General features: G+C 56.8%; 4 protein-coding genes across 11 annotated transcripts in view; 1 reads left to right on the forward strand and 3 right to left on the reverse strand.

Annotated features, from left to right (window-relative positions):
* The window catches only part of LOC139239401 (galectin-12-like), a 21,150-nt gene extending 19,855 nt beyond the window's left edge, over positions 1–1,295 (reverse strand). Inside the window, exon 1 of the mRNA XM_070868094.1 lies at positions 1,153–1,295. Coding sequence (XP_070724195.1) covers positions 1,153–1,203 — 51 coding nt within the window. The 5' untranslated portion in view covers positions 1,204–1,295. The remainder of the gene's footprint in view (positions 1–1,152) is intronic.
* A 4,921-nt stretch (positions 1,296–6,216) lies between these two features.
* On the forward strand, positions 6,217–47,139 carry LOC139239397 (muscarinic acetylcholine receptor M1-like). Of its 2 annotated transcripts, none has more exons than XM_070868088.1 (2): positions 6,217–6,412; positions 44,464–47,139. In XM_070868088.1, the coding sequence occupies exon 2, from the start codon at positions 44,502–44,504 to the stop codon at positions 46,122–46,124; it is 1,623 nt and encodes a 540-aa protein (XP_070724189.1). In that variant the 5' UTR covers positions 6,217–6,412; positions 44,464–44,501; the 3' UTR covers positions 46,125–47,139. The 2 variants fall into 2 exon arrangements, with proteins under 2 accessions (XP_070724189.1, XP_070724190.1); XM_070868089.1 differs by lacking the exon at positions 6,217–6,412 and adding an exon at positions 20,711–20,733.
* Positions 47,140–51,464: 4,325 nt separating this feature from the next.
* Positions 51,465–87,200, reverse strand: LOC139239398 (zinc finger protein ubi-d4-like). 4 transcript variants are annotated; one of them, XM_070868090.1, is made up of 13 exons: positions 87,136–87,200; positions 80,122–80,282; positions 77,311–77,418; positions 75,996–76,159; positions 74,341–74,433; positions 70,922–71,006; positions 66,693–66,734; positions 63,927–64,064; positions 62,074–62,112; positions 60,206–60,334; positions 57,322–57,434; positions 55,526–55,607; positions 51,465–54,095 (listed from the first exon to the last, which is right to left on the reverse strand). In XM_070868090.1, the coding sequence occupies exons 1-13, from the start codon at positions 87,165–87,167 to the stop codon at positions 54,013–54,015; spliced, it is 1,269 nt and encodes a 422-aa protein (XP_070724191.1). In that variant the 5' UTR covers positions 87,168–87,200; the 3' UTR covers positions 51,465–54,012. The 4 variants fall into 4 exon arrangements, with proteins under 4 accessions (XP_070724191.1, XP_070724193.1, XP_070724192.1 ...); XM_070868092.1 differs by lacking the exon at positions 66,693–66,734; XM_070868091.1 differs by lacking the exon at positions 62,074–62,112.
* A 35,984-nt stretch (positions 87,201–123,184) lies between these two features.
* Positions 123,185–141,604, reverse strand: part of LOC139239403 (cdc42 effector protein 2-like) — a 51,110-nt gene continuing 32,690 nt past the window's right edge. For 3 of the 4 annotated variants that reach the window (XM_070868100.1, XM_070868098.1, XM_070868101.1), the window contains exon 2: positions 123,185–124,876. In XM_070868100.1, the coding sequence (XP_070724201.1) occupies positions 123,873–124,595 (723 nt within the window). In that variant the 5' untranslated portion in view covers positions 124,596–124,876 and the 3' untranslated portion in view covers positions 123,185–123,872. Of the gene's footprint in view, positions 124,877–130,389; positions 130,719–141,604 lie in introns of those variants that run through there. The other variant, XM_070868099.1, reaches the window with a different exon arrangement.

The raw sequence follows: 141,604 nt of genomic DNA on the forward strand, positions 1-141,604 counted from the left end.
GAGTTGTTGTTGCCTTGCGTCTGCCCATTTAACCCGGTCTGCTACTATCCTCCTCACTGCTTACTGCAGCCCCAAGCTGGTATAAAAAGTTGTTAAAAGTATTGTGTGGTACAATTTTAAAGGGGGTGCAGGAAGAGAGAGATCAGCGGGGTGCAGGCACAAGTTAAGCAGGCTGTTCCAAAAGCTTTACAAACAGACGCAGAGAGTACAAAAGCGAGGTCACTCGGATCAACCTTCCCCAAAGGTACTGAGGGAGCGCCACACTGTCGGAGGGGCAGTACTGAGGCAGCGCCGCACTGTCGGAGGGGCGGTACTGAGGGAGCGCCACACTGTCGGAGGGGCAGTACTGAGGCAGCGCCACACTGTCGGAGGGGCAGTACTGAGGGAGCGCCGCACTGTCGGAGGGGCAGTACTGAGGGAGTGCCGCACTGTCGGAGGGGCAGTACTGAGGGAGCGCCGCACTGTCGGAGGGGCAGTACTGAGGGAGCGCCACACTGTCGGAGGGGCAGTACTGAGGGAGCGCCGCACTGTCGGAGGGGCAGTACTGAGGGAGCGCCGCACTGTCGGAGGGGCAGTACTGAGGGAGCGCCGCACTGTCGGAGGGGCAGTACTGAGGGAGCGCCGCACTGTCGGAGGGGCAGTACTGAGGGAGCGCCACACTGTCGGAGGGGCAGTACTGAGGGAGCGCCGCACTGTCGGAGGGGCAGTACTGAGGGAGCACCGCACTGTCGGAGGGGCAGTACTGAGGGAGCGCCGCACTGTCGGAGGGGCGGTACTGAGGGAGCGCCGCACTGTCGGAGGGGCAGTACTGAGGGAGCGCCGCACTGTCGGAGGGGCGGTACTGAGGGAGCGCCGCACTGTCGGAGGGGCAGTACTGAGGGAGCACCGCACTGTCGGAGGGGCGGTACTGAGGGAGTGCCGCACTGTCGGAGGGGCAGTGCTCAGGGAGCGCCGCACTGTCTGATGAGACGTTAAACCGAGGCCCCGTCTGCCCTCTCGGGTGGATGTAAAAGATCCCGGGGCCACTATTGGAAGAAGAGCAGGGGGAGCTCTCCCCGGTGTCCTGGGGCCAATATTTATCCAGCCCTGTATCCATGGCCCTCCCCACAGTTTACACGGTCAGGGAAGGATCGGGGCTGGAGGGGGACTCACCGGGTAGAACACTGGAGGCTGCAGTAAGGTGCTGGGGGGCACTGCAGACATGGCCACCAAACCAGGGCCTAGGCACGAAGCCTCATGCAGTCGAAGATCTCCTCTTCAGTCGCTGACACGGGAGGGGCATTGACCCCTGACCCCATTCCCGACTCCCTCCGCCAGCTGATCGCTGGCCAGGAATGGGAAGTGACATAATCACTGGTCACCTGACTCCTGTGAGGGGGGAGGGGGAGACAGGAAGTGGTTGGTTGCCATGGATTTCTCCTGCAGCCTCGGCCTGGTGCTCGTCATTGATCCAAATTAGATTATTGATCATTGGCAATTGAGGGGAGGAGGAGCCCTGGTGGTTTAAAGGGGCCACTCTCGTCGTGTCTCGGATCAGCACCCGAGTCATTGCACCGCTAGGGGGGCCTGGCCCCTCCCCTTCCCCGGCAACCTCCCCCGCCCCTCCCCCCATACCGCAGTCTCCCTCCCCTGGTCCCCTGGCCCCCTTCCCCCAACATCCAGCCCCTCCCCCGTCCCTCCCCCAGCCTCCCTATCCCGGCCCCCCTCCCCCCTCCCGCAGCCTCCTCCCTCCTCCCCCGGCCTCCCCTCCCCCTCGTTTTCCACATTGCAACAGTGCCTGCACTTCAATAAAAGTGCCTAATTGGCTGTAAAGAGCTTTGGGATGTCCCAGGGATGGGACGGGCGCTGTAGAAATGCAAGTCCTGTCTTTGCCTCCCAGCGTTCAGCATGCAGTGCCCAACCAGCTCCAGCAGGCGGTGCCACTGAGCTCACTTCTGTCTCGGTGCTGCCACCTCCTGGGGGCCGATGGGGCTGCAGGTCCCATTTAAACCCCTCCCAAAGGACGTGGAGAGGGGCCCGGGGAGGAAGGCATGGGATCAAACGTCGACTGCTATGTATCAGCCGTGGCTCAGTGGGTAGACTCTCGCCTCTGAGTCAGAAGATCGTGGGTTCAAGTCCCACTCCAGGAACTTGAGCACAGAAAATCAAGGCTGACACTGCAATGCAGTACTGAGGGAGCCCCGCACTGTCGGAGGGGCAGTACTGAGGGAGAGCTGCACTGTTGGAGGGGCAGTACTGAGGGAGTGCCGCACTGTCGGAGGGGCAGTACTGAGGGAGCGTCGCACTGTCGGAGGGGCAGTACTGAGGGAGCCCCGCACTGTCGGAGGGGCAGTACTGAGGGAGTGCCGCACTGTCGGAGGGGCAGTACTGAGGGAGTGCCGCACTGTCGGAGGGGCAGTACTGAGGGAGCGCCGCACTGTCGGAGGGGCGGTACTGAGGGAGTGCCGCACTGTCGGAGGGGCGGTACTGAGGGAGTGCCGCACTGTCGGAGGGGCGGTACTGAGGGAGCGCCGCACTGTCGGAGGGGCGGTACTGAGGGAGTGCCGCACTGTCGGAGGGGCGGTACTGAGGGAGCGTCGCACTGTCGGAGGGGCAGTACTGAGGGAGCCCCGCACTGTCGGAGGGGCAGTACTGAGGGAGAGCCGCACTGTCGGAGGGGCAGTAGTGAGGGAGCCCCGCACTGTCGGAGGGGCGGTACTGAGGGAGTGTCGCACTGTCGGAGGGGCGGTACTGAGGGAGTGCCGCACTGTCGGAGGGGTAGTACTGAGGGAGTGCCGCACTGTCGGAGGGGCAGTACTGAGGGAGCCCCGCACTGTCGGAGGGGCGGTACTGAGGGAGCGCTGCACTGTCGGAGGGGCGGTACTGAGGGAGTGCCGCACTGTCGGAGGGGTGGTACTGAGGGAGCGCCGCACTGTCGTAGGGGCGGTACTGAGGGAGTGCCGCACTGTCGGAGGGGCGGTACTGAGGGAGCGCCGCACTGTCGGAGGGGCTGTACTGAGGGAGCGCCGCACTGTCGGAGGGGCAGTACTGAGGGAGAGCCGCACTGTCGGAGGGGCAGTACTGAGGGAGTGCAGTACTGAGGGAGCGCCGCACTGTCGGAGGGACTGTCTTTCGGATGAGACGTTAAACCGAGGCCCCGTCTGCCCTCTCGGGTGGATGTAAAAGATCCCGGGGCCACTATTGGAAGAAGAGCAGGGGAGTTCTCCCCGGTGTCCTGGGGCCAATATTTATCCCTCGACCAACATCACTAAAACAGATGATCTGGGTCATTCTCACATCGCTGTGTGTGGGAGCTTGCTGTGCGCAAATTGGCTGCTGCATTTGCCACATTACAACAGTGACTGCATTTCAAAAGTATTTGGCTGTAAAGCGCTTTGAGACGTCCGGTGGTCGTGAAAGGCGCTATATAAATGCAAGATCTTCTTTCTAACATTTTACCATCCTCCATCAGCCACTGACTGACCATTTCATTGAGTTAATGAGCAGAGAGAGAGGTGACTGAGGTGTCTCTGCCCAGTCCCGATCCCTGACACAACTCCCTTAGCTTGCATAAGTTCAGATTGTAACGCTGAACAGGCTGGGGTTGTTTCTCTAGAAAGAAGGCTGAGGGGTGAGCTGATCGAGGTCTGTAACATCATGCAGGGGGTTCGAGAGGGTAGATGTAGAGAATGTTCCCCCTTGTGGGGGAGACCAGAACTGGGGGCCACCAATATCAGACCGTCACTGATAAACCCAACGGGGAATTCAGGAGAAACTTCTTTACCCAGAGAGCGGTGAGAATGTGGAACTCGCTGCCACAGGGAGGGGTTGAGGTGAATAGTATCGATGTATTTAAGGGGAGGCTGGATAAACACACGGGGGAGAGAGGGATAGAAGGATGGGGTGATGGGGGGAGATGGAGAGGGGTGGGAGGGGGAGTGTGGGGCATAAACCCCGGCACGGAGCGGTGGGACATAAACCCCGGCACGGAGCGGTGGGTCATAAACCCCGGCACGGAGCGGTGGGACATAAACCCCGGCACGGAGTGGTGGGGCATAAACCCTGGCACGGAGCGGTGGGGCATAAACCCCGGCACGGAGCGGTGGGGCATAAACCCCGGCACGGAGCGGTGGGGCATAAACCCCGGCACGGAGCGGTGGGACATAAACCCCGGCACGGAGCGGTGGGGCATAAACCCCGGCACGGAGCGGCGGGGCATAAACCCTGGCACGGAGCGGTGGGGCATAAACCCCGGCACGGAGCGGTGGGGCATAAACCCCGGCACGGAGCGGCGGGGCATAAACCCCGGCACGGAGTGGTGGGGCCAAGTGGCCTGTTTCTGGGCTGTACGTTCGATGCAGCTCAAGGTATTCCCTTTAGTTTGGGAGATTTAGTTTAATCGGAGGGCAGCCACAAGGTAGTTACGGCAGCTGGCACAGGCACAGCTTTGCCCGCTCGGAGAGCTGTGACGTCGCAGCCTGTGGGGAAAGCGGCTTTTTATAGACCTCCTTTTAATTGCGTGGAATCAATGTTTTAGCAGCCTGTCAGGGAGTGAAGCAGCTATGTGTTTGGGACGCCGCCCGAACTGGCAGCAGCTAATGGATCAGCATTCAATTATTCAGCACACCAGTGCACGGCTGATTCACTTCCTGCCACTCCTGTCGCCCCTTCCACAGCCAGAGCTCCCTGCTAACTCCACCCCCCAGTGCCCGATCGCTGTCCAGAGGCCCCCTGCTTAAAAAGTACGTGCGCGCCGATATCAGGAGGGCACACGGGCGGGGATTGCCTCCCCCCAAGGCCGAATAGCTGACACTCACTGTCGAAGGCTCACGTGTGCGGAACAGATGTTCCCGAGTGCTGATGTTAGGGTGAGGGGCAGTTTGGGGAGGGTAAGAGAGTGGATTTGGTTTGGACAATCGGGGGTGCCCATGTCTGGGGTGCCCTTTGCCTTGGCCAGGATTCGCCCCTCCCCCCCCAGCCTGCTCTGTCAACACCTCTCTGCCTCACTGCAGCAGCCGATCATAAATTATCAACATGAATTTAAACATCGGCACAAGTACTCTGCGTTGCAAAGTGACTCGGAGGATTGTAGATGTGAGACTGAGAGACAATCAGCATTTACTGTCAGGGGCTAGGGCCCCAGACTTGCTGATTTTCTTTGCTACAATTACCTGCCCCACCCACTCCCCCCCGCAACCCCTCACTCCACAAGCAGTGAGCCGAGAGTTAGTGTCAGCAAGTTATTTGACCAAGGGGAGCATCGTAGCGATGAGAGAGTTCCCAGCCGAAGGAGCAGCACAACACGACCAACCCCTCCCCCCCCATTTAAAATCTAATCGGGGTGCCATCGAGTGCCAGAGATCAGCACGTGGGCACGACAGAGGGGTCAGGGGTCAATCCCCTTTCTCCTTCGGGGTTGAGACACAGGTCAGCCGCCATCTCATCGAATGGCGCAGCAGACCCGAGGGGCCGAATGGCCCCCTCCTCTTCCTTTAGTTCATATTCTGCATGCAAAGCCGTTTAGACTGCACGGGCACAGGAAGATTGACAGACAGCGGAGGGAAGTGAGAGGGAGCAGCAGATCGCTGTCCATAGAGGGAGCACTTGGCATAAGCTGGAGGGGGAGAGACAGAGGGAGAAAGTGAGGGAGCGAGAGTGTAAACGAGAGAGTGAGACAGACAGACAGAGAGAGAGTGAGAGTGTAAGAGAGGGTAACACAGTCAGAGAGAGAGAGAGACAGAGAGAGAGACTGAGAGAGAGAGAGAGAGAGAGTGAGAGTATAAGAGAGAGTAACACAGACAGAGAGAGAGACAGAGAGAGAGAGAGAGAGAGAGAGACTCAGAGAGATAGAGATAGAGATGTAGAGAGTCAGAGAGAGACGAACAGAGAGACGGAAAGACAGAGAGGGACAGACAGAAAGAGACAGAGAGAAAGAGGGACGGAGAGAGAGAGAGACAGAGAGAGAGGCAGAGACAGTCAGAGAGAAAAGAGAGAGAGAGAGAGAGAGAGAGAGAGGGGGACAGAGCGAGAGACAGAGAGAGAGAGAGAGGGGGGGTCAGAGGGAGAGAGAGACAGAGCGAGAGGGGGACAGAGAGTGAGAGAGAGAGAGAGAGAGGGACAGAGAGAGAGAGACAGAGAGAGAGAGAGGGGGGCCAGAGAGAGAGAGAGACAGAGAGAGAGAGAGAGAGAGAGAGAGAGAGGGGTGGCAGAGGGAGAGAGAGAGACAGAGAGAGAGAGAGAGAGAGGGGGTCAGAGGGAGAGACAGAGGGAGAGAAAGACAGCACCAAGTATGCTGTGCTGAGCAGTGTGGCTGGCACAAGGTGTGAGGGTTCCTTGAGCTGGCTCGAGCTGGATATCACAGGACTCCCTGCCTACAGCCCCGTCACCAGCAGAGGAGGAGGTGGATGTGTGTGAGGACGGGTCCAAGTGACAGGTACAGGTACAGGGCTCAGAGACAAGGCGTGGGGAGTGTTTATGCGGGAGCATTAAACCTTGAGTGGGTGCATTGTGTAAAACACACATTAGCGATCGGGTACAGATCACTCCACAATCGTCAGGTGTCCTGTCAAGTTCTGCTCTGTTGGGATGGTATTTAAAAACAAAGTTATTGCATGTTCCTCTTAAAGGGGCAGTGACGTGGTTGACAAACCCCCAATTTGCTCGAGAACTCCCCTGCTCTTCTTCCAATAGTGGTCGTTGGATCTTTTACACACCCGAGAGGGCAGACGGAGCCTCAGTTTAACGTCTTATTAGAAAGACGACACCTCCGACAGTGCGGCACTCCCTCGGTACTGCCCCTCCTACAGTGCGGCACTCCCTCAGTACTGCCCCTCCGACAGTGCGGCACTCCCTCGGTACTGCCCCTCCGACAGTGCGGCGCTCCCTCAGTACTGCCCCTCCGACAGTGCGGCACTCCCTCGGTACTGCCCCTCCGACAGTGCGGCGCTCCCTCAGTACTGCCCCTCCGACAGTGCGGCGCTCCCTCGGTACTGCCCCTCCTACAGTGCGGCACTCCCTCGGTACTGCCCCTCCGACAGTGCGGCACTCCCTCAGTACTGCCCCTCCGGCAGTGCGGCGCTCCCTCAGTACTGCCCCTCCGACAGTGCGGCGCTCCCTCGGTACTGCCCCTCCGACAGTGCGGCGCTCCCTCAGTACTGCCCCTCCGACAGTGCGGCGCTCCCTCGGTACTGCCCCTCCTACATTGCGGCACTCCCTCAGTACTGCCCCTCCGACAGTGCGGCGCTCCCTCAGTACTGCCCCTCCGACAGTGCGACTCTCCCTCAGTACTGCCCCTCCTACAGTGCAGCGCTCCCTCAGTACTGCCCCTCCGACAGTGCGGCCTCCCTCAGTACTGCCCCTCCGACAGTGCGGAGCTCCCTCAGTACTGGCCCTCCGACAGTGCGGCCTCCCTCAGTACTGCCCCTCCGACAGTGCGGAGCTCCCTCAGTACTGCCCCTCCGACAGTGCGGCACTCCCTCAGTACTGCCCCTCCGACAGTGCGGCACTCCCTCAGTACTGCCCCTCCGACAGTGCGGCACTCCCTCAGTACTGCCCCTCCGACAGTGCGGCACTCCCTCAGTACTGTCCCTCCGACAGTGCGGAGCTCCCTCAGTACTGCCCCTCAGACAGTGCGGCGCTCCCTCAGTACTGCCCCTCCGACAGTGCGGCACTCCCTCAGTACTGCCCCTCCGACAGTGCGGCGCTCCCTCAGTACTGCCCCTCCGACAGTGCGGCGCTTGCTCAGTACTGCCCCTCCGACAGTGCGGCACTCCCTCAGTACTGCCCCTCCGACAGTGCGGCACTCCCTCAGTACTGCCCCTCCGACAGTGCGGCACTCCCTTAGTACTGCCCCTCCGACAGTGCGGCGCTCCATCAGTACTGCCCCTCCGACACTCCCTCAGTACTGCCCCTCCGACAGTGCGGCGCTCCCTCAGTACTGCCCCTCCGACAGTGCGGCACTCCCTCAGTACTGCCCCTCCGACAGTGCGGCGCTCCCTCGGTACTGCCCCTCCGACAGTGCGGCGCTCCCTCAGTACTGCCCCTCCGACAGTGCGGCGCTCCCTCGGTACTGCCCCTCCTACAGTGCGGCACTCCCTCAGTACCGCCCCTCCGACAGTTCGGCACTCCCTCAGTACTGCCCCTCCGGCAGTGCGGCGCTCCCTCAGTACTGCCCCTCCGACAGTGCGGCGCTCCCTCGGTACTGCCCCTCCGACAGTGCGGCGCTCCCTCAGTACTGCCCCTCCGACAGTGCGACACTCCCTCAGTACTGCCCCTCCGACAGTGCGGCGCTCCCTCAGTACTGCCCCTCCGACAGTGCGGCCTCCCTCAGTACTGCCCCTCCGACAGTGCGGAGCTCCCTCAGTACTGCCCCTCCGACAGTGCGGCCTCCCTCAGTACTGCCCCTCCGTCAGTGCGGAGCTCCCTCAGTACTGCCCCTCCGACAGTGCGGCACTCCCTCAGTACTGCCCCTCCGACAGTGCGGCACTCCCTCAGTACTGCCCCTCCGACAGTGCGGCACTCCCTCAGTACTGTCCCTCCGACAGTGCGGAGCTCCCTCAGTACTGCCCCTCAGACAGTGCGGCTCTCCCTCAGTACTGCCCCTCCGACAGTGCGGCGCTCCCTCAGTACTGCCCCTCCGACAGTGCGGCGCTTGCTCAGTACTGCCCCTCCGACAGTGTGGCACTCCCTCAGTACTGCCCCTCCGACAGTGTGGCACTCCCTCAGTACTGCCCCTCCGACAGTGCGGCGCTCCCTCAGTACCGCCCCTCCGACACTCCCTCAGTACTGCCCCTCCGACAGTGCGGCGCTCCCTCAGTACTGCCCCTCCGACAGTGCGGCGCTCCCTCAGTACTGCCCCTCCGACAGTGCGGCGCTCCCTCAGTACTGCCCCTCCGACAGTGCGGCGCTCCCTCAGTACTGCCCCTCCGACAGTGCGGCGCTTGCTCAGTACTGCCCCTCCGACAGTGCGGCGCTCCCTCAGTACTGCCCCTCCGACAGTGCGGCGCTCCCTCAGTACTGCCCCTCCGACAGTGCGACACTCCCTCAGTACTGCCCCTCCGACAGTGCGGCACTCCCTCAGTACTGCCCCTCCGACAGTGCGACACTCCCTCAGTACTGCCCCTCCGACAGTGCGGCGCTCCCTCAGTACTGCCCTTCCGACAGTGCGACACTCCCTCAGTACTGCCCCTCCGACAGTGCGACACTCCCTCAGTACTGCCCCTCCGACAGTGCGGCACTCCCTCAGTACTGCCCCTCCGACAGTGCGACACTCCCTCAGTACTGCCCCTCCGACAGTGCGGCGCTCCCTCAGTACTGCCCTTCCGACAGTGCGGCGCTCCCTCAGTACTGCCCCTCCGACAGTGCGGCGCTCCCTCAGTACTGCCCTTCCGACAGTGCGGCGCTCCCTCAGTACTGCCCCTCCGACAGTGCGGCACTCCCTCAGCAGTGCCCCTCCGACAGTGCGGCGCTCCCTCAGTACTGCCCCTCCGACAGTGCGGCACTCCCTCAGCAGTGCCCCTCCGACAGTGCGGCACTCCCTCAGCAGTGCACTGGGAGTGTCGGCCTAGACAATTGTGTGGCGTCCCTGGAGTGGGACCTAAACTTTCTGTCTGGGTGACACTGAGCCTCGGCTGACATTGCATCCTCTTTGTGAATGGTCCAAAGTGCTTGGGACTGTATCTGTGTGTGACACCTCGGTGTCTGCGTTAACTGAGGTTAGCAGCAGATAGTGTGTCGGAGGGCAGTACTGAGGGAGTCCCGCACTGTCGGAGGGGCAGTACTGAGGGAGTCCCGCACTGTCGGAGGGGCAGTACTGAGGGAGTGCCGCACTGTCGGAGGGGCAGTACTGAGGGAGTGCCGCACTGTCGGAGGGGCAGTACTGAGGGAGTCCCGCACTGTCGGAGGGGCAGTACTGAGGGAGTGCCGCACTGTCGGAGGGGCAGTACTGAGGGAGCACCGCACTGTCGGAGGGGCAGTACTGAGGGAGTGCCGCACTGTCGGAGGGGCGGTACTGAGGGAGTGCCGCACTGTCGGAGGGGCAGTACTGAGGGAGTCCCGCACTGTCGGAGGGGCGGTACTGAGGGAGTGCCGCACTGTCGGAGGGGCAGTACTGAGGGAGTGCCGCACTGTCGGAGGGGCAGTACTGAGGGAGTGCCGCACTGTCGGAGGGGCAGTACTGAGGGAGCACCGCACTGTCGGAGGGGCAGTACTGAGGGAGTGCCGCACTGTCGGAGGGGCAGTACTGAGGGAGTGCCGCACTGTCGGAGGGGCAGTACTGAGGGAGTGCCTCACTGTCGGAGGGGCAGTACTGAGGGAGTGCCGCACTGTCGGAGGGACAGTACTGAGGGAGCGCCGCACTGTCGGAGGGGCGGTACTGAGGGAGCACCGCACTGTCGGAGGGGCAGTACTGAGGGAGTGCCACACTGTCGGAGGGGCAGTACTGAGGGAGTGCCGCACTGTCGGAGGGACAGTACTGAGGGAGCGCCGCACTGTCGGAGGGGCGGTACTGAGGGAGCACCGCACTGTCGGAGGGGCAGTACTGAGGGAGTGCCGCACTGTCGGAGGGGCAGTATTGAGGGAGCCCCGCAGTGTCGGAGGGACAGTACTGAGGGAGCGCCGCACTGTCGGAGGGGCAGTACTGAGGGAGTGCCGCACTGTCGGAGGGGCAGTACTGAGGGAGCACCGCACTGTCGGAGGGCGGTACTGAGGGAGTGCCGCACTGTCGGAGGGGCAGTACTGAGGCAGCTCCGCACTGTCGGAGGGGCAGTATTGAGGGAGTGTCGCACTGTCGGAGGGACAGTACTGAGGGAGTGCCTCACTGTCGGAGGGACGGTACTGAGGGAGCGCCGCACTGTCGGAGGGACAGTACTGAGGGAGCGCCGCACTGTCGGAGGGGTGGTACTGAGGGAGCCCCGCAGTGTCGGAGGGACGGTACTGAGGGAGCGCCGCACTGTCGGAAGGGCAGTACTGAGGGAACGCCGCACTGTCGGAGGGACAGGACTGAGGGAGCGCCGCACTGTCGGAGGGGTGGTACTGAGGGAGCCCCGCAGTGTCGGTGGGACAGTACTGAGGGAGTGCCGCACTGTCGGAGGGGTGGTACTGAGGGAGCCCCGCACTGTCGGAGGGACAGTACTGAGGGAGTGCCGCACTGTGGGAGGGGCGGTATTTCGGATGAGAGGTTAAACCGAGGCCCTGTCTGCCCTCTCGGGTCGATGTAAAAGATCCCGGGGCCATCACAATATAAGGCACGGAGTTGCAATGTGTGTTTGAGAACCATTTGTCGATGGAATGGTCTCCATGACTTTTACTGCCCAAGATATGTTCGCACAGTCTGTAACAGCCTGTGTTTTATGATGTTCTGTTCAATCACTGGTGACCAGTGAAGGGCAGCAGTTGTCAGTGAGTACCCCGAGTGTCGGCTCACACATTGTGTGTTTGGGCTGTCCATCGACGGACTGGACTGTCCCAACATGCAGACTACACAATCCCCTCGGCGTGATATAGTGTCAGACTGCACAGTGCGATCCCACTCTCATTGAGCTCAATATGGGGCATCCCAGCATGGGGAGTGTGGCAGTGGGAGTGATCAGCACAACAGAACCCGAGGAAATAGCCCATGGCAAACCCAACACTTTCACTCTTAAATACAGTAATATCTCCGGAGTATCAACAGTGTCAGTGAGAGAGAGGGAGAGAGAGAGAGGCACAGGGAGATAGAGAGAGAGGGAGAGAGAGAGAGAGAGAGAGAGAGGGACAGGGAGATAGAGAGAGAGGGAGAGAGAGAGAGAGAGAGAGAGGGGGGGACAGGGAGATAGAGAGAGGGAGAGAGAGAGAGAGAGAGGGACAGGGAGATATAGAGAGAGGGAGAGAGAGAGAGAGGGACAGGGAGATAGAGAGAGAGGGAGAGAGAGAAAGAGAGAGGGACAGGGAGATAGAGAGAGAGGGAGAGAGAGAGAGAGAGAGAGAGAGAGAGGGACAGGGAGATAGAGAGAGAGGGAGAGAGAGAGAGAGAGAGGGACAGGGAGATAGAAAGAGGGAGAGAGAGAGAGAGAAGGACAGGGAGATAGAGAGAGGGAGAGAGAGAGACAGAGAGGGAGATAGAGAGAGAGAGGGAGATAGAGAGAGGGAAGGAGGGAGAGAGACAGAGAGAAGAAGAGTGAGAGAGGAAGGGAGAGAGAGGGAGAGGGAGATAGAGAGGGGGAGAGAGAAAGGGAGGTAGAGAGACAGAAAGAGGAAGAGAGAGAATAGGGAGAGAGAGAGAGAGAGAAATAAAGAGAGGGAGATAGCGAGAGAGGAGAGAGAGGCTGAGAGAGGGAGATAGAGAGAGAGAAAGGAGAGAGAGAGACAGAGAGAAACAGAGAGAGGGAGAGGGAGACAGTGAGGGAGAGGGAGACAGAGAGAGAGAGGAGAGAGAGAGACAGAGAGAGGGAGAGAGACAGAGGAGACGGAGAGGGAGAGAGAGAGAGGAGACGGAGAGGGAGAGAGAGAGAGAGAGAGAGAGAGCGAGAGAGATACAGAGGGAGAGTCAGAGACAGAGAGCGAGACAGAGGGAGAGACAGAGAGAGGGAGAGACAGAGAGAGAGAGCGAGAGAGATCGAAAGAGAGAGAGAGTGCGGTGCTCCCTCAGTACTGCCCCTCCGACAGTGCGGCGCTCCCTCAGTACTGCCCCTCCGACAGTGCGGCGCTCCCTCAGTACTGCCCCTCCGACAGCGCGGCGCTCCCTCAGTACTGCCCCTCCGACAGTGCGGCACTCCCTCAGTACTGCCCCTCCGACAGTGCGGCACTCCCTCAGTACTGCCCCTCCGACAGTGCGGCATTCCCTCAGTACTGCCCCTCCGACAGTGCGGCGCTCCCTCAGCACTGGCACCGGGGGAGTGTCGGACCTGGATTACGGGGTTCGAGTCTCGGGTGCGGGGGCAGGAACCCACAACCCTCTGACGGAGGGCTGAGACAGAGAGAGGCACATCATCACTGCAGCCACAGATTCCCGTGGTTGACACGGAAACAAAATTTGTGCCAGAAAAGAATTGTAATTTAGCACGTATGTGTGAAGTGCCATTTGGCTTGATGGTTCTTTCTTTCAAAGATTGGGTTGTTTCTGGTGTCGGAAGAGTTTGGTTGGACAGGTTAAACCAGTGAGACGGTGGCTGGTTACCAATCATAACAGTTACCGCCCGGGAATTTCATTTGCATTCTGTTTATATCTTAATGTCTTCTTAGAATTCCAGGCAAGTGGATCGATGGGTTAACCCTTTCTTTGCTGGTCTCAAAGATGACTTGCATTTATATATAGCGCCTGTCACCACCTCAGGACGTCCCACAGCGCCTCACAGCCAATGAAGTACTTTATTTAAAGAGCAGCCACTGTTGTAATGTGGGAAACGCCAATTTGCGCACAGCAAGCTCCCACACACAGCGATGTGATAATGACCCAGATCATCTGTTTTAGTGATGTTGGTCGAGAGATAAATATTGGCCCCAGGACACCGGGGAGAACTCCCCCTGCTCTTCTTCCAATAGTGGCCCCAGGATCTTTTACATCCACCCGAGAGGGCAGACGGGGCCTCGGTTTAACGTCTCATCCGAAAGACGGCACCTCCGACAGTGCGGCGCTCCCTCAGTACCGTCCCTCCGACAGTGCGGCGCTCCCTCAGTACCGCCCCTCCGACAGTGCGGCGCTCCCTCAGTACCGCCCCTCCGACAGTGCGGCGCTCCCTCAGTACCGCCCCTCCGACAGTGCGGCGCTCCCTCAGTACCGCCCCTCCGACAGTGCGGCGCTCCCTCAGTACTGCCCCTCCGACAGTGCGGCACTCCCTCAGTACCGCCCCTCTGACAGTGCGGCACTCCCTCAGCACCGCCCCTCCGACAGTGCGGCCCTCCCTCAGTACCGCCCCTCCGACAGTGCGGCACTCCCTCAGTACCGCCCCTCCGACAGTGCGGTGCTCCCTCAGCACCGCCCCTCCGACAGTGCGGCACTCCCTCAGTACTGCCCCTCCGACAGTGCGGTGCTCCCTCAGCACCGCCCCTCCGACAGTGCGGTGCTCCCTCAGTACCGCCCCTCCGACAGTGCGGCACTCCCTCAGCACCGCCCCTCCGACAGTGCGGTGCTCCCTCAGTACCGCCCCTCCGACAGTGCGGTGCTCCCTCAGCACAGCCCCTCCGACAGTGCGGTGCTCCCTCAGTACCGCCCCTCCGACAGTGCGGTGCTCCCTCAGTACCGCCCCTCCGACAGTGCGGTGCTCCCTCAGTACCGCCCCTCCGACAGTGCGATGCTCCCTCACCACTGCCCCTCCGACAGTGCGGTGCTCCCTCAGTACCGCCCCTCCGACAGTGCGGTGCTCCCTCAGCACCGCCCCTCCGACAGTGCGGTGCTCCCTCAGTACCGCCCCTCCGACAGTGCGGTGCTCCCTCAGTACCGCCCCTCCGACAGTGCGGTGCTCCCTCAGCACTGCCCCTCCGACAGTGCGGTGCTCCCTCAGTACCGCCCCTCCGACAGTGCGGTGCTCCCTCAGTACTGCCCCTCCGACAGTGCGGGACTCCCTCAGTACTGCCCCTCCGACAGTGCGGGGCTCCCTCAGCACTGCCCTGGGAGCGGCAGCCTAATTTATGTGCTCTAGTCCCTGGAGTGAGACTTGAACCCACAACCTCCTGACTCAGAGGCGAGAGTGAGCCAGTGAGCCATGGCTGATACTGTAATATAACTGGGGTTTATAAGGAAGTAATAGAATGCTATGCAAATGTTTGCTGAATTCTGAATGAACGACATCGAATGTTACTGAACTGCCCTCGTTTAAAACCAGCCGCTGGGAAACGATGTCAGTCAGTCTAGTCCAGTGCCTGTTTACACAGTAAATTATTCAATTGTGTCTCTCTCGAACGGTGCCGAGATACCACCAGACTGATGGTCAATAGGATAAGGGCACTTCCGTCATCTCTCAATACTCTCAGCCTCCGAGTCAGCCTCGACGGTGGCCATGCAGTGCGAGCTGTGTCATAACAGGGGGCTGGAGCCAATGAGGTGTCCCGGCTCAGGGTGGGGTGCCACGGGGTATAGGGTTTGCGAGTGGGGAGGGAGGGAAGACGGGGAACGGACAGAGCGCGAAATTACCCCCACGGATGGCCCAACCCTACGCTCGCGCGAAAATGCCGCTTCTGCAAGCAACGACGTGCGTGTAACCTCCCGGCAGGCTATTTGGCCTTGGGGAACATCGCGACCAAACGCTCACCTGTCATCCATTGGGCCCCTCGAGCCCGTGCTGTGCCGGCTCTGTGACAGTGCGATCCAATCAGTCCCACTCCCCACAGCCCCGGCACATTTCTCCTGTCCCAGTATTGATCCAATTCCCGGTTTGAAAGTCACGATTGAATCTGCTCCCACCGCCCTTTCAGGCAGCGCGTTCCCGATCACAACAACTCGCTGCGTAAAAACATTGTCTCCATTTAGAAGTCGGTGGTTGTGGTTTTTGATGCCACACAGACTTATAATTTTCTCTTGTGGTCTGGTACGAAAGGGGTTATAGCGAGTGGACCGAGCTGTAGTTTTACTGCAACAGGCTGAAGGTTCCTGTGAGTGTTCGAACAACGTATCTCAGTTGAAAGTCCCACACTGCAATTATCTGGAATTATCCCAAGAGATGGTTCTGTTTCAACAGACTGAAGGGCCATTGATTTTTGAAGGTTCCCTTTGTATTTATGTGTCTTTTAATATGGTTGTCTTATATTTTTCTAGAATGAGCTTGGAATATTCATTTCCATATATCATTTAAGTGTAAATAAATCTGACTTGCTGATTTAGCCTGAACTAATCTCTTATTGGTCGGTGATATTTTCCATTGTCTGTTATAATGAAGAGGTTGCAAGAATCCTATTTGGATTCCAGTCTCCCTCAGTACTGCACCTCCGACAGTGCGGCGCTCCCTCAGTACCGCCCCTCCGACAGTGCGGCGCTCCCTCAGTACTGCCCCTCCGACAGTGCGGCGCTCCCTCAGTACCGCCCCTCCGACAGTGCGGCGCTCCCTCAGTACCGCCCCTCCGACAGTGTGGCGCTCCCTCAGTACTGCCCCTCCGACAGTGCGGCACTCCCTCAGTACTGCCCCTCCGACAGTGCGGCGCTCCCTCAGTACCGCCCCTCCGACAGTGCGGCACTCCCTCAGTACCGCCCCTCCGACAGTGCGGCACTCCCTCAGTACCGCCCCTCCGACAGTGCGGCGCTCCCTCAGTACTGCCCCTCCGACAGTGCGGCACTCCCTCAGTACCGCCCCTCCGACAGTGCGGCGCTCCCTCAGTACCGCCCCTCCGACAGTGCGGCACTCCCTCAGTACCGCCCCTCCGACAGTGCGGCGCTCCCTCAGTACCGCCCCTCCGACAGTGCGGCGCTCCCTCAGTACTGCCCCTCCGACAGTACAGCACTTCCTCAGTACCGCCCCTCCGACAGTGCGGCACTCCCTCAGTACTGCCCCTCCGACAGTACAGCACTCCCTCAGTACTGCCCCTCCGACAGTGCGGCACTCCCTCAGTACCGCCCCTCCGACAGTGCGGCATTCCCTCAGTACTCCCCCTCCGACAGTCCGCTGCCTCTGGCCCGGGACCGGGACCCCCCCAGGAAGAAAGGTGGGGAATTTCCCAGCTCTGTTGCTGCTCCTGGGCAGAAGAAGTCGCACTTCCTTGAGCCCGACGTTATCAGGACCTTTGCTCGCCTGGTGCCAGCTTGCCGTTGCTGCGTGACGCACTGTGCCACTCCCAGGCTCTGCCCTGCCCGCAGGCAAAATACCTGAAATACCAAAACCTGCTCTCTCGCACACCACCCAAGAAATCCATATCCAAACGCCCGCAACCCTCCCTGCCCCACCCGGCCCCCGGCAGTGTTACACCGCAGGGGTCCGGTCAACCAAGGCACGACAGTGATTCGCGGTTCACCCCTGGCATTGTATCAAGCGGCTGTGCAGTGGGACTTCTGTATTGTTTAAACGGTGAGAGATCGGGGAATGTCGGTGTTCAGAGGGACCTGGGGGTCCTTGTACCAATCACTGAAAGTTAACCTGCAGGTACAGCAAGCGATTGAGGAATGGTATGTTGGCCTTTATTACACAAGGATTTCAGTATAAGAACTAGGCAGTCCCTTGTGACGAGAATCACACTCTTCACACCACAAATAGATGGGCACACAGATGTTATATTGAGTGACATCCCGCTAAGAGAGCCCTATCCAGCCAGTGCCTCACAGCTAACCTGGCGTGACTTGATGACCCCGAGACGCAGAATGCCCACAGCGCTTGGTCTGCCCTCCAGGCCTCCACAGCCAGTGCCTGTGAAGAGACGCTCGGTCACTCAACCAGGAAACACCAGGACTGGTTTGATGAGAATGGCCGGGAGATCCAGGAGCTAATAGAACGCGAGCGCAGGGCATTTCTGAGCCTTAAACAACAACCCAACTCAGGAGCAGCAAGGCAGCATTACAGACGGCTTACGGCTGAGGTCCAACAAAAAAGCCGGGACCTAAAGAACAGGAGGTGGAGAAAGCCCAGGAGATACAGCAGTTGGCCGACAACCACAACGTGCGAGCATTCTTCATCACAGTCAAGGCCACCGACTGGCCCAAGCACCCAAGGCCCCACCCCACTGCTGCTCAGGGTCCACTGGAAGCAGCACTTCGAAGACCTCCTCAATCGAGACTCTGCCTTTGACTCGAGTGTCCTCGACTCCATCCCGCAGCATGCGACCCGCCACCAACTCAGCAAAGCCCCAGCCCTGCACCAGGTAGAAAAGGCCATCCGCCAGCTCAAAGAACAACAAGGCGTCGGGAGCGGATGGAATCCCTGCTGAGGCACTAAAGTATGGCGGAGAGGCTCTGTTGACACTGGAGGGGGGAGAGCATGTCAGGAGATCTTGGAGATGCAGTGATCGTGACCATCTTTAAAAAAGGGGACAAGTCCGACTGCAGCAACTACAGGGGAATCTCCCTGTTATCAGCTGAGGAGCTCCTCCCGGAATCACAATGCGGATTTCGTCCCCTACGGGGTACAACAAACATGATTTTTACAGCGCAACAGCTGCAATAAAAATGCAGGGAGCAGCGCCAGCCCTTATGTTGTGTATGTGTAAAGCATGCACTCCCATGTTCCGCCACCAGGGGGTGCATCCCTTGGGAGCACTGTATATAAGCCGGGCCCTAAGGCCTGTTCCTCACTCTGGAGTGTCTTATTAAAGACTGAGGTCACTGTTACTTTAACCTCCCTGTGTGCAGCCTCATCTGTGTTAGGAACACAATAACTGGCGACGAGTATCCAACGCAAAGATGCAGCAAAGTGTGGGCATCCTGGAGAAGTTCTCGGAGGGTGAGGACTGGGAAGCCTATGTCGACCGGCTAGACCAGTACTTTGTAGCCAACGAGCTGGACGGAGAAGGAAGCTGCAAAAAGGAGATTGGTCCTCCTCACAGTCTGCGGGGCACCGACCTACAGCCTCATGAAGAATCTTCTGGCTCCGGTGAAACCCACAGATAAGTCGTATGAGGAGCTGTGTACACTGGTTCGGGAGCATCTTAACCCGAGGGAGAGCGTGCTGATGGCGAGGTATCGGTTCTACACGTGCCAGCGATCTGAAGGTCAGGATGTGGTGAGCTACGTCGCCGAGCTAAGGCGACTTGCAGAACAATGTGAGTTTGATGGCTACCTGGAGCAGATGCTCAGAGACTTTTTTGTACTGGGCACTGGCCACGAGACCATCCTACGAAAACTTTTGACTGTAGAGACACCGACCCTCAGTAAGGCCATTGCGATAGCACAGGCGTTTATGTCCACCAGTGTTAACACCAAACAAATCTCTCAACACACAAGTGCTAGCAATGTTCATAAATTAACTGTTACTGTGTTTGCGAGCAGCAATGTACAGGGCAGAAACCACAAGTCTGCAACTGCCAGCAGGCCTCAGGTGACCCAGATGCCCAGATGACTCAGAGTCCGCAACAAAGGATGAATGCAAGGCAATTCTCACCTTATTGGCATTGTGGAGACTTCCATTCAGCCTATTCATGCCGCTTCAAAGGGTATGTTTGCAAGAGCTGTGGAACAATGGGGCACCTCCAATGAGCTGCAAGCTCTGCAAAACCTGCTAACCACCACGTGCAGAGGAATATCGGTCCATGGTGGATCAAAGCAATTTCGAGCCTCAGAGAGAGGAGGCAGATGCTGAAGTACACGGGGTGCACACATTTTCGACGAAATGTCCACCTATAATGCTAAATGTAAAATTGAATGGCTTACCCGTAGCCATGGAACTGGACACTGGCGCTAGCCAATCCATCATGAGTAAAAAGATGTTTGAGAGACTGTGGTACAACAAGACACTCAGACCAGCCCTGAGCCCCATCCACACGAAACTGAGAACGTACACCAAAGAGCTCATCACTGTCCTGGGCAGCGCCATGGTCAAGGTCACCTACGAGGGCACGGTGCATGAACTGCCACTCTGGATTGTCCCAGGCAATGGCCCCACACTGCTTGGAAGGAGCTGGCTGGGCAAAATCCGCTGGAACTGGGATGACATCCGAGCGCTATCACATGTCGATGAGGCCTCATGTACCCAGGTTCTTCACAAATTTCCTTCCCTTTTTGAGCCAGGCATTGAAAACTTTTCCGGGGCGAAGGTGCAGATCCACTTGGTCCCAGAGGCACGACCCATTCACCACATGATGAGGGAGAGAGTGGAAATCGAGTTGGACAGGCTGCATCGCGAGGGCATCATCTCCCCAGTGGAATTCAGCGAGTGGGCCAGCCCGATTGTTCCAGTACTCAAAAGTGATGGCACGGTCAGGATTTGCGGCGATTATAAAGTAACTATTAATCGATTCTCGCTACAGGACCAATACCCGCTACCTAAGGCAGACGATCTATTTGCGACGCTGGCAGGAGGCAAGACGTTCCCCAAGTTCGACCTGATTTCGGCCTACATGATGCAGGAGCTGGAGGATTCTTCGAAGGGTCTCACCTGCATCAACACACACAAGAGCAGACATCGACGACGAGATCCAACACGGCCTCCAGTGCGCCAGTGCAGCCTTCGGCCGCCTGAGGTAAAGAGTGTTTGAAGACCAGGCCCTCAAAACTGCCACCAAGCTCATGCGCTACAGGGCTGTAATTGTACCCGCTCTCCTGTCTGGCTCAGAGACATGGACCATGTACATTAGGCACCTCGAATCGCTGGAGAAATACCACCAACGACGTCTCCGCAAGATCCTACAAATCCCCTGGGAGGACAGACGCACCAACGTTAGCGTCCTCGACCAGGCCAACATCCCCAGCATCGAAGCACTGACCACACTCGACCAGCTCCGCTGGGCAGGGCCACATTGTCCGCATGCCTGACACAAGACTCCCAAAGCAAGCGCTCTACTTGGAACTCCGTCACGGCAAACGAACCCAAGGTGGGCAGAGGAAACGTTACAGGGACCACCCTCAAAGCCTCCCTGATAAAGTGCAACATCCCCACCGACACCTGGGAGTCCCTGGCCAAAGACCAGTCCGCCCGAAGTGGAGGAAGTGCATCCGGGAGGGCGCTGAGCACCTCGAGTCTCGTCACCGAGAGTGTTAAGTATGGACGAACTCCACAAGACTGAGTACTGTGAGCTAAAACTGATATGACCTTAGTCTCTTTAATACAACTCCAGAATGCCTAAGCAGCCTGGCAGACAACCTTTTATACTCACTTGCATGAGGTGTGCAGGTGACCCGTGGGCCTCCAACAGTTGCGCCCTCTGGTGGTAAGTCTTACTCAGTTACAATGTTTACATATATAACAGAGAGCATGCAGGAAACAAGCGCAGGCAGCGGAAGGAGCGTGCGGCAAACCAGTCCCACCCTCCCCTTCCCTCAACCACTGTCTGTCCCACCTGTGACAGAGACTGTAATTCCCATATTGGACTGTTCAGCCACCTAAGAACTCACTTTTAGAGTGGAAGCAAGTCTTCCTCGATTCCGAGGGACTGCCTCTGATGATCTTGAAGGGTTGAAGATGCTTGTGCGTGTATTTTTTTAACGTGTGGTAATCGTAGCACACCAGCCACCACAAGAACAAGACTGTTTGCAATCTGGGTATCACATCTGACCCTGAAGTGAGTTTACGGCCACATATCCGCGGCATAATTAAAACCGCCTATTTCCACCCCCGTAACATCGCCAGCTCATCCACTGCTGAAACCCTCATCCCTGCCTTTGTTACCTCCAGACTTGACTATTCCAACGCACTCCTGGCCGGCCTCCCACAAACTACCCGATGTAAACTAGAGGTGTTCCAAAACTCTGCTGCTCCGTATCCTAACTCGCACCCAGTCCCGCTCACCCATCACCCCCTGTGCTCACTGACCCCGTGTCCTAACTCACACCCAGTCCCGCTCACCCATCACCCCCTGTGCTCACTGACCCATGTCCTAACTTGGACCAAGTCCCTCTCACCCATCACTCCCTGTGCTCACTGCCCCGTGTCCTAACTCGCACCGAGTCCCACTCACCCATCACCCCCTGTGCTCACTGACCCATGTCCTAACTCGCACCCAGTCCCACTCACCCATCAACCCCTGTGCTCACTGCCCCGTGTCCTAACTCAAACCCAGTCCCGCTCACCCATCACCCACTGTGCTCACTGCCCCCGTGTCCTAACTCACACCGAGTCCCGCTCACCCATCACCCCCTGTGCTCACTGACCCCGTGTCCTAACTCACACCCAGTCCCACTCACCCATCACCCCCTGTGCTCGCTGCCCCGTGTCCTAACTCACACCAAGTCCCACTCACCCATCACCCACTGTGCTCACTGCCCCGTGTCCTAACTCGCACCGAGTCCCACTCACCCATCACCCCCTGTGCTCGCTGCCCCGTGTCCTAACTCGCACCGAGTCCCGCTCACCCATCACCCACTGTGCTCACTGCCCCGTGTCCTAACTCGCACCGAGTCCCGCTCACCCATCACCCCCTGTGCTCGCTGCCCCGTGTCCTAACTCGCACCGAGTCCCGCTCACCCATCACCCCCTGTGCTCGCTGCCCCGTGTCCTAACTCGCACCGAGTCCCGCTCACCCATCACCCCCTGTGCTCGCTGCCCCGTGTCCTAACTCGCACCGAGTCCCGCTCACCCATCACCCCCTGTGCTCGTTGACTTACATTGGCTCCTGGTTAAGCAATGCCTCAATTTCAAAATTATCATTCTTGTTTACAAATCCCTCCATGGCCCTCGCCCCTCCCTATCTCTGTAATCCCCTCCAGCCCCACAACCTCCCGAGATGTCTGCGCTCCTCTAATTCTGCCCTCCTGACCATCCCTGATTATAATCACTCCACCATCGGTGGCCATGCCTTCAGCTGCCTGGGCCCCAAGCTCTGGAACTCCCTCCCTAAACCTCTCCACCTCTCTCTCCTCCTTTAAGATGCTCCTTAAAACCGACCTCTGACCCAGCCTTTGCTCACCTGCCTTAATTTCTTTTGTGGCTTGGTGTCAATATTTATCTGTTTGTCTTCTAACACTGCTGTGAAACACCTTGGGACATTTTACTACGTTAAAGGCGCTGTATAAATAAAAGTTATTATTATTATAAGAGTAAAGACGTCTTGCTGCAGTTATACAGGGCCCTGGTGAGACCACACCTGGAGTATTGTGTACAGTGTCGGTCTCCTTACCTAAGGAAGGATATACTGGCCGTAGAGGGAGTGCAGCGAAGGTTCACCAGACTGATTCCTGGGATGGGGGGATTGTCCTATGAGGAGAGATTGAGCAGACTGGGCCGATATTCTCTGGAGTTTAGAAGAATGAGAGGGGATCCCATTGAAACACACACAATACTTACAGGGCTTGACAGGGTAGATGCAGGGAGGGTGTTTCCCCCCGGGGCTGGGGAGTCTAGAACCAGGGCTCACAGTCTCAGGATAAGGGCTCGGCCATTTAGGACTGAGATGAGGAGGAATTTCTTCACTCAGAGGGGGGTGAATCTTTGGAATTCTCTGCCTCAGAGGGCTGTGGAGGCTCAGTCTGTGAGTATATTCAAGGCTGAGCTCGAGATTTTTGGATATTAAGGGAATCGAGGGATCGAGCGGGAAAGTGGGGTTGAGGTCGAAGGTCAGCCGCGATCTCATTGAATGGTGGAGCAGGCTCGAGGGGCCGAATGGCCGACTCCTGCTCCTGATCCTTATGTTCTGATGTTATGTATTGCCATGGTTACCATGGGGCGGGGGGGGTTGCCCGAGTAATCATTCTCTGAGGACCAAACATACCGTGACAGCCAGTGAAGGCTTTTACTCAGTGTCTTTCACCCAAAGCGCTTTACAGCCAATGAAGTACTTTTGGAGTGCGGTCACTGTTGTAATGTGGGAAACACGGCAGACAATTAGCGCACAGCAAGCTCCCACACACAGCGATGTGATAATGACCCAGATCATCTGCTTTAGTGATGTTGGTCGAGGGATAAATATTGGCCCCAGGACACCGGGGAGAACTCCCCCTGCTCTTCTTCCAATAGTGGCCCCGGGATCTTTTACATCCACCCGAGAGGGCAGACGGGGCCTCGGTTTAACGTCTCATCCGAAAGACAGCCCCTCCGACAGTGCGGCACTCCCTCAGTACTGCCCCTCCGACAGTGCGGCACTCCCTCAGTACCGTCCCCCCGACAGTGCGGCACTCCCTCAGTACTGCCCCTCCGACAGTGCGGCACTCCCTCAGTACTGCCCCTCCGACAGTGCGGCGCTCCCTCAGTACCGCCCCTCCGACAGTGCGGGGCTCCCTCAGTACTGCCCCTCCGACAGTGCGGCGCTCCCTCAGTACCGCCCCCCCCGACAGTGCGGCACTCCCTCAGTACTGCCCCTCCGACAGTGCGGCACTCCCTCAGTACTGCCCCTCCGACAGTGCGGCACTCCCTCAGTACCGCCCCCCCGACAGTGCGGCACTCCCTCAGTACTGCCCCTCCGACAGTGCGGCACTCCCTCAGTACTGCCCCTCCGACAGTGCGGCGCTCTCTCAGTACTGCCCCTCCGACAGTGCGGCACTCCCTCAGTACTGCCCCTCCGACAGTGCGGCACTCCCTCAGTACTGCCCCTCCGACAGTGCGGCACTCCCTCAGTACTGCCCCTCCGACAGTGCGGCGCTCTCTCAGTACTGCCCCTCCGACAGTGCGGCACTCCCTCAGTACTGGCACCGGGGAGTGTCAGCCTGGGTGATGGGGCTCAAGTCTCTGGAGTGGGGGGTCTGGAACCCAGGTTTGTGACTGCGAGGTGAGAGAGAGAGAGAGACACCCACTGAGCCGTGCCTGACACTGGACAAAAATTAGCAGAGGCACAAATGGGCACTGTCCCAATCACTGCCAGCTCCCACGCTGTTAGCGGAGAATCACCGGGCCATGTCCGTGGCCAGACTGGCCCTGGCTTGGTGCCGACTGGGACAGTAAGGTTGGATTCCTGGCCAACCCCGGGGACATGCTGAACCTCCTGACTGTAGGGAGTCATCAATAAAACCGAGCTCTGCCAATCCCCATCCACTAAACGCAAATCCCTCCCTCGCTATTTACAGCTGTAACGTTATTCATCACCAACAGCGCGATAATAACAACTTGTATTTATCATCATCATCACAGGCAGGCCCTCGGAATCGAGGAAGACTTGCTTCCACTCTTAACACGAGTCCTCAGGTGACTGAACAGCCCAATACGAGAACCACAGTCCCTGTCACAGGTGGGACAGACAGTGGTTGAGGGAAGGGGAGGGTGGGACTGGTTTGCCGCACGCTCCTTCCGCTGCCTGCACTTGGTTTCTGCACACTCTCGGCGACGAGACTCGAGGTGCTCAGTGCCCTCCCGGATGCACTTCCTCCACTTAGGGCGGACTGGTCTTTGGGCCCAGGGACTCCCAGGTGTCGGTGGGGATGTTGCACTTTTTCAGGGAGGCTTTGAGGGTGGTCCCTTGTAACGTTTCCTCTGCCCACCTGGGGCTCATTTGCCGTGAAGGAGTTCCGAGTAGAGCGCTTGCTTTGGGAGTCTCGTGTCGGGGGGACATGCGGACAATGTGGCCCTGCCCAGCGGAGCTGGTCGAGTGTGGTCAGTGCTTCGATGCTGGGGATGTTGGCCTGGTCGAGGACGCTAACGTTGGTGCGTCTGTCCTCCCAGGGGATTTGCAGGATCTTGCGGAGACATCGTTGGTGGTATTTCTCCAGCGACTTGAGATGTTTGCTGTATAGAACGCCTTTAACATAGTGAAACGTTTCACAGGAATATTCTGAGATAAAACAATTTGACCCCGAGCCGCAGAAGGAGAAATTAGGGCAGGTGACCAAAAGCTTGGTCAAAGAGATCGGTTTTAAGGAGCGTCTTGAATGAGAAAGAGAGGGAGAGAGACGGAGAGGTTTAGAGAGGGAGTTCCAGAGCTTGGGGCCCAGGCAACAGAAGGCACGGTCACGGATGGTGGAGTGATTATAATCAGGGATGCTCGAGAGGGCAGAATTAGAGGAGCGCAGACATCTCGGGGGGTTGTGGGGCTGGAGGGGATTACAGAGATAGGGAGGGGCGAGGGCCATGGAGGGATTTGTACACAAGGTTGAGAATTTTGAAATCGAGGCGTTGCTTAACCGGGAGCCAATGTAGGTCAGTGAGCACAGGGGGTGATGGGTGAGTGGGACTCGGTGTGAGTTAGGACACGGGGCAGTGAGCACAGGGGGTGATGGGTGAGTGGGACTGGGTGCGAGTTAGGACACGGGGACAGTGAGCACAGGGGGTGATGGGTGAGCGGGACTCGGTGTGAGTTAGGACACGGGGTCAGTGAGCACAGGGGGTGATGGGTGAGTGGGACTGGGTGTGAGTTAGGACACGGGTCAGTGAGCACAGGGTGTGATGGGTGAGCGGGACTCGGTGCGAGTTAGGACATGAGGCAGTGGGCACAGGGGGTGATGGGTGAGTGGGACTGGGTGTGAGTTAGGACACGGGGCAGTGAGCACAGGGGGTGATGGGTGAGTGGGACTCGGTGTGAGTTAGGACACGGGGCAGTGAGCACAGGGGGTGATGGGTGAGTGGGACTCGGTGTGAGTTAGGACACGGGGTCAGTGAGCACAGGGGGTGATGGGTGAGTGGGACTGGGTATGAGTTAGGACACGGGTCAGTGAGCACAGGGTGTGATGGGTGAGCGGGACTCGGTGCGAGTTAGGACATGAGGCAGTGGGCACAGGGGGTGATGGGTGAGTGGGACTGGGTGTGAGTTAGGACACGGGGCAGTGAGCACAGGGGGTGATGGGTGAGTGGGACTCGGTGTGAGTTAGGACACGGGGCAGTGAGCACAGGGGGTGATGGGTGAGTGGGACTCGGTGTGAGTTAGGACACGGGGCAGTGAGCACAGGGGGTGATGGGTGAGTGGGACTGGGTGCGAGTTAGGACACGGGGCAGTGAGCACAGGGGGTGACGGGTGAGTGGGACTGGGTGTGAGTTAGGACACGGGGTCAGTGAGCACAGGGGGTGATGGGTGAGTGGGACTGGGTGTGAGTTAGGACCCGGGGCAGTGAGCACAGGGGGTGATGGGTGAGTGGGACTGGGTATGAGTTAGGACACGGGTCAGTGAGCACAGGGTGTGATGGGTGAGCGGGACTCGGTGCGAGTTAGGACATGAGGCAGTGGGCACAGGGGGTGATGGGTGAGTGGGACTGGGTGTGAGTTAGGACACGGGGCAGTGAGCACAGGGGGTGATGGGTGAGTGGGACTCGGTGTGAGTTAGGACCCGGGGCAGTGAGCACAGGGGGTGATGGGTGAGTGGGACTCGGTGTGAGTTAGGACACGGGGCAGTGAGCACAGGGGGTGATGGGTGAGTGGGACTGGGTGCGAGTTAGGACACGGGGCAGTGAGCACAGGGGGTGACGGGTGAGTGGGACTGGGTGTGAGTTAGGACACGGGGTCAGTGAGCACAGGGGGTGATGGGTGAGTGGGACTGGGTGTGAGTTAGGACCCGGGGCAGTGAGCACAGGGGGTGATGGGTGAGTGGGACTGGGTGTGAGTTAGGACACGGGGCAGTGAGCACAGGGGGTGATGGGTGAGTGGGACTGGGTGTGAGTTAGGACACTGGTCAGTGAGCACAGGGGGTGATGGGTGAGTGGAACTGGGTGTGAGTTAGGACACGGGGCAGTGAGCACAGGGGGTGATGGGTGAGCGGGACTGGGTGCGAGTTAGGACACGGGGCAGTGAGCACAGGGGGTGATGGGTGAGCGGGACTGGGTGCGAGTTAGGACACGGGGCAGTGAGCACAGGGGGTGATGGGTGAGCGGGACTGGGTGTGAGTTAGGACACGGGGCAGCGAGCACAGGGGGTGATGGGTGAGCGGGACTGGGTGTGAGTTAGGACACGGGGCAGCGAGCACAGGGGGTGATGGGTGAGCGGGACTGGGTGTGAGTTAGGACACGGGGCAGTGAGCACAGGGGGTTATGGGTGAGCGGGACTGGGTGTGAGTTAGGACACGGGGCAGTGAGCACAGGGGGTGATGGGTGAGCGGGACTGGGTGTGAGTTAGGACACGGGGGCAGTGAGCACAGTGGGTGATGGGTGAGCGGGACTCGGTGCGAGTTAGGACACGGGGCAGTGAGCACAGGGGATGATGGGTGAGTGGGACTGGGTGTGATTTAGGACACGGGGCAGCGAGCACAGTGGGTGGGTGAGCGGGACTCGATGCGAGTTAGGACACGGGGCAGTGAGCACAGCGGGTGATGGGTGAGTGGGACTGGGTGTGAGTTAGGACACGGGGCAGTGAGCACAGGGGGTGATGGGTGAGTGGGACTGGGTGTGAGTTAGGACACGGGTCAGTGAGCACAGGGGGTGATGGGTGAGTGGGACTGGGTGTGAGTTAGGACACGGGTCAGTGAGCACAGGGGGTGATGGGTGAGTGGGACTGGGTGCGAGTTAGGACACGAGGCAGTGAGCACAGGGGGTGATGGGTGAGCGGTACTTGGTGTGAGTTAGGACACGGGGCAGTGAGCACAGGGGGTGATGGGTGAGTGGGACTCGGTGTGAGTTAGGACACGCGGCAGTGAGCACAGGGGGTGATGGGTGAGCGGGACTCGGTGTGAGTTAGGACACGCGGCAGTGAGCACAGGAGGTGATGGGTGAGCGGGACTGGGTGCGAGTTAGGACATGGGGCAGTGAGCACAGGGGGTGATGGGTGAGCGGGACTGGGTGCGAGTTAGGACACGCGGCAGTGAGCACAGGAGGTGATGGGTGAGCGGGACTGGGTGCGAGTTAGGACACAGGGCAGTGAGCACAGGGGGTGATGGGTGAGCGGGACTGGGTGCGAGTTAGGACACGGGGACAGTGAGCACGGGGTGATGGGTGAGTGGGACTGGGTGTGAGTTAGGACACGGGGCAGTGAGCACAGGGGGTGATGGGTGAGTGGGACTGGGTGTGAGTTAGGACACGGGCTGCCCTAATTCGCAAGTTCATTTGGTTGCTGTACCTGTGGGCGGGAGCTATACTGTGCGGGTGCGCACTGCGTGAGGGTGAGAGTGCAGGCGGGGTGGCGGATGGGGGTTTTAGGCATTTCTCTCGCTTGTGCCAGCACCTCGGATATTTTATTTCCAGTTGTGTCTGTTAAATTAAGCATGTGAACAGTAGCTACAACAGGACTGGGAGCGGGGAAGTGATGAATTATCGATGAGCCACTCTCTTGACAAAGATGCACTGTGATAACTGAGCCAATTACACAAAGGTCTCCTTGTTGGACCCGCTGTCAAACCAGAGCGTGTCCTAGTGATCCAAACACAGCGATGTGAGAATGACCAGATCGTCTGTTTTAGTGATGTTGGTCGAGGGATAAATATTGGCCCCAGGACACCGGGGAGAACTCCCCCTGCTCTTCTTCCAATAGTGGCCCCGGGATCTTTTACATCCACCCGAGAGGGCAGACGGGGCCTCGGTTTAACGTCTCATCCGAAAGACGGCCCCTCCGACAGTGCGGCACTCCCTCAGTACTGCCCCTCCGACAGTGCGGCGCTCCCTCAGTACTGCCCCTCCGACAGTGCGGCGCTCCCTCAGTACTGCCCCTCCGACAGTGCGGCGCTCCCTCAGTACTGCCCCTCCGACAGTGCGGCTCTCCCTCAGTACTGCCCCTCCGACAGTGCGGCGCTCCCTCAGTACTGCCCCTCCGACAGTGCGGCACTCCCTCAGTACTGCCCCTCCGACAGTGCGGCGCTCCCTCAGTACTGCCCCTCCGACAGTGCGGCGCTCCCTCAGTACTGCCCCTCCGACAGTGCGGCGCTCCCTCAGTACTGCCCCTCCGACAGTGCGGAGCTCCCTCAGTACTGCCCCTCCGACAGTGCGGCACTCCCTCAGTACTGCCCCTCCGACAGTGCGGCGCTCCCTCAGTACTGCCCCTCCGACAGTGCGGCGCTCCCTCAGTACTGCCCCTCCGACAGTGCGGCGCTCCCTCAGTACTGCCCCTCCGACAGTGCGGCGCTCCCTCAGTACTGCCCCTCCGACAGTGCGGCGCTCCCTCAGTACTGCCCCTCCGACAGTGCGGCGCTCCCTCAGTACTGCCCCTCCGACAGTGCGGCGCTCCCTCAGTACTGCCCCTCCGACAGTGCGGAGCTCCCTCAGTACCGCCCCTCCGACAGTGCGGCGCTCCCTCAGTACTGCCCCTCCGACAGTGCGGCACTCCCTCAGTACTGCCCCTCCGACAGTGCGGCACTCCCTCAGTACTGCCCCTCCGACACTGGTGAAATCAGATGAATATTGGGGGTTAACCCCGCCTCACACCCCACCACGATCTGACCCACTCGCGGAGGATGGTGAGTAAAGTCACTGGAGGATGTGTCATTGTACCTGTCTGACATTCTGCAGCGCCAACAGGAGTCCGGCTGCAGTAACTTCCCAGGAAGTTTGTGAAATGGGCCGCTTGTGTTCGAAGCCTCCTCGGTGAAGGGTATGAGGCGCGGGAGGGGAGGGGAGGGTGAGGGGACGAGATACAGATCACCCCCAGGGTGAAGGGGGCAATGGGTTGACCCAAGATCGCAGCTTGGCTCCGGCCACCCCGTGCCCACCCACTGCCCTCTGCGATGTGTGAGGGACTTCAGATCACAGCTCACCTTAAAGCAAATATTGTCACAGCTTTGCCCAGTAACCGGCTCGTGCAGGTGAGGGAGAGGCTGGTGTTTGTGTTTTAGGTGTGAGGCCAGATATCCGCACTGGATATCTGGCCCTACCCCTTGCACAAACTCCCCGCTCTCGCCATTCTTCCTCCCTACCTTTCCCGAGGAGATCGTCACCAGGGCTGGAGGGGCCCTGGGACCTCAACCCATTCGTGGCTCTGTGGGCAGCTCTCTCTCGCTTCTGTCACAAGGTCGTGGGATCCAGTCCCACTCCAGAGACTCGAGGCCAATAATCCAGGCCGACACTCCCAGTGCCAGTACTGAGGGAGTGCCACAGTGCCGGAGGGGCGGTACTGAGGGAGTGCCGCACTGTCGGAGGGGCAGTACTGAGGGAGTGCCACACTGTCGGAGGGGCAGTACTGAGGGAGTGCCGCACTGTCGGAGGGGCAGTACTGAGGGAGCACCGCACTGTCGGAGGGGCAGTACTGAGGGAGCGCCGCACTGTCGGAGGTGCAGTACTGAGGGAGCCCCACACTGTCGGAGGGGCGGTACTGAAGGAGTGCCGCACTGTCGGAGGTGCCGTCTCTCGGATGAGATGTTAAACCGAGGCCCCGTCTGCCCTCTCGGGTGGATGTAAAAGATCCCGGGGCCACTATTGGAAGAAGAGCAGGGGGAGTTCTCCCCGGTGTCCTGGGGCCAATATTTATCCCTCGACCAACTTCACTAAAACAGATGATCAGGGTCATTATCACATCGCTGTGTGTGGGAGCTTGCTGTGCGCAAATTGGCGTTTCCCACATTACAACAGCGACTACACTCCAAAAGAAAGTACTTCATTGGCTGTGAGGCGCTTTGGGACGAGCCGAGATGGTGGAAGGTGCTGTCGAAATGGGGAGTTTGGTCTTTCCCGTGTGCATTAGTTGGGGTGGAGTGGCAATGGCGGGGGTGGGAGACACGGGTTCGGGCTTGTTTGTGATGCTCCACACAGTCTAATAGCCGCCACTGTCCAGGTTTGCGCAGGTCCGACGGTCAGTCGGATGAGAAGACGGGGGAGGGTTGCAGTCCACGGAGGGACTGTACCTCAGCTGGCGATGGTGGGGCGGGGTGGGGGGGGGAGAGGGGAGGGCAGACAGGGAGGCCGCACAAGAAGTTCAATGATTGGGTATCAATGGTCTTCATAGATAGAGGCATAAAAGCAAGGACGTTATTGCTAAACCCTTTATAAACTCCTGGTTATCCCCAGCTGGAGTATTGTGACCAATTCTGGGCACCGTACTTTAGGGAGGATGTCGAGGCCTTGGAGAGGGTCCAGGGGGAGAGTGACCAGAACGGTCCCGGGGGGGATGAGGGACTTCAGTGAGGTGGGGAGACTGGAGAAGCCGGGGTTGGAGCAGAGAAGGTTAAGGGGGAGATTTGATCGAGGTGTTCACAATCACGGGGGGGTTTGACGGAGTAAATCAGGAGAGACTGATCCCGGGGGCAGGAGGGCCGGTAACCAGAGGGACACGGATTGATGATAATCGGCGATGGAACCAGAGGGGGAGATGAGGAGAATGTTTTTACGCAGCGAGGTGTTGTGATCGGGAACGCGCTGCCTGAAAGGGCGGTGGGAGCAGATTCAATCGTGACTTTCAAACCGGGAATTGGATCAATACTGGGACAGGAGAAATGTGCCCGGGGCTGTGGGGAAAGAGCAGGGGGGGAGTGGGACTGATTGGATCGCTCTGTCACAGAGCCGGCACAGCACGGGCTCGAGGGGCCCAATGGCCTCCTCCTGTGCTGGGTGATTAGATAAGCCGATGTATAAAGCAGCCGAACGATGACCCCCTGACCTACTCACGTACCATCTCCGTCTGAACTCCTACCTGCAAGGATGTGTTGCTCGGGGAGAGCGGGGGGGGGAAAACGATTCTCTGAGGGGTCCGGGGTACCAGGGCCGAAACCGCCACGGATTCTCACCGGGCCCCAGACCAGTTGTCGTGTTGCTCGCTGTGTGAAAACAGGGCAATAAACGGTCGGTCAAACGGTACATTAAGAGTCAACAAAGCAACGACAGATCTAACCCTTTATCCTGTGTGGGCAGCTGATAAACTGTTGCCGTGGAAACACTATATACCTGGCCCAGATCTCCTGTGGTCAAACCACAAGTATTCACATCGGCCTCAATTCTTCGGTCTAATAACTTATTTAACGTTGCACTTCTCTCAAGTGGGAGATTAGAATTGAATATTTCACACGGTTCAGTGCCAGGGCCCACACAACACGGGATAGATACAGAGCAAAGCTCCCTCTGCACTGTCCCATCAAACACTCCCAGGGCAGGTACAGGGGGTTAGATACAGAGTAAAGCTCCCTCTGCACTGTCCCATCAAACACTCCCAGGGCAGGTACAGGGGGTTAGATACAGAGTAAAGCTCCCTCTACACTGTCCCATCAAACACTCCCAGGGCAGGTACAGCACGGGGTTCGATACAGAGTAAAGCTCCCTCTGCACTGTCCCATCAAACACTCCCAGGGCAGGTACAGCACGGGGTTCGATACAGAGTAAAGGTCCTGAAAGGGTGGTAGAGGCAGAAACCCTCATTTAAAATGTCCTTGGATTATGCACCTGAAGTGCCGTAACCTACAGGGCTACGGACCCAGAGCGGGAAAGTGGCATTAGGCTGGGTAGCTCTTGGTCGGCCGGCACGGACACAATGGGCCGAAATGACCTCCTGCCGTGCTGTAAATTTCTATGATTCTGCAATTTTATTAATGTCTTCATCGTAGTCAAGAGTGCGACCTCAAGGGGGAAGACAGGGAGCACGCTGTCAATGTGGTGTCTCCATCACGTCCCCCCATCGAGTGATGGATTGTCAGGAAGAGTAACCTGTTCCTTCGTGTCCTGCCGCTCAGGAAGTGAGACTGTCTGGATATGGTCCTGGGAAGCAGCGATGTGGTAAATGGTACAAGGAGGATTAAATATCGACAGCAGTAGAGTGCTGCCCACAACCTGTTATCTGCCTGCAGACCATGCAGTCGGCTTTATTAGTCCTCATCTCCCACCCCGCCTCCCGTCTCCGACCAGATAGATCCAAATCCCCAACCTCTGCCCCGCTGGGATCTGTTGACGTGGTCAGTCCTGGGGGTGCCTTTATACGCAGGGCAGGAGGGGGCTAACAGGGCAGTGGGAATCACTGCAGGTCCCCACATGTTGATTTAGAGGTCGTGGGTTCGAGTCCCACTCCAGTGACCTTAGTCCCATGATCCTGGCCGACCCTCCCGGTGCCAGTACAGAGGGAGCGCTGCACTGTCGGAGGGGCGGTACTGAGGGAGCGCCGCACTGTCGGAGGGGCAGTACTGAGGGAGTGCCGCACTGTCGGAGGGGCAGTACTGAGGGAGCGCCGCACTGTCGGAGGGGCAGTACTGAGGGAGTGCCGCACTGTCGGAGGGGCAGTACCGAGGGAGTGCCGCACTGTCGGAGGGGTAGTACTGAGGGAGTGCCGCACTGTCGGAGGGGCTGTATTTCGGATGAGACGTTAAACCGAGGCCCCGTCTGCCCTCTTGGGTGGATGTAAAAGATCCCGGGGCCACTATTGGAAGAAGAGCAGGGGGAGTTCTCCCCGGTGTCCTGGGGCCAATATTTATCCCTCGACCAACATCACTAAAACAGATGATCTGGGTCATTATCACATCGCTGTGTGTGGGAGCTTGCTGTGCGCAAATTAGCGTTTCCCACATTACAACAGTGAGCACACTCCAAAAAAAGTGCTTCATTGGCTGTGAAGCGCTTTGGCACATCCTGAGGTGGTGACAGGCGCTATATAGATGCAAGCTCTTTATTCCGTTTCGCCAGGTGGAGGAAGTAACAAATGCAAAGAATCGCTTGATGGAGTGTTGCTAATTGACAGACTGCGCTCTCCAGGGCTGAACTCCACCCTCGATCTCCTGTGGATTGTCTCCAATAAAATCATCTTCAGCCTGCCGGGAAGAATTGATCACCTCTGGTTCCCTGCGCAGAGTGCCAGGGTAACAGCAGCGCTTGATACTAAAACCGGCGTGCAATCGATGGGCTGCTCCTCACACCACAGTAAAGTCTCTGCCTGGGTAACCATGGCCCGTGATTCACCGCGGCCCGGGGCCGAGACAGCACACACAAAGGTCACCCGCTGGTGAACGTCTGTCCCGCAGTCCCGACAATCATTAACCCGGGGCTCACAAGGTCACGCACTCTCTCCCTCGTGTCCGAGTCACAAGGTTGTGGTTCGAGTCCCCACTCCAGACACTCGAGTCCCATAATCCAGGCCAACACTCCCAGTGCTAGTACTGAGGGAGCGCCGCACTGTCGGAGGGGCAGTACTGAGGGAGTGTCGCACTGTCGGAGGGGCAGTACTGAGGGAGCACCGCACTGTCGGAGGGGCAGTACTGAGGGAGTGCCGCACTGTCGGAGGGGCAGTACTGAGGGAGTGCCGCACTGTCGGAGGGGCGGTACTGAGGGAGCGCCGCACTGTCGGAGGGGCGGTACTGAGGGAGCGCCGCACTGTCGGAGGGGCAGTACTGAGGGAGTGCCGTACTGTCGGAGGGGCAGTACTGAGGGAGTGTCGCACTGTCGGAGGGGCAGTACTGAGGGAGCGTCGCACTGTCGGAGGGGCAGTACTGAGGGAGCGCCGCACTGTCGGAGGGGCAGTACTGAGGGAGTGCCGCACTGTCGGAGGGGCAGTACTGAGGGAGCACCGCACTGTCGGAGGGGCAGTACTGAGGGAGCGCTGCACTGTCGGAAGGGCGGTACTGAGGGAGCGCCGCACTGTCGGAGGGGCGGTGCTGAGGGAGTGCCGCACTGTCGGAGGGGCAGTACTGAGGGAGCGCCACACTGTCGGAGGGGCAGTACTGAGGGAGCGCCGCACTGTTGGAGGGGTAGTACTGAGGGAGCGCCGCACTGTCGGAGGGGCAGTACTGAGGGAGCGCTGCACTGTCGGAAGGGCGGTACTGAGGGAGCGCCGCACTGTCGGAGGGGCAGTACTGAGGGAGCGCCGCACTGTCGGAGGGGCAGTACTGAGGGAGCGCCGCACTGTCGGAGGGGCTGCCTTTCGGATGAGACGTTAAACCGAGGCCCCGTCTGCCCTCTCGGGTGGATGTAAAAGATCCACTATTGGAAGAAGAGCAGGGGATTTCTCCCCGGTGTCCTGGGGCCAATATTTATCCCTCGACCAACATCACTAAAACAGATGATCTGGGTCATTATCACATCGCTGTGTGTGGGAGCTTGCTGTGCGCAAATTGGCGTTTCCCACATTACAACAGTGACCGCACTCCAATAGTACTTAATTGGCTGTAAAGCGCTTTGAGACGTCCGGTGGCCTTGAAAGGCGCTATATAAATCCAAGTCTTTCTACTTTTATAAATAGAGACACAGAGTACAAAAGCAAGGACGTTATTGCTAAACCCTTTATAAACTCCTGGTTATCCCCAGCTGGAGTATTGCGGCCAATTCTGGGCACCGTACTTTAGGGAGGATGTGAAGGCCCTGGAGAGGGTCCAGGGGGAGAGTGACCAGAACGGTCCCGGGGGGATGAGGGACTTCAGTGACGTGGGGAGACTGGAGAAGCCGGGGTTGTTCCCCCTGGAGCAGAGAAGGTTAAGGGGGAGATTTGATCGAGGTGTTCACAATCACGGGGGGGGTTCTGACGGAGTAAATCAGGAGAGACTGTTCCCGGGGGGCAGGAGGGCCGGTAACCAGAGGGACACGGATTGATGATAATCGGCGATGGAACCAGAGGGGGAGACGAGGAGAATGTTTTTACGCAGCGAGTTGTTGTGATCGGGAACGCGCTGCCTGAAAGGGCGGTGGGAGCAGATTCAATCGTGACTTTCAAACCGGGAATTGGATCAATACTGGGACAGGAGAAATGTGCCCGGGGCTGTGGGGAAAGAGCAGGGGGGAGTGGGACTGATTGGATCGCTCTGTCACAGAGCCGGCACAGCACGGGCTCGAGGCGCCCAATGGGATCCTCCTGTGCTGGGTGATTGGATTTTGATTGTTCGCCCAGTTTGCTCACAGCAGCGTCCGGGAGATTAATCCTTTAATTCCTGGAGGTGGGAGGTGATGTGAGGAACAGGAATCTGTGCAACCTGCGCTTACTCTGAGACGCACCAGACACTCCCGCTCTGCAAAGCTCACAATCACCAACGTCACACAGCACAAAGGCCAACAGGGATTAAACCACCAGGAGCCAAATGACTGATGATTAAAACCCAAAGTATTTGCTTTCATACTGCACCTTTCCCCGTTCCCAGTGGTCAGCACTCCCTCAGAGTCAGACCTCCGCACCACCCTTCATAGCTAGCAATGCACATGCTTCAAGGTGGGGGGGGAAAGAGAGAGAATGGGTTTTACCCCACCCCCCAGACAATGTGGAATTTTTACGTTACAAATCTTCACCGGCTTTCCAAACTAAAATCATTAAACACATCTCATGTTTCCTCCCCAACAGTTCTCCCTCAGTACCGCCCCTCCGACAGTGCGGCACTCCCTCAGTACTGCCCCTCCGACAGTGCGGCACTCCCTCAGTACCGCCCCTCCGACAGTGCGGCGCTCCCTCAGTACCGCCCCTGTGACAGTGCGGCACTCCCTCAGTACTGCCCCTCCGACAGTGCGGTGCTCCCTCAGTACCGCCCCTGTGACAGTGCGGCACTCCCTCAGTACTGCCCCTGTGACAGTGCGGTGCTCCCTCAGTACTGCCCCTCTGACGGTGCGATGCTCCCTCAGTACTGGCACTGTCAGCCTGAACGATGGGCTCAGGACTGTGGATTCAGATTTGAACGCACGACCTCCTGACTCAGGGTCTCAGTCACGGTGCGGGGGTGGGGGGGTGGAGGGGGGGTCGCGGCTGACGGCAGACTGTGGCTAAGGGCGGACTTGGATTGGAGCGGAGTCAGTGTGGGGGTGAAGGGCTGGCCGGCCAAGGGGAGCAGCGCGACAGAAGTCTGAAGGTGGCACAGAACGCCGTCACGAGTAAATCAGAGATGTTTTGACAACAGTGTCCTCAGGCCCCAGGCTCAAAGACAAAGCCGTGGGGTATTAATACACTCAGGCTCCCGGCCCGTTTACACAGAGATTACATGGACAGTAATGGAACTCTGCCTCTGGGACACCAGCCAAGCAACACAAATACCACGGCCTCCATTCCATACCCAGAACAAAGGTACTCCCATTTCTACACCGCCCCTCAGCACGTGACACAGCACTTCACAGCCAATTAGGTTCTTTTTTTGGAGTGTAGTCCCTGTTGTAATGCAAGAAACGCGGCAGCCAATTTGCGCACAGCAAGCTCCCACACACAGCAATGTGATTATTGCCAGACCAGCTGTTCTATTGAGGGATAAATAATGGCCTCAGGACACCGGGAAGAACTCCCCTGCTCTTCTTCCAATAGTGGCTGTGGGATCTTTTACATCAACCCGAGAGGGCAGACGGGGCCTCGGTTTAACGTCTCATCCCAAAGACGGCAGCTCCGACAGTGCGGCACTCCCTCAGTACTGCCCCTCCGACAGTGCGGCGCTCCCTCAGTACTGCCCCTCCGACAGTGCGGCGCTCCCTCAGTACTGCCCCTCCGACAGTGCGGCACTCCCTCAGTACTGCCCCTCCGACAGTGCGGCGCTCCCTCAGTACTGCCCCTCCGACAGTGCAGCGCTCCCTCAGTACTGCCCCTCCGACAGTGCGGCGCTCCCTCAGTACTGCCCCTCCGACAGTGCAGCGCTCCCTCAGTACTGCCCCTCTGACAGTGCGACACTCCCTCAGTACTGCCCCTCCGACAGTGCGGGGCTCCCTCCGTACTGCCCCTCCGACAGTGAGGCACTCCCTCAGTACTGCCCCTCCGACATTGCGGCACTCCCTCAGTACTGCCCCTCCGACAGTGCGGCACTCCCTCAGTACTGCCCCGCCGACAGTGCGGCACTCCCTCAGTACTGCCCCTCCGACAGTGCGGCACTCCCTCAGTACTGCCCCTCCGACAGTGCGGCGCTCCCTCAGTACTGCCCCTCCGACAGTGCTGCGCTCCCTCAGTACTGCCCCTCTGACAGTGCGACACTCCCTCAGTACTGCCCCTCCGACAGTGCGGCACTCCCTCAGTACTGCCCCTCCGACAGTGCGGCACTCCCTCAGTACTGCCCCTCCGACAGTGCGGCGCTCCCTCAGTACTGCCCCTCCCACAGTGCAGCACTCCCTCAGCACTGCCCCTCCGACAGTGCGGCGCTCCCTCAGTACTGCCCCTCTGACAGCGCAGCGCTCCCTCAGTACTTCACTGGGAGTGTCGGCCTGGATTATCGGCTTAAGTCTCTGGAGTGGGACTCAACCCCACGACCCTGTGACAAGAGGCGAGGGAGGGAGAGCTACCCACTGAGCTAAGGCAAACACCGAGGATTGTATACAGTGGGAGTGAATGGGAAGGGGTTTTATCCATTGGGATTCTGCACAATGGGAGTGAATGGGAAGCAAAAGGTGTAAGAACATAAGAAATAGGAGCAGGAGTCAGCCATACGGCCCCTCGAGCCTGCTCCACCATTTAATACAATCATGGCTGATCCGATCATGGACTCAGCTCCACTTTCCTGCCCGCCCCCCATAACCCCTTATTTCCTTATCGGTTAAGAAACTGTCTATCTCTGTCTTAAATATATTCAATGACCCAGCCTCCACAGCTCTCTGGGGCAGCGAATTCCAAAGATTTACAACCCTCTGAGAGAAGAAATTTCTCCTCATCTCAGTTTTAAATGGGCGGCCCCTTATTCTAAGACCATGCCCCCTAGTTCTAGTCTCCCCCATCAGTGGGAACATCCTCTCTGCATCCACCTTGTCAAGCCCCCTCAGTATCTTATACTTCTGAACTCCATTGAGTAGAGGCCCAACCTACACAACCTTTCCTCATAAGTCAACCCCCTCATCTCTGGTATCAACCGAGTGAACCTTCTCTGAACTGCCTCCAAAGCAAGTATATCCTTTCGTAAATATGGAAACCAAAACTGCACGCAGTACTCCAGGTGTGGCCTTGTCCGCATTATCCCGGACGAGCCCCGCCATCTTTTTCTTCTGGAATTTTTTGAGGATGTAACTAGCAGAGTGGACAAGGGAGAACCAGTGGATGTGGTGTATTTGGACTTTCAAAAGGCTTTTGACAAGGTCCCACACAAGAGATTGGTGTGTAACATTAAAGCACATGGTGTTGGGGTAATGTACTGATGTGGATAGAGAACTGGTTGGCAGACAGGAAGCAGAGAGTCGGGATAAACGAGTCCTTTTCAGATTGGCAGGCAGTGACTAGTGGAATGCCACAGGGCTCTGTGCTGGGACCCCAGCTATTTACAATATACATTAATGATTTGGATGAAGGAATTGAATGTAATATCTCCAAGTTTGCAGATGACACTAAGCTGGGTGGCAGTGTGAGCTGTGAGGAGGATGCTAAGAGGCTGCAGGGTGACTTGGACAGGTTAGGTGAGTGGGCAAATGCATGGCAGATGCAGTATAATGTGGATAAATGTGAGGTTATCCACTTTGGTGGCAAAAACACGAAGGCAGAATATTATCTGAATGGTGGCAGATTAGGAAAAGGGGAGGTGCAACGAGACCTGGGTGTCACGGTTCATCAGTCATTGAAAGTTGGCATGCAGGTACAGCAGGTGGTGAAGGCAAATGGTATGTTGGCCTTTATAGCGAGAGGATTTGAGTATAGGAGCAGGGAGGTCTTTCTGCAGTTGTACAGGGCCTTGGTGAGGCCTCACCTGGAATATTGTGTTCAGTTTTGGTCTCCTAATCTGAGGAAGGACGTTCTTGCTATTGAGGGAGTGCAGCGAAGGTTCACCAGACTGATTCCAGGGATGGCAGGACTGACATATGAGGAGAGACTGGATTAACTGGGCCTTTATACACTGGAGTTTAGAAGGATGAGAGGGGATCTCATAGAAACATATAAAATTCTGACGGGACTGGACAGGTTAGATGCGGGAAGAATGTTCCCGATGTTGGTAAGTCCAGAACCAGGGGACATACTCTTAGGATAAGGGGTAGGCCATTTAAGACTGAGATGAGGAGAAACTTCTTCACTCAGAGAGTTGTTAACCTGTGGAATTCCCTGCCGCAGAGAGTTGTTGAGGCCAGTTCATTGGATATATTCAAGAGGGGGTTAGATGTGGCCCTTACAGTTAAAGGGATCAAGGGGTATGGAGAGAAAGCAGGAAAGGGGAACTGAGGTGAATGATCAGCCATGATCTTATTGAATGGTGGTGCAGGCTCGAAGGGCCGAATGGCCTACTCCTGCACCTATTTTCTATGTTTCTATGTCTCACCAATAACTGTAGCAAGACTTCCCTGCTTTTATACTCCATCCCCTTTGCAATAAAGGCCAAGATACTATTGGCCTTCCTGATCACTTGCTGTACCTGTATACTATACTTTTATGATCCATTCCGTTCTGACTCAATCATGAGTTGAATCATTGAATTTTTTTTTCTGATCATCCTCGAGGATGTTGCCTGGACTGGAGAATTTTAGTGATGAGGAAAGATTGGAGAGGCTGGGGTTGTTTTCTTTGGAACAGAGGAGGCTGAGGGGAGAGCTGATTGAGGTGTATAAAATGATGAGGGGCCTGGATAGAGTGGATAGGACGGACCTGTTTCCCTTGGCAGAGGGGTCAACAACCAGGGGGCATAGATTTAAAGTAATTGGGGGGAGGTTTAAAGGGGAAAGGTTTAAGAACATCAGAAATAGGAGCAGGCGTAGGCCAAAGGGCCCCTCTGGAACTCGCTGCCTGAAAGGGCAGAAACCCTCACCACATTTAAACAGGACTTGGATGTGCACCTGAAGTGCTGTAACCTACAGGGCTACGGACCCAGAGCAGGAAAGTGGGATTAGGCCGGGTAGCTCTTGGTCGGCCGGAGCGGACACGATGGGCCGAAATGGCCTCCTTCCGTGCTGTAAATATCTGTGATTCTATGATCCCGAGAGGGAAGGGAAAGAGACCCAAATTTCACCCCCCCCACCAATCGCTCCCCAGATTGAGCCAGTGAAGTGCTGCAGATAGAAACACTTTGCAATTGTTGATAACATTCCTATAAAAAGCGAGATGGCCGTATATGGGATTGTACACACAGCAGTGTTTCTGTGTGTACCACCCAGCCAACTCTTCCCCCCCCCCACTGGCACCCACAGTGACGGGCGCATCTCCTGACTGAACCCTCCCACGTCACTTCCCGTCGGCGCCAGGGGAGGGGTCAATGGGTAAAAGATGGCAGCTTCCCTCCTGCAGAAGGCCAGCGAGCCGGTTGAGGCGACGTTGAACAAAGCGGTTCCAGCCCACGGTGGGGGCAGATTCGACACGACAGCTCCCTCTGCCCTGCTCAGCATCATTGCCCGTGTGTTCAGTGTGTGTGTGTGTGTGTCACACTGACACAGGACTTTACAGAACAATCCATTCTGCCAGGGAGCCCGTGTAAACTGCAAGGGTTGGAGCAGCTCTACAACTGACTCATCGATATTAACTTGTTGGGTACCGATCGCTCCCATCTCACGCCCGCCTTCAAACCCCCGCGCGGCCCGGTATGGACATCCCCCCCGTATATCGTCCCCCACCCCTCCGTATATCCCCACCCCCCGTATATCGTCCCTCCCTCTCTCTCTCACCCCCCCCCCCGTATATTGTTCCCCCCCCGTATATTGTTCCCCCCCGTCCTCTCCCCACCCCTCCGTATATCCCCACCCCCCGTATATCGTCCCCCACCCCTCCGTATATACCCACCCCCCGTATATCGTCCCCCACCCCTCCGTATATCCCCACCCCTCCGTATATCCCCACCCCCCATATATCGTCCCCCACCCCTCCGTATATCCCCACCCCCCGTATATCGTCCCCCACCCCTCCGTATATCCCCACCCCCCGTATATCGTCCCTCCCTCTCTCTCTCACCCCCCCCCCCGTATATTGTTCCCCCCCGTCCTCTCCCCACCCCTCCGTATATCCCCACCCCCCGTATATCGTCCCTCCCTCTCACCCCCCCCCGTATATTGTTCCACCCCCGTCCTCTCCCCACCCCTCCATATATCCCCCCCCCCTTATTTCGTCCCCTCCTCCCCGTACATCGTCCCTCCCTCCCCCTCCCCCTCCTCCATATATCATTCCACCCCCCCTCCGAGCATCGTTTCTAGCCCAGGCAGGCTCACACACCCTCTACATACAGGTTACCTCTGCGCTCGACTCCACCAATAGTCACCATCCATTTGGCCCCCTCCCCGCGGGCAGCCCTACCTCTCCCTTCCCCCCCTCGGGCAACCTGCCTCATATACTCGACCCCTCCCTCGGGCAGCCCTGCCTCTCTCTCTCTCTCCTCGGGGCACCCCCTCCTCCCGAGTGCCGACAGAGTCCAGTTTCAATCCCGGGGCGGTGCTGCAGTTAGCCAATCCCATTTGGCCGGGATGCGACACTGGGATTGGGGAGCTGGGGGGGGAAGGAGTGGCGGAGGGGAGAGGGAATCAGCCCGGGATCCTGTCCTGTCTCTCTCCTGCTGCAGCGCGCACCAACAGCAAGATCAGGTTGAACTGCGATGCCCTACATGGTCAAATAGTGGGCCAAAATGACATTCCGTGTGTGATGCTGGACGTGTGGCCTCCTACCCCTGCAGACACACCCCGAGACAGCCAGTGTTTCCAGGAGAGAGCGGAAAAGTGGGTAAAAATCTGATTGGTGGTCCTTACAACCAGACATTTAAAAAAATAACATGATTCAAAGTGGACCAGCTGGTATGGCCAACAATGAAATGGTTACCGAACTGGACTGGAAACCCATCAATCAGGAAGGAGTTCTTGTACAATCGACCCAACCTTTCAAAACAAATAAACATAGTAACAGCTGAATACCTATTAAAAACTGCTCGCAATGTGGAAGGAGAGAAACAAATATCGCTCATTGCTTCACACCGAGCAGTACCCGGGCCTACACTCCACCTGCTGGCCAGCCTCAGCATCACAGCCCCCCAGAAATGAATAAATTGCTTGTTACGTGCATTTCTATAGCGCCTTTCACCACCTCAGGACATCCCAACCAGCTTCACAGCCAATTAAGTCGTTTCGGAGCATAATCACTGTTGTAATGCAGCGAAACGCGGCAGCCAATTTGCGCACAGCAAGCTCTCACAATGTGATTAATAATGTCTTTCAGTGATGTTAGTTGATGGTGCGGGGCTCCCTCAGTACTGTCCCTCCGACAGTGCGGCACTCCCTCAGTACTGCCCCTCCGACAGTGCGGCACTCCCTCAGCACTGCCCCTCCGACAGTGCGGCGCTCCCTCAGCACTGCCCCTCCGACAGTGCGGCGCTCCCTCAGTACTGCCCCTCCGACAGTGCAGCGCTCCCTCAGTACCGGCCCTCCGACAGTGCGGCGTTCCCTCAGTACCGCCCCTCCGACAGTGCGGCGCTCCCTCAGTACTGTCCCTCCGACAGTGCGGCACTCCCTCAGTACCGGCCCTCCGACAGTGCGGTGTTCCCTCAGTACTGTCCCTCCGACAGTGCAGCGCTCCCTCAGTACCGGCCCTCCGACAGTGCGGCGTTCCCTCAGTACCGGCCCTCCGACAGTGCGGTGTTCCCTCAGTACTGTCCCTCCGACAGTGCGGCACTCCCTCAGTACTGCCCCTCCGACAGTGCGGCACTCCCTCAGTACTGCCCCTCCGACAGTGCGGCGCTCCCTCAGTACTGCCCCTCCGACAGTGCGGCGCTCCCTCAGTACTGCCCCTCCGACAGTGCGGCGCTCCCTCAGTACCGCCCCTCCGACAGTGCGGCGCTCCCTCAGTACTGCCCCTCCGACAGTGCGGCACTCCCTCAGTACTGCCCCTCCGACAGTACGGCACTCCCTCAGTACCGCCCCTCCGACAGTGTGGCACTCCCTCAGTACTGCCCCTCCGACAGTGCGGCACTCCCTCATTACTGCCCCTCCGACAGTGCGGCGCTCCCTCAGTACTGCCCCTCCGACAGTGCGGCACTCCCTCAGTACCGCCCCTCCGACAGTGCGGCGCTCCCTCAGTACTGCCCCTCCGACAGTGCGGCACTCCCTCAGTACTGCCCCTCCGACAGTACGGCACTCCCTCAGTACCGCCCCTCCGACAGTGTGGCACTCCCTCAGTACTGCCCCTCCGACAGTGCAGCGCTCCCTCAGTACCGCCCCTCCGACAGTGCGGCACTCCCTCAGTACTGCCCCTCCGACAGTGCGGCACTCCCTCAGTACCGCCCTGGCACTGGGAGTGTCAGGTTGAATTATGGGGGCTAAGTTTCTGATCTCACCAGGGTTGTCCTTTATCTGGAAACATACCCCAATGAGCGTATTCCTTGAAGAGTGGCAGTGTTTTTGTTTAAAAGCGACACGAGCACTAATTGACTATCTGTTTTATTTCTCAGACAATGACAGCAGAGTAACCCCTCCCTGTGGCTGAAAGATGACCATTGGCGCACTGGCAGGATGGGCAGCTCAGCTCAATGGTCACGGAGCCTCCTTTGAAAATGGCCGGCCTGGGCCTCCCTGGGACAGGAACCTATCGGCCCCCCCACTGGGCCTGAACCTTTCCGTCGGCGATTCTGGCTCCGACCCGCTGGGGAATCACACGGTGTGGGAGGTGGTGCTGATCACGCTGGTGACCGGCAGCCTGTCCCTGGTGACAGTGGTGGGAAACGTGTTGGTGGTGCTGTCCTTCAAGGTCAATAAGCAGCTGAGGACGGTGAACAATTACTTCCTGCTCAGCCTGGCCTTTGCCGACCTGATCATCGGCACGGTGACCATGAACCTCTACACCAGCTACATCGTCATGGGCCGCTGGGCATTGGGCAACATGGCCTGCGACCTGTGGTTGGCCTTGGATTACGTCGCCAGCAATGCGTCGGTCATGAACCTGCTGCTGATCAGCTTCGATCGCTACTTCTCTGTGACCCGCCCGCTGACCTACATGGCCAAGCGGACGCCCAGGAGGGCGGCCATCATGATCGGGCTGGCCTGGACTGTCTCCTTTGTGCTCTGGGCGCCCGCCATCCTGCTGTGGCAGTACATTGTGGGCCAGCGAACAGTGCAGCCGGGGAGCTGCTCCATACAGTTCCTCTCGGAGCCCATCATCACCTTCGGCACTGCCATTGCCGCCTTCTACCTGCCCATCACCATCATGACCATCCTGTACTGGTGCATCTACACAGAGACCAAACGGCACACCCGAGAGCTGGCGGCACTCCAGGGCACAGGCAACACGTCCGCCAAGTGGCTGGCTGGCGGCAACGGTCACCCCCAGCCACTCCGGGGGCCCCGGCCGCTGTCCGAGCGGCTCTGGGGGCTCCTGCCCTTCAACGGCAGTCGGGTGGGCCAGCTGAGGGCGGGCATTCAGCACGACAGCAGCAGCTGCGAGAGCTCGGCCCACGGCGGTTCCGCCGACTCGCTGAACACCGCCACCCCACCCGAGCGGGGCGGGCGAGCGGGGCTCTGCCGCGGGGGGGCCAAACGTGGCAGGCAGGGAAGCCCAGCGGCATCGGCCAAGGGAGCTGTGGTCTTCTCGGCGAGGAAGGGGCCGGGGGGCAAGCCGGAGAGCGTGCAACTGCAGGAAACCAGCCTCGCTAAACCCGCGCCCTCAACCACACCGGGCCCGGACCCGTCCGCGGAACACGGGCGCTTGCTGCACAGGACGTCCTCTTCCATTTCGCGCTCGCTGAAGGATGAAGCTTTGGCGGACTACTCCACACCCAGGGCCAAAAGGCAGACGGTCCAAAGGAAGAGGAGGTCCATCATCAAGGAGAAGAAGGCTGCGAAGACGCTGTGTGCCATCCTGCTGGCTTTCATAATCACCTGGACGCCGTACAACATCATGGTGCTGGTGTCCGCCTTCTGCAACGGCTGTGTGCCCGCGCTGCTCTGGCAGCTGGGCTACTGGCTGTGTTACGTGAACAGCACCGTCAACCCCATGTGCTACGCCTTGTGCAACAGGGAGTTCCGCGTCACCTTCAAAATGCTGCTGCTGTGCTGGTGGGACAAGAGGAAGTGGCCAAAGAAAGCCCCTCCAGCGAGGCAAGCCACGCCCTCCTAGGAGCAATGGGGGGAGTGCCCACACCAATGGGACCTCGCGTGGCCCTCCCTTGGCTTACCAGCTAATAAAGCCACAGGGGGACAGGGAGCAGCTCTGAAGGGGCTGACTTGAGGCCCATTCTAAGGACCCCCATCCGAGATGGTTTCTTGACGACGAGACTCCCAATTCCACCCCCCCCCCAAGCCCCCCCCCCCGCTACCTCAAACAAACCTGCACTTCGCACAGTAAAGCATCTGACCATCAGCCACAATGGAACTGAACAGCGTCGACAGGCTCGAGTGGCCTCCTCCTGTTCCCACATCCCGTGGGTCTGCACAAACCACCCTTTTGTGAAGCGCCGTCACTTAAGCAGGCAGAGGCGCAGCCAGAGACGCACACAGCGAGATCCCGGGACACAAGCGAGCTGCCAACGTTTCTTGGTCACATTTTAAAAGTCGCGGCGTGTGCCCGTCTGTTCTCCAGAAATTTTTATCCAAGGTCCTGGAATAAGACTTTTCCGAAACCTCTCGAATGCATCGACAGCCATCAGTGTTAAGAAAGGACTCATCGTTCTACAGGGCCTTTCATCACCTCAGGACTTCCCAAAGCTCTTTACAGCCAATGAAGGAAGTATTTTGTTTTTTTTGAAGTGTAGTCACTGTTGTAATGTGGGAAACGCGGCAGCCAGTTTGTGCACAGCAAGCTCCCACAGACAGCGACGTGATAATGACCGGATCACCGGTTTTGGTGATGTTGGTTGAAGGATAAATATTGGCCCCAGGACACCGGGGAGAACTCCCGCTGCTCTTCTTCCAAGTAGTGCCATGGGATCTCTTACGTCCACCTGAGGTGCCTCGGTTTAACGTCTCATCCGAAAGTCAGCAAACCAAGGCAGGACCGAGAGACTCACACTGACGTGCGATGGGGATTCCAATCACTCCATTTGTCGCCTTTAAACCGGGAGCTTTTAAACATTTATTCTCTGTTAAATCGTGAAGGTTATTCAGTTACACTACAATGTCATGAGGAAAGCACAGTGCCATCAAGGATGGCAGTCTGTTTCACCAATAAAATGTTCTCACTCATTGTCTGCAGAATTAACTCCGTTGTAACACCTCCAGGACTACCAGCTCCACTTGAGCCCATTCTCACTTCCTCATGGCCCTGACCCCAAGATCTGGGAGTCAGGATCAGTTTGCAGTTAAGGGGCCCTATATTTTAGTCTCAATGTTCCATGTACCTCAGTTACGAACATTTCAATCAGGAAAACCTTTCATTTTTTTACCTGCACAGGTTCAATGATCCCGTTCTTCTGCTGAACGTGTTGATCCATTCATGGGTGCTGGTTCTTCCCATCACCCACGGGTGCTGGTCCCTCCTGCCACCCACAGGTGCTGGTTCTTCTTGTCACTCACGGGTGCTGGGTCCCATGGGTCTTCCTGTCACCCATGGGTGCTGGTCCCTCCCGTCACCCACGGGTGCTCCGTCCCATGGGTGCTGGTTCCTCCTGTCACCCATGGGTGCTGTTCCCTTCTCACCTACGGGTGCTGTTCCCTCTCGTCACCCACGGGTGCTGGTCCCTCTCGTCACCCACGGGTGCTGGTCCCTCTGGTCTCTGTTCCATGGCCGATGGCACCCCCCTGGTGCCTTGCAGTCAGAGCCCGTGGACGCTGGTGGAGCTCGCAGGCAGGCACAGGAGCACGGCCGCTGATGGTAAAGGCTGGGACCCGCGGTGTCTGTGCGGCCCAGGGACTCAGAGGGTTGTAAATCTGTGGAATTCTCTGCCCCGGAGAGCTGTGGAGGCTGGGTCACTGAATATATTTAAGGCGGAGATACAGATTTTTGAGCGATAAGGGAGTGAAGGGTTATGGGAAACGGGCGGGGAAGTGGAGCTGAGTCCATGATCGGATCAGCCATGATGGTATTAAATGGCGGAGCAGGCTCGAGGGGCCGAATGGCCGACTCCTGCTCCTGTTTCTTGTGTTCTTGTGGAACACAATCTGGGGGCCGAGACAGCAGGCAAGTCAAGAGGCCTTTTTGTTTTGTGGTAAACTTTTATTAACATTGAAAAGGAACAAATTTCAGTACCTTTCAGAAACCAGCCCCGCCCCCCACCCTCCCCCACCCCAGTAAAAGAAAGAAAACAGAAATAGTATCAAAAATCTACACTGGAAAAAGACTAAATGGCCCGACCAGTACAACATTGGAAAAATACTCGTCACACTAAATGTGAGGGAAAAAAATAACCTTTGAAATATACCGTACAATTTATTTTTAAAATTAGTAAGGTTCTTCAGAAGGATTCATGAGTTCCTGGTTCGCACTACATTATGTAACTAAAGTGTGTATATATCTCTATATATAAAAAATAAGACGGCCACTCCCAGAGGACAGGACTGGCTCTATTCTCGGGGGAAGCTCGCTTTTAAATTCACTAAAACCTCTTGTGCAAATAGTTTGCGCGCTCGTTGAAACCATTCCGGTCTCTGCTCTCTGCGGAAGCAGAGATTCCCGTCCGCTCCCAAACGCCCCCCATCCCAATCCCCGGCCTCTCCCACACGTGGCGGGGGGGGGGGGGGGGGGGGGGGGAGCTCTTAATGTTGGGACACCTTCCTGGGGTGAAAGAGGAGCAAGGGAAAGTGGAGGAGAGATGCAGGGGGGAGGGGGGGCACCAAATGAAATCGAGGCACTTGCCTAGAGGAAGCTTACAGAGATCGACAGATTCGAATCCAGCCCCGTGTCTGGTGAGTGAGTGAGTGAGTGAGTGAGTGAGTGTGTGTGTGTGAGAGTGAGTGCACAATCGCAGCCCAGACAGACTCCCGTGGGCCTTAGGTTAGTGGGTCCCAGAACAAAAGCCGGCCCTGGTTCAGGTCTCTCAGTGGGTAGATCTCGCAGCGGGTGGGTTATCAGTCGAGGCACATTGGTGGCAGAGGAGAGGGAACTCGAGCCAGGCGACAGCTACCCCGGGGGGGGGGGGGGGGGGGGCGGGAGGGAAGGCGGGTTGTCCACAACCATCCCGCTCCCCGATCGGCGCAAAGACTCACAACGCAGGCACACAGAAAACTTTCAAAAACGCACCGCCATCAGTCAGAGCCAACAGCTGCATAGAGGAGTGGCTAACAGTGGGGAGGGAGGGGAGGGGAAGGGAGGGGAGGGGAGGGGAGGGGAGGGGAGGGGAGGGGAGAAAGGGAGCCACTCAATGCTGGGGTGGGGAGGGCCATTCTGTCCATTTGCATGTTGCTTTGCCCTTTAAGCCGGCAACGGAAGAGTTGCTTTTATTTGAAGCTAGTTAGGTGGCCGTGCTCCTCTGGGACCGGGTGCCGCGATGAATCAAGTGTCGGTGCATCAGCCGGCGCGCTGCCGACTGCCGATTGCCGGTATACGCGAACACCTGGACACTGCGCAGAGCGCCTCACGCCCAACGGGCCACCGCGGAGAGCCCTGACCGTCTCCGAGTGGCGTCAGCAGGAGTCGCTGGACACCCGCCGTGGGTCTTTGGGTTGTGGTACCGAGGCTGGGCCCAGGCTCCGAGCGGGGAACGACCGGCCCCACTCCGTGACCCTGCCCCTCCCCCGCGTTTCATCCTCACCTTATCCAGAATTAAGCCCACCGATAACCCCCCACCCCACCCCGCCCCACACTCGGAGGCGCTCGCAAGGCCTAGCATCAGGTTGCGACGGGCAGTGGACAACAAGCAGAGAGCTGCAGAGAGAGGGGTGTGGGAAATAGAGGAAGGGCGGGGGCGGGAGTGGGAGATCGGACGTGAGGGAGTGGCGACTGATGGTGCACGGTCAGGGACGGAGCTCCCTCCTCACGGTTAGCTCCAGCAGCAACCGCTGGACCCTTCCCCGTGTTAAGACACATCCCCGGAACCCCCTCTGCAAGCGACAGCCCAGGTCTGGCCCACCAGTGGGTGGCTGGGGTGGGAGCGGTCCTTGGCTACGCTCACAATCGTTAAAACCCCCCCCACCGCACAGCTCTCTGGGCCCACCGCAGAGCACCGGCGCCCTTCCACCAGCTCCCAGAACAACGCATTTCTCTTTTGAAAGGCGGACTGTTTCTACAACAAGTAAATGGCACTGCATCTCCCGTTCTTTCGCTCACGAGTAACTCTACAACACATTCCCCACACAGCTTCCCGGGGAGCCGCGACCATCAACATTTATCACATCGGGAGGGCCTTGGACTTTTAAATCTCCGCCCCCCCCCCCCCACCCCCAACACGGAGGCTGTGCACCCCTCACTCCGCGGACCCTCACTCCGCGGACCCCGGTTCCTTGTCCAAACCACCATCGGCACAAGTGGAAAAAGACCCACCTCTTGACAAAACTTCACAAACATTTGGAATCATCGACCTGGTAAGGCAGTGGTTTCGAAGGCAATGGGGGGGGGGGGGGGGGGGAACCGAATGGGACAAGCTGGGGTGGGGGGCGGGCAGGGGGGGGGGGGTGGGGTGTTGTGAGCTGGAGGTTGAGCAGGATGAGCGCGACAAGCCTTTCACCAGCAAGGGGAAATGAGGAGAGTCTGGCCGTCTGAGGTGCAACCACTATCGGGCTGCCCCTTGACCCCTGACCCCTGACCCTGCCCTTGGACAGGAGAGGCCGAGAGCTGGGGACAGGCATTGGCTGGCCGCACGTCCACAATTTGCAGGCCTCCCTATTTGGGGGGGGTGGGGAAACGGGACAGACAAACCTACATCTGATTCCCCTCCTGTGACAGAGTGAAACTGCCAATAGTGCAGGCTCTACCCGGGAACAACCAGCAGTGATTTGTGAGGGTCACACCATCAGTCCGGGGGCAAAGTGGGAAATTGACCCGATCCGCAGCCGCCGATACTCCGGCCCGGATTTTACAAACTTTCCCCGGTGTTTAACCAGGTGATGTCGCTTCTTCACACAAAGGGCAGAGAGAATCTGGAACTCTCTCCCCCAGAAAAGCTGCTGAGGCCGGGGTGGCGGAGGGGGTCAATTGAAATTTTCAAAGCTGAGATAGTTAGATTTTGGTTGGGTAAGGGTTTTCAGGATTACAGACCCAAGGCGGGAAAATAGAGTTAGATACAGATCTGATTGAATGGCAGAGCAGGCTCGAGGGGCTGAATGGCCTCCTCCTGTTCCTGTGTAACAGGCTCCAGGGGCTGAATGGCCTCCTCCTGTTCCTGTGTAACAGGCTCGAGGGGCTGAATGGCCTCCTCCTGTTCCTAATGTAACAGGCTCCAGGGACTGAATGGCCTCCTGTTCCTGTGTAACAGGCTCCAGGGACTGAATGGCCTCCTGTTCCTGTGTAACAGGCTCCAGGGACTGAATGGCCTCCTGTTCCTGTGTAACAGGCTCCAGGGACTGAATGGCCTCCTGTTCCTGTGTAACAGGCTCCAGGGACTGAATGGCCTCCTGTTCCTGTGTAACAGGCTCCAGGGACTGAATGGCCTCCTGTTCCTGCATGCTGATGATGCCAAATGGCTGGACCTACAGAGAGGGGGGTGTGTTGTCAACATCGCTCAATCGCAGATGCAGCTCGGTTTGGTCCACTCTCGGGGGCGGGGTTAGTGAAGTGATACTTGGCCCCTTTAAATCAGAGACTCCCCCCCCCCCCCCCCAACCCCTGCCCCAAAAACTGGCAGCGCCTCTCATCCTCAGATAAAGAATATTAAAAGCGTCCCACGGGTTCAAGGAGCACCCTGGGACCCTCGAGCTTTTCGCTCTGGGGAAAACCCCCCACTATAATGGGGGGGAGAAGCTGTGATAACCGACAGGGTGGACCTGGGGGGCTGCATTAATCGGCAGGTTGAAGAGGGGAGCGGAGTGATGGTAAGCCGAGAGATCAAGTGTTGGGCAAACTCTGCAGTCGCACTGCTGGTGGGGGCGAGGATGGGGAGAAAGCGGACTGCACCTCACCCCCAGCCCCTACCCCTCCCGAGCCGGGCGGGGGGAGAGATCGCTCCCCCCGCCCCCCATCGCAAGGGTCCACGAATTCCGTGGTGGATGAGCAGAGCACAGATACGCTCCCCTGGCGTCTCCTCCCCCCACTTCAGAAATACCAGCTCAAACCAACCTCTGGCTGGCAAAAAGCTCGCCCATCACCTTATAGGGGAGGTGGGGGCACAGAGTAAGAGAGTCTCAAGGGCCGGGCCCCTCCCTCCCCAAACATTCACTGGCAGTCAAAGCTAATGCGGCACTCGCCAGGGGCAGGGGCAGCGTCTGCCGCGGACACCACGTGCACCAATCTCAGGCTGTGCCCGCTTCATGACCAGCCCTCACCCAACCGGAACATGGAACTCAAGCCCACCGCCCCTCAGGCTGCCCGTTTACATTGTAGTGTTCGCACAGGGTGCAAATAAGTTATATGGTGTATGCAACACAGCACCTCTCTCTCTCTCACACTCAAACACACAACGCTCTCTCTCCCACACTGCCCCGCTCTCTCTCTCTCTCACACACACTGCCCTGCTCTCTCTCTCCCACACTCACCCTCTCTCACACTCAAACACACAACGCTCTCTCTCACACACACTGCCCTGCTCTCTCACACTGCCCTGCTCTCTCTCACACTGCCCTGCTCTCTCACACACTGCCCTGCTCTCTCACACACTGCCCCGCTCTCTCTCTCACACACTGCCCTGCTCTCTCACACTGCCCTGCTCTCTCTCACTGTCCTGCTCTCTCTCACTGTCCTGCTCTCTCTCACTGTCCTGCTCTCTCTCACTGTCCTGCTCTCTCTCACTCTCACTCTCTCTCACACACTGCCCCGCTCTCTCTCTCACACACTGCCCTGCTCTCTCACACTGTCCTGCTCTCTCTCACTCTCACTCTCTCTCACACACTGCCCCGCTCTCTCTCACACACTGCCCCGCTCTCTCTCTCACACACTGCCCTGCTCTCTCTCACTGTCCTGCTCTCTCTCACTCTCACTCTCTCTCACACACTGCCCCGCTCTCTCTCACACACTGCCCTGCTCTCTCTCTCACATACTCTCTCACACTGCCCCGCTCTCTCTCTCACTCACTCTCACACACACTGCCCTGCTCTCTCTCACACACTGCCCTGCTCTCTCTCTCACATACTCTCTCACACTGCCCCGCTCTCTCTCTCACTCACTCTCACACACACTGCCCTGCTCTCTCTCACACTGCCCCGCTCTCTCTCTCACTTTCTCACACACTGCCCCGCTCTCTCTCTCTCACACTGCCTCGCTCTCTCTCTCACTCACTCTCACACACTGCCCCGCTCTCTCTCACACTCTCTCACACACTGGCCCGCTCTCTCTCTCTCACTCTCTCTCACACTGCCTCGCTCTCTCTCTCACTCACTCTCACACACTGCCCCGCTCTCTCTCTCACTCACTCTCTCACACTGCCCCGCTCTCTCTGTCTCACTCAATCTCACACACTGCCCCGCTCTCTCTCTCTCACTCAATCTCACACACTGCCCCGCTCTCTCTCTCTCTCACTCAAACACACAACGCTCTCTCTCACACTCTCTCTCACACACTGCCCTGCTCTCTCTCACACTGCCCCGCTCTCTCGCTCTCACTCACCCACCCACACACACTCTCACACACACTGCCCTGCCCTCTCTCTCACACTGCCCCGCTCTCTCTCTCACTCACACACCGCCCTGCTCTCTCTCACTCACTCACACTGCCCCGCTCTCTCTCTCACTCACTCTCACACACACTGCCCCTCTCTCTCTCACACTGCCCCGCTCTCTCTCTCACACTCACACACACACACACACACACACACACACACACACACACACACAGCCTTACTCATTCACGCCTCTACAGGGATCTGTCTGCGAAAGGCAGATGTTGCAACCCCCTGCAGCGAGTTTTACTGACAACATTGTAATGCCAATTCGTGCACCCCGCCCCGCCCTCCCCGGCAGAGCCCCTCCTGTCCCGCTCGGGTGCATTAGGAGGGGGGAGGGTTGGGGTTTTGGTAAATCGAAGCCTTTTCTTTCAGTGTATCCAGACACAGGCGGCAGCTCCAGCTTCCTGTAAAAGAGAGGGGGAGAGGGGGAGATGGGGAACAGGTGCGTGAGTACAGATACCGCAGGATTGCAGGCTCACTTCAAGGCATTCTCTCCCCCTGCGAAGGTCACTGTTGGTCCACTGTTCCATTGCCGAGGGTCAGTGACCCCTCCCGCCCTGAGACAGACACCAGCTTCCCCCACCCCCCCTCGCAGCACAACAGCTGCTGGCACACCAGAGTAGTGTAGGGGCCAACAATGACCGGGGTGACTGGGTGCCCCTTCTCCCTGCTCCCATCGGGGGCCGTGTTCGGTTACAGCCCCGCCTTCTAAACCCAACGGTCAGAGGGTCACGTCGCGGCCAGACTGTGGCCGCTCCTTCAAAACATGCCGCACCCAGTCGCTGACTGACTGCGCAAAGGCGATGCCCAGTGAACCATGCAGACCAGGAACTCGGGGTCAGCGGGTCAGAGGGAGGGGAGAAGGGAAGAAAGAAAAGAGAGACGAAAGAATAAAAGGAGGAAAGGAGGAAGAGGATCATGCTCGGGTGCGATGCCTCCCACAGTCCACCAATCCAAATGACTGCTGAGTCCCACACAGGGAATGGTTGCTCGGGTATGGTAGCAGAGGCCGGGGCTCACAAAGGGGATCAGTACCATAGGGGAGGGGACAACGGGGGCGGCAGCAGCAAAGGCCCGACTGACTGAAGCGTCCGGGTTATCAGAGAGTGGAGCGGAGCGGGCAGAATTACAATCGCAGCCTGGCTGCCCCCCCCCCCCTCCACTACCGAGTTCTCCCCCATCCCTCCCATCTCTATCCCCCCTCCCGTCTCTCCCCCGGCCCCTCACTCTCTCTCCCCTCTTCCCCCCCCACCATCTCTCTCCCCCTCCCCCCTCGTCGTCTCTCTTTCCCTCCTCGTCTCTCTCCCCCATCGTCTCTCTCCTCCTCCCCCCGTCATCTCTCCCTCCTCGTCTCTCTCCCCCTCCCCCCATCGTCTCTCTCCCCCCTTCCCCCGTCTCTTCTCTTCCCCCCTCCCCCGTCTCTTCTCTTCCCCCCTCCCCCGTCTCTTCTCTTCCCCCCTCCCCCCCCACTAAACTAACATCTCTCTTCCCCCCTCCCCCCGTCTCTTCTCTTCCCCCCTCCCCCCCCACTAAACTAACATCTCTCTCCCCCCTCCCCCCGTCTCTTCTCTTCCCCCCTCCCCCCCCACTAAACTAACATCTCTCCCCCCCCCCCCCCACCGTCTCTCTCCCCCCCCCTCCCCCCCAATACCTCTCTCCCTCCTCCCGGTCTCCCCCCCCATCCCCAGCCCACACCAAGTGTTCCTGTACAACCTCCGAGGGGCCGGCTGGCAGACACCGCGGTGAACGCCTGGAAAGCCGACGCCTTGTCCACCGGCGGTGCAGGCATCGCGGAGAGAAAGGGGGGGGGGGGGTGGGCGGGGGGTTTGCTCACCTTCGGGGGGCTCCGACATGGGCGGGGTGAGGCAGTACATGTGGTATCCGCGGTCACAGTCATCGCAGAACAGAAGCTGGTCCTGCAACCAAAGGGCACAGCCAATCAGGGAGGATAATACTGAGCTGCTGCTCACCGCGGGCAGCCACCAATCACACACTCCCATTTCTCCCGCGCCTTTCACACCCGCAGTACGTCCCAAAGTGCCTGACAGCCAATGAGGTGCTTGTGAAGTGTTGTAATGTGGGAAACGCCAATTAGCGCACAGCAAGCTCCCACACACAGCGATGTGATAATGACCCGGATCATCTGTTTTAGTGATGTTGGTCGAGGGATAAATATTGGCCCCAGGACACCGGGGAGAACTCCCCCTGCTCTTCTTCCAATAGTGGCCCCGGGGTCTTTTACATCCACCCGAGAGGGCAGACGGGGCCTCGGTTTAACGTCTCATCCGAGAGACGGCCCCTCCGACAGTGCGGGGCTCCCTCAGTACTGCCCCTCCGACAGTGCGGCGCTCCCTCAGTACCGCCCCTCCGACAGTGCAAGACTCCCTCAGTACTGCCCCTCCGACAGTGCGGCGCTCCCTCAGTACTGCCCCTCCGACAGTGCGGCACTCCCTCAGTACCGCCCCTCCGACAGTGCGGCACTCCCTCAGTACTGCCCCTCCGACAGTGCGGGGCTCCCTCAGTACTGCCCCTCCGACAGTGCGGCGCTCCCTCAGTACTGCCCCTCCGACAGTGCAAGACTCCCTCAGTACTGCCCCTCCGACAGTGCGGGGCTCCCTCAGTACTGCCCCTCCGACAGTGCGGCACTCCCTCAGTACCGCCCCTCCGACAGTGCGGGGCTCCCTCAGTACTGCCCCTCCGACAGTGCGGCACTCCCTCAGTACTGCCCCTCCGACAGTGCAAGACTCCCTCAGTACTGCCCCTCCGACAGTGCGGCGCTCCCTCAGTACTGCCCCTCCGACAGTGCGGCACTCCCTCAGTACCGCCCCTCCGACAGTGCGGCACTCCCTCAGTACTGCCCCTCCGACAGTGCGGGGATCCCTCCGTACTGCCCCTCCGACAGTGCGGCACTCCCTCAGTACTGCCCCTCCGACAGTGCGGGGCTCCCTCAGTACTGTCCCTCCGACAGTGCGGGGCTCCCTCAGTACTGCCCCTCCGACAGTGCGGGGCTCCCTCAGTACTGTCCCTCCGACAGTGCGGGGCTCCCTCAGTACTGCCCCTCCGACAGTGCGGGGCTCCCTCAGTACTGCCCCTCCGACAGTGCGGTGCTCCCTCAGTACTGCCCCGCCGACAGTGCGGTGCTCCCTCAGTACTGCCCCTCCGACAGTGCGGGGCTCCCTCAGTACTGTCCCTCCGACAGTGCGGCGCTCCCTCAGTACTGCCCCTCCGACAGTGCGGCACTCCCTCAGTACTGCCCCTCCGACAGTGCGGCGCTCCCTCAGTACCGCCCCTCCGACAGTGCGGTGCTCCCTCAGTACTGCCCCTCCGACAGTGCGGCGCTCCCTCAGTACCGCCCCTCCGGCAGTGCGGCGCTCCCTCAGTACTGGCACTGGGAGTGTCGGCCTGGGATTGTCTGTGCAAGTCTGTGGATTGAGGCTGGAACCCACGACCCTGTGACTCAGAAGTGAGAGTGGGACCCACTGAGGCCCGGTGTAATAGAGCGGTGAACCCGTTCTGGACGGCTACTGGCGATTTAGTGAAAGTAAAGAGCTGCTCGCACTTTCCTGTGTACAAGCTGCGAGAGGAGTGAGTGCTGGACAGCCTGTGCTCCCTCCCGCTCCCCGTACTTACATCGTTCTCCGAGGTGCCGCATAGGTTGCAGCATTTGCACTCGATGCACTGCCAGCGGTACGTCTTCACTGCCGCCATCATCACCGGCGTGAACTGCAGGCACGAAGGGTGTCCTGAAAACATAACCATTTGTTTACCGCATGGCTTACCACTTCCAATTCACTGCTCGTACAATTGCACAGCACATTACGCCCATTCTGCCCCTTCCGGCTCTTTGACAAGAGTTAAACTTGCATCGAATCTCTATATCCCACACTGGGAGTTACTGTGCACAGTTCTGGTCTCTATATCCCACACTGGGAGTTACTGTGCACAGTTCTGGTCTCTATATCCCACACTGGGAGTTACTGTGCACAGTTCTGGTCTCTATATCCCACACTGGGAGTTACTGTGCACAGTTCTGGTCTCTATATCCCACACTGGGAGTTACTGTGCACAGTTCTGGTCTCTATATCCCACACTGGGAGTTACTGGGCACAGTTCTGGTCTCTATATCCCACACTGGGAGTTACTGTGCACAGTTCTGGTCTCTATATCCCACACTGGGAGTTACTGTGCACAGTTCTGGTCTCTATATCCCACACTGGGAGTTACTGGGCACAGTTCTGGTCTCTATATCCCACACTGGGAGTTACTGTGCACAGTTCTGGTCTCTATATCCCACACTGGGAGTTACTGGGCACAGTTCTGGTCTCTATATCCCACACTGGGAGTTACTGTGCACAGTTCCGGTCTCTATATCCCACACTGGGAGTTACTGTGCACAGTTCTGGTCTCCATATCCCACACTGGGAGTTACTGTGCACAGTTCTGGTCTCTACATCCCACACTGGGAGTTACAGTTCACAGTTCTGGTCTCTATATCCCACACTGGGAGTTACTGTGCATAGTTCTGGTCTCTATATCCCACACTGGGAGTTACTGTGCATAGTTCTGGTCTCTATATCCCACACTGGGAGTTACTGTTCACAGTTCTGGTCTCTATATCCCACACTGGGAGTTACTGTTCACAGTTCTGGTCTCTATATCCCACACTGGGAGTTACTGTGCACAGTTCTGGTCTCCATATCCCACACTGGGAGTTACTGTGCACAGTTCTGGTCTCCATATCCCACACTGGGAGTTACTGTGCACAGTTCTGGTCTCTATAACCCACACTGGGAGTTACTGTGCACAGTTCTGGTCTCTATATCCCACACTGGGAGTTACTGTGCACAGTTCTGGTCTCCATATTCCACACTGGGAGTTACTGGGCACAGTTCTGGTCTCTATATCCCACACTGGGAGTTACTGGGCACAGTTCCGGTCTCTATATCCCACACTGGGAGTTACTGGGCACAGTTCTGGTCTCTATATCCCACACTGGGAGTTACTGTGCACAGTTCTGGTCTCTATATCCCACACTGGGAGTTACTGGGCACAGTTCTGGTCTCTATATCCCACACTGGGAGTTACTGTGCACAGTTCTGGTCTCTATATCCCACACTGGGAGTTACTGTGCACAGTTCTGGTCTCCATATCCCACACTGGGAGTTACTGTGCACAGTTCTGGTCTCTATATCCCACACTGGGAGTTACTGTGCACAGTTCTGGTCTCTATATCCCACACTGGGAGTTACTGTGCACAGTTCTGGTCTCTATATCCCACACTGGGAGTTACTGTGCACAGTTCTGGTCTCCATATCCCACACTGGGAGTTACTGTGCACAGTTCTGGTCTCTATATCCCACACTGGGAGTTACTGTGCACAGTTCTGGTCTCTATATCCCACACTGGGAGTTACTGGGCACAGTTCTGGTCTCTATATCCCACACTGGGAGTTACTGTGCACAGTTCTGGTCTCTATATCCCACACTGGGAGTTACTGGGCACAGTTCTGGTCTCTATATCCCACACTGGGAGTTACTGTGCACAGTTCTGGTCTCCATATCCCACACTGGGAGTTACTGTGCACAGTTCTGGTCTCCATATTATAAAAGGCACTGGAGAAGGAGCAAAGAAGATTTACTAGGATGATCCCAGAACTGAGAGGTTATAACGATCAGGAAAGGCTGAACGGGCTGGGGCTCTTTCTCTAGAAAAGAGAAGGCTGAGAGGGTGAGTTGACAGAGGTGTTTTAAATGATGAAGGGGTTCGAGAGGGTCGACGTAGAGAAGATGTTTCTACTTGTGGGAGAGACCAGAACTAGGGGCCACCAATATCAGACAGTCACTGTTAAACCCAATGGGGAATTCAGGAGAAATTTCTTTACCCAGAGAGTGGTGAGAATGTGGAACTCGCTGCCACAGGGAGGGGTTGAGGTGAATAGTATCGATGTATTTAAGGGGAGGCTGGATAAACACACGGGGGAGAGAGGGATAGAAGGATGGGGTGATGGGGGGAGATGGAGAGGGGTGGGAGGGGAGGGTGTGGAGCATAAACCCCGGCACGGAGCGGTGGGGCATAAACCCCGGCACGGAGCGGTGGGGCATAAACCCCGGCACGGAGCGGTGGGACATAAACCCCGGCACGGAGCGGTGGGACATAAACCCCGGCACGGAGCGGTGGGGCATAAACCCCGGCACGGAGCGGTGGGGCATAAAGCCCGGCACGGAGCGGTGGGGCATAAACCCCGGCACGGAGCGGTGGGGCATAAACCCCGGCACGGAGCGGTGGGGCATAAACCCCGGCACGGAGCGGTGGGACATAAACCCCGGCACGGAGCGGTGGGACATAAACCCCGGCACGGAGCGGTGGGACATAAACCCCGGCACGGAGCGGTGGGACATAAACCCCGGCACGGAGCGGTGGGACATAAACCCCGGCACGGAGCGGTGGGGCCCAGTGGCTTGTGTCTGTGCCGGACACTGTGCGTTACCCTACAGAAGATGTCATGGTGAAGTACCTGAGCGGCCACAGTCAGAGCACGACACCAGCTCCTCTGACTGCCCCGTCTTCTTGTTTAATCTTGAATCGCCCAGGCAGAAATCACAATAATTGTTGGGCAAGGCCAGGCCATCCGGCCCCTTCTTGGCTGCAAATTCAAAGCAGGAGACAAGAGGATCAGAACATGTCCGAGAATTGACATACCATCACTAACCAGGTGACTGCCTCAGTCCCCGCGCATTGATACGCTGTATTGTGTGCCCCGGGGAGGATGTTGGCCACTGGGCAGAGACAGATTTACTGCTCGCCCTCCGCGGGTATCACCTCACGCCCGCCATTGCACACAGTGAGAGGCTGTGTCCACAGTCGTGGGACTCCCCCACGCTCTCGCCCGCCTGCCCCAACGTGGATCCCCTGAGAGCTGTTGGGTTGTGAGTGGCTTAGCCAGTCATGTGATATTCAATAAAACCCCGGCCAGTTGGGCGTGGGGGAGTTCCGCGACTGTGGACACAGCCTCTCACTGTGTGCAATGGCGGGTGTGAGGTGATACCCGCGGAGGGCGAGCAGTAAATCTGGCTCTGCCCAGTGGCCAACATCTTCAGGCATGGCTCGGCAACAGGCTTCCCACTCCCTCCCCCGGCTTCCCGCCTCCTCCCCCGGCACAGCTTCCCGCTCCCTCCCCCGGCACAGCTTCCCGCTCCCTCCCCCGGCACAGCTTCCCGCTCCCTCCCCCGGCACAGCTTCCCGCTCCCTCCCCGGCACAGCTTCCCGCTCCCTCCCCCGGCTTCCCGCTCCCTCCCCCGGCACAGCTTCCCGCTCCCTCCGCCGGCACAGCTTCCCGCTCCCTCCCCCGGCACAGCTTCCCGCTCCCTCCCCCGGCACAGCTTCCCGCTCCCTCCCCCGGCACAGCTTCCTGCCCCCTCCCCCAGCTTCCCGCTCCCTCCCCCGGCACAGCTTCCTGCCCCCTCCCCCAGCTTCCCGCTCCCTCCCCCAGCTCCCGTTCCCTCCCCCAGCCTGGGATTGGTGCAGGGGAGAGAGGCCGGAAGGAGAGTGAACGTCCCCTTAAGGTGCGCTGCGGGACCATTTAGATTTTATACTTACAGTAACAGGAAGGTTCAGGACTCCGAGAGTGGGATATTTACATTATTTATCAGCTCGGAGATATTTGCAACGTATAAAATTCCCCCGATACCCCCCGCAGGATCCCCTGCCTGCCCCTGACCAGTACCGCACTAGGGAGGTCCTGCTGCAACTGTACAGGGTATTGGTGAGGCCGCACCTGGAGTACTGCGTGCAGTTTTGGTCACCTTATTTAAGGAAGGATATACTAGCTTTGGAGGGGTACAGAGACGATTCACTCGGCTGATTCCGGAGATGAGGGGGTTACCTTATGATAGATTGAGTAGACTGGGTCTTTACTCGTTGGAGTTCAGAAGGATGAGGGGTGATCTTATAGAAACATTTAAAATAATGAAAGGGATAGACAAGATAGAGGCAGAGAGGTTGTTTCCACTGGTCGGGGAGACTAGAACTAGGGGACACAGCCTCAAAATACGGGGGAGCCAATTTAAAACCGAGTTGAGAAGGAATTTCTTCTCCCAGAGGGTTGTGAATCTGTGGAATTCTCTGCCCAAGGAAGCAGTTGAGGCTAGCTCATTGAATGTATTCAAGTCACAGATAGATAGATTTTTAACCAATAAGGGAATTAAGGGTTATGGGGAGAGGGCGGGTAAGTGGAGCTGAGTCCACAGCCAGATCAGCCATGATCTTATTGAATGGCGGAGCAGGCTCGAGGGGCTAGATGGCCTACTCCTGTTCCTAATTCTTATGTTCTTATGTACCCCACCTCCCGACACAGTACTCCAGTAAGAGAGATTTGCTCCACACCTGCTTTCAATTTTCTGAAGTCGCCTGGAGGTCGGCCCACTGGAAGTGAAGAGAAGGGGACAGTCAGTAAAGACAAGTATCCCCGGCTTTCTCCCGCTAACATTTCCCAAATCCTTAGTCATGCAACATCTCCCGGGTTGAGAGGGGCTGTGGGGCGGACTCCAGCTGCGGTACAACCGTCCTCTGGTACCTCGCCCCAAGCTCCCATTCATTTCATGAACACTGGCGCCAGCAGGCTGCTCGACTGCAGAAGGCATCAGTCAAGCCTCGTCCCGCCTCAAGCCAGACGCTCAAACACGCGCACTTTCCTGCAGGGCATCACTGGGCAGCGAATGGTAACGGGAACCCGGACAGACTTGTCCCTCCACTCCCCTGTGTGTGAAGAAGAGCTTCCTGACACCACCCCTGAACGGCCGGGCTCTAATGGCTCTTGTTCTGGACTCCCCCCCCACCCCCACCAGAGGGAACACTTTCTCTCTCGATCTATCCCAGCGAATCCTTTAAACATTTTGAACAGGTTAACCCCACAATTTTCTAAACCCACGAGAATACAATCCAAGTTAATGTAACCCCGCGAGCCCCGCTGGGATTGTCTAGCCGTGGGCGAGCCAGCCTGTGGAAAAGGTACAGCCCGTGGGATTGTGCACAAGGAGCTGTCGGGAAACACACAAACCCTTCTGGGAAAAGAGACTGAATTATATTAAGGTTAAGTGCACAATGATGTCACGTTCACAATTAGCTTTACAGATCATACTAGGTGGGTATAAAATAACCTCTGGGCTGCGTTACCGATCAAGGACAAGTGCCCACGGGCTCTAGCACCAAACTAGCGGCTGCAGAAACAGTCGTGAAAGGCCAGCGGACTGGTTAGGCCGGATATTGGATCTGATTTGCTGATAGTGGGAGAGCGTGCAGGGTTACAAAGGACAACTCCTGCCTCCTGTTCAGTCAGCACACTCCACCCGATGTACCGACCCACCCCTTCATAACAACATCAGAAATAGCAGGAGTAGGCCATACGGCCCTCGAGCCTGCTCCGCCATCATGGTTGACCCGACCATGGACTCAGCTCCACTTTCCTGCCCGCTCCCCCTTATCGTTTTAGAAACTGTCTTTCTCCGTCTTAAATGTATTCAATGACCCAGCCTCCACAGCTCTCTGGGGCAGTGAATTCCACAGATTTACAACCCTCTGAGAGAAGAAATTCCTCCTCATCTCAGTTTTAAATGGGCGGCCCCTTATTCTAAGATTATGCCCCCTAGTTCTAGTCTCCCCCATCAGTGGAAACATCCTCTCTGCATCCACCTTGTCGAGCCCCCTCGTAATCTTATACGTTTCGATAAGATCACCTCTCATTCTTCTGAATTCCAATGAGTAGAGGCCCAACCTCCTCAACCTTTCCTCATAAGTCAACCCCCTCATCCCGGAATCAACCGAGTGAACCTTCTCTGAAGGCTCCAAAGCAAGTATATCCTTTCGTAAATATGGAAACCAAAACTGTACGCAGTACTCCAGGTGTGGCCTCACCAATACCCTGTATAACTGGAGCAAGACTTCCCTGCTTTTATACTCCATCCCCTTTGCAATAAAGGCCAAGATACCATTGGCCTTCCTGATCACTTGCTGTACCTGCATACTAACCTTTTGTGTTTCATGCACAAGTAACCCCCAGGTCCCGCTGTACTGCGGCACTTTGCAATCTTTCTCCATTTAAATAATAACTTGCTCTTTGATTTTTTTCTGCCAAAGTGCATGACCTCACACTTTCCAACATTATACTCCATTTGCCACGTTAGACATGAACCCGATCCCTTCGCGACCCCCCAATCAGTAGAAAGGTTACAGCCACGCACACTTGCGTTCCTCTCGTCTGTGGGATATGGGGATCTGCGGCTCCAAGTCCTTCTCGTCGTCACCCTCCTCGTCTGCCAGGTGGGAATGTGCGTAGTGATAGCTGAGGCCGGGGCGGTTCTTGTAACGCTTGCCACAGACTGAGGGAGGAAAGAGAGAGGAGAAGTGAAGAAACGAGCCAGAGCGAGTACAGCAGGTGATTAAACGGCGGAGTTGGGAGGGATCGTGTACCATCACGCCGCAGGAACACCGAGCCGGGAATTACCACGCGCCTGACTCACTTGAGGAAGGGCTAATTTCAGCCTACGGATTGTACGACGGCAGCGAGTGAGGAGAGCAGGCAGCAAAAGCAGCCAGGGAACGAGGGAATGAAAACAAGCAGAACTAAGCACAGGAATGGCAGTCTTGTGTCAGGACAGAGCTTCAGGCCACAACCATCAGCTTTAGCCGGACGGGTCGGTGATGTATGTGCCACTGGCTTCTCTCCATCACGGTACAGGTAGAGCTTAAACCCAGGCTCAATCACGGAGATCTACACAGAGTGTACGGCACAGGAACAGGCCACTGGGCCCCACCGCTCCGTGCCGTGGTTTATGCCCCACCCCTCCGTGTCGGGGTTTATGCCCCACCGCTCCGTGCCGGGGTTTATGCCCCACCGCTCCGTGCCGGGGTTTATGCCCCACCCCTCTGTGCCGGGGTTCATGCCCCACCCCTCCGTGCTGGAGTTTATGTCCCACCGCTCCGTGCCGGGGTTTATGTCCCACCATTCCGTGCCGGGGTTTATGCCCCACCGCTCCGTGCCGGGGTTTATGCCCCACACCAGCCCCCTCCCACCCCTCTCCATCTCCCCCCCATCACCCCATCCTTCTATCCCTCTCTCCCCCGTGTGTTTATCCAGCCTCCCCTTAAATACATCGATACTATTCACCTCAACCCCTCCCTGTGGCAGCGAGTTCCACATTCTCACCGCTCTCGGGGTAAAGAAGTTTCTCCTGAATTCCCCATTGGGTTTATCAGTGACTGTCTGATATTGCTGGCCCCTAGTTCTGCTCTCCCCCACAAGGGGAAACATTCTCCAAGTCTACCCTATCGAACCTTTTCATAATATTGAAGACCTTTACCAGCTCACCCCACAGTCTGATCTTTTCTCCAACCTGTTAAGCCTTTTGTTAAAGTTATAACCCTCTCAGTTCTGGTATACCGTGCAGATTTGGCCCAGAGAAAGATGTTATTTCTGGTCAGGTACGTGAGAGAGTGGGCAAACCATCCCATTCAGTTACAAACCCCGTGAGGGATTTGTTTGTATGAATATGGGAGCCTGCTGTGCGCAAATTGGCTGCTGCGTTTCCCACATTACAGCAGTGAACTCACTTAAAAAAAAAACGCCATGGGCTGTGAGGCGCTTTGGGACGTCCTGAGGTGGTGAAAGGGTCTGCGGAAATGGGAGTTTGTCCTTTATTTGCAATGGCTTACCACAGAATACTCTGACAAAGACCACAGGGCAGTTGGGGGGGGGCGGAGACAGAGTGAAGAAGGTGGAAAATTTGAAAGGAAGACCAGAAAGGGAAGAGAGTTATCAGCGATCACACCTTCAGATCAACTTCAAAGCTTATCTTCAAATAACGAGCGAGAAATTTCAGCGCAGTGAAGCTGATGGTGCAATCTGCTGCACGTACTACCCAACTAGCGGCGTAGTAACAGGCCGTGATCCTGGGCAATCTGGCTCTCTGAGCCCACGCAGTCCTCCGCCCTCAGACTCCTGGTGCACACACTGCCCAACCAGCACTGTGGTAACAGGCCGTGATCCTGGGCAATCAGGCCCTCTCTGGGCCCAAGCAGCCCTCTGCTCTGAGACACCTTCCTGTCGCAGTCTGTCCCATTGAAACTTCCCGGGCCTGGAGGCCTGGAAAGGGGCTGGCCCTGATGTCGATGTCCCGGCGGTGGGTCATCACACTGGGTCAGAACACTGGGAGCAGTTGGCACCAGCAACTGCAGCTGGCTACGGATTAACACAGGCTTGGATTGAACCGTGTGCGTCACCCCTGACCCTCCATCGAATGAACCTAACCAGCCCACAAACATACAGGCTCGGTCTCCCCGGCGTTAGACTGCTGCTCCAGGCGCACCACCCATATTGCACACTTGCTCATGTCACAAAGGCTTGGAACAGGCACACAGGCAACTGGAACTGCGGGTAGATTCAGCCAGCACTGAGCATGCAAGCTTCTTGTCACAATGGGGTCAAGGGTCGGCTCAAGGTTCAGAGGTCAGACCGTGCCGGGAGAGTAACCACGGCTTTGCGGCATTGAACACGGGCAGGTTGAGAGGATTAACGGACAGGCGGCGAGTTGCGAATCTCCGGGATCCACCGGCCGATTCACGGCGCTCCGCGTCACCGGCCCGACCTGACACGCCAGCCCCTCCCGGACGGTGCGGCAGCCAGCTATTCGGCCGCGGCGGTCATCGGCAGCGAGTTGTCCCACCACAACGAGGGGGTGCCGGGTAGCGATCGGAAACAAGAGCATCGGCTTATTCCCCCCCCCCCTCTGCCCTCGCCGCTCCGCATAGCTCAGAGACGGTTGTAACGTCGCCCCCACCCCGGCCCCGTACTGCTATCTCACCGAGATCAGCCCTGGGGTGCTAACATTGTCACACCAGGCCTTCCACCTCGCAGCAACACACACAGATAAGCAGAGCCAAAGAAAGTCACAGACAGAAGCAAGAGACACAGGCGGGCAGGGAGAGGACAGCCAGAAGCTCCAGAATACCTCTTTCAGAAGGTTTGGAGTTATGCTTTTGTTTGCATCTATCTGCAACAGAGAAGATAAAGAGAGTGAAAAGATCGCAAAGAACACGTGCGATTTATATGATTTTTTTTTTGTTTGAAAAGAGATAAAGCAGCGGGGGAGGGAGGGGTGGTCAGAATAACTCAGTGCCTGGAGGCGGGGGTCATGCAGATCATGCTAACCGACTTGCTAGTCAAACATGCTCAGAGTACCGATACTCTACTGCACGGAATACTGTACGGAGAGTGGGGCACGTGCTGATTCGCACGGTCTGTGCAGTCCCGGATGTTGTTCAGGGCCAGCCGTTCTCCCACACCCTGCGGCCCGGGCACTGTGCATCCCACACAGCCCTCAACCCCTGCCCCGCGGACTGCCTGAAACTTTACCGGGCCATTTCTGGGGGGTGGGGAGTTATGGGGGCGGGGGACACGCTGTCCCTCGAAGGGTGGAGCAGTAAGGGGTCAGCAGCTTCAGCACGAGGGGGCACGGACACAGTCCAAATGCAAGCGTGTCTGATCACAGGGCAGGCTGTGCCATTTCCACCCCGGTGGTGGGCAGTGGTAGCCGCCTGAGAGCATCAGCGCAGTTCTCTGTGCCTGGCCTGTGGCGAATTACATCGTCGCGAGAGGGAACAGAGAATGTTTGTCAGCCTCTCCCGGAGGGGGAAAATAACAAACCCCCCCCACCCCCCCCCGAGCTTTAGTGTGGGGTATTGTCGGTGATATTACAGGCCTTTATTGTCAATGATGGAAGGGTCATTGCTCTCCGTGCTCTGTTCTGGTGCTTATCACAGATACAGCAGGGTTTACCGCTACTATTATGGCCGATTTTATACAGGGTATTATCATCAATAGTCTACGGGTTATCACTGATACAGCAAGGGTCATTATTGCCAATGCAGCACAGGCTGTAAAGGTTAATATTGCTCAAATTGCATGAGTATCGTCATCGATACTGTATGAGTCAGCACTGCCAATATACGGATTATTGCAAAGATACTGCACGGATTATTGCTGATATTGTGAGAGTTATCCAGACTGCATGGGTTACAGCTGCACGGGGTATTATCGCCAATACTGTAGCAAATCTCTGATATCGTGGGGAACTATCACCAGTATGGTCAGGGATATTATTGCCAATACGGCACAGGTTACATCACTAATACTGCACAGGCCCCTGTCAGCAATGCCACACAGGCTATCACCAATATTACATGGGATATTGTGGTCAGTAATTTACACGGGTTATGTACAGATACTGTACAGGTTATTGCCGCTACTGTATGGGACATTACTGCAAGGGCCTTGTTTGGAGTATCGATGGAGAAATCAGTGATACTGAAGGGGTTAATAGAGACAGCACACAAGAACATTGTGAACCGGCGAAGGGGGTTGAAGGTTATTCAGCGGCCCAGTTTCTTTTCTTTGCCTAGATCTCCGAGGCTTTGACTTTAGTCGGGAGTCTCGGTACGCACTGGTGTGGGAGCAGGGACACAGGAGAACAATTCATCACGCGTCCGACCTCGATGTGAGGAGGTGGACGGAGCGGGGGGAGGGGTTACTGTTTCAGGGAGAAGGGTTCTTTCCCAATCCACCCCGCCCCTGCACACAGTGTCAGTCCCCTTATTTAAGGAATGTTATACTTGCAATGGAGGCAGTTCAGAGAAGGTTCACGAGGTTGACTCCTGAGATGAAGGGGGTTGACTTATGAAGAAAGGTTGAGCAGGTTGGGCCTGTACTGATTGGAGTTTAGAAGAATGAGAGGCGATCTTATTGAAATGTCTAAGATTCTGAGGGGGCTGGACGGGGTAGATGCAGAGAGGATGTTTCCCCTCGTGGGAGAATCTAGAACTAGGGGGCGTAGTTTCAGAATAAGGGGCCGCCCATTTAAGACGGAGATGAGGAGGAATTTCTTCTCTCAGAGGGTTGTGAATCTGCCCCAGAGGGCTGTGGAGGCTGGGTCATTGAATATATTTTAGGCAGAGATAGACAGATTTTTGAGCGATAAGGGGGAGTGGGTGGGGAAGTGGAGCTGAGCCCATGATCAGATCAGCCATGATCTTATTGAATGGCGGAGCAGGCTCGAGGGGCCGAATGGCCGACTCCTGCTCCTAATTCTTCTCCCCTCCCATCAAAATCAAGCTCCTTTGTATACAGGACGCCTGTGATGATTTGGGAGTTGAATCAATTGGAATTTATATGAGCAGATTTATCGGATAATTGTGGTTGAGAAACTGGAGTTAAGAGGGAGGCTGGAGCCCTGGTGGCTATAAGCAGCAGACAGCTTCTTCGATCAAGAGCAGAAGCTTGTTACTCAGTGCTGATCACGTTTATTGATGGTTTGCAGATCAATGGGCAGATTGCAAACCACGTCAGCTGCAGGAACAGTCGCAGATGCTGGCAGGTATTAACTGTTTGTCCGCAGAAGGACGCACTGCATTGCGAGTGAAGGGGAGCTTGGCTCAACGTGGGACCAGACGAGTTTCAGTTCAAACCGTCTCGATCACGGAGCAGACGGCCCTGAAACTGAGCCCAACCCCCCCCACCGCAGGTTCACCGCCTTGACCGTGAGGAGGAGGTGGGGGGGGGGGGGGGAAACAGCAGCTCCGGGGGAACCTCAATCTGCCGGAGAGTCAGTCAAAGGCCGCTGAGAACTGCAAGGACGGTCAGTCGTCTCCTCGCTTTAGTAATATATGTTGTAAGGAAATGAAACTGGACCCTCCCCCGTTCCGTGTACTGTATCGTGCCACGTGTAACGTACTTTGATGACTGTATTACAATGTATCGTGGATTGTACTGAATTGTACACTGAAATATAAAGCAAGCAAATGTATTGAAAGGAACTGCCGTCAGCATCCAAATGTATTGTATGGAATTGTTGACCACATCGAAAAGTACTGAACTGCCTTCCAATGTAACGTGCAAATTTTTATATGAATAAAGTATATATTTTGAAATTTTAAAAAAGTCTCCTCTTTTGTAATCAGATATTGTTCCAGTCGATCATTGTACCACTGGTTGCCTGCTGTGCCCCTCTACTTCTGCATCATTATCTCACTTCTGAATGAATCTCTGAAATTGAGACTGAGGGTTGCTGTCAGAGAACGTTATTCAGCGCCTGTAGACAGCCTCTGATGATTCATATATTCATTCTCAGGATGTGGGCGTCGCTGGCAAGGGCAGCATTTATTGCCCCTCCCTAATGGTGGTGGGTCACCCACGTGGGGGAATCTAGAACCAGGGGGCACAGTCTCAGAATAAGGGGTCGCCCATTTAAAACTGAGATGAGGTGGAATTTCTTCTCGTGAATTTGTGGAATTCTCTGCCCCAGAGAGCTGTGGAGGCTGGGTCATTGAATATATTTAAGGTGGCGATAAGGCAGATTTTTGAGCGATAAGGGAGTGAAGGGTTATGGGGAGCGGGCGGGGAAGTGGAGCCGAGCCCATGGTTGGATCAGCCATGATCTTATTGAATGGCGGAGCAGGCTCGAGGGGCCGAATGGCCGACTCCTGCTCCTAATTCTCATTTTCTTATGTTCTTGCAGCACTGGGTAGCAGGCTTGATACAAGTGGTTTGTTAGCCCAATTAGTTAGGAGTCAACCACCGTATAGGCATGGGCCGGGGGGGGGGAAGGAGGGGGCGAGGGGTGAGAGGAAGGGAGGAGGAGGGGGCGAAATGGGGAGTAGGGGAGGAGATGGGAGGAGGGGGCGAGCGAGGGGAGGGAGTAGTGAGGGCAGGAATAGAGGGGGCGAGGGATCCGGGGGAGGGGCCCCAGCGGAGGAGGAGGGGGACATAGAAACATAGAAAATAGGCCATTCGGCCCTTCGAGCCTGCACCACCATTCAATAAGATCATGGCTGATCATTCCCTCAGTACCCCTTTCCTGCTTTCTCTCCATACCCTTGATCCCTTTAGCCGTAAGGGCCACATCTAACTCCCTCTTGAATATATCCAATGAACTGGCATCAACAACACTCCACAGGTTAACAACTCTCTGAGTGAAGAAGTTTCTCCTCATCTCGGTCCTAAATGGCTTAACCCTTATCCTTAGACTGTGACCCCTGGTTCTGGACTTCCCCAACATTGGGAACATTCTTCCTGCATCTAACCTGTCCAATCCCATCAGAATTTTATATGTTTCTATGAGATCCCCTCTCATCCTTCTAAACTCCAGTGAGTATAAGCCTAGTTGATCCAGGACGGGGTACTTACTGTCACAAGCGTATGGTTTCTCTCGATCCTCGATCGCGGCCGCATCCATCGCTTTCTTCCGGGCACTCCGCCCGACTCCTTTACCCTGATGGGAGACAACACAAGCCACCCTGAACAATTGAAAGCTTTACTGAGAAAGAAACTGCTCATGCTTTTAATTTGTAAATTATGTATAAAGGTCTACGGTAAAAGTACTAGAGCCACGTGGGGATTTCAGCCAGACTGTCAGGAAAAACAACTTGCGTTTATACCACGCCTTTAACCTAGTAAATCGTCCCAGGGTGCTTCACAGGAGCGTAGATCAGACACACTCTGACCCCGAGCCACATAGGGAGATATTGGGACAGGCGACGCAACAGCTGGGTCAGAGAGGTGGGTTTTAAGGAGCGTCTTAAAGGAGGAGAGAGAGGCGGAGAGGTTTAGGGCGGGAGTTCCAGAGCTTGGGGCCCAGGCAGCTGAAGGCACGGCCACCGATGGTGGAGCGATGGGAATCAATGGAAGGGCAAGAGGCCAGAATTGGAGGAGCGCAGAGATCTGAGAGGGTTTAGGGGCTGGCGGTTACAAAGATAGGGAGGGTTGTAGGGGCTGGAGGAGGTTACAGAGATAGGGAGGGGTGTACGGGCTGGAGGAGGTTACAGAGATAGGGAGGGTGTAGGGGCTGGAGGGGGTTACAAAAATAGGGAGGGGTGTCGGGGCTGGAGGAGGTTACAGAGATAGGGAGGGGTGTAGGGGCTGGAGGGGGTTACAGAGATAGGAAGGGGTGTAGGGGCTGGAGGAGGTTACAGAGATAGGGAGGGGTGTAGGGGCTGGAGGGGGTTACAGAGATAGGGAGGGGTGTAGGGGCTGGAGGAGGTTACAGAGATAGGGAGGGGTGTAGGGGCTGGAGGAGGTTAGAGTTAGGGAGGGGTGTTGGGGCTGGAGGAGGTTACAGAGATAGAGAGGGGTTGGAGGAGGTTACAGAGATAAGGAGGGGTGTAGGGGCTGGAGGGGGTTACAGAGATAGGGAGGGGTGTAGGGGCTGGAGGAGGTTACAGAGATAGGGAGGGGTGTAGGGGCTGGAGGGAGTTACAAAGATAGGGAGGGGTGTCGGGGCTGGAGGAGGTTACAGAGATAGGGAGGGGTGTAGGGGCTGGAGGGGGTTACAGAGATAGGAAGGGGTGTAGGGGCTGGAGGAGGTTACAGAGATAGGGAGGCGTGTAGGGGCTGGAGAGGGGTTACAGAGATAGGGAGGGGTGTAGGGGCTGGAGGTTACAGAGATAGGGAGGGGTATAGTGCTGGAGAGAGTTACAGGGATAGGGAGGGATGTAGGGGCTGGAGGGGGTTACAGAGATAGGGAGGGGTGTTGGGGCTGGAGGAGGTTACAGAGATAGGGAGGGGTTGGAGGAGGTTACAGAGATAGGGAGGGTGTAGGGGCTGGAGAGGGTTACAGAGATAGGGAGGGGTCTTGGGGCTGGAGGAGGTTACAGAGATAGGGAGGGGTGTAGGGGCTGGAGGGGGTTACAGAGATAGGAAGGGGTGTAGGGGCTGGAGGACGTTACAGAGATAGGGAGGGGTGTAGGGGCTGGAGGGGGTTACAGAGATAGGGAGGGGTGTAGGGGCTGGAGGAGGTTACAGAGATAGGGAGGAGTGTAGGGGCTGGAGGGGGTTACAGAGATACGGAGGGGTGTAGGGGCTGGAGGAGGTTACAGAGATACGGAGGGGTGTAGGGCTGGAGGAGGTTACAGAGATAGGGAGGGGTGTAGGGGCTGGAGGGGGTTACAGAGATAGGGAGGGGTGTAGGGGCTGGAGGAGGTTACAGAGATACGGAGGGGTGTAGGGCTGGAGGAGGTTACAGAGATAGGGAGGGTGTAGGGGCTGGAGGGGGTTACAGAGATAGGGAGGGGTGTAGGGGCTGGAGGAGGTTACAGAGATAGGGAGGGGTGTAGGGGCTGGAGGAGGTTACTGAGATAGGGAGGAGTATAGGGGCTGGAGGAGGTTACAGATATAGGGAGGGGTGTAGGGGCTGGAGGAGGTTACAGAGATAGGGAGGGGTGTAGGGGCTGGAGGAGGTTACAGGGATAGGGAGAGGTGTAGGGGCTGGAGGAGGTTACAGAGATAGTGAGGGGTGTAGGGGCTGGAGGAGGTTACAGAGATAGTGAGGGGTGTAGGGGCTGGAGGAGGTTACAGAGATAGGGAGGGGTGTAGGGGCTGGAGGAGGTTACAGGGATAGGGAGGGGTGTAGGGGCTGGAGGAGGTTACAGAGATAGTGAGGGGTGTAGGGCTGGAGGAGGTTACAGAGATAGGGAGGGTGTAGGGGCTGGAGGGGGTTACAGAGATAGGGAGGGGTGTAGGGGCTGGAGGAGGTTACTGAGATAGGGAGGAGTATAGGGGCTGGAGGAGGTTACAGATATAGGGAGGGGTGTAGGGGCTGGAGGAGGTTACAGAGATAGGGAGGGGTGTAGGGGCTGGAGGAGGTTACAGGGATAGGGAGAGGTGTAGGGGCTGGAGGAGGTTACAGAGATAGTGAGGGGTGTAGGGGCTGGAGGAGGTTACAGAGATAGTGAGGGGTGTAGGGGCTGGAGGAGGTTACAGAGATAGGGAGGGGTGTAGGGGCTGGAGGAGGTTACAGGGATAGGGAGGGGTGTAGGGGCTGGAGGAGGTTACAGAGATAGTGAGGGGTGTAGGGCTGGAGGAGGTTACAGAGATAGGGAGGGTGTAGGGGCTGGAGGGGGTTACTGAGATAGGGAGGGGTGTAGGGGCTGGAGGGGGTTACAGAGATAAGGAGGGGTGTAGGGGCGGGACCGAGTGATCTAAAGCACTGGATTTAGGTTCCAGTCTCTGGGAAGGTGGGTTTGAATGCCACCGCCTGTCATTATATTTGCTTTGGAGGCAGTTCAGAGAAGGTTCACTCGGTTGATTCCGGGGATGAGGGAGTTGACTTATGAGGAAAGGTTGAGGAGGTTGGGCCTCTACTCATTGGAATTCAGAAGAATGAGAGGTGATCTTATCGAAACGTATCAGATTATGAGGGGGCTTGACAAGGTGGATGCAGAGAGGATGTTTCCACTGATGGGGAGACTAGAACTAGGGGGCATGGTCTTAGAATAAGGGGCCGCCCATTGAAAACTGAGATAAGGAGGAATTTCTTCTCTCAGAGGGTTGTAAATCTGTGGAATTCTCTGGCCCAGAGAGCTGTGGAGGCTGGGTCATTGAATATATTTAAGGCGGAGACAAACAGATTTTTGAGCGATAAGGGAGTGAAGGGTTATGGGGAGCGGGTGGGGAAGTGGAGCTGAGTCCATGATCAGATCAGCCGCGATCTTATTAAATGGCGGAGCAGGCTCAAGGGGCCGAATGGCCGACTCCTGCTCCCTGGTCGTTCCCAGTGCAACACTGCTGTATCCCAGCACCGGTGCACAGCGCAGGGAATATCCGTGTACCTTGGCCCGGCCTTTGCTCCGCCGTTTCGGGAGGTCCTCCTCATAGTCTTCATCGTCCAGATCATCCAGAAAATCATCCGGATCCAGGATTCTCTGCACACCAACACAGACTGTCACACAGCACTCCTTCACACAATGTCCCAGCACAGAAACAGCCATCCAGTCTGATCCCACTCTCCCTGCACCCTATAATATCCCACCCAGTCTAACCCCACTCTCTCCTCCCCATACCCTTTAATATCCCACCCAGTCCTATCTCACTCTCCCCCTCACTCTCCGCACCCTTTAATATCCCATCCAGTCTAATCCCACTCTCCCCGCACCCTTTAATATCCCACCCAGGTCCATCCCACTCACCCCCTCACCCTTTAATATCCCACCCAGTCTAATCACACTCTCCCCCTGAATTCCCAGACCCTTTAATATCCCACCCAGTCTAATCCCACTCTCCCCCTCAATCCCCACACCCTTTAATATCCCACCCAGTCTGATTGCACTCTTCTCCATTCTCTCTTCAAATAGATCCACCTGAACAGGGAGGCAGGACCTCAAGCCAGAAGGATGTGGTTCGAGCACCACTCCAGAGACCCAAACCCACAATCTAGGTCGACACTCTAGTGCAGTACGGAGGGAGCGCCGCGCTGTCGGAGGGGCAGTACTGAGGGAGCGGCGCGCTGTCGGAGGGGCAGTACTGAGGGAGTGCCGCACTGTCAGAGGGGCAGTACTGAGGGAGTGCCGCACTGTCAGAGGGGCAGTACTGAGGGAGCGGCGCACCGTCGGAGAGGGGCAGTGCTGAGGGAGCGTCGCACTGTCGGAGGGGCAGTGCTGAGGGAGCGTCGCACTGTCAGAGGGGCAGTACTGAGGGAGCGGCGCGCTGTCGGAGGGGCAGTACTGAGGGAGTGCCGCACTGTCGGAGGGGCAGTACTGAGGGAGCGCCGCACTGTCGGAGGGGCAGTACTGAGGGAGCGTCGCACTGTCGGAGAGGGGCAGTACTGAGGGAGTGCCGCACTGTCGGAGGGGCAGTACTGAGGGAGCGCCGCACTGTCGGAGGGGCAGTACTGAGGGAGCGCCGCACTGTCGGAGGGGCAGTACTGAGGGAACGCCGCACTGTCGGAGGGGCAGTACTGAGGGAGCGCCGCACTGTCGGAGGGGCAGTACTGAGGGAGCGCCGCACCGTCGGAGGGGCAGTACTGAGGGAGCGCCGCACTGTCGGAGGGGCAGTACTGAGGGAGCGCCGCACTTTCGGAGGGGCAGTACTGAGGGAGCGCCGCACTGTCGGAGGAGCAGTGCTGAGGGAGCGCCGCACTGTCGGAGGGGCAGTGCTGAGGGAGCGCCGCACTGTCGGAGGGGCAGTATTGAGGAAGCCCTCAGGAGGAAATTCGCAGGCAGCCTTCAAGCTGTTACACCGGAAGCTTTGGCCTGGATATCCAGCTTGGATATTGACGTTTGCTTTGTTTTACTGTTACCTTACGGAGCAAGACGACGACAGGTTGTCTCGACTCTGTAATCTGATCCTGCCTGCTGTACCCTACCCTGCACTGTGTAATTAGACCCAATCTCGCCAGACTCGTTAGCTCGGTGAAGACCTTGAGTAAATAGTATTCTGCAATTGTAATTATAGCCGGCCAACGCTGGTAAAGGAAAGACTGACACACCTTGCGCGCCCTGCTGTTGTTCACAGGGTAGTCATTAAGGCTGTCGTCGTCCCGGTGGTCGGATAATCCTCGCTGCTTATCCAGAGCCTCCCCTCGGAGCAACGCCTCCAGACTGCTCCCATCCGGGGGCACCAAACTGTCCTTCTTCAACCCCAAATCCAGGTCTACCATTAAAGGGGAAACATGTCAAACACTCCCAGCACGGTTAGATACAGAGTAAACTCCCTCTACACTGTCCCATCACACACTCCCAGGGCAGGTACAGCACAGGGTTAGATACAGAGTAAACTCCCTCTACACTGTCACATCAAACACTCCCAGGGCAGGTACAGGGGGTTAGATACAGAGTAAACTCCCTCTACACTGTCACATCAAACACTCCCAGGGCAGGTACAGGGGGTTAGATACAGAGTAAAGCTCCCTCTACACTGTCACATCAAACACTCCCAGGGCAGGTACAGCACGGGGTTAGATACAGAGTAAACCTCCTTCTACACTGTCCCATCAAACACTCCCAGGGCAGGTACAGCACGAGGTTAGATACAGAGTAAAGCTCCCTCTACACTGTCCCATCAAACACTCCCAGGGCAGGTACAGCACGGGGTTAGATACAGAGTAAACTCCCTCTATACAGTCCCATCAAACACTCCCAGGGCAGGTACAGCACGGGGTTAGATACAGAGTAAAGCTCCCTCTACACTGTCCCATCAAACACTCCCAGGGCAGGTACAGCACGGGGTTAGATACAGAGTAAAGCTCCCTCTACACTGTCCCATCAAACACGCCCAGGGCAGGTACAGGGGGTTAGATACAGAGTAAAGCTCCCTCTACACTGTCCCATCAAACACTCCCAGGGCAGGTACAGCACGGGGTCAGATACAGAGTTAAGCTCCCTCTACTGTCCCATCAAACACTCCCAGGGCAGGTACAGGGGGTTAGATACAGAGTAAAGCTCCCTCTACACTACTACAGGAGAAGGCCTCGGGGAGGATGAGGTCAGAGGGAGAGGAGATGTTTACAGGGAGGGTTGTAGCAATGCTGCGTTGTGAGGCCACTGCTTCTGGGCAACTGGAAGGGGAGTGCCAAAAACGTTGGATTTTAAAAGGCTGCAGCGATGGTTGGTGTCCGTTGCCGTAGCAACTTTGCTGATTTGTGAATTGCTGGATGTGTGATGCTGATGTATAGCACCCACGGCTACTGGCTGTCTGCCAGGCCCATTAACTATTCAATGGGGTTTTGGAACTCTCTGGGCTCCTCGACATACATTATTTAACATTTCTCTCACAGGCCGGCGGCCCACTGCATTGCGGGGTACCTGGTTTGAGGGCTGCGAAGCTGAGGTGTGGGTCCTCCGGTGGGTGGGCTCGTCGCTTCTTCCTCCAGCGTCGGGCCGGGTAGGTGTACAGCTGCCCCGGAGCGATTCCTGCAGGACAGCGAGAATAACACCGCTCAAACCCCAAGTAACAGCCCAGACACAGCACGGAGCCCCCGCTCACCCAGGGTCACAGCACAGACCCCGCTCACCCAGGGTCACAGCACGGACCCCCCGCTAACCCAGGGTCACAGCACGGAGCCCCCGCTCACCCAGGGTCACAGCACGGACCCCCCGCTAACCCAGGGTCACAGCACGGAGCTCCCCGCTAACCCAGGGTCACAGCACGGACCCCCCGCTAACCCAGGGTCACAGCACAGACCCCGCAAACCCAGGGTCACAGCACAGACCCCGCTCACCCAGGGTCACAGCACAGACCCCCCGCTAACCCAGGGTCACAGCACAGACCCCGCTAACCCAGGGTCACAGCACGGAGCCCCCGCTAACCCAGGGTCACAGCACGGACCCCCCGCTAACCTAGGGTCACAGCACAGACCCCCCGCTAACCCAGGGTCACAGCACGGACCCCGCTAACCCAGGGTCACAGCACAGAGCTTCCCGCTAACCTAGGGTCACAGCACGGACCCCCCGCTAACCCAGGGTCACAGCACAGACCCCCCGCTAACCCAGGGTCACAGCACGGACCCCCCGCTAACCCAGGGTCACAGCACAGACCCCGCTAACCCAGGGTCACAGCACGGACCCCCCGCTAACCCAGGGTCACAGCACGGACCCCCCGCTAACCCAGGGTCACAGCACGGACCCCCCGCTAACCCAGGGTCACAGCACAGACCCCCCGCTAACCCAGGGTCACAGCACGGACCCCCCGCTAACCCAGGGTCACAGCACAGACCCCGCTAACCCAGGGTCACAGCACGGAGCCCCCGCTCACCCAGGGTCACAGCACAGACCCCGCTAACGCAGGGTCACAGCACAGACCCCGCTAACCCAGGGTCACAGCACGGACCCCCCGCTAACCCAGGGTCACAGCACGGACCCCCCGCTAACCCAAGGTCACAGCACAGACCCCCCGCTAACCCAGGGTCACAGCACAGACCCCGCTAACCCAGGGTCACAGCACGGACCCCCCGCTAACCCAGGGTCACAGCACGGACCCCCCGCTCACCCAGGGTCACAGCACAGACCCCGCTAACCCAGGGTCACAGCACGGACCCCGCTAACCCAGGGTCACAGCACGGACCCCCCGCTCACCCAGGGTCACAGCACAGACCCCCCGCTAACCCAAGGTCACAGCACGGACCCCCCGCTAACCCAGGGTCACAGCACGGACCCCCCGCTAACCCAAGGTCACAGCACGGACCCCCCGCTAACCCAGGGTCACAGCACAGACCCCGCTAACCCAGGGTCACAGCACAGACCCCCCGCTAACCCAGGGTCACAGCACAGACCCCCCGCTAACCCAGGGTCACAGCACAGACCCCCCGCTAACCCAGGGTCACAGCACAGACCCCGCTAACCCAGGGTCACAGCACGGACCCCCCGCTAACCCAGGGTCACAGCACGGACCCCCCGCTAACCCAGGGTCACAGCACGGACCCCCCGCTAACCCAGGGTCACAGCACAGACCCCGCTAACCCAGGGTTACAGCACAGACCCCCCGCTAACCCAGGGTCACAGCACAGACCCCCCGCTAACCCAGGGTCACAGCACGGACCCCGCTAACCCAGGGTCACAGCACAGACCCCCCGCTAACCCAGGGTCACAGCACGGACCCCCCGCTAACCCAGGGTCACAGCACAGACCCCGCTAACCCAGGGTCACAGCACGGACCCCCCGCTAACCCAGGGTCACAGCACGGACCCCCCGCTAACCCAGGGTCACAGCACGGACCCCCCGCTAACCCAGGGTCACAGCACAGACCCCCCGCTAACCCAGGGTCACAGCACAGACCCCCCGCTAACCCAGGGTCACAGCACGGACCCCCCGCTAACCCAGGGTCACAGCACGGACCCCGCTAACCCAGGGTCACAGCACGGACCCCCCGCTAACCCAGGGTCACAGCACGGACCCCCCGCTAACCCAGGGTCACAGCACGGACCCCCCGCTAACCCAGGGTCACAGCACAGACCCCCCGCTAACCCAGGGTCACAGCACGGACCCCCCGCTAACCCAGGGTCACAGCACGGAGCTCCCCGCTAACCCAGGGTCACAGCACAGACCCCCCGCTAACCCAGGGTCACAGCACGGACCCCCCGCTAACCCAGGGTCACAGCACGGACCCCCCGCTAACCCAGGGTCACAGCACGGACCCCGCTAACCCAGGGTCACAGCACGGACCCCGCTAACCCAGGGTCACAGCACGGACCCCCCGCTAACCCAGGGTCACAGCACGGACCCCCCGCTAACCCAGGGTCACAGCACGGACCCCCCGCTAACCCAGGGTCACAGCACGGACCCCCCGCTAACCCAGGGTCACAGCACGGACCCCCCGCTAACCCAGGGTCACAGCACAGACCCCCCGCTAACCCAGGGTCACAGCACGGACCCCCCGCTAACCCAGGGTCACAGCACAGACCCCCCGCTAACCCAGGGTCACAGCACGGACCCCCCGCTAACCCAGGGTCACAGCACGGACCCCCCGCTAACCCAGGGTCACAGCACGGAGCTCCCCGCTAACCCAGACACCGCCCCCTCTTCCCCCTCCTCCCGACACTATACCCTCCCCCACCCGAACACTGCCCCCTCCCCAGCCGCCCCCGCCCCTTCTCTCCCGCGCTCCCCCCCCCAACTCACCGGGCCCGCGGTGCCGTTTCTCCATCCAGATGTAGCAGTTGCTCTGGGCCACGCCGGTCTGGGAGTCGAGGAAGGGCAGCCGAACGCTCCTCTCGGCACACAGCCGGGCGTTGTAGTTGTGGCACTGCTCGATGGCATCCTTGTAGTACTGCTCTCCGATGCTGCAGGGCGAAGGCAGGGTCAGCGTCAGTCAGACCGGAGCGTGCCGAGCAACACAACGCGCACGGACCCCCTCACCATCGCCGCCTCACCAGGACAAGCAGTTTCACGGGGCTTGATTCCCCAAAGAGAAGGCCGAGGGCTGACCCGAGAGAGAACTTTATAATTGTGAAAGGGGTTCGAGAGGGTAGATGTAGAGAATGTTCCCCCTTGTGGGGGAGACCAGAACTGGGGGCCACCAATATCAGACAGTCACTGATAAACCCAACGGGGAATTCAGGAGAAACTTCTTTACCCCGAGAGCGGTGAGAATGTGGAACTCGCTGCCACAGGGAGGGGTTGAGGTGAACAGTATCGATGTATTTAAGGGGAGGCTGGATAAGTACACGGGGGAGAGAGGGATAGAAGGATGGGGTGATGGGGGGAGATGGAGAGGGGTGGGAGGGGGAGTGTGGGGCATAAACCCCGGCACGGAGCGGTGGGGCGTAAACCCCGGCACGGAGCGGTGGGGCGTAAACCCCGGCACGGAGCGGTGGGGCGTAAACCCCGGCACGGAGCGGTGGGACATAAACCCCGGCACGGAGCGGTGGGGCATAAACCCCGGCACGGAGCGGTGGGGCATAAACCCCGGCACAGAGCGGTGGGGCATAAAACCTGGCACGGAGCGGTGGGGCATAAACCCCGGCACGGAGCGGTGGGGCATAAATCCAGGCACGGGGTGGTGGGGCATAAATCCCAGCACGGGGCGGTGGGGCATAAACCCCGGCACGGAGCGGTGGGGCATAAATCCCGGCACGGAGCGGTGGGGCATAAACCCCGGCACGGAGCGGTGGGGCATAAACCCCGGCACGGAGCGGTTGGGGCATAAACCCCGGCACGGAGCGGTTGGGGCATAAACCCCGGCACGGAGCGGTGGGGCATAAACCCCAGCACGGAGCGGTGGGGCATAAACCCCGGCACGGAGCGGTGGGACCCAGTGGCCTGTTCCTGGGCCGTACACTCTGTGTAAGAGGCTGCACTTTCTCCACCAGCAGAGACCCACGTTGTGTGATGTGCCGAGAGACTTTGCTCGACCCAGAGCGTGTTGGCCGCTCAGCTGTCTCCCGGCCGACAGTAGCAGCCTCGAGTCCCACATCCGCTGCACTTGCGCCCTCCTCCATGACCACACCTGGAAAATATCATCAGCTCCAGCCCCCCCCCCTCGCACCACCCTACCTCAGGGACCACTGACCTAGCGTCTCTGTGCTTTTCCCGCTCCCCATCACCCTCCGCTCGACCATCTGCGGCCGTGTCTCCTGCCGCTACACCCCCACAGCTTAAAGTTCCCTCTCTCTGCATCTCCACCAGATTAAGCCCCCAACCCCCCCCGACACGGCTTTCAGAGGCGTCCGGAAGACCTCTTCTGTGACTTTCAGTGCTCCAAGCCCTTCTTTTGTCTTTCCCCCACCTGCTCAGTGCTTCATCTGGAAGACCTGCCTCGGCTGGGGGATGTGCTTTGAAGGTTACAGGACAAGTTGAGAAGGCTGTTAAAAAGCGCAGGGGAGCCTGGGCTTTAAAAATAGAGGCACACTGTACAAAAGCCAGGAATTTAGGCTAAACTTTTATAAATGACTGGCTCGGACACAGCTGGAGAATTGTAGGTAATTCTGGGCACCACACTTTGGGAAGGGTGTGAAAGCCTGGAGAGGGTGCAGAGATTTAAAAAGAAAGACTTGCATTTATATAGCGCCTTTCACGACCACCGGACTTCCCAAAGCACTTTACAGCCAATGAAGTACTATTGGAGTGCGGTCACTGTTGTAATGTGGGAAACGCCAATTTGCACACAGCAAGCTCCCAAACACAGCAATGTGATAATGACCCAGATAATCTGTTAGTGATGTTGGTCGAGGGATAAATATTGGCCCCAGGACACCAGGCAGAACTCCCCTGCTCTTCTTCCAATAGTGGCCGTGGGATCTTTTACATCCACCCGAGGGCAGATGGGGCCTCGTTTTAACGTCTCATCCGAAAGACAGCACCTCCAACAGTGCGGCGCTCCCTCAGTACTGCCCCTCTGACAGTGCTGGGCTCCCTCAGTACTGCCCCTCCGACAGTGCGGCGCTCCCTCAGTACTGCCCCCCGACAGTGCGGCGCTCCCTCAGTACTGCCCCTCCGACAGTGCGGCGCTCCCTCAGTACTGCCCCTCCGACAGTGCGGCACTCCCTCAGTACTGCCCCTCCGACAGTGCGGCGCTCCCTCAGTACTGCCCCTCCGACAGTGCGGCACTCCCTCAGTACCGCCCCTCCGACAGTGCGGCGCTCCCTCAGTACTGCCCCCCGACAGTGCGGCGCTCCCTCAGTACTGCCCCTCCGACAGTGCGGCGCTCCCTCAGTACTGCCCCCCGACAGTGCGGCACTCCCTCAGTACTGCCCCTCCGACAGTGTGGCGCTCCCTCAGTACTGCACTGGAGTGTCAGCCTAGATTTATGTGCTCAAGTCCCTGGAGTAGGACTTGAACCCACGATCATTTGACTCAGAGGCCGAGAGTGCTGCCCACTGAGGCACAGCTGACACCAATTTACTCGAATGGTCCCAGGCATGAGGGACATCAGAGCGGACGGGAGATCTGATAGAGGTGTTCAAATTCATGCAGGATTTTGACAGAGTAAATGAGACCTGTTCCCAGAGGCAGGAGGGCGGGTAACCAGAGGGACACGGATTGACGATAATCGGCGATGGAACCAGAGGGGGAGACGAGGAGAATGTTTTTACGCAGCGAGTTGTTGTGATCGGGAACGCGCTGCCTGAAAGGGCGGTGGGAGCAGATTCAATCGTGACTTTCAAACCGGGAATTGGATCAATACTGGGACAGGAGAAATGTGCCTGGGCTGTGGGGAAAGAGCAGGGGGGAGTGGGACTGATTGGATCGCTCTGTCACAGAGCCGGCACAGCACGGGCTCGAGGGGCCCAATTACCTCGTTATGTGTTAAGTACACAATCTGCCTTCTCAGTACATGTCTGTGAACTGCATTGTTACAAAGCGCAGCACATGCCCAGTGCCGTACAAGCCTTGATCAAAGACTGCCCTAAGTGGAGGAAGTGCATCCGGGAGGGGGCTGAGCACCTCGAGTCTCGTCGCCGAGAGCGTGCAGAAACCAAGCGCAGGCAGCGGAAGGAGCGTGCGGCAAACCTGTCCCATCCTCCCCTTCCCTCAACCACTGTCTGTCCCACCTGTGACAGGGACTGTGGTTCTCGTATTGGACTGTTCAGCCACCTAAGGACTCATTTTAAGAGTGGAAGCAAATCTTCTTCGATTCCGAGGGACTGCCTGTGATGGTGACACTGGAACACCAGAAGTGCACTGGCTCTGATGTAGGACCCCTCGACTGACATTCTGTACACAGCAGGATCCCACAATGAGAGGAGCGGCCGGGGAACTGATCTGCTTGGTGCTGTTGATTGAGGGGAGGTAACACGACTCGGTCCCCAGCAGCAACACCGAGGGGTAGTTGACCCCTAGCCTCAGTGGAGTCGCTCATTATTCGGGCCACGGGTGTTGGCTCCACTTGTCCGACAGGTTCTCTCCCTGACCCACAGCTGAATGGTGTACATGTCACTGAACCCAGCACTCTGCAACCACTGACATACAACCTGCAGCCCAGAAACAGGCCCCACCGCTCTGTGTGGGGTTTATGCTCCACACCAGCCCCCTCCCACCTCTCCCCCATAACCATATCCCTCCATTCAATATATTGGCTGATCTTCGACCTCAACTCCATTTCCCGCACGATCCCCATATCCCTCGACTCCAAAAATCTATTGATCTCAGCCTTGAATATACTCACAGACTGAGCCTCCACAGCCCTCTGGGGCAGAGAATTCCAAAGATTCACCCCCCTCTGAGTGAAGAAATTCCTCCTCATCTCAGTCCTCAATGGCCGACCCCTTATCCTGAGACTGTGAGCCCTGGTTCTAGACTCCCCAGCCCCGGGGGGAAACACTCTCCCTGCATCTACCCTGTCAAGCCCTGTAAGTATTGTGTGTGTTTCAATGAGATCCCCTCTCATTCTTCTAAACTCCAGAGAATATCGGCCCAGTCTGCTCAATCTCTCCTCATAGAACAATCCCCCCATCCCAGAAATCAGTCTGGTGAACCTTCGCTGCACTCCCTCTATGGCAAGTATATCCGTCCTTAGGTAAGGAGACCAAAACTGTGCACAATACTCCAGGTGTGGTCTCACCAGGGCCCTGTATAATTAACATAAGAAATAAGAGCAGGAGTCGGCCATTCAGCCCCTTGAGCCTGCTCTGCCATTCAATAAGATCATGATTGATCCGATCTTGAACTCAGCTCCACTTCCCCGCCTCCTCCCCATAACCCTTCACTCCCTTATCGCTCAAAAATCTGTCTATCTCCATTTTAAATATATTCAATGACCCAGCCTCCACAGCTCTCTGGGGCAGAGAATTCCACAGATTCACCACCCTCTGAAATTCCTCATCTCAATTTTAAATGGGCAGGCCCCTGCTTTCTCAACCTGCCCTGTTTTTATAGCAAGTGGTGTTGTTGTTGTAGGCTGGGCCAGTTGTTGTTATAGTGGCCCAGGTGTTGTTGTTGCTGTAGGCTGGGCCAGGTGTTGTTGTTGTTGCTGTAGGCTGGGCCAGGTGTTGTTGTTGTTGCTGTAGGCTGGGCCAGGTGTTGTTGTTGTTGCTATAGGCTGGGCCAGGTGTTGTTGTTGTTGCTGTAGGCTGGGCCAGGTGTTGTTGTTGTTGCTGTAGGCTGGGCCAGGTGTTGTTGTTGTTGCTGTAGGCTGGGCCAGATGTTATTGTTGTTGCTGTAGGCTGGGCCAGGTGTTGTTGCTGTAGGCTGGGTGTTGTTGTTGTAGGCTGGCCCAGATGTTGTTGTTGTTGTAGGCTGGCCCAGGTGTTGTTGGTGTTGGTGTTGTTGTCGGCTGGGCCAGGTGTTGGTGTTGTTGTAGGCCGGGCCAGGTGTTGTTGTTGTTGTAGGCCGGGCCAGGTGGTGGTGTTGTTGTAGGCCGGGCCAGGTGGTGGTGTTGTTGTAGGCCGGGCCAGGTGGTGGTGTTGTTGTTGTAGGCTGGGCCAGGTGTTGGTGTTGTTGTAGGCTGGGCCAGGTGTTGGTGTTGTTGTTGTAGGCTGGGCCAGGTGTTGGTGTTGTTGTCGGCTGGGCCAGGTGTTGGTGTTGTTGTAGGCCGGGCCAGGTGTTGTTGTTGTTGCAGGTCGGGCCAGGTGTTGGTGTTGTTGTTGTAGGCCGGGCCAGGTGGTGGTGGTGTTGTTGTAGGCCGGGCCAGGTGGTGGTGTTGTTGTCGGCTGGGCCAGGTGTTGTTGTTGTTGTAGGCCGGGCCAGGTGGTGGTGTTGTTGTAGGCCGGGCTAGGTGGTGGTGTTGTTGTCGGCTGGGCCAGGTGGTGGTGTTGTTGTAGGCCGGGCCAGGTGGTGGTGTTGTTGTAGGCCGGGCCAGGTGGTGGTGTTGTTGTTGTAGGCTGGGCCAGGTGTTGGTGTTGTTGTAGGCTGGGCCAGGTGTTGGTGTTGTTGTTGTAGGCTGGGCCAGGTGTTGGTGTTGTTGTCGGCTGGGCCAGGTGTTGGTGTTGTTGTAGGCCGGGCCAGGTGTTGTTGTTGTTGCAGGTCGGGCCACGTGTTGGTGTTGTTGTTGTAGGCCGGGCCAGGTGGTGGTGGTGTTGTTGTAGGCCGGGCCAGGTGTTGGTGTTGTTGTCGGCTGGGCCAGGTGTTGTTGTTGTTGTTGTAGGCTGGGCCAGGTGTTGGTGTTGGTGTTGTAGGCCGGGCCAGGTGTTGGTGTTGTTGTAGGCTGGGCCAGGTGTTGTTGTTGTTGTTGTAGGCCGGGCCAGGTGGTGGTGTTGTTGTAGGCCGGGCCAGGTGGTGGTGGTGTTGTTGTTGTAGGCTGGGCCAGGTGTTGGTGTTGTTGTAGGCTGGGCCAGTTGTTGGTGTTGTTGTTGTAGGCTGGGCCAGGTGTTGGTGTTGGTGTTGTAGGCTGGGCCAGGTGTTGGTGTTGTTGTAGGCTGGGCCAGGTGTTGGTGTTGTTGTAGGCTGGGCCAGGTGTTGTTGTTGTTGTAGGCTGGGTCAGGTGTTGGTGTTGTTGTTGTAGGCTGGGCCAGGTGTTGGTGTTGTAGGCTGGGCCAGGTGTTGGTGTTGTTGTTGTAGGCTGGGCCAGGTGTTGGTGTTGTTGTTGTAGGCTGGGCCAGGTGTTGGTGTTGTTGTAGGCTGGGTCTGTTGTTGTTGTTGTAGGCTGGGCCAGGTGTTGGTGTTGTTGTAGGCTGGGCCAGGTGTTGGTGGTGTTGTTGTAAGCCGGGCCAGGTGCTGGTGTTGTTGTTGTAGGCTGGGCCAGGTGTTGGTGTTGTTGTTGTTGTAGGCCGGACCAGGTGTTGGTGTTGTTGTTGTTGTAAGCCGGGCCAGGTGTTGGTGTTGTTGTTGTAGGCCGGGCCAGGTGTTGGTGTTGTTGTAGGCCGGGCCAGGTGTTGGTGTTGTTGTTGTTGTAGGCTGGGCCAGGTGTTGGTGTTGTTGTTGTTGTAGGCTGGGCCAGGTGTTGGTGTTGTTGTTGTAGGCTGGGCCAGGTGTTGGTGTTGTTGTTGTAAGCCGGGCCAGGTGTTGGTGTTGTTGTTGTTGTTGTTGTTGTTGTTGTTGTTGTAGGCTGGGCCTACCGCCTCAGGCTCGGGGCGGCCGCCCGCTGGAGAAGTTGCTGTGAGGACAAGTTTGGCCGCCCGGGGCTCAGGCTCGCTCCCTCCCCGCGGGCTGCTGCCCGCCGCCGCTCCCGCGCTCCCTCCCTCCCTGTCTCCCCCGGTCCCGGTGCCGCTCCCGCCTCTCGCCTCCCGCTCGCCGCCCCGCCGCCGCCGACAAACTTACTTCTTCACAACGTTTTGAATCACCGCCGCCATCTTGCTCGCTCCTTCCCCCCGCACTACGCCTGCGCTGACCGCCGGGGGACTGAGCATGCGCGGGGGGGGGGCGGTGGAGCAGGGCGGTTTTCATTGCGCCTGCGTGGCCGCTACCGGCAACCGCGCCACGCGACACGTGACCGAGAACAATGAGCATGCGCAAAAACTGGGACCGACTGGTGGTCCCGCAGCGCCATCATTCGGCGAGGCGGAAAATTGCACATAACATATAATATTGAATTTATATAATGGTATATTTACATATGTAATAATACACGTGTACTTCATTTCCAGTCAAATGTACACTTTAATGGTGACTTATCACATCATTCAAAAGCTTCCTAAAGGACATTACATACAATTAATGACATTGCAATGCAGTAACTTCTTAAGTAAACGGAGCGACAGTCTGTTTTGCACAGCAAGATCCAAAAAACAGCAATGAGATGAAGCACCAGCTAATCTCATTTCAGAGGTGTTGGTTGAGGGATAAATATTGGCCAGGACACCCCGGGAGAACTCCCCACGCTTCTCCAATAATCCCATAGGTTAGTTTAAGTGTCAACAACTACCTGCATTTATCTAGCGCCTGTAACATGGTAAACCGTCCTGAGGCGCTTCACAGGAGTGTAATTCGGACAAAATCTGACACCAAGCCACATAAGAAGATATTGGGGCAGATGACCAAAAGCTGGGTCAAAGAGGTCGATTTTAAGGAGCGTCTTTTCGATGAGACTTTAAACTGCCCTCTCGGGTGGATATAACACAGAAACATAGAAAATAGTAGCAGAAGTCGGCCATTCGGCCCTTCGAGCCTGCTCCGCCATTCAATATGATCATGTCTGAGCCTCCATCTCAACACCATATTCCCACTCTCTCCCCAGACCCCTTGATGCCTTTTGTGTCTAGAAATCTATCTATCTCCCTCTTAAATATATTCAGTGACTGGCCTCCACAGCCTCCTATGGTAGAGAATTCCACAGGTTCACCACCCTCTGAGTGAAAACATTTCTCCTCAGCTCGGTCCTAAAAGATATAAATGATCCCACGACTGGAAGAAGAAAAGGGGGGAGTTCTCCCGGGTGTCTTGGGGCCAATATTTATCTCTCGACCAACATCACTAAAACAGATTATCTGGTCCTTTAGCTCAATGCTGTTTGTGGGAATCTTGCTGCATGAAAATTGGTTACTCCACTACTGGAGGGATCACAGAATGACACACCAATTCTGCCCCACACACATGCAGATGTAGATAGAAGTTGTAAGCAGGAATTCTGGTTCATTATCCCCCTCGAGAGGTGCTCAGGCCAGTTATTACCCCTCATCACTAAACCCTGGCTACGATCAACCAACACAGCACGAAGCAGGGAGCGAGCTTGAAATCTGTCAGGCTCAGCCCCACTGATCAGCTCCACGGAAACCTCATGCACCAGTGGTCCCTGAACCTGTGGGATCAATCCCAGTCTGCACCCAGTCAGATGGTCCCAGCAGAGGTGAGCTTCACAGCCGATTTCACCGTAGCCCCAGGTGGGGAATGGACAATTCAGCTCACCAGTGAACCCCAGAACGAACTTTGGGTGTGGCCGGTCGTCAGACAAGGACGGGATTGAGAGGGGGGTGAGCTGTGAAGCTCTATGCAGTCGAATAGCCTGCCGATACTCAGGGGAAAAGGGGCACTTGGGCAAGGTGCTTTTAAATGTTGGTGTTCAGAGGGACCTGGCTGTCCTTGTGCAGGAAACGCAGAAAGCTAGCATGCAGGTACAGCCAGCAATCAGGAAGGCAAATGGCCTTTATTGCAAGGGGGATGGAATATAAGAGTAAGGAAGTCTTGCTACAACTGTACAGGGCCTCGGTGAGACCACACCTTGGAGTATTGTGCACAGTTTGGGTCTCCTCATCTAAGGAAGGATATACTTGCCTTGGAGGCGATGCAACAGACTGATTCCTGGGATGGGGGGGATTGTCCTATGAGGAGAGATTGAACAGACTGGGCCGATATTCTCTGGAGTTTAGAAGAATGAGAGGGGATCCCATTGAAACACACACAATACTTACAGGGCTTGACAGGGTAGATGCAGGGAGGGTGTTTCCCCCCCGGGGCTGGGGAGTCTGGAACCAGGGCTCACAGTCTCAGGATAAGGGCTCGGCCATTTAGGACTGAGATGAGGAGGAATTTCTTCACTCAGAGGGGGGTGAATCTTTGGAATTCTCTGCCCCAGAGGGACGTGGGAGGCTCAGTCTGTGAGTATATTCAAGGCTGAGATCGATAGATTTTTGGAGTCTAGGGGAATCGAGGGATCGGGCGGGAAAGTGGAGTTGAGGTCGAAGATCAGCCGTGATCTCATTAAATGGCGGAGCAGGGCTCGAGGGGCCGAATGGCCCACTCCTGCTCCTGATTCTTATGTTCTTATTTCTTATGTTCTTAAGCCACATGTAGCAGTGTACCCCAGCGAGGGTCCGTGCCTTCAGCAGAGAAAGGGGGGGGGGGGGAGGAGGTATCAGTGGGTGGGGAACAGCAGCTGGGAATATGCATGGCTTTTGTGCTGATGAATAATAAAATGATTATAACTATCAGGGAAGGATGAACAGGCTGGGCTTATTTCTCTAGAAAGGAGAAGGCTATGGGGTGAGCTGATAGCGCTCTTTAAAATCATGAAGGGGGGGGTTCAATAGGGTAGAGGTAGAGAAGATGTTTCCACTTGTGGGGGAGACCAGAACTCGGGGGCCACCAAATCAGACAGTCACTGATAAACCCAACGGGGAATTCAGGAGCAACTTCTTTACCCAGAGACTGGTTAGAACGTAAGAAATAGGAGCAGGAGTAGGCCCCTCGCGTCTGCTCCGCCATTCAATGAGATCATCGATGATCTGATCTTGGCCTCAACCCCATTTTTCTGCCTGTTCCCCAAAACCCTCGACTCACTTATCGTTCAAAAATCTGTCTATCTCAGCCCTGAATATATTCAGTGACCCAGCTTCCACAGCTCTCTGGGGCAGAGAATTCCACAAATTAATTGTTATATTTGCAGACTATAGATATACTCTCTGTGTAGTCACTGTGTAGTTGCATAAGATGGAGACTTGTTACCTGATGTACTATCAATAAGGTTTACACTGTGTATATACTATGCTGGCACCACTAGAGGGTGCAACTGGTGGAGACCGGGGTTTCCTGCCCCTGTGGCAGAGGCTGTCCACCAGAGGGCACTGCGGTGGGAGACCTGAGGGTCGCCTGCATAGAAACATAGAAACATAGAAAATAGGTGCAGGAGTGGGCCATTCGGCCCTTCGAGTCTGCACCACCATTCAATGAGTTCATGGCTGAACATGAAACTTCAGTACCCCATTCCTGCTTTCTCACCATACCCCTTGATCCCCCGAGTAGTAAGGACCACATCTAACTCCTTTTTGAATCTATTTAGTGAATTGGCCTCAACAACTTTCTGTGGTAGAGAATTCCACAGGTTCACCACTCTCTGGGTGAAGAAGTTTCTCCTCATCTCGGTCCTAAATGGCTTACCCCTTATCCTTAGACTGTGACCCCTGGTTCTGGACTTCCTCAACATTGGGAACATTCTTCCTGCATCTAACCTGTCGAAACCTGTCAGAATTTTAAACGTTTCTATGAGGTCCCCTCTCATTCTTCTGAACTCCAGTGAATACAAGCCCAGTTGATCCAGTCTTTCTTGATATGTCAGTCCCGCTTACGGGAATCAGTCTGGTGAACCTTCGCTGCACTCCCTCAATAGCAAGAATGTCCTTCCTCAAGTTAGGAGACCAAAACTGTACACAATACTCCAGGTGTGGCCTCACCAAGGCCCTGTACAGCTGTAGTAACACCTCTCTGCCCCTGTACTCAAATCCCCTCGCTATGAAGGCCAACATGCCATTTGCCTTCTTAACCGCCTGTTGTACCTGCATGCCAACCTTCAATGACTGATGTACCATGACACCCAGGTCTCTTTGCACCTCCCCTTTTCCTAATCTGTCGCCATTCAGATAATAGTCTGTCTCTCTGTTTTTACCACCAAAGTGGATAACCTCACATTTATCCACATTATACTTCATCTGCCATGCATTTGCCCACTCACCTAACCTATCCAAGTCACTCTGAAGCCTCATAGCATCCTCCTCGCAGCTCACACTGCCACCCAACTTAGTGTCATCCGCAAATTTGGAGATACTACATTTAATCCCCTCGTCTAAATCATTAATGTACAATGTAAACAGCTGGGGCCCCAGCACAGAACCTTGCGGTACCCCACTAGTCACTGCCTGCCATTCTGAAAAGTCCCCATTTACTCCTACTCTTTGCTTCCTGTCTGCCAACCAGTTCTCAATCCATGTCAGTACACTACCCCCAATCCCATGTGCTTTAACTTTGCACATTAATCTCTTGTATGGGACCTTGTCGAAAGCCTTCTGAAAGTTCAAATATACCACATCAACTGGTTCTCCCTTGTCCACTCTACTGGAAACATCCTCAAAAAATTCCAGAAGATTTGTCAAGCATGATTTCCATTTCACAAATCCATGCTGACTTGGACCTATCATATCACCTCTTTCCAAATGCACTGATATGACATCCTTAATAATTGATTCCATCATTTTACCCACTACTGAGGTCAGGCTGACCGGTCTATAATTCCCTGTTTTCTCTCTCCCTCCTTTTTTAAAAAGTGGGGTTACATTGGCTACCCTCCACTCCATAGGAACTGATCTAGAGTCAATGGAATGTTGGAAAATGACTGTCAATGCATCCGCTATTTCCAAGGCCACCTCCTTAAGTACTCTGAGATGCAGTCCATCAGGCCCTGGGGATTTATCGGCCTTCAATCCCATCAATTTCCCCAACACAATTTCCCGACTAATAAGGATTTCCCTCAGTTCCTCCTTCTTACTAAACCCTCTGACTCCTTTTATATCCGGAAGGTTGTTGGTGTCCTCCTTAGTGAATACCGAACCAAAGTACTTGTTCAATTGGTCTGCCATTTCTTTGTTCCCCGTTATGACTTCCCCTGATTCTGACTGCAGGGGACCTACGTTTGTCTTTACTAACCTCTTTCTCTTTACATATCTATAGAAACTTTTGCAATCTGCCTTAATGTTCCCTGCAAGCTTCTTCTCGTACTCCATTTTCCCTGCCCTAATCAAACCCTTTGTCCTCCTCTGCTGAGTTCTAAATTTCTCCCAGTCCCCGGGTTCGCTGCTATTTCTGGCCCATTTGTATGCCACTTCCTTGGCTTTAATACTATCCCTGATTTCCCTAGATAGCCACGGTTGAGCCACCTTCCCTTTTTTATTTTTACGCCAGACAGGGATGTACAATTGTTGTAGTGCAGGGCCCAGTATAAAAGGCTGCCCACCATGCGTGTGCCTCACTCGGGAGTTACGAATAAAGGACTAAGGTCACTACAGTTTGAGTACAACACATTGCCTTGTGGAGTCATTCATAAGTACATTATAGACATAATAACTGGCGACGAGAATATGGACTTTCACGCGATTATGGCTGCCTTTGGCACATTAAAAGACTTTGCAGTTTTTGGGATGATTGGGACGCCTTCACGGAAATGCTCGAGCAATATTTTGTGGCAAACGATCTGGCAGGGGAGACGGACGCGTTGGTGGAGAAGCGGAAGGCCATACTGCTGACCAGTTGTGGGCCCGAGGTCTATCACCTCGTCAGGGACTTGCTGACACCCACGAAGGCCAAGGATAAGACATACGATGAGCTGACTGAACTAATTCGCGACCAACTAAAACCAAAGGAGAGCATCCTCACGGCCAGGCACAGAGTCTACACTCACCGCCGACCTGAGGGCCAGGAGATTGCAAAATATGCTGCCGACCTCAGGAGACTTGCGGCACCGTGTGATTTCAGCACGCGCCTCAGCGAAGCATTGTGGGACATCTTCGTGATGGGAATTGGCGACGAGGGCCTCCGTCACGAGCTATTATCTGCCGACACCACAGTCAACCTGCAGAAGGCCATCAGCATCAGTCAGGCGTTCATGACCTTGACCTGCAAATTATTCATCCTGTGGACTCAAACCCGGCAAATACTGTACATAGAATGGTGCCTTTCACAGGCAAGGCTGTAGAACGTGGCTCTGCCCAGGGCAGAGAGCACAGACCTCAGGGTTCCAGAACTCAGGGTCCTCCGAGGGGTGCTAATTGAGTAGCACCAGGCTGGTGTTGCGGAGGAAACCATGGGGCTCGCCAGTGTCGGTTTGCTGAGTACGTGTGCAAAGCCTGTAACACCAAGGACCACCTCCAGCGTATGTGTAAAAGAAATACGACTCACCGCCCAGCGGAGGAGTTGGTAGATGACTTTGAATCCAGCGGGGAGTATGATGATTTGGCCAGAGAGGCAGCTCAGCCCCAGGAAGAAGTGTATGGAGTGTATACCTGCACCACCGATTGTCCTCCAGTGAAGATGGAAGTCAAGATAAACAGCGTTCCAGTCTTCATGGAAGTGGACATGGGAGCGAGCCAGTCAGTGATGAGCCAGGAAGCCTTCGAGAGGCTGTGGAACGGAAAACGACCCGAGCTGGTTCCAGTACAGGAAAAGTTACGCACCTACACCAAGGAGCTGATCCCAGTCCTGGGTAGTGCGGATGTCAGTGTAATCCATAATGGCGCGGTGCACAAGTTACCTCTGTGGATTGTTGCAGGTGATGGTCCAACGCTACTCGGAAGAAGGTGGATGGGGAAGATCCAGTGGAAATGGGAAGACCTCTTCGCTCCAGCAATCGATGTCCCCCGTGCTCAGAGGCAGAGCAAAACCTCACCTTCGCTTGGGCCAGGCACCAGAGAACAGACCAGCGCAGCACCTGAGGCACAGACCGTCCATCACGACTGCGTGGCAATGATCCGACCGGAACGACCTAAAAGTACCTTCCCAGCTCCAGTGGCAGGACTCCTGGGGAGGAAGATCGAATTCACAGGCACTCTTCCAGCTTTTGTGGCAGAATCACGGGAGAGAAGGATCAAGGCAGTCGACCTCGAGGACAGAGGCAAGATGTGTCCCTGCTGCAGCGAGGGGCAGCGAGGCTGGAAAAACAGATGTCTGCGGCCAGACCACGAGATGCAACACTGAGGGACCAACACGTGGGGTCTAACAAAGGATCTGATTGGGGTAAAGCCAGCAGGGTTCTCTTAAAGGAGACCTGCAACCAACTGAACTTAAAGAGACATTGTATGCACGGCAATCAATGTAACGAACCGATTAAGATTGTGAACAAAATGTTGTTGCGAGATGTCGGGAATAGAGTCCCCAATAGTAGCAAGCGAGCGAATTCGGGAGGGTAAAGGCACTGATCCTGATACCCTGCCCCAGGTCTATCCCACAAGTTATAGGTCAGTGACCTCAGGAGGGTGAAGGCACTGATCCTGATACCCTGCCCCAGGTCTATCCCACAAGTTATAGGTCAGTGACCTCAGGAGGGTGAAGGCACTGATCCTGATACCCTGCCCCAGGTCTATCCCACAAGTTATAGGTCAGTGACCTCAGGAGGGTAAAGACACTGATCCTGATACCCTGCCCCAGGTCTATCCCACAAGTTATAGGTCAGTGACCTCAGGAGGGTAAAGGCACTGATCCTGATACCCTGCCCCAGGTCTATCCCACAAGTTATAGGTCAGTGACCTCAGGAGGGTGAAGGCACTGATCCTGATACCCTGCCCCAGGTCTATCCCACAAGTTATAGGTCAGTGACCTCAGGAGGGTAAAGACACTGATCCTGATACCCTGCCCCAGGTCTATCCCACAAGTTATAGGTCAGTGACCTCAGGAGGGTAAAGGCACTGATCCTGATACCCTGCCCCAGGTCTATCCCACAAGTTATAGGTCAGTGACCTCAGGAGGGTGAAGACACTGATCCTGATACCCAGCCCCAGGTCTATCCCACAAGTTATAGGTCAGTGACCTCAGGAGGGTGAAGGCACTGATCCTGATACCCTGCCCCAGGTGTCCCCACAAGTTATAGGTCAGTGACCTCAGGAGGGTGAAGGCACTGATCCTGATACCCTGCCCCAGGTCTATCCCACAAGTTATAGGTCAGTGACCTCAGGAGGGTGAAGGCACTGATCCTGATACCCTGCCCCAGGTCTATCCCACAAGTTATAGGTCAGCGACCTCAGGAGGGTAAAGGCAATGATCCTGATACCCTGCCCCAGGTGTATCCCACAAGTTACAGGTCAGTGACCTCAGGAGGGTGAAGGCACTGATCCTGATACCCTGCCCCAGGTGTATCCCACAAGTTATAGGCCAGTGACCTCAGGAGGGTGAAGGCACTGATCCTGATACCCTGCCCCAGGTGTCCCCACACGTTATAGGTCAGTGACCTCAGGAGGGTGAAGGCACTGATCCTGATACCCTGTCCCAGGTCTATCCCACAAGTTATAGGTCAGTGACTTCAGGAGGATGAAGACACTGATCCTGATACCCTGCCCCAGGTCTATCCCACAAGTTATAGGTCAGTGACCTCAGGAGGGTGAAGGCACTGATCCTGATACCCTGCTCAGGTGTCCCCACAAGTTATAGGTCAGTGACCTCAGGAGGGTGAAGGCACTGATCCTGATACCCTGCCCCAGGTGTCCCCACAAGTTATAGGTCAGCGACCTCAGGAAGGTAAAGACACTGATCCTGATACCCTGCCCCAGGTGTCCCCACAAGTTATAGGTCAGTGACCTCAGGAAGGTAAAGACACTGATCCTGATACCCTGCCCCAGGTCTATCCCACAAGTTATAGGTCAGTGACCTCAGGAGGGTGAAGGCACTGATCCTGATACCCTGCCCCAGGTGTCCCCACAAGTTATAGGTCAGTGACCTCAGGAGGGTGAAGGCACTGATCCTGATACCCTGCCCCAGGTCTATCCCACAAGTTATAGGCCAGTGACCTCAGGAGGGTGAAGGCACTGATCCTGATACCCTGCCCCAGGTCTATCCCACAAGTTATAGGTCAGTGACCTCAGGAGGGTGAAGGCACTGATCCTGATACCCTGCCCCAGGTCTATCCCACAAGTTATAGGTCAGCGACCTCAGGAGGGTAAAGGCACTGATCCTGATACCCTGCCCCAGGTGTCCCCACAAGTTATAGGCCAGTGACCTCAGGAGGGTGAAGGCACTGATCCTGATACCCTGCCCCAGGTGTCCCCACACGTTATAGGTCAGCGACCTCAGGTGGGTGAAGGCACTGATCCTGATACCCTGCCCCAGGTCTATCCCACAAGTTATAGGTCAGTGACTTCAGGAGGATGAAGACACTGATCCTGATACCCTGCCCCAGGTCTATCCCACAAGTTATAGGTCAGTGACCTCAGGAGGGTGAAGGCACTGATCCTGATACCCTGCTCAGGTGTCCCCACAAGTTATAGGTCAGTGACCTCAGGAGGGTGAAGACACTGATCCTGATACCCTGCCCCAGGTGTCCCCACAAGTTATAGGTCAGCGACCTCAGGAAGGTAAAGACACTGATCCTGATACCCTGCCCCAGGTGTCCCCACAAGTTATAGGTCAGTGACCTCAGGAAGGTGAAGGCACTGATCCTGATACCCTGCCCCAGGTCTATCCCACAAGTTATAGGTCAGTGACCTCAGGAGGGTGAAGGCGCTGATCCTGATACCCTGCCCCAGGTGTATCCCACAAGTTATAGGTCAGTGACCTCAGGAGGGTGAAGGCACTGATCCTGATACCCTGCCCCAGGTCTATCCCACAAGTTATAGGTCAGTGACCTCAGGAGGGTGAAGGCGCTGATCCTGATACCCTGCCCCAGGTGTCCCCACAAGTTATAGGAGGGTGAAGACACTGATCCTGATACACTGCCCCAGGTCTATCCCACAAGTTATAGGTCAGCGACCTCAGGAGGGTGAAGACACTGATACTGATACCCTGCCCCAGGTGTCCCCACAAGTTATAGGTCAGCGACCTCAGGAGGGTGAAGGCACTGATCCTGATACCCTGCCCCAGGTCTATCCCACAAGTTATAGGTCAGTGACTTCAGCAGGATGATCCTGATACCCTGCCCCAGGTCTATACCACAAGTTATAGGTCAGTGACCTCAGGAGGGTGAAGGCACTGATCCTGATACCCTGCCCCAGGTGTCCCCACAAGTTATAGGTCAGTGACCTCAGGAGGGTGAAGGCACTGATCCTGATACCCTGCCCCAGGTGTCCCCACAAGTTATAGGTCAGTGACCTCAGGAGGGTGAAGGCACTGATCCTGATACCCTGCCCCAGGTGTCCCCACAAGTTATAGGCCAGTGACCTCAGGAGGGTGAAGGCACTGATCCTGATACCCTGCCCCAGGTGTCCCCACAAGTTATAGGTCAGTGACCTCAGGAAGGTAAAGACACTGATCCTGATACCCTGCCCCAGGTGTCCCCACAAGTTATAGGTCAGTGACCTCAGGAGGGTGAAGGCACTGATCCTGATACCCTGCCCCAGGTGTCCCCACAAGTTATAGGTCAGTGACCTCAGGAGGGTGAAGACACTGATCCTGATACCCTGCCCCAGGTGTCCCCACAAGTTATAGGTCAGTGACCTCAGGAGGGTGAAGGCACTGATCCTGATACCCTGCCCCAGGTCTATCCCACAAGTTATAGGTCAGTGACCTCAGGAGGGTGAAGGCACTGATCCTGATACCCTGCCCCAGGTCTATTCCACAAGTTATAGGTCAGTGACCTCAGGAGGGTGAAGGCACTGATCCTGATACCCTGCCCCAGGTCTATCCCACAAGTTATAGGTCAGTGACCTCAGGAGGGTGAAGGCACTGATCCTGATACCCTGCCCCAGGTCTATCCCACAAGTTATAGGCCAGTGACCTCAGGAGGGTAAAGGCACTGATCCTGATACCCTGCCCCAGGTCTATCCCACAAGTTATAGGCCAGTGACCTCAGGAGGGTAAAGGCACTGATCCTGATACCCTGCCCCAGGTGTCCCCACAAGTTATAGGTCAGTGACCTCAGGAGGTTGAAGACACTGATCCTGATACCCTGCCCCAGGTCTATCCCACAAGTTATAGGTCAGTGACCTCAGGTGGGTGAAGGCACTGATCCTGATACCCTGCCCCAGGTGTCCCCACAAGTTATAGGTCAGTGACCTCAGGAGGCTGAAGGCACTGATCCTGATACCCTGCCCCAGGTCTATCCCACAAGTTATAGGTCAGTGACCTCAGGTGGGTGAAGGCACTGATCCTGATACCCTGCCCCAGGTGTCCCCACAAGTTATAGATCAGCGACCTCAGGAGGGTGAAGGCACTGATCCTGATACCCTGCCCCAGGTGTCTCCACAAGTTATAGGTCAGCGACCTCAGGAGGGTGAAGGCACTGATCCTGATACCCTGCCCCAGGTCTATCCCACAAGTTATAGGTCAGTGACCTCAGGTGGGTGAAGGCACTGATCCTGATACCCTGCCCCAGGTGTATCCCACAAGTTATAGGCCAGTGACCTCAGGAGGATGAAGGCACTGATCCTGATACCCTGCCCCAGGTGTATCCCACAAGTTATAGGCCAGTGACCTCAGGAGGGTGAAGGCACTGATCCTGATACCCTGCCCCAGGTGTATCCCACAAGTTATAGGCCAGTGACCTCAGGAGGATGAAGGCACTGATCCTGATTCCCTGCCCCAGGTCTATCCCACAAGTTATAGGCCAGTGACCTCAGGAGGGTAAAGGCACTGATCCTGATACCCTGCACCAGGTGTCCCCACAAGTTATAGGCCAGTGACCTCAGGAGGATGAAGGCACTGATCCTGATACCCTGCCACAGGTGTCCCCACAAGTTATAGGTCAGTGACCTCAGGAGGGTGAAGGCACTGATCCTGATACTCTGCCCCAGGTGTCCCCACAAGTTATATGTCAGTGACCTCAGGAGGATGAAGGCACTGATCCTGATACCCTGCCACAGGTGTCCCCACAAGTTATAGGTCAATGACCTCAGGAGGGTGAAGACACTGATCCTGATACTCTGCCCCAGGTGTCCCCACAAGTTACAGGTCAGCGACCTCAGGAGGGTGAAGACACTGATCCTGATACCCTGCCCCAGGTCTATCCCACAAGTTATAGGTCAGTGACCTCAGGAGGGTGAAGACACTGATCCTGATACCCTGCCCCAGGTCTATCCCACAAGTTATAGGTCAGTGACCTCAGGAGGGTGAAGGCACTGATCCTGATACCCTGCCCCAGGTGTCCCCACAAGTTATAGGTCAGTGACCTCAGGAGGGTGAAGGCACTGATCCTGATACCCTGCCCCAGGTCTATCCCACAAGTTATAGGTCAGTGACCTCAGGAGGGTGAAGGCACTGATCCTGATACCCTGCCCCAGGTCTATCCCACAAGTTATAGGTCAGCGACCTCAGGAGGGTAAAGGCAATGATCCTGATACCCTGCCCCAGGTGTATCCCACAAGTTACAGGTCAGTGACCTCAGGAGGGTGAAGGCACTGATCCTGATACCCTGCCCCAGGTGTATCCCACAAGTTATAGGCCAGTGACCTCAGGAGGGTGAAGGCACTGATCCTGATACCCTGCCCCAGGTGTCCCCACACGTTATAGGTCAGTGACCTCAGGAGGGTGAAGGCACTGATCCTGATACCCTGTCCCAGGTCTATCCCACAAGTTATAGGTCAGTGACTTCAGGAGGATGAAGACACTGATCCTGATACCCTGCCCCAGGTCTATCCCACAAGTTATAGGTCAGTGACCTCAGGAGGGTGAAGGCACTGATCCTGATACCCTGCTCAGGTGTCCCCACAAGTTATAGGTCAGTGACCTCAGGAGGGTGAAGGCACTGATCCTGATACCCTGCCCCAGGTGTCCCCACAAGTTATAGGTCAGCGACCTCAGGAAGGTAAAGACACTGATCCTGATACCCTGCCCCAGGTGTCCCCACAAGTTATAGGTCAGTGACCTCAGGAAGGTAAAGACACTGATCCTGATACCCTGCCCCAGGTCTATCCCACAAGTTATAGGTCAGTGACCTCAGGAGGGTGAAGGCACTGATCCTGATACCCTGCCCCAGGTGTCCCCACAAGTTATAGGTCAGTGACCTCAGGAGGGTGAAGGCACTGATCCTGATACCCTGCCCCAGGTCTATCCCACAAGTTATAGGCCAGTGACCTCAGGAGGGTGAAGGCACTGATCCTGATACCCTGCCCCAGGTCTATCCCACAAGTTATAGGTCAGTGACCTCAGGAGGGTGAAGGCACTGATCCTGATACCCTGCCCCAGGTCTATCCCACAAGTTATAGGTCAGCGACCTCAGGAGGGTAAAGGCACTGATCCTGATACCCTGCCCCAGGTGTCCCCACAAGTTATAGGCCAGTGACCTCAGGAGGGTGAAGGCACTGATCCTGATACCCTGCCCCAGGTGTCCCCACACGTTATAGGTCAGCGACCTCAGGTGGGTGAAGGCACTGATCCTGATACCCTGCCCCAGGTCTATCCCACAAGTTATAGGTCAGTGACTTCAGGAGGATGAAGACACTGATCCTGATACCCTGCCCCAGGTCTATCCCACAAGTTATAGGTCAGTGACCTCAGGAGGGTGAAGGCACTGATCCTGATACCCTGCTCAGGTGTCCCCACAAGTTATAGGTCAGTGACCTCAGGAGGGTGAAGACACTGATCCTGATACCCTGCCCCAGGTGTCCCCACAAGTTATAGGTCAGCGACCTCAGGAAGGTAAAGACACTGATCCTGATACCCTGCCCCAGGTGTCCCCACAAGTTATAGGTCAGTGACCTCAGGAAGGTGAAGGCACTGATCCTGATACCCTGCCCCAGGTCTATCCCACAAGTTATAGGTCAGTGACCTCAGGAGGGTGAAGGCGCTGATCCTGATACCCTGCCCCAGGTGTATCCCACAAGTTATAGGTCAGTGACCTCAGGAGGGTGAAGGCACTGATCCTGATACCCTGCCCCAGGTCTATCCCACAAGTTATAGGTCAGTGACCTCAGGAGGGTGAAGGCGCTGATCCTGATACCCTGCCCCAGGTGTCCCCACAAGTTATAGGAGGGTGAAGACACTGATCCTGATACACTGCCCCAGGTCTATCCCACAAGTTATAGGTCAGCGACCTCAGGAGGGTGAAGACACTGATCCTGATACCCTGCCCCAGGTGTCCCCACAAGTTATAGGTCAGCGACCTCAGGAGGGTGAAGGCACTGATCCTGATACCCTGCCCCAGGTCTATCCCACAAGTTATAGGTCAGTGACTTCAGCAGGATGATCCTGATACCCTGCCCCAGGTCTATACCACAAGTTATAGGTCAGTGACCTCAGGAGGGTGAAGGCACTGATCCTGATACCCTGCCCCAGGTGTCCCCACAAGTTATAGGTCAGTGACCTCAGGAGGGTGAAGGCACTGATCCTGATACCCTGCCCCAGGTGTCCCCACAAGTTATAGGTCAGTGACCTCAGGAAGGTAAAGACACTGATCCTGATACCCTGCCCCAGGTGTCCCCACAAGTTATAGGTCAGTGACCTCAGGAGGGTGAAGGCACTGATCCTGATACCCTGCCCCAGGTGTCCCCACAAGTTATAGGTCAGTGACCTCAGGAGGGTGAAGACACTGATCCTGATACCCTGCCCCAGGTGTCCCCACAAGTTATAGGTCAGTGACCTCAGGAGGGTGAAGGCACTGATCCTGATACCCTGCCCCAGGTCTATCCCACAAGTTATAGGTCAGTGACCTCAGGAGGGTGAAGGCACTGATCCTGATACCCTGCCCCAGGTCTATTCCACAAGTTATAGGTCAGTGACCTCAGGAGGGTGAAGGCACTGATCCTGATACCCTGCCCCAGGTGTCCCCACAAGTTACAGGCCAGCGACCTCAGGAGGGTGAAGACACTGATCCTGATACCCTGCCCCAGGTCTATCCCACAAGTTATAGGTCAGTGACCTCAGGAGGGTGAAGACACTGATCCTGATACCCTGCCCCAGGTGTCCCCACAAGTTACAGGCCAGTGACATCAGGAGGGTGAAGGCACTGATCCTGATACCCTGCCCCAGGTCTATCCCACAAGTTATAGGTCAGTGACCTCAGGAGGGTGAAGGCACTGATCCTGATACCCTGCCCCAGGTCTATCCCACAAGTTATAGGTCAGCGACCTCAGGAGGGTGAAGGCACTGATCCTGATACCCTGCCCCAGGTCTATCCCACAAGTTATAGGTCAGTGACCTCAGGAAGGTGAAGGCACTGATCCTGATACCCTGCCCCAGGTGTCCCCACAAGTTATAGGTCAGTGACCTCAGGAGGCTGAAGGCACTGATCCTGATACCCTGCCCCAGGTCTATCCCACAAGTTATAGGTCAGTGACCTCAGGTGGGTGAAGGCACTGATCCTGATACCCTGCCCCAGGTGTCCCCACAAGTTATAGATCAGCGACCTCAGGAGGGTGAAGGCACTGATCCTGATACCCTGCCCCAGGTGTCTCCACAAGTTATAGGTCAGCGACCTCAGGAGGGTGAAGGCACTGATCCTGATACCCTGCCCCAGGTCTATCCCACAAGTTATAGGTCAGTGACCTCAGGTGGGTGAAGGCACTGATCCTGATACCCTGCCCCAGGTGTATCCCACAAGTTATAGGCCAGTGACCTCAGGAGGATGAAGGCACTGATCCTGATACCCTGCCCCAGGTGTATCCCACAAGTTATAGGCCAGTGACCTCAGGAGGGTGAAGGCACTGATCCTGATACCCTGCCCCAGGTGTATCCCACAAGTTATAGGTCAGTGACCTCAGGAGGGTGAAGGCACTGATCCTGATACCCTGCCCCAGGTCTATCCCACAAGTTATAGGTCAGTGACCTCAGGAGGGTGAAGGCACTGATCCTGATACCCTGCCCCAGGTGTATCCCACAAGTTATAGGCCAGTGACCTCAGGAGGATGAAGGCACTGATCCTGATTCCCTGCCCCAGGTCTATCCCACAAGTTATAGGCCAGTGACCTCAGGAGGGTGAAGGCACTGATCCTGATACCCTGCACCAGGTGTCCCCACAAGTTATAGGCCAGTGACCTCAGGAGGATGAAGGCACTGATCCTGATACCCTGCCCCAGGTCTATCCCACAAGTTATAGGCCAGTGACCTCAGGAGGATGAAGGCACTGATCCTGATACCCAGCCCCAGGTGTCCCCACAAGTTATAGGTCAGTGACCTCAGGAGGGTGAAGACACTGATCCTGATACCCTGCCACAGGTGTCCCCACAAGTTATAGGTCAATGACCTCAGGAGGGTGAAGACACTGATCCTGATACCCTGCCCCAGGTGTCCCCACAAGTTATAGGTCAGTGACCTCAGGAGGGTGAAGGCACTGATCCTGATTCCCTGCCCCAGGTCTATCCCACAAGTTATAGGTCAGTGACCTCAGGAGGGTGAAGGCACTGATCCTGATACCCTGCCCCAGGTGTCCCCACAAGTTATAGGTCAGTGACCTCAGGAGGGTGAAGGCACTGATCCTGATACCCTGCCCCAGGTGTCCCCACAAGTTATAGGCCAGTGACCTCAGGAGGATGAAGGCACTGATCCTGATACCCTGCCACAGGTGTCCCCACAAGTTATAGGTCAGTGACCTCAGGAGGGTGAAGGCACTGATCCTGATACTCTGCCCCAGGTGTCCCCACAAGTTATATGTCAGTGACCTCAGGAGGATGAAGGCACTGATCCTGATACCCTGCCACAGGTGTCCCCACAAGTTATAGGTCAATGACCTCAGGAGGGTGAAGACACTGATCCTGATACTCTGCCCCAGGTGTCCCCACAAGTTACAGGTCAGCGACCTCAGGAGGGTGAAGACACTGATCCTGATACCCTGCCCCAGGTCTATCCCACAAGTTATAGGTCAGTGACCTCAGGAGGGTGAAGACACTGATCCTGATACCCTGCCCCAGGTCTATCCCACAAGTTATAGGTCAGTGACCTCAGGAGGGTGAAGGCACTGATCCTGATACCCTGCCCCAGGTGTCCCCACAAGTTATAGGTCAGCGACCTCAGGAGGGTGAAGGCACTGATCCTGATACCCTGCCCCAGGTCTATCCCACAAGTTATAGGTCAGTGACCTCAGGAGGGTAAAGACACTGATCCTGATACTCTGCCCCAGGTGTCCCCACAAGTTACAGGTCAGCGACCTCAGGAGGGTGAAGACACTGATCCTGATACCCTGCCCCAGGTGTCCCCACAAGTTATAGGTCAATGACCTCAGGAGGGTGAAGACACTGATCCTGATACTCTGCCCCAGGTCTATCCCACAAGTTATAGGTCAGTGACCTCAGGAGGGTGAAGGCACTGATCCTGATACCCTGCCCCAGGTGTCCCCACAAGTTATAGGCCAGTGACCTGAGGAGGATGAAGGCACTGATCCTGATACCCTGCCCCAGGTGTCCCCACAAGTTATTGGCCAGTGACCTCAGGAGGGTGAAGACACTGATCCTGATACCCTGCCCCAGGTGTCCCCACAAGTTATAGGTCAATGACCTCAGGAGGGTGAAGACACTGATCCTGATACCCTGCCCCAGGTCTATCCCACAAGTTATAGGTCAGTGACCTCAGGAGGGTGAAGACACTGATCCTGATACCCTGCCCCAGGTCTATCCCGATGGCACTATTCGCCACGGACCTGGAAACGAAAACGGCGCCAATACGCGCAGTCAGCCGCCGTTGCCCACCACCCGGGTGGAGATGGAGCAGCCCCCAGACCCAGGTACTACCTCGGCCATGTCTGGGAGAGAAAGGTCAGAACCAGCGAGTTCCCCAAACGGGACCTGGAACAGCCAGGTTCCCAACACCGTTAGAGAGCAGGCAGAAGATGCTGCAACCCTCACAGGAGGACAGGGAGGTCACACACATCTGTGGCTCTGCCCACCACTAGGCAACGGCAAAGACCCTGAGTCCTGGCTCGGTGAGTGAACCAAGACCCCCCCCGCTCGCAGGGGGCACAGTGCCGCTATCAGACGACTAGGACCCCGTCCGGTTACTCTGGAACCTGTGTCCTCGCATACCTGTACATACCTCAGTACTGACCATGACTGAACCACGAACGCAATCTACTCAATCCTGGCGCACGACCGTAAAACGTAACGAATGTAAGTTACTGAACCCAGGTGTCACGATACAAACTGTAACTTCCTTTCTGTGTAATTGCATTGTGTCTGATCCTATGTTAATGTAACGGGTCAGCTGCATGATCTCGTTGTGGGGGGGGGGGGGGCGTGGGAGCGGGGGAGATGGATGTATGTAGCCATGGACACACACATGGATCACACCCAGAACCCACTGGAACCCCACTGCATCATCGAACCTTCCAAACTGGTAACCACTACCCAACGTTGTGGCAAAAGGACTTGGGGGTTAACAGGGAGAGAGCCAAGACAAAGCACAGCCAAGGTGCAAGGGCTATTGGCGCTTAAGTCTGGGGAGAGCCAAGCCGGAGCACATAGTGCAAAGGTAATCGCACAAAGGACTTGGGGGAGAGTGATGTTATAAATGCAGACTATAGATACACTCTCTGTGTAGTCACTGTATAGTTGCATAAGATGGAGACTTGTTACCTGATGTACTGTCAATAAGGCTCACACTGTGTATATACTATGCTGTCACCACTAGAGGGTGCAACTGGTGGAGACCGGGGTATCCTGCCCCTGTGGCAGAGGTTGTCCACCAGAGGGCACTGCGGTGGGAGACATGAGGGTCACCTTCCCAGGTGTGCAGGGCCCAGTATAAAAGGCTGCCCACCACGCTTGTGCCTCACTCTGAAGTTACGAATAAAGGACCAAGGTCACTACAGTTTGAGTACAACACATTGCCTCGTGGGGTCATTCATAAGTGCATCACAGACATAATATTCACAACCCTCTGAGTGAAGAAATTCCTCCTCATCTCAGTCCTAAATGACCGACCCCTTATTCTGAACCTACGCCCCCCTAGTTCTAGATCCCCCACGAGGGGAAACATCCTCTCTGCATCTACCCTGTCAAGCCCCCTCAGAATCTTATACGTTTCAATAAGGTCAGCTCTCATTCTTCTAAACTCCAATGAGTAGAGGCCCAACCTGCTCAACCTTTCCTCATAAGACAACCCCCTCATCTCAGGATTCAACCGAGTGAACCTTCTCTGTTAGAATGTGGACAGGGAGGGGTTGAGGCGAATAGTATCGATGTATTTAAGGGGAGGCTGGATAAACACATGAGGGAGAGAGGGATAGAAGGATGGGGTGATGGGGGGGAGATGGAGAGGGGTGGGAGGGGCTGGTGTGGAGCATAAACCCTGGCACGGAGCGGTGGGGCATAAACCCCGACACGGAGCGGTGGGGCATAAACCCCGGCACGGAGCGGTGGGGCATAAACCCCGGCACGGAGCGGTGGGGCATAAACCCCGGCACGGAGCGGTGGGGCATAAACCCCGGCACGGAGCGATGGGGCCCAGTGGCCTGTTTCTGGGCCGTACATTCTATGAAATCCTGTGTAACGATCAGTTTGTAAATGAAGGAATCACAATACTGACTGATTTTAAATGCTAACATCACCACCCCCAGCCGCCCCCCTCCCCCCACTGGCTCATTCATGGGATGGTGCTGTGACTGGACAAAAAATGGCTCCCAGCTCCCTGCCCCCGCACAACATCTGGAAACAGCAGGGGACTGGAGGCCTTTCACTTTCCGCTTTGTTCTCCTTGGCTACTCCTGGACATTTTCCAGCGGGTGACAGGACAGCTCGTTTGTTTTCCAGTTCCATCCTTCTGGCCTCTTCCTTTCTGGTGGGGGGCGGTGGGGCCGTCTCAATTTGAGTTATATTAACTCAGCGGTGTCTGGTTGGGATCAACAATCGATCAGCAGGATAGGCGCACTGATGTCAGTGTTCTCGACCAGGCCCAACATCCCCAGCATCGAAGCACTGACCACACTCGACCAGCTCCGCTGGGCAGGGCCACATTGTCCGCATGTCCCCCCGACACGAGACTCCCCAAAGCAAGCGCTCTACTCGGAACTCCTTCACGGCAAACGGGCCAAAGGTGGGCAGAGGAAACGTTACAGGGACCACCCTCAAAGCCTCCCTGATAAAGTGCAACATCCCCACCGACACCTGGGAGTCCCTGGCCAAAGACCAGTCCGCCCGGAGTGGAGGAAGCGCATCCGGGAGGGCGCTGAGCACCTCGAGTCTTGTCGCCGAGAGCGTGCAGAAACCAAGCGCAGGCAGCGGAAGGAGCGTGCGGCAAACCAGTCCCACCCTCCCCTTCCCTCAACGTCTATCTGTCCCACCTGTGACAGGGACTGTGGTTCTCGTATTGGACTGTTCAGCCACCTAAGGACTCGTGTTAAGAGTGGAAGCAAGTCTTCCTCGATTCCGAGGGGCTGCCTGTGATGATGAGGGAGAGTGAGGGAAGAGCCTATTTGAGTGACACAGGTCACTCAGCAAGTAGGGCTGAGGTGAGGCCGAGCTTGTGGGATGGAGGCTGAGGGAAGTGAGGAGATCCACAGATTGAGAGCCTCGGGACAGAATGAGCTCGTGCAGGAGATGGAGGGACGTATCTTGGTCAACACAAGGAGGAGGACGAGTACAAAGGAAGAGGGATTGGGCACTTGGAAGTGTGTTGCTGGGCTATAGATCCCTCCCTAAACCTCTCCGCCTCTCTCCCCTCCCTGAAGATGCTCCTTAAAACCTTCCTCTTTGACCCAGTTTTTGGTCGCCTGTCCCCAATATCTCCCTATGTGGCTCGGTTCAGATTCTGTCTGATTTAATCTCCTGTGAAGCACCTTGGGATGTTTTACTACATTAATCATCATCATAGGCAGTCACTCAGAATCGAGGAAGACTTGCTTCCACTCTTAAAATGAGTCTTTAGGTGGCTGAACAGTCCAATACGAGAACCACAGTCCCTGTCACAGGTGGGACAGACAGTGGTTGAGGGAAGGGGAGGGTGGGACAGGTTTGCCGCACGCTCCTTCCGCTGCCTGCGCTTGGTTTCTGCACGCTCTCGGCGACGAGACTCGAGGTGCTCAGTACCCTCCCGGATGCACTTCCTCCACTTAGAAACATAGAAAATAGGTGCAAGAGTAGGCCATTCGGCCCATCGAGCCTGCACCACCATTCAATAAGATCATGGCTGATCATTGACCTCAGTACCACCTTCCTACCTTCTCTCCATACCCCTTGATCCCTTTAGACGTAAGGGTCACATCTAACTCCCTCTTGAATATATCCAATGAACTGGCATCAACAATTTACGGCGGTCTTTGGCCAGGGACTCCCAGGTGTCGGTAGGGATGTTGCACTTTATCAGGGAGGGTTTGAGGGTGTCCTTGTAACGTTTCCTCTGCCCACCTTTGGCTCGTTTGCCGTGAAGGAGTTCCGAGTAGAGCGCTTGCTTTGGGAGTCTCGTGTCTGGGGGGCATGTGGACAATGTGGCCCTGCCCAGCGGAGCTGGTCGAGTGTGGTCAGTGCTTCGATGCTGGGGATGTTGGCCTGGTCGAGGACGCTAACGTTGGTGCGTCTGTCCTCCCAGGGGATTTGCAGGATCTTGCGGAGACATCGTTGGTGATATTTCTCCAGCGACTTGAGGTGTCTCCAGGCCAGGTCCAAGACCACCCCAACCTCTGTCGTTGAGCTACAGTACGCGGACTACGCCTGCGTCTGCGCACATTCAGAGGCTGAACTCCAGGACGACGTATTTACTGAGGCGTACGAAAGCATGGGCCTTACGCTAAACATCAGTAAGACAAAGGTCCTCCACCAGCCTGTCCTCACCGCACAGCACTGAACTCCGTTAAAGGCCGCTGTGTAAATGCAAGTTGTTGATGTAGTGGCCAGGCACAGGCACTGCTTTCTCTCGGCCAAATGGTGAGTCAGCAAATTATGCAAAAAGGGAAGCAGAAGGGGATTTTGAGAAAAAACTTTATTGTTTGTGTGATGAAAGAATGTGTCACGTATCCACTGCTGATCGTTTCCACAGCTGCAACTGCCTGACATTTCCGCAACAGGCAGATGTGTCGAAATGGCCACACCTTCCTGAAGGAAATTTCCAGTCGGCCCGAACTCCTCGAGCAATCTACAAGTTCAAATTTCCCCATTCCGTTCTGCCATGGTACCCCCCTCCAGGTTATCTACACGCACATCCTACACCAGCCTGAGGGGCGTACTAAGTCGTATCTCTCGGGGGATAGATTGTAACGTGGCCAAGGCAGCCCACATCTCCGCCATCTCCTGGCTGTGGGGCAACATCTCCATCCATGGGACAACAAGGCCCAGCTTCAATCGCCAGTCCGCACTGAGTGGGCTGTCTGTTCATCCTGGTGTTCAAATCCCCCCATGTCCTCATCCCTCCCTATCTCTGTAACCCCCTCCGGCCCCTCCCTATTTCTGTAATCCCCTCCCTATCTCTGTAACCTCCTCCGGCCCTACACTCCTCGCTATCTCTGTAACCTCCTCCAGCCCCTACACTCCTCGCTATCTCTGTAACCTCCTCCAGCCCCTACACCCCTCCCTATCTCTGTAACCTCCTCCGGCCCTACACTCCTCGCTATCTCTGTAACCTCCTCCAGCCCCTACAACCCTCCCTATCTCTGTAACCTCCTCCAGCCCCTACACCCCTCCCTATCTCTGTAACCCCCTCCAGCCCCTACACCCCCCTCTATCTCTGTAACCCCCTCCAGCCCCTCCCTATCTCTGTAACCTCCTCCAGCCCCTACACCCCTCCCTATCTCTGTAACCTCCTCCAGCCCCTACACCCCTCCCTATCTCTGTAACCTCCTCCAGCCCCTACACGCCTCCCTAGCTTTGTAATCTCCTCCAGCCCTACACCCCTCCCTATCTCTGTAACCTCCTCCAGCCCTACACCCCTCCCTATCACTGTAACCTCCTCCAGCCCCAACATCCCTCCCTATCTCTGAAACCTCCTCCAGCCCCTACATCCTCCCTATCTCTGTAATCATGCTTGACAAATCTTCTGGAATTTTTTGAGGATGTTTCCAGTGGAGTGGACAAGGGAGAACCAGTTGATGTGGTGTATTTGGACTTTCAGAAGGCTTTCGACAAGGTCCCACACAAGAGATTAATGTGCAAAGTTAAAGCACATGGGATTGGGGGTAGTGTGCTGACGTAGATTGAGAACTGGTTGTCAGACATGAGGCAAAGAGTAGGAGTAAATGGGGACTTTTCAGAATGGCAGGCAGTGACTAGTGGGGTACCGCAAGGATCTGTGCTGGGGCCCCAGCTGTTTACATTGTACATTAATGATTTAGATGAGGGGATTAAATGTAGTATCTCCAAATTTGAGGATGACACTAAGTTGGGTGGCAGTGTGAGCTGCGAGGAGGATGCTATGAGGCTGCAGAGTGACTTGGATAGGTTAGGTGAGTGGGCAAATGCATGGCAGATAAAGTATAATGTGGATAAATGTGAGGTTATCCACTTTGGTGGTAAAAACAGAGAGACAGACTATTATCTGAATGGTGACAGATTAGGAAAAGGGCAGGTGCAACGAGACCTGGGTGTCATGGTACATCAGTCATTGAAGGTTGGCATGCAGGTACAGCAGGCGGTTAAGAAAGCAAATTTCATGTTGGCCTTCATAGCGAAGGGATTTGAGTACAGGGCAGGGAGGTGTTGCTACAGTTGTACAGGGCCTTGGTGAGGCCACACCTGGAGTATTGTGTACAGTTTTGGTCTCCTAACTTGAGGAAAGACATTCTTGCTATTGAGGGAGTGCAGTGAAGGCTCACCAGACTGATTCCCGGGATGGCAGGACTGACATATCCAGAAAGACTGGATCAACTGGGCTTGTATTCACTGGAGTTCAGAAGAATGAGAGGGGACCTCATAGAAACATTTAAAATTCTGACGGGTTTAGACAGGTTAGATGCAGGAAGAATGTTCCCAATGTTGGGGAAGTCCAGAACCAGGGGTCACAGTCTAAGGATAAGGGGTAAGCCATTTAGGACCGAGATGAGGAGAAACTTCTTCACCCAGAGAGTGGTGAACCTGTGGAATTCTCTACCACAGAAAGTTGTTGAGGCCAATTCACTAAATATATTCATAAAGGAGTTAGATGTAGTCCTTACTACTCGGGGGATCAAGGGGTATGGCGAGAAAACAGGAATGGGGTACTGAAGTTGCATGTTCAGCCATGAAGTCATTGAATGGTGGTGCAGGCTCGAAGGGCTGAATGGCCTACTCCTGCACCGGTTTTCTATGTTTCTATCCCCCTCCAGCCCCTACACCCCTCCCTATCTCGGTAACCTCCTCCAGCCCCTTCCTATCTCTGTAAGCTCCTCCAGCCCTACACTCCTCCCTATCTCTGTAACCTCCTCCAGCCCCTACACCCCTCCCTATCTCTGTAACCTCCTCCAGCCCCCACACCCCTCTCTGTAACCCCCTCCCTATCTATGTAACCTCCTCCAGCCCCCACACCCCTCTCTGTAACCCCCTCCCTATCTATGTAACCTCCTCCAGCCCCTACACCCATCCCTATCTCTGTAACCTCCTCCAGCCCTCCCTCTCTCCGTAACCTCCTCCAGCCTCTACACCCCTCCCTATCTCTGTAAGCCCCTCCCGCCCTACACTCCTCCCTCTCTCTGTAACCTCCTCCAGCGTCTACACCCCCCTGGAGATCTCTGCGCTCCTCCAATTCTGGCCACTCGAGCATCCCCCGATTTCCATCGCTCCACCATCGGTGGCCGTGCCTTCAGCTGCCTGGGCCCCAAGCTCTGGAATTCCCTTCCTGAACCTCTCCGCCTCTCTCTCCTCCTTTAAGACGCTCTTTAAAACCGACCTCTCTGACCCAGCTTTTGGTCGCCCGTCCCAATATCTCCGTATGTGGCTCGGGGTCAGATTCTGTTTGATAATTGCTCCTGTGAAGCGCCTTGGGAAGTTTTACTACATTAAAGGCGCTATATAAATGCAGGTTGTTGCACGCAGGGGAGCAGTTAGGCCAGTGTAATTGGGCGTGGTGCCCATGGATTGGGGAGAGTAGAATCGAGGTCCCACTTCGGATCACTATCCAGTGATTCCTATTGGAGAGTGCCCTGAATTTTGAGTGTGGAACGGACGGGCTTGGCTGAGGTGTTCCTCCCCCCATGGTTGAATAGGCTTATGTATGAAGCATGTGCACTGAGACCAGGTACTGTGGGTCATTTGCTGTAACCCTGGGAGGGAGTTAACACCGTGCGAGAGGAAGGGAGGTGGGGAAAATGCACTCAAGCCCTCTCTGAGGGCTCAGTGATTGTAACATCGTGACACTGAACCAGGAGGAGATGTTTAAACAAGTGATGTTCTCCCACTACACTTGCACCTGAGAACATGATCACCCCCGGTCCCAGTACATCATTCTGTCACTTAAAAACACAGAATACACTATGACATCACACTCACGATACCATGACATCATCGCACAATGACACCAACACACGCAATCTGATGACATCATCACATAATGACACCAGCACACAAAATCTGATGACATCGCACTCACGATATGATAGCATCATCACACAATGACTCCAGCACACGCAATCTGATGACATCATGACAACCATACCATGTTCCTCACTCAGCACAGCCAACAAGACAGTGCATTTATATAGTGCCTTTTTTAACGTAGTAAAACGTCCCAAGTTGCTTCACAGGCACTTGACAACACAATCATTGTGTGATGATGTCATCGCAATAACACAAAGGCTTCACCTCTTCTCAGACCCTTACTGCAAGGAGGAGGCCATTCGGCCCATCGTGTCTCTGCCAGCTCTTTGAAAGAGCGATCCAATTAGAAAGACTAGCATTTATATCGTGCCTTTCACGACCACCGGACATCTCAAAACGTGTTATGGCCAACGAAGTACTTTTGGAGTGCAGTCACTGTTGTAATGTGGGAAACGCAGCAGCCAATTTGCGCACAGCAAGCTCCCACACACAGCAATGTGTTAATGACCCAGATCATCTGTTTTTGTGATGTTGGCCCAGGACACCGCGAAGAACCCCCCTGCTCTTCTTCGAAATAGTGTCATGGGATCTTTTACGTCCTCTTGAGAGGACAAACAGGGCCTCAGTTTAATGTTTCATCTGAAAGACAGCACCTCCGACAGTGCGGCGCTCCCTCAGTACTGCCCCTCCGACAGTGCGGCGCTCCCTCAGTACTGCCCCTCCGACAGAGCGGCGCTCCCTCAGTACTGCCCCTCCAACAGTGCGGCGCTCCCTCAGTACTGCCCCTCCGACAGTGCGGCGCTCCCTCAGTACCGCCCCTCCGACAGTGCGGGGCTCCCTCAGTACCGCCCCTCCGACAGTGCGGCTCTCCCTCAGTACTGCCCCTCCGACAGTGCGGCGCTCCCTCAGTAGTGCACTGGAGTGTCAGCCTAGATTTATGTGCTTGAGTCCCTGGAGTGGGACTTGAACCCACAACCTTCCGACCCAGAGGCGAGGGTGCTGCCCACTGAGCCACGGATGACATTAGTCCCACTGCCCTCTGACCTATCCCCCGTAGCCCTGCAAATCCTTCCACAATCCAATGTCGCTCCCTTTTGAAAGTTATGAGAGTAACATCGACCCACTGGTCCTACGATGACATGGGTCGTGTTCTCGCTGCTGCTCAGGGATAGCGACGGCTATCTGAGGGGGCTGGGGGCGAGCAGTTCTGACCTCCTCCTTCTGTAACCGAGGGGCAGAAGATACTGCGGGAGCTGCTTCACTCCGTCCCCTGAAGGCCAACAATGTCTCCTCTGGAGGGAGACTCCCGGAGCTGACAGCGGCTGTACTGTGCGGGGCTGGGGCAGGGAGCGAGCGCTCAGGGAGATTTATCGTGCCAGAGAATCAGGGCCATCGGTGACTGAGTGAAGCGCGCAGTCTCTCTGCATGGTGCACTTGCACTGATGGGAACGGTTTGGGCTTTTCGTCACAAGACCTTTCCTCGAGCAACCATCTCCATGGAAACTCTGGCCAGCAATTTCAAGGTTGGGAAAGGAGCCAGTGCTGTTTTTGTGTATTCAATTTGAGGGGTTTTTTTTGTACACAAATGACTCACTGAATAAGCTGCAGGGGTCACAAAGCCAGCACAGTCTGGAACATTGGGCGAGCACAGCAGCCTCCGGGATCTGCCGATAACTTTCACCCATCGCAGGCTGAGCTGCCTGGAATCCACGTGTGCAGTGAGCACTGCTGGGGCCACAGATCATTCACTGAGCAACAGCAGAGACAAGCCTCCCCGGGGGTCCCCGGATACATACAGACTCCACAACCAATAAAATAATCAACTTGCATTTCTATAGCGCCTTTCCCCACCTCAGGACATCCCAAAGCGCTTCACAGCCAATGAGGTACTTCTATTGAAGTGTAGTCACTGTTGTAATGTAGGAAGCGCAGCAGCCAATTTGCGCACAGCAAGCTCCCACACACATCAACCTGATAACGACCCAGATCATCTGTTTTAGTGATGTTAGTTCAGGGATAAATATTGGCCCCAGGACACCGGGGAGAACTCCCCTGCTCTTCTTCCAATAGTGGCCGCGGGATCTTTTACATCCACCCGAGAGGGCAGACGGGGCCTCGGTTTAATGTCTCATCCGAAAGATGGCCCCTCCGACAATGCGGCGCTCCCTCAGTACTACCCCTCCGACAGTGCGGCGCTCCCTCAGTACCGCCCCTCCAACAGTGCGGCACTCCCTCAGTACTGCCCCTCCGACAGTGCGGCGCTCCCTCAGTACCGCCCCTCCGACAGTGTGGCGCTCCCTCAGTACTGCCCCTCCGACAGTACGGCGCTCCCTCAGTACTGCCCCTCCGACAGTGCGGCGCTCCCTCAGTACTGCCCCTCCGACAGTGCGACGCTCCCTCAGTACTGCCCTCCGACAGTGCGGTGCTCTCAGTACTGCCCCTCCGACAGTGCGGCGTTCCCTCAGTACTGCCCTCCGACAGTGCGGCACTCCCTCAGTACTGCCCCTCCGACAGTGCGGCACTCCCTCAGTACTGCCCCTCCGACAGTGCGGCGTTCCCTCAGTATTGCCCTCCGACAGTGCGGCACTCCCTCAGTACTGCCCCTCCGACAGTGCGGCACTCCCTCAGTACCGCCCCTCCGACAGTGCGGCACTCCCTCAGTACTGCCCTCCGACAGTGCGGCGCTCCCTCAGTACCGCCCCTCCGACAGTGCGGCGCTCCCTCAGTACTGCCCCTCCGACAGTACGGCGCTCCCTCAGTACTGCCCCTCCGACAGTGCGGCGCTCCCTCAGTACTGCCCCTCCGACAGTGCGACGCTCCCTCAGTACTGCCCTCTGACAGTGCGGTGCTCTCAGTACTGCCCCTCCGACAGTGCGGCGTTCCCTCAGTACTGCCCTCCGACAGTGCGGCACTCCCTCAGTACTGCCCCTCCGACAGTGCGGCACTCCCTCAGTACTGCCCCTCCGACAGTGCGGCGTTCCCTCAGTACTGCCCTCCGACAGTGCGGCACTCCCTCAGTACTGCCCCTCCGACAGTGCGGCACTCCCTCAGTACCGCCCCTCCGACAGTGCGGCACTCCCTCAGTACTGCCCTCCGACAGTGCGGTGCTCTCAGTACTGCCCCTCCGACAGTGCGGCACTCCCTCAGTACCGCCCCTCCGACAGTACGGCGCTCCCTCAGTACTGCCCCTCCGACAGTGCGGCACTCCCTCAGTACTGCCCTCCGACAGTGCAGTGCTCTCAGTACTGCCCCTCCGACAGTGCGGCACTTCCTCAGTACTGCCCCTCCGACAGTGCGGCACTCCCTCAGTACTGCACCTCTGACAGTGCAGTGCTCCCTCAGTACTGCCCCTCCGACAGTGCGGCACTCCCTCAGTACTGCCCCTCCGACAGTGCGGCGCTCCCTCAGTACTGCCCCTCCGACAGTGCGGTGCTCCCTCAGTACTGCCCCTCCGACAGTGCGGCACTCCCTCAGTACCGCCCCTCCGACAGTGCAGTGCTCCCTCAGTACTGCCCCTCCGACAGTGCGGCGCTCCCTCAGTACTGCCCCTCCGACAGTGCGGCACTCCCTCAGTACTGCCCCTCCGACAGTGTGGCACTCCCTCAGTACTGCCCTCCGACAGTGCGGTGCTCTCAGTACTGCCCCTCCGACAGTGCGGCACTCCCTCAGTACCGTGCCTTCAGCTGCCTGGGCCCCAAGCTCTGGAATTCCCTCCCTAAACCTCTCCGCTTCTCTTTCCTCCTTTAAGACACTCCTTGAAATCTACGGGGTCGAATTTCGGTTTCTAACGCCGCCCGTTACCGCCGGAGATGGGCGGCGTTCGGATTGCTGGTCTGTCGGGAAATGTAGTTGGGCGGTGGGGGCTGTGGGAAGACGTACTGCTGTGTGCTCATCCGCCACCCACGTGGTGACGTCATCGAGCATGCAGCGCCCCCGCGCCGATATTCGGTGAGTGCGGTGACCTCACCGGCCGGCATGCGGACAGCTGGGGAAAGATGGCGGGACATCAGGGATCCGGGGCGGGAGCGTCCGGCGATCAAGGTCAGTGTTTATGGATATTGTTTTTTTTAGCATTTCGGTATTATTGGGAGCAGCGGGGAAGTGGGCGAGGGAATGTGTCGGCAACTTGTGTTGTCTCATTTGTTTTAACTGGAGGCCGAAGGTGGGGAAATTGGGCGGGCCTCTCGCGCTCCCGCCCCGCTAGCGCCCGAGGGCGAACGTACAACGCCAAGTTTAGCGCTGCTCCCATCTTCGGGCGGCAAAACAGAATGTTGCAATTTGAGACAGCAGCTACCGCCTGCCGTTAAAATCCGCAGTCGCGCGGTGTCACCGCCTCAAACAACGGCAGAACCCAATCCCCACCCCGACCTCCTTCACTCAGCTTTTGGTCACCTGTCCTAATATCTTATGTGGCTCTAGAGTCAAAGCGTCGTTTGATTTAGGCTCCTGTGCAGCGCCCTGGGACGTTGTCCTGGGGTAAACATGCTGTAGTGATGCGAGTCGCTGGTCTACAGGGCTGTAGTGATACCCGCCCTCCTGTATGGCTCAGAGACATGGACCGTGTACAGTAGACACCTCAAGTCGCTGGAGAAATACCACCAACGCTGTCTCCGCAAGATCCTGCAAATCCCCCGGGAGGACAGACGCACCAACGTTAGCGTCCTCGACCAGGCCCAACATCCCCAGCATCGAAGCACTGACCACACTCGACCAGCTCCGCTGGGCAGGGCCACATTGTCCGCATGTCCCCCCGACACGAGACTCCCCAAAGCAAGCGCTCTACTCGGAAATCCTTCACGGCAAACAAGCCAAAAGGTGGGGCAGAGGAAATGTTACAAGGGGACCACCCTCAAAGCCTCCCTGATAAAGTGCAACATCCCCACCCACACCTGGGAGTCCCTGGGCCAAAGACCAGTCCGCCCCTAAGTGGAGGAAGTGCATCCAGGAGAGTGCTGAGCACCTCGAGTCTCGTCGCCGAGAGCGTGCAGAAAGCAAGCGCAGGCAGCGGAAGGAGCGTGCGGCAAACCAGTCCCACCCTCCCCTTCCCTCAACCACTGTCTGTCCCACCCTCCCCTTCCCTCAACCACTGTCTGTCCCCCCTGTGACAGGGACTGTGGTTCCCGTATTGGATTGTTCAGCTATCTAAGGACTCATTTTAAGTGTGGAAGCAAGTCTTCCTCGATTCCGAGGGACTGCCTGTGATGAACAGGAGGCTTTCAGGGACAGAGGGGGTCATTCAGGGCCGGAGGGGAGCGCTGCAGCTGTATTGAATCTGCAACAATACCCTCCAAGACTCACAAACCCCCCACTGGAAACAGCTTGTTCGGGAGAACCTTCTGCTGTCTGAAGTTCAAAAAAAACTGATTAAAAATGTGAAAAATTTAAAAAGTGGTCTGGGATCAGCAGCAGAGGGGATTGAGTTGCAGGAATTGGGCCCATCCCCTGGCCCTTGCTCCACTTTCCCAGGCTCCTTCCACCTCTGCATCCGCTGTTGAACATCCTGCTCTACGTCAGTCGCTGCGTCTAACAGGACATTCCTGCCCCCACAGAGAGACAGCCCAACTCACTCTGTCCCTGTACATTCAATATTAATGGCACACAGGCTCCACACTCACAGTCTCCCACACCTTCCGAAAGCAATTGCATTTCTGCGGCGCCTGTCACCACCCCACATCCCGAAACGCCACACAGCCCGTGAAGTACTTTTGTTTCTTGAAGTGTGGTCACTGTTGTAATGTGGGAAATGCGGCAGCCAATTTACGCACAGCAAGCTCCCACACATAGCAAGGCGATAATGACCCGGATCGTTTTGAGCTGCTAATGTTCCCGAAGACGAGGAGTCTGAACGTCTTCACTCATGAACTGAAATGGCTGGTCGATGATAACTATCCCGCATTGTTCCGGCACCTTTTCCATCATCACAACAGCGACTATGCTTCAACAGCACTTTGGGAGGTCTGGGGGTTGAGAAAGGCGCTATATAAATGCAAGTCCATTCTTTCTGGCCCTGCTTTCAATTCCATTCACCTTCAGTTTTCTTTCTTGAACTACAGACCACTCCGCCGCCCCCCCCCCCCACCATCGTCATTTCCACCCTGCTCCTCTCCCAGAAGGATATGGGAGCGTTAGGAGACCAGAGGGATGGGCTTTGATCGGAGCGTTAGGAGACCAGAGGGATGGGCTTTGATCGGAGCGTTAGGAGACCAGAGGGATGGGCTTCGATGGGAGTGTTAGGGTACCAGAGGGATGGGCTTCGATGGGGGAGTTAGGCTACCAGAGGGATGGGCTTCGATGGGGGAGTTAGGGTACCAGAGGGATGGGCTTCGATGGGGGAGTTAGGGTACCAGAGGGATGGGCTTTGATGGGGGAGTTAGGGTACCAGAGGGATGGGCTTTGATGGGGGAGTTAGGGTACCAGAGGGATGGGCTTCGATGGGGGAGTTAGGGTACCAGAGGGATGGGCTTCGATGGGGGAGTTAGGGTACCAGAGGGATGGGCTTCGATGGGGGGGTTAGGGTACCAGAGGGATGGGCTTCGATGGGGGAGTTAGGGTACCAGAGGGATGGGCTTCGATGGGGGAGTTAGGGTACCAGAGGGATGGGCTTCGATGGGGGAGTTAGGGTACCAGAGGGATGGGCTTTGATGGGAGGGTTAGGGTACCAGAGGGTCGGGCTTCAATGGGGGAGTTAGGGTACCAGAGGGATGGGCTTTGATGGGAGTGTTAGGGTACCAGTGGGATGGGTTTGATGGGAGGGTTAGGGTACCAGAGGGATGGGCTTCAATGGGGGAGTTAGAGTACCAGAGGGATGGGCTTCAATGGGGGAGTTAGAGTACCAGAGGGATGGGCTTTGATGGGAGGGTTAGGGGACTGGAGGGATGGGTTTGATGGGAGGGTTAGGGTACCAGAGGGATGGGCTTCGATGGGGGAGTTAGGAGACCAGAGGGATGGGCTTCGATGGGAGAGTTAGGGGACTGGAGAGATGGGCTTCAATGGGGGAGTTAGGGTACCAGAGGGATGGGCTTCGATGGGGGAGTTAGAGGACGGGAGGGGCGGGCTTCAATGGGAGAGATAGGGGACTGGAGGGATGGGCTTCGATGGGCATGTTGAAAAGACCAGGTTCGGAGATACTTTGGTTTCGAAGGCTACAGACTGTAGGGGAAAGGGGAGATCGAGGCGGTGAGGTAAGATACATTCCTGGGAATGAATGAGTTTGAGTCAGGACGGTGCGATGGGTCCTGACTTTAACAGGGAGGGGGAATGAGCGGGGACATTTCAGGGGAGCACTGACCGATAGAGATGTTAAAGTAATTCAAATAGACACAAACAAATTAGTAAATCGAAACCAGATTAAAGCATGAGAAATCAGCAAGCCCTGGATTCTGCTCCCCAGCGATGAGTTGCTGGTATTTGTAGACGGCCTTTCACAGTCTCAAAATATCTCGCAGTGCTACACAGATGCTTGATTACTGTTGAACAAAATCACCATCATGTGGGCAATCAGGGCCACCAGTCTCTGCACAGGAGGATCCCAGCAATGATCCAAACAAGCTGGTTAATCTGTTTATGGTTGAGGGAGGAAATATTGGCCAGGATACCTTTCCTGCTCCTCTACGAACAGTGCTGCGGGATACTTTATCAGGCAGGCAGGGCCCTGTTACATCGCACCTCCCAACACCGCGACACTCCCTCGGCACTGCGGTACCCCCTCAGCACCGCGACACTCCCTCGGCACTGCGGTAGCGACACTCCCTCGGCACTGCGGCACTCCCTCTGGGCGTGTTGGCCTGGGTTACCAGCTCCCAGGGCAGAGCTCCAAGCCACCGGAGGAGAAATTGGGCCGCGCCTCATTCGGGGCGGTAACTTTAGCGCCTTGAAACTGGTCAGAATCGTGCGAGCAGTTGACAGGGCCGATAAATCAGCCGTTGCACACCAGAGCTGGGGGGGGGGGGGGGGGTGATAATGAAAGTTTGCTCGGTACATTGTGCGGGCCCATTGCGCATGCGTGGAACTCTGAATCAGACCCCGGGAAAAGCTGAGTCTTAAAGCCGTGGCACAGTAACGCACCCATTAACGTTTCCACTTGTTTACCCCACGCACTATTGTGTCTGTCTGCCGCTGCAAACTGGGAGACTCACGCACCGTGCTGTGTGTAAACCTTGCACTGACTGTGACTGAGACTCACACCGTGCTGTGTGTAAACCTTGCACTGACTGTGACTGAGACTCACACCGTGCTGTGTGTAAACCTTGCACTGACTGTGACTGAGACTCACACCGTGCTGTGTGTAAACCTTGCACTGACTGTGACTGAGACTCACACCGTGCTGTGTAAACCTTGCACTGACTGTGACTGAGACTCACACCGTGCTGTGTGTAATCCTTGCACTGACTGTGACTGAGACTCACACCGTGCTGTGTGTAAACCTTGCACTGACTGTGACTGAGACTCACACCGTGCTGTGTGTAAACCTTGCACTGACTGTGACTGAGACTCACACCGTGCTGTGTAAACCTTGCACTGACTGTGACTGAGACTCACACCGTGCTGTGTGTAAACCTTGCACTGACTGTGACTGAGACACACACCGTGCTGTGTGTAAACCTTGCACTGACTGTGACTGAGACTCACACCGTGCTGTGTGTAAACCTTGCACTGACTGTGACTGAGACTCACACCGTGCTGTGTGTAAACCTTGCACTGACTGTGACTGAGACTCACACCATGCTGTGTGTAAACCTTGCACTGACTGTGACTGAGACACACACCGTGCTGTGTGTAAACCTTGCACTGACTGTGACTGAGACTCACACCATGCTGTGTGTAAACCTTGCACTGACTGTGACTGAGACTTACACCGTGCTGTGTGTAAACCTTGCACTGACTGTGACTGAGACTCACACCGTGCTGTGTGTAAACCTTGCACTGACTGACTGAGACTCACACCGTGCTGTGTGTAAACCTTGCACTGACTGTGACTGAGACTCACACCGTGCTGTGTGTAAACCTTGCACTGACTGTGACTGAGACTCACACCGTGCTGTGTGTAAACCTTGCACTGACTGTGACTGAGACTCACACCGTGCTGTGTGTAAACCTTGCACTGACTGTGACTGAGACTCACACCGTGCTGTGTGTAAACCTTGCACTGACTGTGACTGAGACTCACACCGTGCTGTGTGTAAACCTTGCACTGACTGTGACCTCCGAGGGAAGCACTCCCTCATCCATTTAAGCAGCCACCAGTTAACGACTCTGAGCCTGGACCGACTGTTTCTCCAGACAGTGTTGTTGGCGGGCGCTCAATGAGGCGACTGCAGCGAATTTACCGACCGGGGTTAAGTGTGGGCGTTGCACCAGCAATACGTCAGGATCGGAGCGATCGTCAGCACCCAGCTGCTACTGGTTTGCGCCCCCGGTTGGTAACCTCTAACCCTCCCATTAATGCCCCCTCTGGCCGCGAACTGAGGCGTCAGACAAGGGAGAATCCAGGCCACCGGAGTGTTTTGAGGCGAGAGTGACACCAAACTGAGCCAAGCTGACACTCGAGCGGTGATGCCGCGGGGAGAGTAAAAGGCCTGCATTTCCCGAGGCGGGGTTTACAGCACGCTGCGTCCGTGACAAAGCAACAGCCCCGGGAGTCAGTTCTCCGCAATCAATCTATTTGTCAGTGAGGTGGAACTCACCGATGAAGGGATTTACAGGATTACATTGATAATACAGCACAAGTCCAGGTGTAACACCACACTGTTCACCGGCAGAAAACACGCCACAGACCAACCGCGGTCAGAAGTCAACTGTATTTGGTAATATGGTATAAACCAATCGGCATCCCGCTGGGCTGGAGGAGAATATCTCGGTGTAAACCCACGCCCATCTGGCTTTGAGAAATATTCCCATTTCAATGCACAGCTGATCCTGAAGAAGGCAGAAAAGTCTTGCATTTCCATAGCGCCCGTCACCAGCACCGGATGCCCCAAAGCGCTTCGCAGCCAATGAAGTACTTTCGATGTGTAGTCGCTGTTGTAAACGCGGCAGCCAATTTGCGCACCACAAGCTCCCACAAACAGCAAAGGATAAATATTGGCCCCAGGACACCGGGGATAACTCCCCCGCCCCTTCTTCCAATAGCGGCCGTGGGATCTTTTACAGACACACAGTGCCCATATAGTGCGGGCACTTTGTTAGGTTAGACACTGGCCCTTTCCCAGGTCGAGGTCGCTCGGACTGACAGGGTCAAAGTCTCGTCGGTCTGGCGGTGCAAGGTTCGTGTGTGAAATGAGTTTGAAAGTCTCAGCCAGGTGCCTGGGGGATGAGGGCCGGGGTGGGGGTAATGAGCCCCACAGCACTCAATTGGCCTTAATTTGGCACTAATTGGACAAAGGATGGCTAGTGTGAGAGATGGACAAACATAAATGTCACACCGCTGCTCATCGGAGGCTAAGGCCTTTTGACCGGGCCCCTGTGTACTGCAGCCAGCGTCCGACTCTCTACGAGTGCTCGCGGCGCGTGAGAATCTGACTGTGACAAACCGGGTGAGTCTTCAAACAGCCAAGTGACAACTGACATTTCTTTTCTCTCCCCCCCCTTCCCCGAGAGAATAATAACCCCACCCCCCTCCCCACAAACAAGGTTGATTGAGTATGAACCATCTGTAATGTACGCCCCTGTGAGTAATGCTTCAGGGTTTGTAGAGCTGTTGCATTGTGAGTGTCTTAGCCAGTCACGTGATGTTCACAAGACTCAATAAAACCCCGGCCAGTTGAGTTCGGGGGGATCCACGATGGGGCAGGTGGTGGTGAGCCTAGTGGATGAACCGGTAATGTGTGGTGTGATTGTTAAACCTTTGCAAATAAACCAATAGCGATGTGTCTTAAGCAAAAGAACCCGTGAAGCAAATACATTTTGCCGTCCAAATTGTGTGTGTTTTAAAAGCGGCAGGGGTCAGAGCTCCACACACCGTGCCCCCCTGACCCGAGGAGGAAGCGGATGAAGGGCTGGGGTCAGCTGTGGGTGAGGTTCTCCTGGGCGAATAGTCACAGGCGTCGGCTCCTGCGTTTGAGGCTGGCTCCTGGCTGCCTTCCCTCAGATATTGGTGAGCCACGGGTGCTCAACCTCCCCAGCTCCACTCGAGGTCAGCCCTCTCCGTAAATGCAGGCGAGTGTTTATTGCTATAAAAGTTCAATGCTGTTAGATTGTGTCTCAGTCGCCGGCCCCACCCCCACTCTCTGTCCATCTCACACCGCTCAGCAAACCCTGAAGAGCAGCCACTGGTCTGGGTGAAAGCTCGGGGGCGGTCTCCTACTGTAAGGACAGGATCTCGCACCGGGGGCTGGACTCGTGGACCAGAGCCCCCACTCCGGGAGGGACAGGAACGTCCTGCTCCTTGTCCATGATCTGAAGGACGTCGTCCAAGATGGAGGGGCCGAGGTCCAGGTGCAGGGAGAGGAGGGAGACAGCGTGCGAGAGGAGGTGCTTCTCGGGGCGGACCAAGGTCAGCTTGGGGCGGACCAGGTGGTTGCTGCCTTGGTCGGGGGGGGCGGCCAGGTCTGGAGGCTCCGGTTCCTGGCCTCTCACCGACACGGGCTCCCGGGCGGGGGCCTCGCCCAGGTGCAGCCGGGGGGGTTTGGGGGGGGCCTCGGCGGGCAGGGCGGGGGTCCGGGGCCCCCCGATCACGGGCAGGGAGATGGCGTTCTTCAGCAGGGGCGAGGGGCTGTCTGGCGGCGGGGGCGGAGGGGGCTGCTCGCTGTGCAGGCTGCCGGTGCGGGTGAACTGGTAGGACAGGTAGCGCCCCGCCCGCTGGCTCAGCGTGCCGCCCTGCACCCCCGGCAGCAGGTGGAACTGGCCCTTGAGGAAGGAGATGTCGCCGAAGACGTCGCCCTCCCCGCCGCTGCCGATGTGGATGGTGTGCCGGAAATCCCCGAGGGGCGAGCTGATCATGTCCGAGGACAAGATGTCCCTCAGCTTCTCCTTCTTCCCCTTCCGGCTGGCTCGCTTCAGGTAGATGGGGGCCTTGGCCGACATGGTGGTCTTCCCCTCCCCTCTCCCTGCAGGTGCTCAACGGCAATCTCCTTGCGGGACCGACGGGCGGGCGGGCTTAAACAACAGCGACGTTCCTCTGATATTCCACAGCAGGAGGGCGGCGCGAGCGAGAGATTGCCCAGGGGTGCGGCGAGTCTGACCGCCAATTCTCGCCCGCCTCCTCGGCTTCCGTAGGCTTTTTTTTAAATGCTTCTCTCCTTTCCTTGTGGCAACGGGACGGGGCCCTCCCGATCTCCACCAGGCCCCTTCTCCTCACACGCAATCTGCGGTCAAAACAGACAAGAGAATTAATGGCTGGCGGTGTTACAGCCAGAGGCAGGTGTCTGGGAGGCAAAGGGGAATGTGGCTCAGTGTTAGCGCTCTCTTTCGCGCCCGGTTCAGAAGGTCGTGGGTTCGAGGCCCCGCTCCACAGACTTGAGCCCCAACAATCCAGGCTGACACTCCCCAGTGCCAATAGTGAGGGAGCGCCGCACTGTCGGAGGGGCAGTACTGAGGGAGCGCCGTACTGCGCTGTCGGAGGGGCAGTACTGAGGGAGTGCCGTACTGCGCTGTCGGAGGGGCAGTACTGAGGGAGTGCTGCACTGTCGGAGGGGCAGTACTGAGGGAGCGCCGCACTGTCGGAGGGGCGGTACTGAGGGAGCGCCACACTGTCGGAGGGGCAGTACTGAGGGAGTGCCGCACTGTCGGAGGGGCAGTACTGAGGGAGTGCCGCACTGTCGGAGGGGCAGTACTGAGGGAGCGCCGTACTGTCGGAGGGGCAGTACTGAGGGAGCGCCGTACTGTCAGAGGGGCAGTACTGAGGGAGCGCCGCGCTGTCGGAGGGGCAGTACTGAGGGAGTGCCGCGCTGTCGGAGGGGCAGTACTGAGGGAGCGCCGCACTGTCGGAGGGGCAGTACTGAGGGAGTGCCGCACTGCGCTGTCGGAGGGGCAGTACTGAGGGAGCGCCGCACTGTCGGAGGGGCAGTACTGAGGGAGCACCGCACTGTCGGAGGGGCAGTACTGAGGGAGTGCCGCACTGCGCTGTCGGAGGGGCAGTACTGAGGGAGCGCCGCACTGTCAGAGGGGCAGTACTGAGGGAGTGCCGCGCTGTCGGAGGGGCAGTACTGAGGGAGCGCCGCACTGTCGGAGGGGCAGTACTGAGGGAGTGCCGCACTGCGCTGTCGGAGGGGCAGTACTGAGGGAGCGCCGCACTGTCGAAAGGGCAGTACTGAGGGAGCACCGCACTGTCGGAGGGGCAGTACTGAGGGAGTGCCGCACTGCGCTGTCGGAGGGGCAGTACTGAGGGAGCGCCGCACTGTCAGAGGGGCAGTACTGAGGGAGTGCCGCACTGTTGGAGGGGCAGTACTGAGGGAGTGCCGCACTGTCGGAGGGGCAGTACTGAGGGAGTGCCGCACTGCGCTGTCGGAGGGGCAGTACTGAGGGAGTGCCGCACTGTCGGAGGGGCAGTACTGAGGGAGCACCGCACTGTCGGAGGGGCAGTACTGAGGGAGCGCCGCACTGTCGGAGGGGCAGTACTGAGGGAGCACTGTACTGTCGGAGGGGCAGTACTGAGGGAGCACTGCACTGTCGGAGGGGCAGTACTGAGGGAGTGCCACACTGTCGGAGGGGCAGTACTGAGGGAGCGCCGCACTGTCGGAGGGACAGTACTGAGGGAGCACCGCACTGTCGGAGGGGCAGTACTGAGGGAGTGCCGCACTGCGCTGTCGGAGGGGCAGTACTGAGGGAGCGCCGCACTGTCAGAGGGGCAGTACTGAGGGAGTGCCGCGCTGTCGGAGGGGCAGTACTGAGGGAGCGCCGCACTGTCGGAGGGGCAGTACTGAGGGAGTGCCGCACTGCGCTGTCGGAGGGGCAGTACTGAGGGAGCGCCGCACTGTCGGAAGGGCAGTACTGAGGGAGCACCGCACTGTCGGAGGGGCAGTACTGAGGGAGTGCCGCACTGCGCTGTCGGAGGGGCAGTACTGAGGGAGCGCCGCACTGTCAGAGGGGCAGTACTGAGGGAGTGCCGCACTGTTGGAGGGGCAGTACTGAGGGAGTGCCGCACTGTCGGAGGGGCGGTACTGAGGGAGTGCCGCACTGTCGGAGGGGCAGTACTGAGGGAGTGCCGCACTGCGCTGTCGGAGGGGCAGTACTGAGGGAGTGCCGCACTGTCGGAGGGGCAGTACTGAGGGAGCACCGCACTGTCGGAGGGGCAGTACTGAGGGAGCGCCGCACTGTCGGAGGGGCAGTACTGAGGGAGCACTGTACTGTCGGAGGGGCAGTACTGAGGGAGCACTGTACTGTCGGAGGGGCAGTACTGAGGGAGCACTGCACTGTCGGAGGGGCAGTACTGAGGGAGTGCCACACTGTCGGAGGGGCAGTACTGAGGGAGCGCCGCACTGTCGGAGGGGCAGTACTGAGGGAGCACCGCACTGTCGGAGGGTCCGACTTTCGGACGAGACGTTAAACCGAGGCCCCGTCTGCCCTCTCGGGTGGATGTAAAAGATCCCGGGGCCACTATTGGAAGAAGAGCAGGGGAGTTCGCCCCGGTGTCTTGGGGCCAATATTTATCCCTCGACCAACATCACTAAAACAGATGATCTGGGTCATTATCACATTGCTATCTGTGGGAGCTTGCTGTGCGCAGATTGGTTGCATTTCCTACATTACAACAGTGAGCGCACTCCAAAAGTACTTCATTGGCTGCAAACAACAACACCTTGTATTTATACAGCGCCTGTAACATAGTAAAACGTCCCAAGGTGCTTCACATCATTTGGCACCGAGCCACATACGGAGATATTGGGACAGGCGACCAAAAGCTGGGTCAGAGGTCGGTTTTAAGGAGCGTCTTAAAGGAGGAGAGAGAGGCGGAGAGGTTTAGGGAGGGAGTTCCAGAGCTTGGGGCCCAGGCAGCTGAAGGCACGGCCACCGATGGTGGAGCGATGGGAATCGGGGGATGGGCAAGAGGGCAGAATTGGAGGAGTGCAGAGATCTCAGAGGGTTGTCAGACTTCAGTGGGTTACAGAGATAGAGAAGGGCAAGGAGGTCATAGAGGGTTCTGAAAATGTTGCCGGACCGGGAGCCAATATAGGTCAGTGAGCACAGGGGGTGATGGGTGAGTGGGACTGGGTGTGAGTTAGGACACGGGGCAGTGAGCACAGGGGGTGATGGGTGAGTGGGACTGGGTGTGAGTTAGGACACGGGTCAGTGAGCACAGGGGGTGATGGGTGAGTGGGACTGGGTGCGAGTTAGGACACGGGGTCAGTGAGCACAGGGGGTGATGGGTGAGTGGGACTGGGTGCGAGTTAGGACACGGGGCAGTGAGCACAGGGGGTGATGGGTGAGTGGGACTGCGTGTGAGTTAGGACACGGTACAGTGAGCACAGGGGGTGATGGGTGAGTGGGACTGGGTGTGAGTTTGGACATGGGGTCAGCGAGCACAGGGGGTGATGGGTGAACGGGACTCGGAGAGTTAGGACACGGGGCAGCGAGCACAGGGGGTGATGGGTGAGCAGGACTGGGTGCGAGTTTGGACATGGGGTCAGCGAGCACAGGGGGTGATGGGTGAGCGGGACTCGGTGTGAGTTTGGACATGGGGTCAGCGAGCACAGGGGGTGATGGGTGAGCGGGACTCGGAGAGTTAGGACACGGGGCAGCGAGCACAGGGGGTGATGGGTGAGCGGGACTCGGTGCGAGTTAGGACACGGGGCAGTGAGCACAGGTGGTGATGGGTGAGCGGGACTGGGTGCGAGTTAGGACACGGGGCAGTGAGCACAGGTGGTGATGGGTGAGCGGGACTGGGTGCGAGTTAGGACACGGGGCAGCGAGCACAGGGGGTGATGGGTGAGCGGGACTCGGTGCGAGTTAGGACATGGGGCAGTGAGCACAGGGTGTGATGGGTGAGCGGGACTCAGTGCGAGTTAGGACATGGGGCAGTGAACACCGGGGTTGATGTGTGAACGAGACTTGGTGCGAGTTAGGACATGGGGCAGTGAGCACCGGGGTTGATGTGTGAGCGGGACTCGGTGTGAGTTAGGACACGGGGCAGTGAGCACAGTGGGTGATGGGTGAGCGGGACTGGGTGCGAGTTAGGACACGGGGCAGCGAGCACAGAGGGTGATGGGTGAGCGGGACTCGGTGCGAGTTAGGACACGGGACAGCGAGCACAGGGGGTGATGGGTGAGTGGGACTCGGTGTGAGTTAGGACATGGGGCAGTGAGCACAGGGGGTGATGGGTGAGCGGGACTGGGTGTGAGTTAGGACACGGGGCAGTGAGCACAGGGGGTGATGGGTGAGCGGGACTGGGTGTGAGTTAGGACACGGGGCAGTGAGCACCGGGGTTGATGTGTGAACGAGACTCGGTGCAAGTTAGGACACGGGGTCAGCGAGCACAGGGGGTGATGGGTGAGTGGGACTCGGTGTGAGTTTGGACACGGGGCAGTGAGCACGGGGGAGTGATAGGATACAGGTAGCAGCGTTTCGGAGGAGCTCATATATTCAATGACCCAGCGTCCACAGCTCTGTCTGCCAATTGAGAGGCAGCAGAGGGGTTGAGGGAAGTGGTGGAGTGGTAGATCTGGCTGGTGTCAGCGTACATGTAGGAACTGATGTTGCGATTTGGGACGCCTTGAGGTTGTGAATTTCAATGGGACCACTTTCAGTTTGAAGCAGGAACTCTGGCTGATTCCAATACCACCTCCACGACCCAGGAGCAGTGAGCACCGTTGTTGAATCCCAGCCATTGTCTGGTCCACCATCATCTAACTCGGTGTGGCCTGTGGGACTGCCTCGGGTGTGAAGTGTAGTACCAGCCCACACCCAACACCACGCACCACGGGGCGATCGGGGAGCGAGTCATCCCTCTCGTCATCCGTGAGTCAGTTTCCCCAGCCCCCTCCCAGCCCCGTGACACAGTTACCCCTCTCCCCGCCCCGTGACACCCAGTTACCCCTCTCCCCGCCCTGTGACAGTTACCCCTCTCCCCGCCCCGTGACACCCAGTTACCCCTCTCCCCGCCCTGTGACACCCAGTTACCCCTCTCCCCCGCTGTGACACCCAGTTACCCCTCTCCCCACCCTGTGACAGTTACCCCTCTCCCCGCCCTGTGACACTCAGTGACCCCTCTCCCCCCCCCCCGTGACACAGTTTCCCCTCTCCCCGCCCTGTGACACTCAGTGACCCCTCTCCCCCCCCGTGACACTCAGTGACCCCTCTCCCCCCCCCCGTGACAGTTTCCCCTCTCTCCGCCCTGTGACACCCAGTGACCCCTCTCCCCGCCCTGTGACCACCCAGTTACCCCTCTCCCCGCCTTGTGACACTCAGTTACCACCCCCTTTCCCCGCCCTGTGACACCCAGTTACCCCTCTCCCCACCCTGTGACAGTTACCCCTCTCCCCGCCCTGTGACACTCAGTGACCCCTCTCCCCGCCCTGTGACAGTTACCCCTCTCCCCGCCGTGACACTCAGTGACCCCTCTCCCCCGCTGTGACACCCAGTTACCCCTCTACCCCGCTGTGACACCCAGTTACCCCTCTCCCCGCCCTGTGACAGTTACCCCTCTCCCCGCCCTGTGACACTCAGTGACCCCTCTCCCCGCCGTGACACCCAGTGACCCCTCTCCCCGCCCTGTGACCACCCAGTTACCCCTCTCCCCGCCTTGTGACACTCAGTTACCACCCCCTTTCCCCGCCCTGTGACACAGTAATAACCAACATTTTTGATCCAGAGTCACTGAAGCCGAGACCAGCAACTCTCAGTCTGTTCCTCTCACACCAACAGCACACATAGTTGTACGTACCAGCGCTCTCTCCGCTTACACTGGGATCTGAAACCTCAGCTAAATCTGCGACCCGCACTGATAGACTGGGACTCCCCACCGATAGCCGCTTGGATCGAAGCCCAGGCTCCTGGGACAGATCGCTGAGCCCCGAGCGCTCACAGAGGAACACACAGTGGCCTGTGATTGATAAGCCAGACCAGGCAGGCACCACATGATTCAACCCAGGCAGCCTGCCAACGAACAAGCTCCCAAAGTTCTGGAACCAGCGCTGACTAGCTCCCACCACAGTTAGCGAGTGATGCTGGGAGTGGTGCTCAACTCCGAGACCCAAGACTGAGAGCAGACAGGGGCGATGAGCTCAGCTTCCTGCTCTGGAGAACACTGGCTCCTCACCTCCGGGAACTGGGCTCCGATCCAGCCCAGGCCCAGCGAACAAAAGCAGCTCTCTGTTGGCTGCAACAGTCCTTAGTGATACCAGTTAAAGGCAAGTTAAAACCACCATCAATCCTTGAAATTTAACTCGTGCTGTACCTGCCCTGGGAGTGTGTGATGGGACAGTGTAGAGGGAGCTTTACTCTGTATCTAACCCCGTGCTGTACCTGCCCTGGGAGTGTTTGATGGGACAGTGTAGAGGGAGCTTTACTCTGTATCTAACCCCCTGTACCTGCCCTGGGAGTGTTTGATGGGACAGTGTAGAGGGAGCTTTACTCTGGATCTTACCCCCTGTACCTGCCCTGGGAGTGTTTGATGGGACAGTGTAGAGGGAGCTTTACTCTGTATCTAACCCCGTGCTGTACCTGCCCTGGGAGTGTTTGATGGGACAGTGTAGAGGGAGCTTTACTCTGTATCTAACCCCATGCTGTACCTGCCCTGGGAGTGTTTGATGGGACAGTGTAGAGGGAGCTTTACTCTGTATCTAACCTCGTGCTGTACCTGCCCTGGGAGTGTTTGATGGGACAGTGTAGATGGAGCTTTACTCTGTATCTAACCCCCTGTACCTGCCCTGGGAGTGTTTAATGGGACAGTGTAGAGGGAGCTTTACTCTGTATCTCACCCCATGCTGTACCTGCCCTGGGAGTGTTTGATGGGACAGTGTAGAGGGAGCTTTACTCTGGATCTAACCCCCTGTACCTGGCCAAAGTTCCTGCTCCTGATCGCTATCTGGCGCCCTCTGGTGCGCAGTGTGAGAGTGTGCACATTGGGCAAGGACAGGTTGGGTCCAGCCGTGATGTCGAGTGCCCGCTGACACAGTATCTTGGGCTGACACACGGGTGAGGGTGCATACAGCTGCCATTGAGGGGGCGGGGACGCCAGGGTGTCAGTGCCTTTAGGAGAGGATAGGGAGAGATTAACACTGGCCTCTCTGCTATAGCTCAGCAGTCCTGTGGACTCCTCGAAGAGAGATGTTCAAAGCTTTATTGAGTTTACATCTTAGGTGTTGTCATGGAGCCACAGAATCTCAGGCACAGGTGAAATTCCCTTTTTCAGGTGCCTGTACTTTACAGATCCCAGACGTAGACAAGCCGTGCGGAGCCAGATCCCAGTCCTCCCTGTGGCCTGTACCTTTCTCCTTTCATAACATCCCAGTTTGCGCACAGCAAGCTCCCACAAACAGCAACGTGTGATGTTGGTTGAGAGATAAATATTGGTCAGAACTCCCCTCGTCTTAGAAATAGTAGCCGTGGGATATTTTATACCCAACTGAGGGGGCGGACGGGGCCTCGGTTTAAGGTCTCATCTGAAAGTCGGCACCTCTGACAGTGCGTCGCTCCCTCAGTACTGCCCCTCCGACAGTGCGGCGCTCCCTCAGTACTGCCCCTCCGACAGTGCGGCGCTCCCTCAGTACTGCCCCTCCGACAGTGCGGCGCTCCCTCAGTACTGCCCCTCTGACAGTGCGTCGCTCCCTCAGTACTGCCCCTCCGACAGTGCGGCGCTCCCTCAGTACTGCCCCTCCGACAGTGCGGCGCTCCCTCAGTACTGCCCCTCCGACAGTGCGGCGCTCCCTCAACACTGCCCCTCCGACAGTGCGGCGCTCCCTCAGTACTGCCCCTCCGACAGTGCGGCACTCCCTCAGTACTGCCCCTCCGACAGTGCGGCGCTCCCTCAGTACTGCCCCTCCGACAGTGCGGCACTCCCTCAGTACTGCCCCTCCGACAGTGCGGCACTCCCTCAGTACTGCCCCTCCGACAGTGCGGCGCTCCCTCAGTACTGCCCCTCCGACAGTGCGGCGCCCCCTCAGTACTGTCCCTCCAACAGTGTGTCCCTCCCTCAGTACTGCCCCTCCGACAGTGTGGCACTCCCTCAGTACTGTCCCTCTGACAGCGCAGTACGGCGTTCCCTCAGTACTGGCACTGGGAGTGTCTGACTGGATTTATGGGATTTCAGTTTCTGGAGACAGGCTCGAACACACGACCTTCTGACTCAGCGGCGAGCGAGATGCCCAGTGATGCACAGCTGACACTCTTCCTAATCCAAGGGCTGCCAAGACCAGTTATGAAGCCTCCAACCTGCTGGCTGGGCTATCTGAGCACGGGGCAGACATCGAATCTCAGCACCTCCCTTGTCTCAGTCTGTGACTCAGCCTCTGGCAAAGGATGAAGCTTTGCTCAGTGATTCCAGATAAACTGACATTCTTTCTCAGAAACAAAACACGTCATAAAGCGAGTACATTGATTGCACACACAGGATAGCCAGACACGCGGGCCCCACATCCTGCACTCGAAGCGTTGGCAGTTCGTCCCTGATCCTGGGCTGCTCTCCTGCTGCAACGATGCCAATAGACCCATCTTTAAATTAATGGAGGTGCGAAAATAATCCGCCTGAAAATGATCCCAAACAAAAGATACCAATTGCATTCTGGTGTCTGCAGAAAGTTTAGGAACAGGAGGAGGCCATGTAGCCTCAGTATTACGGGCTCAGGTCCCTGGGGTGGATTTTCTGACTCAGAGACAAGCGTGTGACCCACTGGGGCTTGGCTGATTTAATATAAAAACATTGTTAGAGAGCAAAAAAAAACTCTGCTCCAACTCCTCCTGAACAGTTAAAAAAAATTGCATTCCTGTAATTCCCGTCATTGGTAAGCAGGGCTGTGTGGAATTGGCAGCGGGGCAGAATCTGATAAGAGCATACATCACTGACGCGGTGGAAGGGTGGAGGAGGAGAGGAGGGTGTCGCGGCCGATCCCTGCTTTGAATGGAGGCTTCGAGCTTCAGGGAGTAAGTCTCCACACAAGCTCTGTAACCCTGTGCTGGCCAGAGGCAACGACACATCGCAAATCGTTACTGCTTCAGCCTCACTCAGAATCTTGCCGGTGAACTTTGCACGATGTAACGTACGCAGCCATCATTATGCTCACAGGCTGGTAGAGCTGTTGCTGGGCGGAGGGAGGGGATTCCTGTACGGGCTGCTCCTGCACACTCTCCACCTTGCCATCCTCGTCTTCCGTCCGGACACGCCATGGCGCACCATCTAGCCGTCCGGAGGAGGCGGGGGTCCCCGATGGAGTGCTCTCTACGCAGGAGTCCTCCCTCGATTTATTGGGATCTTGGCCTGGAGGGTGGTGCACGGGGCAGTCCCGTGCAATGGGTTTTTAAGTCGGTTCACGGACTACCCGGGCCGCCTGCAATTTCTGCGGTCTGGAGGAGTCCCGTGTTCCACGTGTATGTTCCGTGTGTGAGGTTGCAGCCCCCTCTTCCAATATTTGAAGGGGCCACTCCTCAAATTCTGGCTGCACTTCAGTCCCACGCTCCTGATCTTTGGGCCCCCTGTGCGGAGGGGAGCGGGTAGGTCCGAGGGCCTCCTCGTGGGACTGCTCCTGGGCACGGCCAAGGGGGCCATCAGCCGGACCAGACAGCGGGCGGGCGAGGGGGCCGTTCAGCCCGACTGCCTGCCTCTCTTCCGCGGTTACATCCTGAGCCAGGGTGTCCCTGGAGATGGGGCACGCGGCGTCCACCGGTACGCTCGCGGCCTTCCGCGAGAGGTGGGCGCCGGAGGGACTGGAGTGCATCATCACCCCCGGGAACAGAATTTTAATTTGACCATTTATTGTTTAAAAAGTTTTATTTGTTAATTTGTCGATTTAAGTGCCCCTTTAATCAGGGGTACTTGATTTAAAGTTTCTACCAAAATAGTTGTGGAGCTGTTGAGTTGGGAGGGGCTTAGCCAGTCACGTGATGTTCACAAGACTCAATAAAACCCCAGCCAGTTGGGTTTGGGGGATCCACGATGGGGCAGGTGGTTGTGAGCCTGGTGGATGAACTGGTACTGTGTCGTGTGATTGTTAAACCTTTGTTAATAAACCAACTAGTTCTTAATAGCAATGTGTTGCTATCAATTCTTAAGCCAAGAACCCATGAAGCAAATACATTACACATGACAGGTCCCACCCCACAGTACCAGCGTGGTACATTCACCACGTCTCTCCCCACCCCCCTGTCCCCCCGCTCCGCTCCTGAAGGGGCTAACTCTTGTTACGTTCCACGAACATGGCTGCCCTACATTTATCCCGCAGTCAACATCACTAAAATCATCTGGTTATTTATCTCATTGCTGGTTGTGGGAGCTTGCTGTGCGTAAACTGGCTGCCGCGTTTCCCACATTACAACAGTGACTACACTTCATAACAACAACTTGTATTTATATAGCGCCTTTAACGTAGTGAAATGTCCCAAGGTCCTTAACAGCGGTGTTATGAGAAAAGAGATTTAACACCGAGCCACATAAGGAGAAATTACGGCAGGTGACCAAAAGCTGGGTCAGAGAGGGCAGTTTTGAGGAGCGACTTACAGGAGGAGAAGCGGAGAGGTTTAGGGAGGGAGTTCCAGAGCTTGGGGCCCAGGCAACAGAAGGCACGGCCACCGATGGTTGGGCGATTATAATCAGGGATGCTCGGGAGGGCAGAATTAAAGGAGCGTCAATAGCTTGGGGGGGGGGGGGGGGGGGGTTGTGAAGCTGGAGGGGGTTACAGAGATAGGGAGGGGCGAGGGCCATGGAGGGACTTGGAATCAAGGATGAGAATTTTGAAATTGAGGCGTTGCTTAACCAGAAGCCAATGTAGATCAGCGAGCACAGCGGGTGATGGGTGAGTAGGACTGGGTGTTAGTTAGGACACGGGGCAGCGAGCACAGGGGGTGATGGGTGAGTGGGACTGGGTGCGAGTTAGGACACGGGGCAGTGAGCACAGGGGGTGATGGGTGAGCGGGACTCGGTGCGAGTTAGGACACGGGGCAGTGAGCACAGGGGGTGATGGGTGAGTGGGACTGGGTGTGAGTTAGGACACGGGTCAGTGGGCACAGGGGGTGATGGGTGAGCGGGACTGGGTGCGAGTTAGGACACGGGGTCAGTGAGCACAGGGGGTGATGGGTGAGTGGGACTGGGTGCGAGTTAGGACACGGGTCAGTGAGCACAGGGGGTGATGGGTGAGTGGGACTGGGTGTGAGTTAGGACACGGGGTCAGTGAGCACAGGGGGTGATGGGTGAGTGGGACTGGGTGTGAGTTAGGACACGGGGCAGTGAGCACAGGGGGTGATGGGTGAGTGGGACTGGGTGTGAGTTAGGACATGGGGCAGTGAGCACAGGGGGTGATGGGTGAGTGGCACTGGGTGCGAGTTAGGACACGGGGTCAGTGAGCACAGAGGGTGATGGGTGAGTGGGACTGGGTGTGAGTTAGGACACGGGGGCAGTGAGCACAGGGGGTGATGGGTGAGTGGGACTGGGTGTTAGTTAGGACACGGGGCAGCGAGCACAGGGGGTGATGGGTGAGTGGGACTGGGTGTTAGTTAGGACACGGGGCAGCGAGCACAGGGGGTGATGGGTGAGTGGGACTGGGTGCGAGTTAGGACACGGGGCAGTGAGCACAGGGGGTGATGGGTGAGCGGGACTCGGTGCGAGTTAGGACACGGGGCAGTGAGCACAGGGGGTGATGGGTGAGTGGGACTGGGTGCGAGTTAGGACACGGGTCAGTGAGCACAGGGGGTGATGGGTGAGTGGGACTGGGTGTGAGTTAGGACACGGGGTCAGTGAGCACAGGGGGTGATGGGTGAGTGGGACTGGGTGTGAGTTAGGACACGGGGCAGTGAGCACAGGGGGTGATGGGTGAGTGGGACTGGGTGTGAGTTAGGACATGGGGCAGTGAGCACAGGGGGTGATGGGTGAGTGGCACTGGGTGCGAGTTAGGACACGGGGTCAGTGAGCACAGAGGGTGATGGGTGAGTGGGACTGGGTGTGAGTTAGGACACGGGGGCAGTGAGCACAGGGGGTGATGGGTGAGTGGGACTGGGTGCGGGTTAGGACATGGGGCAGTGAGCACAGGGGGTGATGGGTGAGCGGGACTCGGTGCGAGTTAGGACACGGGGCAGTGAGCACAGGGGGTGATGGGTGAGTGGGACTCGGTGCGAGTTAGGACACGGGGCAGCCGAGTTTTGGATCACCTCTAGTTTCCGTCAGGTAGAATGTGGGAGGCCGCCCAGGAGTGTGTTGGAATAGTCAAGTCTGGAGGTAACAAAGGCAGGGATGAGGGCTTCAGCAGCGGATGAGCTGAGGCAGGGGGCGGAGTACTTCTTTGTCTGTAAAGCGCTTTGGGATGTCCTGAGGTGGTGAAAGGCGCTATGTGAATGCAAGTTCTTGCTTTCCGTGTGGCTGGGTGAGCTCAGGCCCGAGTGCTTGGGAGAGTGTGTGGGGACAGCTGAGGGCGGGATTGGCATCCACCGTGACGATCTCCGTGGTCGAATAGCTTTTGCACACTCACTTGCGCCGGGCTCCCGACTGGAGAATGGCCGCCTGGAAGAGCAGCGTCCGGGAAAGGCCAAAGTTCATTTTGACTTTCGGAGAGGGTGGGGGGGCAAAACTGAGAGAGAATGGGTGCGTCAATATTTCACATTGCAGATTCTAGATACCATCACGCCTCCCTTTCCCACAGCTGTCTTTTTGTTTGATGGTGTGCAGATTAAGGCAGGCAGCTCGAATGTGTGGAGATGGTGAGAACATTCTTAACCACAGGATCACAGCCACATGGCATGCACCCAACTCGGGCACCAACGGCATTGAGCAAGGGAACAGGTAAAACCAGGAAACAGGCTTTGCGGTGACGCCCAGCTGGAGCGCTTTTTTGTTAAGGAAGGAGGGAGGAGTGAGGGGGGGAATGGGGAATTCTATCACATCGAAGTTCTGGGAAAGGATGAGTTAGGGCAGGTAGCAGCGAAGAGTCTGAATTTTAACACTGCATGCAAGGAGGAGGCCATTCAGCCCCTCGAGCCTGTTACATTAGGAACAGGAGGAGGCCATTCAGCCCCTCGAGCCTGTTACATTAGGAACAGGAGGAGGCCATTCAGCCCCTCGAGCCTGTTACATTAGGAACAGGAGGAGGCCATTCAGCCCCTCGAGCCCGTTACACAGGAACAGGAGGAGGCCATTCAGCCCCTCGAGCCTGTTACACAGGAACAGGAGGAGACCATTCAGCCCCTCGAGCCTGTTACATTAGGAACAGGAGGAGGCCATTCAGCCCCTCGAGCCTGTTACATTAGGAACAGGAGGAGGCCATTCAGCCCCTCGAGCCTGTTACATTAGGAACAGGAGGAGGCCATTCAGCCCCTCGAGTCTGTTACATTAGGAACAGGAGGAGGCCATTCAGCCCCTCGAGCCCGTTACACAGGAACAGGAGGAGGCCATTCAGCCCCTCGAGCCCGTTACACAGGAACAGGAGGAGACCATTCAGCCCCTCGAGCCTGTTACACAGGAACAGGAGGAGGCCATTCAGCCCCTCGAGCCTGTTACACAGGAACAGGAGGAGGCCATTCAGCCCCTCGAGCCTGTTACATTAGGAACAGGAGGAGGCCATTCAGCCCCTCGAGCCTGTTACATTAGGAACAGGAGGAGGCCATTCAGCCCCTCGAGCCCGTTACACAGGAACAGGAGGAGGCCATTCAGCCCCTCGAGCCTGTTACACAGGAACAGGAGGAGACCATTCAGCCCCTCGAGCCTGTTACACAGGAACAGGAGGAGGCCATTCAGCCCCTCGAGCCTGTTACACAGGAACAGGAGGCCATTCAGCCCCTCGAGCCTGTTACATTAGGAACAGGAGGAGGCCATTCAGCCCCTCGAGCCTGTTACATTAGGAACAGGAGGAGGCCATTCAGCCCCTCGAGCCTGTTACATTAGGAACAGGAGGAGGCCATTCAGCCCCTCGAGCCCGTTACACAGGAACAGGAGGAGGCCATTCAGCCCCTCGAGCCTGTTACACAGGAACAGGAGGAGACCATTCAGCCCCTCGAGCCTGTTACATTAGGAACAGGAGGAGGCCATTCAGCCCCTCGAGCCTGTTACATTAGGAACAGGAGGAGGCCATTCAGCCCCTCGAGCCTGTTACATTAGGAACAGGAGGAGGCCATTCAGCCCCTCGAGCCTGTTACATTAGGAACAGGAGGAGGCCATTCAGCCCCTCGAGCCTGTTACATTAGGAACAGGAGGAGGCCATTCAGCCCCTCGAGCCTGTTACATTAGGAACAGGAGGAGGCCATTCAGCCCCTCGAGCCTGTTACACAGGAACAGGAGGAGGCCATTCAGCCCCTCGAGCCTGTTACACAGGAACAGGAGGAGACCATTCAGCCCCTCGAGCCTGTTACACAGGAACAGGAGGAGGCCATTCAGCCCCTCGAGCCTGTTACATTAGGAACAGGAGGAGGCCATTCAGCCCCTCGAGCCCGTTACACAGGAACAGGAGGAGGCCATTCAGCCCCTCGAGCCTGTTACACAGGAACAGGAGGAGACCATTCAGCCCCTCGAGCCTGTTACACAGGAACAGGAGGAGGCCATTCAGCCCCTCGAGCCTGTTACACAGGAACAGGAGGAGGCCATTCAGCCCCTCGAGCCTGTTACATTAGGAACAGGAGGAGGCCATTCAGCCCCTCGAGCCTGTTACATTAGGAACAGGAGGAGGCCATTCAGCCCCTCGAGCCTGTTATATTAGGAACAGGAGGAGGCCATTCAGCCCCTCGAGCCTGTTGCATTAGGAACAGGAGGAGGCCCATTCAGCCCCTCGAGCCTGTTACATTAGGAACAGGAGGAGGCCCATTCAGCCCCTCGAGCCTGTTACATTAGGAACAGGAGGAGGCCATTCAGCCCCTCGAGCCTGTTACATTAGGAACAGGAGGAGGCCATTCAGCCCCTCGAGCCTGTTACATTAGGAACAGGAGGAGGCCATTCAGCCCCTCGAGCCTGTTACATTAGGAACAGGAGGAGGCTATTCAGTCCCTCGAGCCTGTTATACAGGAACAGGAGGCCATTCAGCTCCTCGAGCCTGTTACATTAGGAACAGGAGGAGGCCATTCAGCCCCTCGAGCCTGTTCCACCATTAAATTAGATCACAGCTGATCTGCATCTCATGTGTGTGAGTGCATCTGCTCACCTAGGTAGCCTTACTCAACAGAAATAGAGTGTAGGGCGGTGCATTTGGAGTGTGGAAGCATCAATAAAATATAGTTTGGCAGGCACTATGACACAGCGTACCACCGAGCCACAGAGACCGGCAAAGTCCCAGGTTCAATCCCCCCCAATCTGTACTGTTATGTGTCGGGGAGGCGTTAAAATCAGCCTCCGCACCGCTGGATCTGTGGGAGGTGCAGAATTACACGCGGTGACCAGGCCTGATCCGATACTCAGTGACTTGGCGGGCCGCGGGAAGGATCCGCTTGGACAGGCGTTGCCCCCCCCAGGTTGAACAACCTGCCGACATTCGCTGTCTAAGCTCACACATCGCAAACAGCCATTTCGGGGGCAGGCTGCAGGAGCCCTCACTCCGACGAAGGCAGTCAGTCAAAAGTTGCTCATTGACCATGGAGTGCTTGGGGACGCCCCGCGGTTATAAAAGGTGCTACGTGAATGTAAAACCTCTTTCCAGCCAGAAATGTCGGAATCTCCTCCATGGTGATAGAAGAGGCAGCGGTCACTTGGGTGCAGCCCGACAGGGGCACAATGGTGCAGGAATAAGGGGGGGAAGGGGGTTCCATTTGTGTAATTCATTCCACGATATGGGCATTGCTGGCCAGGCCCGGCATTTATTGCCCGTCCCTAATTGCCCCTTGAGAAGGTGGTGGTGAGCCGCCTTCTTGAACCGCTGCAGTCCGTGTGGTGAAGGTGCTCCCACAGTGCTGTTAGGGAGGGAGCTCCGGGATTGTGACCCAGCGACGATGAAGGAACGGCCGATATATTTCCCAGTCAGGATGGTGTGTGACTTGGAGGGGAACGTGGAGGTGATGGTGTTCCCATGGGCCTGCTGCCCTTGTCCTTCTAGGTTTTAGAGGCCGTGGGTTTGGGAGGTGCTGCCGAAGAAGCCTTGGCGAGTTGCCGCGGTGCATCTTGTAGATGGTGCACACTGCAGCCAGGGGGCGCCGGTGGTGGAGGGAGTGAGTGTTGAGGGTGGGGGATAGGGAGCCGATCGAGCGGGCTGCTTTGTCCTGGATGGTGTCGAGCTTCTCGAGTGTTGTTGGAGCTGCACCATCCAGGCAAGTGGAGAGTGTTCCATCGCACTCCTGACTTGTGTCTTGTAGATGGTGGGAAGGCTTTGGGGAGTCAGGAGGTGAGACACTCGACACAGAATACCCAGCCTCTGACCCGCTCTTGTTACCGCAGTATTTATGTGGCTGGTCCAGTTCAGTTTCTGGTTAATGGTGACCCCCAGGATGTTGATGGTGGGGGATTTGGCGATGGTAATGCTGTTGAATGTCAAGAGGCGGTGGTTAGACTCTCACTTGTTGGAGATAGTCATTGCCTGGCACTTGTGTGGCCTGAATGTTACTTGCCACTTATCAGCCCGAGCCTGAATGTTGTCCAGGTCTTGCTGCATGTGGGCACGGACTGCTCCATTATCTGAGGAGTTGTGAATGGAACTGAACATTGTGCAGCCCACCACATTCAATCCCTTGCAAGTTATGTTTTTGTATTCAGTGGTGAAGGGAGTGAATGTTTAAAATTGGACAACTTAAAAAAAAAAATTAATTCCGCCCTCAAAAAGATCCAGAATCTATTTCAGACAGGAACCCAAATGGTGGATTATTTTCCCCAGGGATTAGGCACAGCGGAGAAAATCATAAGCATCGCAGCACGCCAAGGAAGTTGCCGCCATCGACCTCGGGGAGTGATGAAGCGAGGGGCCGGAGGGAGCAGTGGGCCCACATTCTGGAGGAGCGCCTCGAAAATTAACCTCGCGTTGTTAGCCAGCCCGAGGACAGACTTGTTCCTC

This window comes from Pristiophorus japonicus, chromosome 27 (assembly GCF_044704955.1).
Source record: "Pristiophorus japonicus isolate sPriJap1 chromosome 27, sPriJap1.hap1, whole genome shotgun sequence".
Classification (NCBI taxonomy): Eukaryota; Metazoa; Chordata; class Chondrichthyes; family Pristiophoridae; genus Pristiophorus; species Pristiophorus japonicus.

Excerpts from the sequence above, each read along its gene's own strand:
- LOC139239397 (XM_070868088.1), top strand. The coding sequence starts at position 44,502 with ATGACCATTGGCGCACTGGCAGGATGGGCAGCTCAGCTCAATGGTCAC.
- LOC139239398 (XM_070868090.1), bottom strand. The coding sequence starts at position 87,167 with ATGGCGGCGGTGATTCAAAACGTTGTGAAGAA. Across the intron at positions 74,434-75,995 it reads ACAACAGCAGGGCGCGCAAG|AGAATCCTGGATCCGGATGA; the intron begins GTGTGTCAGTCT and ends GTTGGTGTGCAG. Across the intron at positions 66,735-70,921 it reads GAAACCATACGCTTGTGACA|ATAGATGCAAACAAAAGCAT; the intron begins GTAAGTACCCCG and ends TCTCTGTTGCAG.